Source organism: Chamaea fasciata, unplaced genomic scaffold (genome assembly GCF_029207755.1).
Source record: "Chamaea fasciata isolate MVZ Bird 193981 ecotype frontalis unplaced genomic scaffold, bChaFas1.0.hap1 SCAF_25, whole genome shotgun sequence".
NCBI classification, from domain to species: Eukaryota; Metazoa; Chordata; class Aves; order Passeriformes; family Sylviidae; genus Chamaea; species Chamaea fasciata.
Window position 1 is genome coordinate 2,631,105 of NW_027094110.1, and position 119,222 is coordinate 2,750,326.

The 119,222-nt window shown below is 54.1% G+C and overlaps 10 protein-coding genes and 1 long non-coding RNA gene across 17 annotated transcripts; 7 read left to right on the forward strand and 4 right to left on the reverse strand.

Moving 5' to 3' along the window:
- Positions 1 to 10,655: 10,655 nt before the first annotated feature.
- Positions 10,656 to 14,139, reverse strand: LOC136301052 (acidic mammalian chitinase-like). The gene is made up of 11 exons (XM_066203868.1): positions 14,054 to 14,139; positions 13,586 to 13,618; positions 13,047 to 13,248; positions 12,768 to 12,824; positions 12,498 to 12,663; positions 12,283 to 12,407; positions 11,998 to 12,121; positions 11,692 to 11,877; positions 11,338 to 11,457; positions 11,107 to 11,248; positions 10,656 to 10,975 (listed from the first exon to the last, which is right to left on the reverse strand). Exons 1-11 carry the CDS (start codon positions 14,076 to 14,078, stop codon positions 10,737 to 10,739), a joined length of 1,419 nt encoding a protein of 472 aa, XP_066059965.1. The 5' UTR covers positions 14,079 to 14,139; the 3' UTR covers positions 10,656 to 10,736.
- Positions 14,140 to 16,908: 2,769 nt separating this feature from the next.
- On the reverse strand, positions 16,909 to 20,057 carry LOC136301053 (acidic mammalian chitinase-like). 2 transcript variants are annotated; one of them, XM_066203869.1, is made up of 11 exons: positions 19,987 to 20,057; positions 19,519 to 19,551; positions 18,980 to 19,181; positions 18,712 to 18,768; positions 18,442 to 18,607; positions 18,227 to 18,351; positions 17,961 to 18,066; positions 17,690 to 17,875; positions 17,461 to 17,580; positions 17,224 to 17,365; positions 16,909 to 17,083 (listed from the first exon to the last, which is right to left on the reverse strand). In XM_066203869.1, the coding sequence occupies exons 1-10, from the start codon at positions 20,009 to 20,011 to the stop codon at positions 17,231 to 17,233; spliced, it is 1,155 nt and encodes a 384-aa protein (XP_066059966.1). In that variant the 5' UTR covers positions 20,012 to 20,057; the 3' UTR covers positions 16,909 to 17,083; positions 17,224 to 17,230. The 2 variants fall into 2 exon arrangements, with proteins under 2 accessions (XP_066059966.1, XP_066059967.1); XM_066203870.1 differs by having other exon boundaries at positions 18,980 to 19,137; positions 19,987 to 20,019.
- A 1,067-nt stretch (positions 20,058 to 21,124) lies between these two features.
- On the forward strand, positions 21,125 to 24,273 carry LOC136300988 (acidic mammalian chitinase-like). 2 transcript variants are annotated; one of them, XM_066203758.1, is made up of 11 exons: positions 21,125 to 21,195; positions 21,631 to 21,663; positions 22,001 to 22,202; positions 22,414 to 22,470; positions 22,575 to 22,740; positions 22,831 to 22,955; positions 23,116 to 23,221; positions 23,307 to 23,492; positions 23,602 to 23,721; positions 23,817 to 23,958; positions 24,099 to 24,273. In XM_066203758.1, exons 1-10 carry the CDS (start codon positions 21,171 to 21,173, stop codon positions 23,949 to 23,951), a joined length of 1,155 nt encoding a protein of 384 aa, XP_066059855.1. In that variant the 5' UTR covers positions 21,125 to 21,170; the 3' UTR covers positions 23,952 to 23,958; positions 24,099 to 24,273. The 2 variants fall into 2 exon arrangements, with proteins under 2 accessions (XP_066059855.1, XP_066059856.1); XM_066203759.1 differs by having other exon boundaries at positions 21,169 to 21,195; positions 22,045 to 22,202.
- A 2,794-nt stretch (positions 24,274 to 27,067) lies between these two features.
- On the forward strand, positions 27,068 to 30,541 carry LOC136300953 (acidic mammalian chitinase-like). The gene is made up of 11 exons (XM_066203703.1): positions 27,068 to 27,134; positions 27,570 to 27,602; positions 27,940 to 28,141; positions 28,364 to 28,420; positions 28,525 to 28,690; positions 28,781 to 28,905; positions 29,067 to 29,190; positions 29,311 to 29,496; positions 29,731 to 29,850; positions 29,940 to 30,081; positions 30,213 to 30,541. Exons 1-11 carry the CDS (start codon positions 27,110 to 27,112, stop codon positions 30,458 to 30,460), a joined length of 1,428 nt encoding a protein of 475 aa, XP_066059800.1. The 5' UTR covers positions 27,068 to 27,109; the 3' UTR covers positions 30,461 to 30,541.
- Positions 30,542 to 32,203: 1,662 nt separating this feature from the next.
- Positions 32,204 to 35,683, forward strand: CIMAP3 (ciliary microtubule associated protein 3). Its single transcript, XM_066203708.1, has 6 exons — positions 32,204 to 32,222; positions 32,522 to 32,664; positions 33,253 to 33,351; positions 33,489 to 33,622; positions 34,207 to 34,333; positions 35,208 to 35,683. The coding sequence occupies exons 1-6, from the start codon at positions 32,204 to 32,206 to the stop codon at positions 35,274 to 35,276; spliced, it is 591 nt and encodes a 196-aa protein (XP_066059805.1). The 3' UTR covers positions 35,277 to 35,683.
- A 925-nt stretch (positions 35,684 to 36,608) lies between these two features.
- TAF8 (TATA-box binding protein associated factor 8) lies at positions 36,609 to 44,086 on the reverse strand. The gene is made up of 8 exons (XM_066203705.1): positions 44,027 to 44,086; positions 42,956 to 43,112; positions 41,534 to 41,632; positions 41,194 to 41,256; positions 40,724 to 40,848; positions 39,680 to 39,827; positions 38,929 to 39,071; positions 36,609 to 38,236 (listed from the first exon to the last, which is right to left on the reverse strand). Exons 1-8 carry the CDS (start codon positions 44,084 to 44,086, stop codon positions 38,093 to 38,095), a joined length of 939 nt encoding a protein of 312 aa, XP_066059802.1. The 3' UTR covers positions 36,609 to 38,092.
- CCND3 (cyclin D3) lies at positions 43,960 to 81,366 on the forward strand. Of its 2 annotated transcripts, XM_066203706.1 has the most exons (7): positions 43,960 to 44,093; positions 44,467 to 44,813; positions 44,900 to 44,989; positions 70,131 to 70,346; positions 76,025 to 76,184; positions 76,946 to 77,076; positions 79,746 to 81,366. In XM_066203706.1, the coding sequence occupies exons 3-7, from the start codon at positions 44,930 to 44,932 to the stop codon at positions 79,902 to 79,904; spliced, it is 726 nt and encodes a 241-aa protein (XP_066059803.1). In that variant the 5' UTR covers positions 43,960 to 44,093; positions 44,467 to 44,813; positions 44,900 to 44,929; the 3' UTR covers positions 79,905 to 81,366. The 2 variants fall into 2 exon arrangements, with proteins under 2 accessions (XP_066059803.1, XP_066059804.1); XM_066203707.1 differs by lacking the exons at positions 43,960 to 44,093; positions 44,467 to 44,813; positions 44,900 to 44,989 and adding an exon at positions 68,427 to 68,914.
- LOC136300958 (uncharacterized) lies at positions 65,409 to 68,100 on the forward strand. Its single transcript, XR_010723775.1, has 2 exons — positions 65,409 to 66,547; positions 67,285 to 68,100. It is a non-coding gene; the product is annotated as an uncharacterized lncRNA (long non-coding RNA).
- An 88-nt stretch (positions 81,367 to 81,454) lies between the features above and the next one.
- BYSL (bystin like) lies at positions 81,455 to 85,458 on the reverse strand. Its single transcript, XM_066203704.1, has 7 exons — positions 85,129 to 85,458; positions 84,894 to 85,050; positions 84,273 to 84,411; positions 84,027 to 84,160; positions 83,727 to 83,887; positions 83,396 to 83,498; positions 81,455 to 82,685 (listed from the first exon to the last, which is right to left on the reverse strand). The coding sequence occupies exons 1-7, from the start codon at positions 85,406 to 85,408 to the stop codon at positions 82,334 to 82,336; spliced, it is 1,326 nt and encodes a 441-aa protein (XP_066059801.1). The 5' UTR covers positions 85,409 to 85,458; the 3' UTR covers positions 81,455 to 82,333.
- Positions 85,459 to 85,498: 40 nt separating this feature from the next.
- Positions 85,499 to 88,772, forward strand: MED20 (mediator complex subunit 20). Of its 2 annotated transcripts, XM_066203956.1 has the most exons (4): positions 85,499 to 85,560; positions 86,068 to 86,219; positions 87,245 to 87,498; positions 88,211 to 88,772. In XM_066203956.1, the coding sequence occupies exons 1-4, from the start codon at positions 85,547 to 85,549 to the stop codon at positions 88,424 to 88,426; spliced, it is 636 nt and encodes a 211-aa protein (XP_066060053.1). In that variant the 5' UTR covers positions 85,499 to 85,546; the 3' UTR covers positions 88,427 to 88,772. The 2 variants fall into 2 exon arrangements, with proteins under 2 accessions (XP_066060053.1, XP_066060052.1); XM_066203955.1 differs by lacking the exons at positions 85,499 to 85,560; positions 86,068 to 86,219 and having other exon boundaries at positions 87,049 to 87,498.
- Positions 88,773 to 92,009: 3,237 nt separating this feature from the next.
- Positions 92,010 to 116,843, forward strand: USP49 (ubiquitin specific peptidase 49). 3 transcript variants are annotated; one of them, XM_066204016.1, is made up of 9 exons: positions 92,010 to 92,071; positions 93,089 to 93,203; positions 104,976 to 105,036; positions 107,935 to 108,069; positions 108,924 to 110,313; positions 111,852 to 112,056; positions 113,808 to 113,916; positions 115,307 to 115,512; positions 116,235 to 116,843. In XM_066204016.1, the coding sequence occupies exons 5-9, from the start codon at positions 108,952 to 108,954 to the stop codon at positions 116,399 to 116,401; spliced, it is 2,049 nt and encodes a 682-aa protein (XP_066060113.1). In that variant the 5' UTR covers positions 92,010 to 92,071; positions 93,089 to 93,203; positions 104,976 to 105,036; positions 107,935 to 108,069; positions 108,924 to 108,951; the 3' UTR covers positions 116,402 to 116,843. The 3 variants fall into 3 exon arrangements, with proteins under 3 accessions (XP_066060113.1, XP_066060114.1, XP_066060115.1); XM_066204017.1 differs by lacking the exon at positions 104,976 to 105,036; XM_066204018.1 differs by lacking the exons at positions 92,010 to 92,071; positions 93,089 to 93,203; positions 104,976 to 105,036 and adding an exon at positions 95,776 to 95,850.
- Positions 116,844 to 119,222: the final 2,379 nt, after the last annotated feature.

Consider the following 119,222-nt stretch of genomic DNA (forward strand, 5'->3'; position numbering starts at 1 on the left):
GATCAGCTTTTCCCTTTGCCTAAACACACTGGGATTTTTTTTCCCCTTTGCCTAAATATTCTGGGATTTTTTTTCCCCTTTGCCTGAATATGCTGAGATTTTTTTTATTCCCTTTGGTGGAGCTTTTCCCTTTGCCTAAACACACTGGGATTTTTTTTTTATTCCCTTTGGTGGAGCTTTTCCCTTTGCCTAAACACACTGGGATTTTTTTTTTATTCCCTTTGGTGGAGCTTTTCCCTTTGCCTAAATACGTTGGGATTTTTTTTTTCCCTTTGCCTAAATACTCTGGGCTTGCACCTGGAAGACGCTGCTTGGCCGAGTGGCATCAGGCTCATGCCAAAACCAGTTTTATTTAATTCCCAAACAAAGAGTCGAAGGGGAATAAACCCAAAGCTCTGCCCAATCCATCCCTCTCCCCAAATCCGTGGTTGGACTTTCACCCTGGGGACGGTCCAGGCTCCGGCGTGGGAGGGAAGGGACACTGGGAGAAGCTCCTGGGGGTTCTTCTCAGGCTACACCCACAAAATCTGAACGAGGCCACGGCTTCCCAGGGCCCAGCAGCAATTAGGGCACAAAGGGAGCTCAGATGGAGCCGGGGTGTTGCCTCCTGCCAGGCTGATCCCTGCTCCAGGAGATCCCTCCTGGCTCCCGCCGCGGGCTCGCTCCGGGCTCTTCCCAAGGAGTCCTCGCCCTTCCCTGGAAAAAGTGGAAGGTTGGGTTTTGGGTTTGGGGTTTGTTGGGGTGATGCAGCTGGGCAGGAACCACGTGGATTCGCCTGCCAGAGCTTTGGGAAACTCCTTGGGGAAAGAATCCACAGCTCCACCGCGGCTGCTCCGCAGGGAATTCCGAGGGCTGGGCGAGCACCCCAGCCAGGGCGGGCTGAGCGTCGCCCTCCAAATGTTTCTGTCTCTCCTTGAGGACTCCCAGGAGGAGGCTCTTGTGGTTTTCTCCCCAAAAATCCCACAGGGAAGTTCTGGCACTCGAGAAAATCCGTGAGGCCGGAGCAGGAATGTGGCCTCGGAGCTGGGTGTGACCAGGGAGTCGGGAAGTTGTTAAAAAAGGTGCAATTCCCTCCAAAATCTGGGGTTGGATCGCCCAAATTTCGGGTCAGAGCCACAGGGATCCCTCCCAGGAGCAGCCCCTCAGCTCCCTGTTTGGATTTCAGCCTTCCCAAGGCTTTGCCAGAGGCTCTGGGGGCGTTTTTTCCATCCCAGGAGGTGCAGCCAAATCCCTTATCCCAATGACATTCCTCCCGTTTTCCTTGGAAAACTCGCTCCACGGGTTTCTCTTGGAAAACTTTCCACTTTCCAGGGCTGCTGAAACTCAGCGATCCTCCATTTCCTGCGGGACTCGGAGGCTCACTTCCCACTCTGGAAGCACATGGGGACTCAGGAAGCTGGAAAAGTGAATCTCCAAGGAGGAGAAGGAGCTGGGAATGTGAATTTCCAAGGAGGAGAAGGAGCTGGGAATGTGAATTTCCAAGGAGGAGAAGGAGCTGGAAAAGTGAATTTCCAAGGAGGGGATGGAGCTGGAAAAGTGAATTTGCAAGGCAGGGAAGGAGGTGAAAAAGTGAATTTCCAAGGAGGGAGAAGAAGCTGGAAAGGTGAATTTCAAGGAGGGGAAACAGCTGGAAAAGTGAATTTCAAGGAAGGAGAAGAGGCTGGAGAAGTGGATTTCCAAGGAGGGAGAAGGAGCTGGAAAAGTGAATTTCCGAGGAGGGGAAGGAATGTGGGGTGAGGCCCGCAAAGAGGCTGAGCCTGGCAAGGTCAAACATCGCCCAGGAGGGGAAGGGAGGGGGAAATCCATTTTCCCTGGAGCAACAAACCACGGGTAAAACACAACCCGGGCCTGATTCCCTCTGATCCCTGCTGAGGGCTCGTTCCCAGCCGGGATCAGGAGATGGGAATGGCCCAGAGGAGCAGGAAAAATCCCCCATAAAACGCTCCAAGGCTGTCCCCTCCCTCTGATAACCCGATCAGGGCCGTGCCCTTGGAACCTGCCGAGGCTGGAAGAGCAAACAGAGCTCTAAAGGGTCTCGGGTTTGCTCTCCTCACCCGAGATTAGGGTGGTAAAAAGGTTTTTTTCTGCCTCTGAAAGCCCCGAAAGAAGCGGAGTCCTCGAGGTCCGGTTTTCTTGATTTTCTCGTGTTTTTTATTTCATATCTCACAATGTTCTCCGTGCCCGGCCGAGATCTGAACAGCAGCCGGGACACGAGGCGACTGTCCCCGCAGTGGGATGTCGCAGTCCCTTTATACAGAAAGTTACGTGTCACCTGGTTACACCTGAATCCCAAAATATCACCTGTACTAAATTGAAATTCACCTGTTTACACCTAAATTTAAATATCACCTGTACTAAAAGGGTCAGTCCTACTCTGACCCAGTCTCCTTAAACTACTTTGTGCCACCGTCACCAGAAGATGGAGGCCGGGGGAGAAGAAGGAAGAACCTAAGTCCTCCACCTTGTTCCCCCTGTACCGATATTCTAAAACCTCAAACCCACATGATTTTCCATCCCGTACTGAACTAAACTACTTTTTTTTTCACACCTTTGTGGTTTGTAATTCTTCTCTCAGTGTTGGGAGTTTTTCCCGTGGGCTGAAGTCAAAGGCAGTGTCCTCCTGGGCTCTGGGCCAGGGTCTACAACCCCCCTGGACAGACCCCAAACCCCCTGTACAGATCCCAAACCTTGTACAAACCCCAAATCTCCCTGTACAGACCCCAAACCCACCTGCACAGATCCCAAACCTTGTACAAACCCCAAATCCCCCTGTACAAATCCCAAACCCACCTGTACAGATCCCAAACTCCCCTGTACAGATCCCAGACTCACCTATACCGATCCCAACCCCTCTGGACAGATCCCAAACCCCCTGCACAGACCCCAAACCCCCTGTACAGACCCCAAACCCCCTGTACACACCCCAAACCCACCTGTACAGACCCCAAACCCACCTGTACAAACCCCAAATCTCCCTGTACAGACCCCAAACCCCCTGTACAGACCCCAAACCCCCTGTACAGACCCCAAACTCTCCTGTACAGACCCCAAACCCCCTGTACAGACCCCAAACCCCCTGTACACACCTCAAACCCCCTGTACAGATCTCAAACCCCCTGTACAGACCCCAAATCCCCCTGTACACACCTCAAACTCCCTGTACAGATCTCAAACCCCCCTGTACACATCTCAAACCCTCCTGCTCAGGTCCCAGACCTCTCTGCCCAGGTCTGTGGCCTCCCAGGGCACCCAGAGGAATGCCCTGGACTCCAACAAAAAGGGTCTCAAATTCCAGTTTCTCCTCCTCCTCCTCCTCCTCAGGAGAGCTCCAGAGCGGCTCTTGCAGGGCCCTGGAACATGAAAAAAAAAAAATCCAGCTAAAAATATCTCCCACCCCCTCACCCTGCTGGATGCAGAGGGTTTTCCTTGGCCTCTGGCCACGTTTGTCAGCCATAAATGGGATTTTTTTTTCCCCCCTCTCTTTCCGGCAAGGCCGTGCTCTGCTCCGTCAGGAATTCCAGCTCTGAGCTCCTCAAATCTCCCCCTGTTTGAGGCTTTTTTTTTTCCCCCCTTCCTGTGAGGGGTGAGGCTTTAATTAAGGGAAAGTTGTGGCTGGGAAAAAAAAAAAAAAGCTGGGAATGGGAATTGCTCCTGCTGATCCTCAGGAAGGCCTGAAATGCAGGAGCCAGCCGAGGGAAGAAGGGATAACCCCAAATTTCCCTTTGGGCTGGTGGTGTTTTGGGGTAGGGGTAGAGAAAACCCGCCGGGATTTTAAGGGTTTTAGAAAAGCCTTGAAATTCCCTGATTTCCCCCTGTGGACACCTGGATGTGGAGCGGAGGGTGATGCTCAGAATTTCCTCATCTTGGAGCTGAGTCCTCTTTTTTCCCTCTGCTCCAAGCACAGCCAGAATAAAACCACTGGGATTTTAAGGATTTTAATGATTTTAGAGGAGCCAAGAAATTCCCTGATTTCCCCCTGTGGACACCTGGATATAGAGCGAAGGGTGATGCTCAGAATTTCCTCATCTTGGAGCTGAGTCCTCTTTTTTCCCTCTGCTCCAGGCACAGCCAGAGTAAAAACACTGAGATTTAAAGGATTTTAGAAAAGCCATGAAATTCCCCGACTTTCCTTGTGGACACCTGGATGTGGAGCAGAGGGTGATGCTCAGAATTTCCTCACTCTGGGTCCTCTTTTTTCCCCTCTGCTCCAAGCACAGCCAGAGTAACACCACTGGGATTTTAAGAAATTTAGAAAAGCAATGAAATTCCCTGATTTTCCCCTGCGGATGTGGAGCAGAGGGAGATGCTCAAAACTTCCTCACCCTGGAGCTGAGTTTCCTTTGCTCCCCTCGCTCCGAGCACATCCAGAATAAAACCACTGGGGTTTTTAAGGGTTTTAAGGATTTTAGAAGCTGCCAAAGCCATTAAATTCCCTGATTTTCCCCCGTGGATGTGGAGCAAAGGGTGATGCTCAGAACTTCCTCACCCTGGAGCTGAGTCCCCTTTGCTCGCCCTGCTCCGAGCACATCCAGAAAGGCTTTTCCTCCCTCCTGCTGGAATGTTTTCCCACCCCACGCTGTGGATTTTGCCCTTCCCGGTGCTCAGGTGACTCTGGATCAGGTGCTCAGGGTTTGCTGGCAGCCAGGGAGGGGCTCGGATTTCTCTGGATGAGGCCGGGGACGCTCCAGATTTAGAGCTGGGATGAGGATCTGAGCGGCCCCAGGTCACTCCTCAGGCAGGGGAGGGACAAAATGCCTCGGAGGAACCTGGAAAAGGCTGGGAAAAAAACCCAAAAAACCCCCCAGGGAGCTGCTTTTTGTCTCCCAAGAGCAGGACGTAAAGGAGGGATCTGCAGAGCTGGCAAACAAAACACTGCAAGGAGGGTTTTTTTTTCCCAATTTTTTTTGGTTTCTCAGAGCCAGGCTGGAATTTCTCACCCGAAGCGAGGGAGGGAGGATGAAATGAGCCTCAGATTGTCCCCTGTGAGGTGACAGCTCCGGGTCCTGGTGTGTCCCACCCGAGCCTGGATCTTTCCCATCCATTCCTCAGGTTTAACTTGAAACAAGAGTCAAAATTCCTTTATTTTTATTTTTTTTTAACAAGAAGGAAGGGAAAAATCGGAAAATTCGAGTTCTCTTCCTCCAGCCCCATCCCAGCAGCACAACACCGTCCACTTCAAAGGTGTCACCTGAGCCACACCTGAGCTGAGACCTCAGGCAGGAAAACCATCAGCAGGGCCACCTCGGGCTCTCAAAATGCCCCCGAGGATGCTAAAAATTGCCCCCCCCCCCCCAATTACTCTGTGGGCAGCTAAAATTCGCCATAATTGCCTTAATTACGCCTCACGGCACTTGGGCTATGCAAAGAAAGGTGGCACACGTGGGATAAAATAAAAAAAAAGCCTCTGACCGCATCTGGCCCAAGGTGAGAAGCTCCACTCGGCCTCCTGCTCCTTCCCCTGGAGGTTCCCCGCTCCCAGAGATGAAAGCCCTGGGTGTGATCCCCACTTTTGGATCTCCCCAGGTTGGGATAAAGGGATTTTCCAGCCAGGCAGCATCTCCCAGTGTCACTGTCCTTCCAACAGCTCCACCTGGCTCCGTGATCTGAGTTTTTTTTCCCCACTGGTTCCACCTGGCTCCGTGATCTGATTTTTTTTTCCCCCCCACTGGTTCCTTTTATTTTCCGCCGATTTCTTTATTTTCTGCTGATTTATTCGTTTTTGAGAGCAGGGCCCGCCTTATCTCCCCGCCGCCCACATGAAAGGAGGGACTCTGCAGCCAGGCCGGGGCGTGTGTGCCAGGGAAAAGGTGCTTTGCCCTGGGTTTGGGGTTTTCCCCGGAGCTGAGGAGGAGTCAGGTGGGGATTTGGCTTCAGCCTGGCCCAGAGGCTCGCTGTGAAGCGTTCGGGTTGCCAAATGTTTGTGCGTTTGTGTGAAATCTCTCTGGGATCACACACCACTGCCAGCGTGCTCGGATTTGATCTCTCGCTTCTCTTCCCTCCCCTTTTTATTTCTATCCCCCTTGTTTATCCCTCCTTTTTCACTCCCTTTATTTTTTACCCCTTCTCAATTCCGCTTTATTTTTACCCCTCCTTTTTTATCCTCCCTTTTAGCCCCATTTATATTTTTATTCCCATTTCTTTTTAATCCCTTTTTTATCCCCTTTAATTTTTATCCCCCTTTATTTTTATCCCCCTTTATTTTTTGTCCCCCTTTAATTTTTATCCCCTTTATTCCCCTTTATTTTTGTCCCCCTTTTTTTTTAGCCTCCTTTATTTTTATTCCCCTTCATTTTTGTCCCCCTTTATTTTTTGTCCCCCTTTAATTTTTATCCCCACTTTTACCCCCTCTTTTTATCCCCCTTTATTTTTTTACCTCCCTTTTTATCCCCCTTTTTAAATCCTCCTTTTTTAATCCCTCTTTTTTATTTTTTTTTTAATCCCCATTTTCCCAGCCATTTGAAATCCCCAATTCTCCTTTCCTCCTCCACAAACCTTTCAAATACCCCCCCAGTTCCCCCTCAGGACTCAAAACTCCCGAATTCTGTGGGAAGCCAAAGGATCTTTTCCCAAAGGGGCCACAGCAGCTTTGGAGAGACTGGAATGGGGTTTGGGGGGAAGAAAAAGCGAATTTAAGAAACGACTCCAGCGAAAAATTCCAGCAAAACAACGCTTCCCAAAGAGAAAGGAAAATATTGTGCTGAGCAGAGGGGAAAAAAACCACCAACAACGTGGAGTGTTTATCCCCGGAGCTGTGAGTGCTGAATTCCTGACAGAGCCCAGCTGTTCCCGAATCCCAAAGCCCAGAGCCTCCGCTCCCAAAAAAGGGCCGCGCTTCCCCTGCCGCCGCCTGACGCGGCCCCACGGACGTCACAGGCAGCGGCAGGAAGCTCCAAAACAAGTGACGTGGGAGCCAAAACCTCCCACGGAGGGCACTGGAGCACAGCCACGCTTCCAAAGATGGAGATCCCGCCGGGATTCCGGCCCTGGGAGAGCCTCTGGAGCCTCGGGAATGGCAGGGATTCTGCTGGAAATCCTCCTGGTTGTGTAGGGCTTGGCAGCAGAATGAGGGGGTGCTGGTGAGGGGAACATCCAGGAAGAGGGGGATGAATCCAGCCTGGAAGGGAGGAAAGAGTGGGAGAGATCCAATCCCAGGAATCTGAGTCTTTCCTGGCAGAAATTAGGCAGAAAATTCTGCTTGTCAGCAGGTAAACGGGTCCTGTTCCGTGCCCCCGTAATGGACGGGACCGGGGGAGTTTGCTTCCCGGTGGGTGAAATAAAGGAGCAGGAAACAGAAGGGAAGCCCCTTCCCTCGGTCTGATCCGTGAGGGAAAATGTTGGCTGTTGCAAGGAATACAAAAAATTCCCGCTTCCACCTCCTCCTCCTCTCCTCTCCAAACCCTGGGAGCCTCCCTGGATGCTCCCAGAGCAGCCCCAGGAGAGGCCCCGCAGTGAAAACCAGGAATTACAGATGAATCCCAGGGCAATTCCCTCTCTCCGCCTTCCCCACTCCCACAAACTCTGGTTTTGGGATTCACACACTCCCAGCACAGCCCGGAGCACCGGAGGTGATTGGGAGTTTCTTTGAGGAATTTCACTTTTATTCCTTCCAACTCCTTGGCCTGCCGGGGTTTTTCCTCTTCTGGCTGCAATAATTCCAGGGAATCTGCTCCGGGTGACCCCAGGAATCCCAGACTGGGTTGGACGGGACCCAAAGGTCCTGGGAATAGGAAGCTCCTGTGCCCGTGAGCTCACGGAAGGAAAGACTCTTCCAGAGAACCTCTGGATCCTTTCCAGATCCTTCTCCAGCTCCGTTCCCTTGAGGGGCTCAACACTGAACTCAGCATCGGAATTTCGTGGCCCCATAAACTCCTCACACCCTCCAAAGCCATAATTCCCTGAACTTCCCCCTGAAAATATTCCCAATTTCTGCTTCATTCCTTAGTTTTCATGCAGGTTTTTAGTCTCTCCCCGCTCCGCTGACCTAACCACTGGCGAGGGAACGGGATATTCCGTCCCAAAAAACCTTAAGGGGGGATAAAAGGACGGGAGATCAACCCAATCCAGCGAGATTGGGACGGGAGATCTTTTGTTGTTTCCAAACAAGGCCGGGGGGCTGACACAGCGTGGGGACGGAGATAATGTCCCTGCCCAAATTAAGGTCACATTAAACCCCGCTCAGGAAAGCTGAACTGGGGGCTCAGCCTGACTCCAGAGCTATTTTAAGGCCAGGGAGGTTGAAGGGCATCTGCTCCAGCAGGGAATGTTTTATTTAAAGGCTATTTGGTTGCTCCAAATGTCATTGAATTATTAAAAATCCTTTCTTTTAAGGCAGCAGGAATTTGTGGAGGGGAATGAGGGGACTTCAAACCCCGGGCTGGGGGAAATGTGATGATCCACGCCCGTTTTTAGACCCTTTAAATTTTATTTTCCCGTTTTGTTCGGGGTTTTTTGGTTTTTTTTGGTTTTTTTTTTTTTGAGTGGATGTTGGGAATGCGGGATCAGCTGGGTTGTCTCAGCAACAGTTGCCTCGGTGTGGCTGTAAATGTTTCATGGGAAGCTGATCCACCTTCCCTGCCCAGATGGCTCCGGTTCTGGAGCTGGGCAGCACGGATTAATGGGGAATGGGCAGATGTTCCCTCACCAGAAGGGTTTAAGCTCTAATTAGATGAGCTGGGATGGGGTTGAGCATCCCAGGAAAGGTTCAGGAGGACACGGGAGGTGATTCCAAGGTCCTGGCAAGGTCTAAACCTCCAAAAAAACACCGGGATGAAACGCAGGATATCATCCCAACATCCCCGTGCCGAGGCATGGATTAACCCCCAGCTCTCCCACTTTGCCCCGTTCAGGGAATCTGGTGCTTCCCTGGGATAGGATGGGAATTGCCAGGATGGAAAACAGCTCCTGTTCCGTGGTGGGAGCTGGCACGTGGAGTCCTGGCCGGGAGCAGCTCAGGATCTGCCTGGGATCGATGTTTTTCCCTAAATAACAGCCGATATTAGTCCAGGCTGGGAGATGCGTTACCGATCCTAAATGGATTCAGGGAGATTACACGCTTCGATAAATCCAATTTTTAACAGATCAGGCTATATAAAAATAACATTTTCATGCAACATAAGGCCCACTAAAGAAATAAAGGAGAACCCAGTGAAACGAAGCTCCAGTTATCCGTGAGATATTCCCTGAGCCAAAACAACACCCATGTGCCCGCTCATCCATTTAAATCCAGCATTTCTGGAGTCCTTTTTCCCACCTGTGCTGAGCATGGAGATGTTTACAGGCAGGGAAGGGATTTGGGGATCTGTCGGAAGGCCTGGGAAGGCAGGAAGTAACGTCGGGATTGATTTGGGGATGGGTGGAAGGATCTACAGCCCATTCCCAGGAGCTCCCTGGAGTTCAGCACCTCCGGGGAATGCCAGGGAGGTGCCAGCAGAGCAGAGCCAGGGTTATTTGGGGAACAGGACGGTCAGAAATCGAGCTGGAGCCGTTTCACAACAGCAGAGAGGCTCGAGGGGTTTGTTTACAGAGCCCGATGACGGCAGCTCAGAGCAGAGGGAAAATGAGGAATGATGAAAGCCGGGAGGAATGGACAGTGAGGGATGGCAGCACAGCATGGAATCCTCATGGAAAAAACTCTCCTGAGCCCTCATGAAACATCGCCGGGGTGAAGAGGTGAACCAACGACCCTGGAGGAGCGGCAGGGGGGGAATGGCTGCAGCATTTCGTCATCGGGGTGAGTCACAGCTGGTATTCCTGGGAATGAGGGAGGCAGGAATCTCTGCCAGGAGCAGGGGAGGGCTGGAAACCAGAACTTCTTCCATGAGCTGTGGAGAGAAGGGAAATGGAATGCCAGGGCAAGGTGGGAACAGGGGAATGAGGAGCTGGGATTGGAGGAAAGAGATTGAAAATATAAAGCCTTGTCCACAGGGCTGGTGGGGCTTGGGGAGAGAGGAGCTTTCCTGGCTGCCCCAAACAGGGGGAACGGCCTGAACTCCATGGATCTCCTGACCAAGACCTGTTACCTTTGAGAGGAGGGAATTGGAAGGATTTTACAACGTCCATGCCATGAATCTGATCCAAAGCAGCTGCCAGATATTTGCTGGGCATGGAGAGACCGTGGGGAGGTGGAATCCCCATCCCTGGAGGTGTCCAAGGAGCTCCTGGGCTGGTGACAAGGTGGGGACCGGGCACAGGTTGGAGCAGCCTGGGATGGTGGAAGGTGTCCCTGCCCAAGGCAGGGGTGGAATGGGATGAGCTTTAAGGTCCCTTCTAAGCCAGCCCAGTCTGGGATTCCACGATTCCTGTCTCCCCCAGGCTTTAAAACCCTGGAGAAACAAACTGCCTTTATCCTGGTTTTCTACCTACGGCAAGGACTAAGTGCTCCATTTCTATTAAAAACCGCTAAAAAATTCCTCTTCACCTCGGTTCTCGATTTGTGACGGAACAAAGAGGAACAGCAACTCAGCTCTCCGGCCTGCAACCACTTTTCTTCTGCGAACGTTGCCGGAAGACTCCTGGAAAATCCCTCCACGGCCGGGAGGAAGAGCAGGCAACATTGACACCTGCTGTTGGCTATTTTAATAGCCACGCGCTCCGGCAGAGCCAAGAGCATGAAAATAGTAAAAAAAAACCAAGCCAAAAAGTCGAAACAAGGAGGATTGCTTGGGGAAAGCTTTATTTAATCACCATTATTGCACACAATGGAACCCGAGGCACGGGTTGCCGGGGAAGGGTCGGGCTCACTGGGGCCAGTTGCAGCAGGAGCAGGCGGGGTCGAAGACCAGCCCCTGCTGGCAGCTCTGCACGATGGTCTGGCCGTTCAGGCAGCTGTAGAAGTTGTTGCTGTTGTCGGGGTCGGCGTAGAGCCCGTTGGGTTTCCCGGCGCAGAAGCCGGAGCCGCCGGAGCCGCCGGAGCCGCCGCTGGTGGTGGGGGGAGCCTCGGTGACGGGGGGCAGGGGCTCAGCGGGGGGAACGCACTCTGGGGTTGGAGAAGTCACAGCAGGAGAAGGTTGATTTTCCTCTTCCCGGCCTTTCATCCCCCCCACACCTCCACAGGGAGTTTGGGAGTCTCCACCGGGGAGCCGCTCCCGCTCTCCTGGAGCCACTCACCGCCGCTCTGCAGCCCCAGGCCCTTCTTCAGGCTGGAGATCAGGGGGTATTTGCCTTCCTTGCAGAAATCCCCAGTGAAGTCGTCCATGTCCAGGGCCCACACCATGGCGCCTCCAAAGTTGTTCTTCTTCAGCCAATCCACCTGTGGGGAGGGAAATCCCGCTGAGCCCCGGGAGCTGATCCCACGGGAGGCTCCGGCCCCGGCCCAGCACGGCCCCGCTGCCCCCAGACCTTGAGGCCGAAGCTCTTGACGTTGTCGTAGCCGACCCACTCGCTCTCCTTGTAGGCGTAGGGAACATCCTGGGGTTCATCCCAAGCCTGGGTGGCTCCAGAACTCAGGAGACTGCAGATCTAAGGAGAAGGAAGCAGCAGTGTTATCCACCAAAAGGGAAAGGCCCGGGCTCTGCCGCTGCCTTGGCTTTGTCCCCTGGTCTGGTGCCCCTTCCCTGCTCCCTGAGGACACAGCTCCTTCCAAGCCATTCCAGGGATAGCTTTGTGTCTGAGCCGTGCACAAAACTCCCTGGGAGCTTCCTGCGCACTTCCTTCAAATGACTGGAGAGAGGAATGTGACGGGAGCAGCCAAACCTCGTAGTAAGCCAGAGTTCCGGCCTCCCTGGTGTAGGGCCCGGCGGGGCCCGGCCCGGAGGCCGGGGCTCCAACGGAGGTGTCGGATGGGTTCTGCAGGGTGAAGCTCTTTCCGTAGGTTGGGAATCCCACCAGCAGCTTCTCAGCTGGGGCGCCGTTGCTCTTCCAATAATTCATGGCGTATTCCTGCAAGAAACCAGCCCCGCTCCAGCCCTTGCTGGGATCTGTGGGACGAATTCCTCGACATCTCCTCGGGGGAGCCGCCACGGCTCGGAGACCCTGGGAGCGCCCCACAAAAACACTCACCACGTTGAAGTATTTGTAGTCCCCGGTGTCAGCAGGGCCGGCGTACAGGGGGCTGTTCTCGCCAGTGTTCCTCTCCCAGGATCCGTGGAAGTCGTAGGTCATCACGTGGATGTAATCCAGGTACCTGTGGGCGGCGGGAGCTGTGTCCTCACCTGAGGCCCCAGAGCTGAGGGTGCCCGGTCACCCCCCAGCCCCGCACGTGAGGCTCCCCCCGGGGCTCCTTCACTTCAGCGCTCCCAGGAAAGCCCTCCGATCCCAGCAGTGACCCCGGACTTTGCCACTCACTTGCCAATCTCGGCGATCTCGTAGCCGGCCTGGATGGTGGAAAGTCCGGCGGCCACAGCGGCGGTGACCATGAGCCGGGGCTGGTTGCTCTGTTTGGCTTCCTGCTCGAAGGCTTCCAGCAGTTCCTGAGGGATCCAAGGGACAGCAATCACCTGGGGGCTCTGGCATGGGGCTTTGAGTCCGCCCAGGGCTCACAGGCCTGGAGCCAAGCCCACCTTAACCAGGACGGTGAAGAGAGCCTTGTCCTGGGCGGGGCTGCCCCTGGAGCCGGGGTATTCCCAGTCCAGGTCCAGCCCATCAAACTGATACTGCCGCAGGAATTTGATGACGGACTTGATGAAGGTCTGGCGGTTCTCAGGAGAGGAGACCATGGTGGTGAACCTGGGCAAGCAGAGCAGGAGAGAGGTGGGGTTCCCATGGAGCCCCTTCCAGCTCTCGTTCTCTTCCCACGGTGTCGTTTAGGGCAGGACGTGGTTTGAACTCACTTCTGTGTGCCGAAATTCCATCCCCCAATGGCCAGCAGGGTCTTCAGATCCTTGTTCCTGCGAGGGAAGAGGCAGGACGCCGAGTTATCGCACGTCCTCAGCACCCCGAGCCGCTGTCCCCGTGCTCAGGGCACGGGGCTGTCACCCTGCCCTGCCCTGTCCGTGTCCCTGTCCCTGTTCACCCAGCATCCCTGGATGCCGCTGTCCCCGAGCTGAGCCCGAATGCCGGGGCAGGGCTGGGAGGGAGCAGCAGCCGTGCCCGGGGCTCCCGGCACTCACTGGTTCTTGAGGCCGTTGAAGGACTTGTAGAGGGTCTCGTCGTTCCACTCGTAGGTGGTGATCTCGTTGTTGTTCATGCCGGCGAAGGCGTAGATCAGGTGGTTGCACAGGCAGGGGTCGACATTTTCGGGGGTGAACTTGCCCAGGCCAGGCCTGTACTGGGCCCAGTTGGTGAAGTAACAGGTGAGCACATAGGCAGAGCCTGCGGGGACACCGCGGGCATGGAGGGGCTGCAGTGCCCTGGGCACAGCCCGGCCCCTCGGGCACAGCATCCCCGCGGGAACGGCCGCGGCACGGCTCCCCGTGCGGGGCAGGAGCTCCGGGAAAGGGCAGCGGGGCCGGGCATCCCTCGGGCCCTGCCGGGCTCCGCCACGGCCCCGCCGCCGGCGCCTTCCTCCTCTGGGCCGGGCCGGGCTCGGGGCCGCCGCCTCCGCTGCCCTTCAGCCCCTGCCCCGGGCTCTGTGCCCCGCACGGGCCCGTCCTGCCCGGGAGGCAGCGCCCAGCTCCGGCACCCGCTGCTCGGGGCCAGCGGCACCTACCGAGGTGGGCGTTCAGCAGCAGCAGCGCCAGGCCTGCCAGGGCACAAGGAAACAACAAGGGCGTCACTCTTTGCTCTGACAAATGTCTTGTGCAAGGCTCTGCTCCCAAGCTCAGGCAGAGGACTTATTCTAGAGGAGAGCCTAAAATTTCTCCAACATTTCAGGTCAAAGCATAGAAAAGACCAGATGCCAATGCAGTCATTCGATTTTTAGATGTAAGTTAGAAAGCACATTTCAATTCCAGCCTGCAATGAACTCTGTCCATGTTCAAAGCAGAACAGATCCCCAAGCACACCAACACTAAAGAACAGACATCTCCCTCCCCAAAGGAAATTGTGAAACCTTTGACAGCAAAGAGAGAGCGGCATTTCTATCCCTCCACCCCCTGTACCGGCAGCAGAGTGACAGTGGCAGAGCCCCCAGGCCTGGGCAGGAGGGCAGAGAGCTCCAGTCTGCAGCAGCACTCACCGGTGAGCAGAGTGAGCTTGGCCATCGTGGACCAGGACTGATGGGCTCAGCCTCTCTCCCGCTTTTATATCCTTCCCGATTCTCCTGCCAGTCTTACGTCAATAGGCATGGACAAACATTATGAAATTTGGCAAAGATCCCCATCAACATCTGACAGCAGGACAATGGGCCTGAGCTCCCCGGCTGCAGGGGTCACTGGTGTGGGGCTGTGCCATGTCCTGGTGCTGCAAGGGCAGATAAAGAATGGGATTAGATTGCTTTGATTGTTCCAAGGGTTGTTTCCATGTTTGTGTCACCTCTGGCAGCTGCGCAGGGACCCAGGGCTGAAGTGTGTGACCTTGTGCTGTCCTTGTGCCCGTCCCCAGGGGCTGGCACTGTCAAACCCACGCTTTGGGCTTTGCCAGCCTTGGGTGTCCTTGGTGGGACCGTCCCAAGGCAGGGCTGAGCGGGGCTCTGGCTCCCGCCCTGGGAATGTTGGAGGCTCTGGGATCCGGGTCACTCGCTGTGGGCAGCGCTGGCACCGAGGGGCTGGGTGGTCTGAGCTGTGTCTTGCCCACCCAGCTCAGCTGGGGTCTCCTCAGGGAAGTTTCTTTGCTTTTTGGAGGTGAAACTCTACAAGGAACGCCCCTAACACGGGGCAGGTTAATTTTCCTCTCACATTTATCCCCTCATCTTCCTGCTCTGCTCTCCCCCAGGCTGAGACACCCTCGTGTTGCCGAGCATTCTCATTTTTCCTTAAGCCAACCTCCATCACCTGGATGCCTCAAAATATCCTGCCCACATTTTTATTTCCATCTTCTGTCCAGGTGGAGACTCTAAGCTCTCCCCCTGTGTGAAGAGATCGAGGATTTCCTCCCTTTTGCCCGCTCAGCAGTGTGGACACGGCTGTGTCCCTGCACTGGGATGTTTAATTCCTTTTGGGCTGGCATGAAGGTGACTTTCCAGGAGGTCACCCAGCCTTGGATGAATGGAAGCCTGGAAAACAGCCTGGTATCAGATGCTGACTGACCTGCAGATAAAAATGTACCAGCCTGAGCCTTTGGGATTTGGTGCAGGCACGGGGTGGGATACAGCTGATAACAGGACAACATCCTCAAGGAATTTTTTCCCTATGTTTTTCTTGGTTGATAAAATCCCAGGGTACAAATTCAACCGGGATAGATCTGGAAAATCCTCCCCTCAGTGACCCCTGGAGCGTTTTCAGCTCTGTTATCCATGGAAGGTGTTTTGGTGTGAACAGAGAGCGTTTGGGGCAGGCTCAAGGACACTGATTTGTGTTCATGTGAGGGTAACAAACTCAGATCCTGGAATTTTCCTCCAGGATTTTCCTTCAGGACTTTTCCTGCCCTTCTCCTGTTATAACAAAGGTGGTTTGCCCTGGGTTCCCTGGGAGTGGTGGCAGGTAACAAAGGGCACAAGAATTGATCCTTGCAGAAAGAATTCCAATTAAAAAGAGCAGACAGGGACCTTCCAACTATTTATATTTATATTTATATTTATATTTATATTTATATTTATATTTATATTTATATTTATATTTATATTTATATTTATAATTGTATTTATATTTATATTTATATTTATATTTATATTTATATTTATATTTATATTTATATTTATATTTATTCTGCATATATATTCCTATTTCTCTGCATGTATATATTTATTTCTTTTTATCTGCATATATACATTTATTCCTATTTCTCTGCATACCCATATGTGAACTCATTTAAATGTATCCATATGAATTTATTAAAATTTATCCATATCCATTTGTTTAAATTTATGCCCACCCATATAAATTTAAATAAATTTACCCATACCTACATATATTTATTGAAATTTATCCCCATACATATGTATTTCTGGCCTGTGACATGTGAACCACGAGGCCCCGGGCTCAGCACTGGGATTTTCCAGGCAGCTCCAGGATTCCCCTGGAGATGGATCCGTGTTTCCCTGTGTGCCACCAGCACCTCCAGCATTCCCAGCTCTTGGAAAAAAACCCAGATCCGAGGTGGGGCAGCTGAGCTGGGAGATTCCCGAGGGATTTTCCTGCAGCTCCCAGGGTCGGAGCTGGAGCTGGCTGTGCCCCAGGGACAGGTGCCCAAGGGGCGGCTGCAGCACCTGGAGGGATCCGTGCGGCTGGAATGCTGCACCTGGAAGGGGAACTGGGAACCTCTGCTGGGAACAGCCTCTGGTCTGCTGCTGTTCTTCCCTGTGGGAAGCCCTGGGTCGCTGCTGCTGCTGTCACAGAGCTCTCCCTGCTCTCCGGTGGCTTTTCCAGGGAATGTCTGAGGCTCCTTCCCAGACAGGTAAAAGCAGAAGCCACTTGTTGGCATTTTGAGGACTCCGATCCTGCAATTCCAGCCTCAGGCTGCTGGACTGGGACAGGACTGGACTTTTGGGCCTCCAGGACACATCAGGAGTCTGTGGTGGGTTGGGATGTGCTCAGCTAATCCAACCCTGAAGGGAGGAATTCCTACAGCTGCCTCTGAGCCAGAGCACCAGGGCTGGGGCGTTTTCAGACTGGTCCCTTTGCAATGTGACTTCTCCAAGAGGAGAATCTTTTTCCTGGCAAAATGGGCTGGAAAAGGGCTGGGTGAGGAGCCAGAGTCCTGCTTGTGCCGCTGGGACCCTTCTCCCCGTCCTCGTTCGGGACCTTCCCTGTGCCTTGTGATATTTTTTCCCCTCTCAACACCTGCCCTGCTGGCACTGGAAGAAATCCTTGGGAGCTGTCGTGTTACAGCTCGTTAAAATACAGACTGTGGGTTCAGGCTCTTCCCTTCCCTGGCCATAATAATCACCAGAGAATCTTGGAGCATCAAAATATAAAGGACAGACGAGACAGGAAGTTGCTGGTTTTGCGAAAAGCTTTATTGAATGATTGTGATTGTGTGCAATGGGATCAGAGGGATCACTGGGCTGGGACGGGATCGGGATCTCCGTGGCCAGTCCCCACCGTCGGCACTGCAGCTGCTCCAGCAGCTGCAGGGACGTGAGGACTGCGCTGTGCAGAGCTCCTGCAGCCTGCAGAGAGAGAGCGCAGGATTTTCCTTGGGGAAGGGATGATGTTTGTGGTGCCCCGTCCTCCCCGCACCCCTTGACACGGCCCCAGGGCGTTCCCAGCTCTGGGGCACAACCCCCGTGTCCCTCCCCGCGTCACTCACGGCACATTCACAGCCCCAGGCCCTTCTTCAGGCTGGAGATCAGGGGGTATTTGCCCTGGTGGCAGAAGGTGCCAGTGAAGTCATCCAGGTCGATGGTCCACACCATGGCGCCTCCAAAGTTGTTCTTCTTCAGCCAATCCACCTGTGGGGAGGGAAATCCCGCTGAGCCCCAGGAGCTGATCCCACGGGAGGCTCCGGCCCCGGCCCCGGCCCAGCACGGCCCCGCTGCCCCCAGACCTTGAGTTCAAAGCTCCTGACGTTGTCGTAGCCGATCCATTCGTTGCCCTTGTAGGCGTAGGGAACGTCCTCGGGGGCATCCCAAGCCTGGGTGGCTCCGGAGTTCAGGAAGGTGCAGATCTGGGAAAAAGGGCAGTGGGAACGGGGGCCAGGTTAAGAATTCCGTGCTGGGAAGTGCCAGCAGTGTCTGCCCTGCCCTTGCAGTGCCGGGGCCGAGTCCCACACGCACCTCGTAGTAAGCCAGGAGCCCGGCCTCCCTGGTGTAGGGCCCAGCTGGGCCTGGCCCGGAGGATGGGGCTCCGATGCCGTTGTTGGATGGGTTCTGCAGGGTGAAGGTTTTCCCGTAGGCTGGGAATCCCACCAGGAGCTTCTCAGCTGGGGCACCATTGTTCTTCCAGTAGTTCATGGCGTATTCCTGGAAAAGCCAGCACGGCTCAGGCGTGGGCCGGGCTGTGCTGTGGGGAGAGGAGCCCTGGGCCAGGGGCCCCAAAGGCACTCACAACACTGAGGGTGCTGCCGCTGCTGAACAGGGGGCTGTTCTCGCCCGTGGAGCCATCCCAGGGTCCGTGGAAGTCGTAGGTCATCACGTGGATGTAATCCAGGTACCTGTGGGCGGCGGGAGCTGTGTCCTCACCTGAGGCCCCAGAGCTGAGGGTGCCCGGTCACCCCCCAGCCCCGCACGTGGGGCTCCCCCCGGGGCTCTCTGCAGCTTTCACTGGCAGGGACACACCCCAGTGCCACCAGTGACCCCAGGCTTGCCACTCACTTGCCCAGCTCAGCGATCTCGTAGCCGGCCTGGATGGTGGAAAGTCCTCCGGCCACAGCGGCGGTGACCATGAGCCGGGGCTTGTTGGTCTGTCTGGCTTCCTGCTGGAAGGCTTCCAGCAGTTCCTGAGGGATCCAAGGGACAGCAATCACCTGGGGGCTCTGGCATGGGGCTTTGAGTCCGCCCAGGGCTCACAGGCCTGGAGCCAAGCCCACCTTAACCAGGACGGTGAAGAGAGCCTTGTCCTGGGCGGGGCTGCCCCTGGAGCCGGGGTATTCCCAGTCCAGGTCCAGACCGTCGAATCCGTACTGGCGCAGGAACCTGACCACGGAGTTGATGAAGGTCTGGCGGTTCTGGGGCGTGGAGACCATGGTGGTGAACCTGGGCAAGCAGAGCAGGGCAGAGTTGGGGGTTGGAATGGAGCCTCTTCCTGCTTTCCCTCCATTTCCTGATATCATTACTGGAAAGAGCTGGTTTGTACTCACTTCTCTGTGCCAAAATTCCATCCTCCAATGGCCAGCAGGGTCTTCAGGTTGCTGTTCCTGCAAGGAAGAGACAGGCACTGGAGTGACCCCAAGGGTTTGGGGTGGCCTTCACAGGCTGGGTTCTTTTAAAGGTAAAGGCCAAGGGCCAACAGGCAGCGCCCAGAGTCACTGTCCCCAAGCTGAGGGGACGGGACGGGACTGTCCCCCTGCCCTGCCCTGCCCAGCCACAGAGGGAGCAGCAGCCGTGCCCGGGGCTCCCGGCACTCACTGGTTCTTGAGGCCGTTGAAGGACTTGTAGAGGGTCTCGTCGTTCCACTCGTAGGTGGTGATCTCGTTGTTGTTCATGCCGGCGAAGGCGTAGATCAGGTGGTTGCACAGGTTGGGGTCGATGTTGTCAGGGGTGTATTTGCCCTCCCCAGGCCTGTACTGGGCCCAGTTGGTGAAGTAACAGGTGAGCACATAGGCAGAGCCTGCGGGGACACCGCGGGCATGGAGGGGCTGCAGTGCCCTGGGCACAGCCCGGCCCCTCGGGCACAGCATCCCCGCGGGAACGGCCGCGGCACGGCTCCCCGTGCGGGGCAGGAGCTCCGGGAAAGGGCAGCGGGGCCGGGCATCCCTCGGGCCCTGCCGGGCTCCGCCACGGCCCCGCCGCCGGCGCCTTCCTCCTCTGGGCCGGGCCGGGCTCGGGGCCGCCGCCTCCGCTGCCCTTCAGCCCCTGCCCCGGGCTCTGTGCCCCGCACGGGCCCATCCTGCCCGGGAGGCAGCGCCCAGCTCCGGCACCCGCTGCTCGGGGCCAGCGGCACCTACCGAGGTGGGCGTTCAGCAGCAGCAGCGCCAGGCCTGCCAGGGCACAAGGAAACAACAAGGGCGTCACTCTTTGCTCTGACAAATGTCTTGTGCAAGGCTCTGCTCCCAAGCTCAGGCAGAGGACTTATTCTAGAGGAGAGCCTAAAATTTCTCCAACATTTCAGGTCAAAGCATAGAAAAGACCAGATGCCAATGCAGTCATTCGATTTTTAGATGTAAGTTAGAAAGCACATTTCAATTCCAGCCTGCAATGAACTCTGTCCATGTTCAAAGCAGAACAGATCCCCAAGCACACCAACACTAAAGAACAGACATCTCCCTCCCCAAAGGAAATTGTGAAACCTTTGACAGCAAAGAGAGAGCGGCATTTCTATCCCTCCACCCCCTGTACCGGCAGCAGAGTGACAGTGGCAGAGCCCCCAGCCCTGGGCAGGAGGGCAGAGAGCTCCAGTCTGCAGCAGCACTCACCGGTGAGCACAGTGAGCTTGGCCATCGTGGACCAGGACTGATGGGCTCAGCCTCTCTCCCGCTTTTATATCCTTCCCGATTCCCCTGCCAGTCTTACATCAATAGGCATGGACAAACATTATGACATTTGGCAAAGATCCCCATCAACATCTGACAGCAGGACAATGGGCCTGAGCTCCCCGGCTGCAGGGGTCACTGGTGTGGGGCTGTGCCATGTCCTGGTGCTGCAAGGGCAGATAAAGAATGGGATCAGGTTGCTTTGAGTGTCCAAATGTTGTTTTTAACAACAGCTTTTTGTCCCCACTGGCAACTGCGCAGTGACCAATGGCTGAAGTGTGTGACCTTGGGGTGTCCTTGTGTCGTTCCAGAGGTGTTGGCACTGCCAAAACAAATGTGTGGCGCAAGTGTTTGGTCTCCTTGTGTTGATGGAAACAAAGTGAATCAGAATCAGGTTCTGCTGCGTTGTCCTCCCACTTGTTCTTGTGACAACGGGTGTCAGGATGTTAGGGGAGGAAGATGATGAAAACAATGCCTCTTACAGAAGAACTTATCTTTATCAGGTGGAGAATGACACAGTAAAAACCGATGTGGTTTTTCTTTAGTGATGGGATTCCTCCTGTCTGCTTCCCTGAGGAGACCCCAGCTGAGCTGGGTGGGCAAGACACAGCTCAGACCACCCAGCCCCTCGGTGCCAGCGCTGCCCACAGCGAGTGACCCGGATCCCAGAGCCTCCAACATTCCCAGGGCTGGAGCCAGAGCCCCGCTCAGCCCTGCCTCGGGACGGTCCCACCAAGGACACCCAAGGCTGGCAAAGCCCAAAGCGTGGGTTTGGCAGCGCCAGCCCCTGGGGACGGGCACAAGGACAGCACAAGGTCACACACTTCAGCCCTGGGTCCCTGCGCAGCTGCCAGAGGTGACACAAACATGGAAACAACCCTTGGAACAATCAAAGCAATCTAATCCCATTCTTTATCTGCCCTTGCAGCACCAGGACATGGCACAGCCCCACACCAGTGACCCCTGCAGCCGGGGAGCTCAGGCCCATTGTCCTGCTGTCAGATGTTGATGGGGATCTTTGCCAAATGTCATAATGTTTGTCCATGCCTATTGATGTAGGACTGGCAGGGGAATCGGGAAGGATATAAAAGCAGGAGAGAGGCTGAGCCCATCAGTCCTGGTCCACGATGGCCAAGCTCACTCTGCTCACCGGTGAGTGCTGCTGCAGACTGGAGCTCTCTGCCCTCCTGCCCAGGCCTGGGGGCTCTGCCACTGTCACTCTGCTGCCGGTACAGGGGGTGGAGGGATAGAAATGCCGCTCTCTCTTTGCTGTCAAAGGTTTCACAATTTCCTTTGGGGAGGGAGATGTCTGTTCTTTAGTGTTGGTGTGCTTGGGGATCTGTTCTGCTTTGAACATGGACAGAGTTCACTGCAGGCTAGGATTGAAATGTGCTTTCTAACTTACATCTAAAAATCGAATGACTGCATTGGCATCTGGTCTTTTCTATGCTTTGACCTGAAATGTTGGAGAAATTTTAGGCTCTCCTCTAGAATAAGTCCTCTGCCTGAGCTTGGGAGCAGAGCCTTGCACAAGACATTTGTCAGAGCAAAGAGTGACGCCCTTGTTGTTTCCTTGTGCCCTGGCAGGCCTGGCACTGCTGCTGCTGAACGCCCACCTCGGTAGGTGCCGCTGGCCCCGAGCAGCGGGTGCCGGAGCTGGGCGCTGCCTCCCGGGCAGGACGGGCCCGTGCGGGGCACAGAGCCCGGGGCAGGGGCTGAAGGGCAGCGGAGGCGGCGGCCCCGAGCCCGGCCCGGCCCAGAGGAGGAAGGCGCCGGCGGCGGGGCCGTGGCGGAGCCCGGCAGGGCCCGAGGGATGCCCGGCCCCGCTGCCCTTTCCCGGAGCTCCTGCCCCGCACGGGGAGCCGTGCCGCGGCCGTTCCCGCGGGGATGCTGTGCCCGAGGGGCCGGGCTGTGCCCAGGGCACTGCAGCCCCTCCATGCCCGCGGTGTCCCCGCAGGCTCTGCCTATGTGCTCACCTGTTACTTCACCAACTGGGCCCAGTACAGGCCTGGGGAGGGCAAATACACCCCTGACAACATCGACCCCAACCTGTGCAACCACCTGATCTACGCCTTCGCCGGCATGAACAACAACGAGATCACCACCTACGAGTGGAACGACGAGACCCTCTACAAGTCCTTCAACGGCCTCAAGAACCAGTGAGTGCCGGGAGCCCCGGGCACGGCTGCTGCTCCCTCTGTGGCTGGGCAGGGCAGGGCAGGGGGACAGTCCCGTCCCGTCCCCTCAGCTTGGGGACAGTGACTCTGGGCGCTGCCTGTTGGCCCTTGGCCTTTACCTTTAAAAGAACCCAGCCTGTGAAGGCCACCCCAAACCCTTGGGGTCACTCCAGTGCCTGTCTCTTCCTTGCAGGAACAGCAACCTGAAGACCCTGCTGGCCATTGGAGGATGGAATTTTGGCACAGAGAAGTGAGTACAAACCAGCTCTTTCCAATAATGATATCAGGAAATGGAGGGAAAGCAGGAAGAGGCTCCATTCCAACCCCCAACTCTGTCCTGCTCTGCTTGCCCAGGTTCACCACCATGGTCTCCACGCCCCAGAACCGCCAGACCTTCATCAACTCCGTGGTCAGGTTCCTGCGCCAGTACGGATTCGACGGTCTGGACCTGGACTGGGAATACCCCGGCTCCAGGGGCAGCCCCGCCCAGGACAAGGCTCTCTTCACCGTCCTGGTTAAGGTGGGCTTGGCTCCAGGCCTGTGAGCCCTGGGCGGACTCAAAGCCCCATGCCAGAGCCCCCAGGTGATTGCTGTCCCTTGGATCCCTCAGGAACTGCTGGAAGCCTTCCAGCAGGAAGCCAGACAGACCAACAAGCCCCGGCTCATGGTCACCGCCGCTGTGGCCGGAGGACTTTCCACCATCCAGGCCGGCTACGAGATCGCTGAGCTGGGCAAGTGAGTGGCAAGCCTGGGGTCACTGGTGGCACTGGGGTGTGTCCCTGCCAGTGAAAGCTGCAGAGAGCCCTGGGGGGAGCCCCACGTGCGGGGCTGGGGGGTGACCGGGCACCCTCAGCTCTGGGGCCTCAGGTGAGGACACAGCCCCCGCCGCCCACAGGTACCTGGATTACATCCACGTGATGACCTACGACTTCCACGGACCCTGGGATGGCTCCACGGGCGAGAACAGCCCCCTGTTCAGCAGCGGCAGCACCCTCAGTGTTGTGAGTGCCTTTGGGGCCCCTGGCCCAGGGCTCCTCTCCCCACAGCACAGCCCGGCCCACGCCTGAGCCGTGCTGGCTTTTCCAGGAATACGCCATGAACTACTGGAAGAACAATGGTGCCCCAGCTGAGAAGCTCCTGGTGGGATTCCCAGCCTACGGGAAAACCTTCACCCTGCAGAACCCATCCAACAACGGCATCGGAGCCCCATCCTCCGGGCCAGGCCCAGCTGGGCCCTACACCAGGGAGGCCGGGCTCCTGGCTTACTACGAGGTGCGTGTGGGACTCGGCCCCGGCAGTGCAAGGGCAGGGCAGACACTGCTGGCACTTCCCAGCACGGAATTCTTAACCTGGCCCCCGTTCCCACTGCCCTTTTTCCCAGATCTGCACCTTCCTGAACTCCGGAGCCACCCAGGCTTGGGATGCCCCCGAGGACGTTCCCTACGCCTACAAGGGCAACGAATGGATCGGCTACGACAACGTCAGGAGCTTTGAACTCAAGGTCTGGGGGCAGCGGGGCCGTGCTGGGCCGGGGCCGGGGCCGGAGCCTCCCGTGGGATCAGCTCCTGGGGCTCAGCGGGATTTCCCTCCCCACAGGTGGATTGGCTGAAGAAGAACAACTTTGGAGGCGCCATGGTGTGGACCATCGACCTGGATGACTTCACTGGCACCTTCTGCCACCAGGGCAAATACCCCCTGATCTCCAGCCTGAAGAAGGGCCTGGGGCTGTGAATGTGCCGTGAGTGACGCGGGGAGGGACACGGGGGTTGTGCCCCAGAGCTGGGAACGCCCTGGGGCCGTGTCAAGGGGTGCGGGGAGGACGGGGCACCACAAACATCATCCCTTCCCCAAGGAAAATCCTGCGCTCTCTCTCTGCAGGCTGCAGGAGCTCTGCACAGCGCAGTCCTCACGTCCCTGCAGCTGCTGGAGCAGCTGCAGTGCCGACGGTGGGGACTGGCCACGGAGATCCCGATCCCGTCCCAGCCCAGTGATCCCTCTGATCCCATTGCACACAATCACAATCATTCAATAAAGCTTTTCGCAAAACCAGCAACTTCCTGTCTCGTCTGTCCTTTATATTTTGATGCTCCAAGATTCTCTGGTGATTATTATGGCCAGGGAAGGGAAGAGCCTGAACCCACAGTCTGTATTTTAACGAGCTGTAACACGACATTTCCCAAGGATTTCTTCCAGTGCCAGCAGGGCAGGTGTTGAGAGGGGAAAAAATATCACAAGGCACAGGGAAGGTCCCGAACGAGGACGGGGAGAAGGGTCCCAGCGGCACAAGCAGGACTCTGGCTCCTCACCCAGCCCTTTTCCAGCCCATTTTGCCAGGAAAAAGATTCTCCTCTTGGAGAAGTCACATTGCAAAGGGACCAGTCTGAAAACGCCCCAGCCCTGGTGCTCTGGCTCAGAGGCAGCTGTAGGAATTCCTCCCTTCAGGGATGGATTAGCTGAGCACATCCCAACCCACCACAGACTCCTGATGTGTCCTGGAGGCCCAAAAGTCCAGTCCTGTCCCAGTCCAGCAGCCTGAGGCTGGAATTGCAGGATCGGAGTCCTCAAAATGCCAACAAGTGGCTTCTGCTTTTACCTGTCTGGGAAGGAGCCTCAGACATTCCCTGGAAAAGCCACCGGAGAGCAGGGAGAGCTCTGTGACAGCAGCAGCAGCGACCCAGGGCTTCCCACAGGGAAGAACAGCAGCAGACCAGAGGCTGTTCCCAGCAGAGGTTCCCAGTTCCCCTTCCAGGTGCAGCATTCCAGCCCCACGGATCCCTCCAGGTGCTGCAGCCGCCCCTTGGGCACCTGTCCCTGCGGCACAGCCAGCTCCAGCTCCGACCCTGGGAGCTGCAGGAAAATCCCTCGGGAATCTCCCAGCTCAGCTGCCCCACCTCGGATCTGGGTTTTTTTCCAAGAGCTGGGAATGCTGGAGGTGCTGGTGGCACACAGGGAAACACGGATCCATCTCCAGGGAAATCCTGGAGCTGCCTGGAAAATCCCAGTGCTGAGCCCGGGGCCTCGTGGTTCACATGTCACAGGCCAGAAATACATATGTATGGGGATAAATTTCAATAAATATATGTGGGTATGGGTAAATTTATTTAAATTTATATGGGTGGGCATAAATTTAAACAAATGGATATGGATAAATTTTAATAAATTCATATGGATACATTTAAATGAGTTCACATATGGGTATGCAGAGAAATAGGAATAAATGTATATATGCAGATAAATAGAAATAAATATATACATGCAGAGAAATAGGAATATATATGCAGAATAAATATAAATATAAATATAAATATAAATATAAATATAAATATAAATATAAATATAAATATAAATATAAATATAAATATAAATATAAATATAAATATAAATATAAATATAAATATAAATATAAATATAAATATAAATATAAATATAAATATAAATAGTTGGAAGGTCCCTGTCTGCTCTTTTTAATTGGAATTCTTTCTGCAAGGATCAATTCTTGTGCCCTTTGTTACCTGCCACCACTCCCAGGGAACCCAGGGCAAACCACCTTTGTTATAACAGGAGAAGGGCAGGAAAAGTCCTGAAGGAAAATCCTGGAGGAAAATTCCAGGATCTGAGTTTGTTACCCCCACATGAACACAAATCAGTGTCCTTGAGCCCGCCCCAAACGCTCTCTGTTCACACCAAAACACCTTCCATGGATAACAGAGCTGAAAACGCTCCAGGGGTCACTGAGGGGAGGATTTTCCAGATCTATCCCGGTTGAATTTGTACCCTGGCATTTTATCAACCAAGAAAAACATAGGGAAAAAATTCCTTGAGGATGTTGTCCTGTTATCAGCTGTATCCCACCCCGTGCCTGCACCAAATCCCAAAGGCTCAGGCCGGTACATTTTAATCTGCAGGTCAGTCAGCATCCGATACCAGGCTGTTTTCCAGGCTTCCATTCATCCAAGGCTGGGTGACCTCCTGGAAAGTCACCTTCATGCCAGCCCAAAAGGAATTAAACATCCCAGTGCAGGGACACAGCCGTGTCCACACTGCAGAGCGGGCAAAAGGGAGGAAATCCTCGATCTCTTCACACAGGGGGAGAGCTTAGAGTCTCCACCTGGACAGAAGATGGAAATAAAAATGTGGGCAGGATATTTTGAGGCATCCAGGTGATGGAGGTTGGCTTAAGGAAAAATGAGAATGCTCGGCAACACGAGGGTGTCTCAGCCTGGAGGAGAGCAGAGCAGGAAGATGAGGGGATAAATGTGAGAGGAAAATTAACCTGCCCCGTGTTAGGGGCGTTCCTTGTAGAGTTTCACCTCCAAAAAGCAAAGAAACTTCCCTGAGGAGACCCCAGCTGAGCTGGGTGGGCAAGACACAGCTCAGACCACCCAGCCCCTCGGTGCCAGCGCTGCCCACAGCGAGTGACCCGGATCCCAGAGCCTCCAACATTCCCAGGGCGGGAGCCAGAGCCCCGCTCAGCCCTGCCTCGGGACGGTCCCACCAAGGACACCCAAGGCTGGCAAAGCCCAAAGCGTGGGTTTGGCAGTGCCAGCCCCTGGGGACGGGCACAAGGACAGCACAAGGTCACACACTTCAGCCCTGGGTCCCTGCGCAGCTGCCAGAGGTGACACAAACATGGAAACAACCCTTGGAACAATCAAAGCAATCTAATCCCATTCTTTATCTGCCCTTGCAGCACCAGGACATGGCACAGCCCCACACCAGTGACCCCTGCAGCCGGGGAGCTCAGGCCCATTGTCCTGCTGTCAGATGTTGATGGGGATCTTTGCCAAATGTCATAATGTTTGTCCATGCCTATTGACGTAAGACTGGCAGGAGAATCGGGAAGGATATAAAAGCGGGAGAGAGGCTGAGCCCATCAGTCCTGGTCCACGATGGCCAAGCTCACTGTGCTCACCGGTGAGTGCTGCTGCAGACTGGAGCTCTCTGCCCTCCTGCCCAGGGCTGGGGGCTCTGCCACTGTCACTCTGCTGCCGGTACAGGGGGTGGAGGGATAGAAATGCCGCTCTCTCTTTGCTGTCAAAGGTTTCACAATTTCCTTTGGGGAGGGAGATGTCTGTTCTTTAGTGTTGGTGTGCTTGGGGATCTGTTCTGCTTTGAACATGGACAGAGTTCATTGCAGGCTGGAATTGAAATGTGCTTTCTAACTTACATCTAAAAATCGAATGACTGCATTGGCATCTGGTCTTTTCTATGCTTTGACCTGAAATGTTGGAGAAATTTTAGGCTCTCCTCTAGAATAAGTCCTCTGCCTGAGCTTGGGAGCAGAGCCTTGCACAAGACATTTGTCAGAGCAAAGAGTGACGCCCTTGTTGTTTCCTTGTGCCCTGGCAGGCCTGGCGCTGCTGCTGCTGAACGCCCACCTCGGTAGGTGCCGCTGGCCCCGAGCAGCGGGTGCCGGAGCTGGGCGCTGCCTCCCGGGCAGGACGGGCCCGTGCGGGGCACAGAGCCCGGGGCAGGGGCTGAAGGGCAGCGGAGGCGGCGGCCCCGAGCCCGGCCCGGCCCAGAGGAGGAAGGCGCCGGCGGCGGGGCCGTGGCGGAGCCCGGCAGGGCCCGAGGGATGCCCGGCCCCGCTGCCCTTTCCCGGAGCTCCTGCCCCGCACGGGGAGCCGTGCCGCGGCCGTTCCCGCGGGGATGCTGTGCCCGAGGGGCCGGGCTGTGCCCAGGGCACTGCAGCCCCTCCATGCCCGCGGTGTCCCCGCAGGCTCTGCCTATGTGCTCACCTGTTACTTCACCAACTGGGCCCAGTACAGGCCTGGCCTGGGCAAGTTCACCCCCGAAAATGTCGACCCCTGCCTGTGCAACCACCTGATCTACGCCTTCGCCGGCATGAACAACAACGAGATCACCACCTACGAGTGGAACGACGAGACCCTCTACAAGTCCTTCAACGGCCTCAAGAACCAGTGAGTGCCGGGAGCCCCGGGCACGGCTGCTGCTCCCTCCCAGCCCTGCCCCGGCATTCGGGCTCAGCTCGGGGACAGCGGCATCCAGGGATGCTGAGTGAACAGGGACAGGGACACGGACAGGGCAGGGCAGGGTGACAGCCCCGTGCCCTGAGCATGGGGACAGCGGCTCGGGGTGCTGAGGACGTGCGATAACTCGGGGTCCTGCCTCTTCCCTCGCAGGAACAAGGATCTGAAGACCCTGCTGGCCATTGGGGGATGGAATTTCGGCACACAGAAGTGAGTTCAAACCGCGTCCTGCCCTAAACGACACCGTGGGAAGAGAACGAGAGCTGGAAGGGGCTCCATGGGAACCCCACCTCTCTCCTGCTCTGCTTGCCCAGGTTCACCACCATGGTCTCCTCTCCTGAGAACCGGCAGACCTTCATCAAGTCCGTCATCAAATTCCTGCGGCAGTATCAGTTTGATGGGCTGGACCTGGACTGGGAATACCCCGGCTCCAGGGGCAGCCCCGCCCAGGACAAGGCTCTCTTCACCGTCCTGGTTAAGGTGGGCTTGGCTCCAGGCCTGTGAGCCCTGGGCGGACTCAAAGCCCCATGCCAGAGCCCCCAGGTGATTGCTGTCCCTTGGATCCCTCAGGAACTGCTGGAAGCCTTCCAGCAGGAAGCCAAACAGAGCAACCAGCCCCGGCTCATGGTCACCGCCGCTGTGGCCGCCGGACTTTCCACCATCCAGGCCGGCTACGAGATCGCCGAGATTGGCAAGTGAGTGGCAAAGTCCGGGGTCACTGCTGGGATCGGAGGGCTTTCCTGGGAGCGCTGAAGTGAAGGAGCCCCGGGGGGAGCCTCACGTGCGGGGCTGGGGGGTGACCGGGCACCCTCAGCTCTGGGGCCTCAGGTGAGGACACAGCCCCCGCCGCCCACAGGTACCTGGATTACATCCACGTGATGACCTACGACTTCCACGGATCCTGGGAGAGGAACACTGGCGAGAACAGCCCCCTGTACGCCGGCCCTGCTGACACCGGGGACTACAAATACTTCAACGTGGTGAGTGTTTTTGTGGGGCGCTCCCAGGGTCTCCGATCCGTGGCGGCTCCCCCGAGGAGATGTCGAGGAATTCGTCCCACAGATCCCAGCAAGGGCTGGAGCGGGGCTGGTTTCTTGCAGGAATACGCCATGAATTATTGGAAGAGCAACGGCGCCCCAGCTGAGAAGCTGCTGGTGGGATTCCCAACCTACGGAAAGAGCTTCACCCTGCAGAACCCATCCGACACCTCCGTTGGAGCCCCGGCCTCCGGGCCGGGCCCCGCCGGGCCCTACACCAGGGAGGCCGGAACTCTGGCTTACTACGAGGTTTGGCTGCTCCCGTCACATTCCTCTCTCCAGTCATTTGAAGGAAGTGCGCAGGAAGCTCCCAGGGAGTTTTGTGCACGGCTCAGACACAAAGCTATCCCTGGAATGGCTTGGAAGGAGCTGTGTCCTCAGGGAGCAGGGAAGGGGCACCAGACCAGGGGGCAAAGCCAAGGCAGTGGCAGAGCCCGGGCCTTTCCCTTTTGGTGGATAACACTGCTGCTTCCTTCTCCTTAGATCTGCAGTCTCCTGAGTTCTGGAGCCACCCAGGCTTGGGATGAACCCCAGGACGTTCCCTACGCCTACAAGGAGAGCGAGTGGGTCGGCTACGACAACGTCAAGAGCTTCGGCCTCAAGGTCTGGGGGCAGCGGGGCCGTGCTGGGCCGGGGCCGGAGCCTCCCGTGGGATCAGCTCCCGGGGCTCAGCGGGATTTCCCTCCCCACAGGTGGATTGGCTGAAGAAGAACAACTTTGGAGGCGCCATGGTGTGGGCCCTGGACATGGACGACTTCACTGGGGATTTCTGCAAGGAAGGCAAATACCCCCTGATCTCCAGCCTGAAGAAGGGCCTGGGGCTGCAGAGCGGCGGTGAGTGGCTCCAGGAGAGCGGGAGCGGCTCCCCGGTGGAGACTCCCAAACTCCCTGTGGAGGTGTGGGGGGGATGAAAGGCCGGGAAGAGGAAAATCAACCTTCTCCTGCTGTGACTTCTCCAACCCCAGAGTGCGTTCCCCCCGCTGAGCCCCTGCCCCCCGTCACCGAGGCTCCCCCCACCACCAGCGGCGGCTCCGGCGGCTCCGGCGGCTCCGGCGGCTCCGGCTTCTGCGCCGGGAAACCCAACGGGCTCTACGCCGACCCCGACAACAGCAACAACTTCTACAGCTGCCTGAACGGCCAGACCATCGTGCAGAGCTGCCAGCAGGGGCTGGTCTTCGACCCCGCCTGCTCCTGCTGCAACTGGCCCCAGTGAGCCCGACCCTTCTCCGGCAACCCGTGCCTCGGGTTCCATTGTGTGCAATAATGGTGATTAAATAAAGCTTTCCCCAAGCAATCCTCCTTGTTCCGACTTTTTGGTTTGGTTTTTTTTTGGCTGTTTTCATGCTCTTGGCTCTGCCGGAGCGCGTGGCTATTAAAATAGCCAACAGCAGGTGTCAATGTTGCCTGCTCTTCCTCCCGGCCGTGGAGGGATTTTCCTGGAGTCTTCCGGCAACGTTCGCAGAAGAAAAGTGGTTGCAGGCCGGAGAGCTGAGTTGCTGTTCCTCTTTGTTCCGTCACAAATCGAGAACTGAGGTGAAGAGGAATTTTTTAGCGGTTTCTAATAGAAATGGAGCACTTAGTCCTTGCCGTAGGTAGAAAACCAGGATAAAGGCAGTTTGTTTCTCCAGGGTTTTAAAGCCTGGGGGAGACAGGAATCGTGGAATCCCAGACTGGGCTGGCTTAGAAGGGACCTTAAAGCTCATCCCATTCCACCCCTGCCTTGGGCAGGGACACCTTCCACCATCCCAGGCTGCTCCAACCTGTGCCCGGTCCCCACCTTGTCACCAGCCCAGGAGCTCCTTGGACACCTCCAGGGATGGGGATTCCACCTCCCCACGGTCTCTCCATGCCCAGCAAATATCTGGCAGCTGCTTTGGATCAGATTCATGGCAAGGACGTTGTAAAATCCTTCCAATTCCCTCCTCTCAAAGGTAACAGGTCTTGGTCAGGAGATCCATGGAGTTCAGGCCGTTCCCCCTGTTTGGGACAGCCAGGAAAGCTCCTCTCTAGAAGGACAGGGATGGGTCAGCTGTGACAATGCCACGAGCTTCGGCCTCAAGGTCTGGGGGCAGCGGGGCCGTGCTGGGCCGGGGCCGGGGCCGGAGCCTCCCGTGGGATCAGCTCCTGGGGCTCAGCGGGATTTCCCTCCCCACAGGTGGATTGGCTGAAGAAGAACAACTTTGGAGGCGCCATGGTGTGGACCATCGACCTGGATGACTTCACTGGCACCTTCTGCCACCAGGGCAAATACCCCCTGATCTCCAGCCTGAAGAAGGGCCTGGGGCTGTGAATGTGCCGTGAGTGACGCGGGGAGGGACACGGGGGTTGTGCCCCAGAGCTGGGAACGCCCTGGGGCCGTGTCAAGGGGTGCGGGGAGGACGGGGCACCACAAACATCATCCCTTCCCCAAGGAAAATCCTGCTCTCTCTCTTTGCAGGCTGCAGGAGCTCTGCACAGCGCAGTCCTCACGTCCCTGCAGCTGCTGGAGGAGCTGCAGTGCCGACGGTGGGGACTGGCCACGGAGATCCCGATCCCGTCCCAGCCCAGTGATCCCTCTGATCCCATTGCACACAATGGGAATCATTGAATGAAGCTTTTCACAAAACAACTTCCTGTTTCAACTCTTTTTGTCCTTACTATTTCTTTGCTTCCTGCTTCTCTCGAAACGTTCCCACTTGGCTCGGGGAAGGGCTTGGATTTAATCCCAGCCACGGATTTTTTTTGCTGCCCTACCCAGGCAGCCGCTTGGAAACCGAGAGAGGAACCGTTGTCACAACCCCACGGCGTTGACATCACAACCTCAGGCTGCTGCCCAACGCCCGCCCAGCACATTCCACGGGGAAATGCCGAGTCCTTAGCCTTCCCCTGCTCCCTCCGCGTGCTGCCACCCCCCTGCCCCGTGCCTGGAACACCTGGAGCACGCAGAGCCCATCCCGGGAAGCTCTGGCAGGGCAGGATGGCAGTGGGGCACAAAGGTGAGAGCTGGGGGGCGCTCAGGGGTGGGGCTGTGTTTTCTTCTCCTTCCCATCCCCGGCGGCATCGGCTCCCCCAGAGATCATCTCCGATCGCAATTCCTGGCTCAGGCTGGGGAAAATCAGCCCCTGGTGGCTTTGAGCAGGCAGAGCTGAGCGGCAGATCCCTCCCAGACATCCAGGGCCGGGGGAGCTCCCTACCGTTGAAGGCAGAGAGCAGCAAGTTGTCACCCTTTTCTCTCTCTTCTCTCTTTTTTTCTTGTTTACCCCGCCGGTGGCGTTTCCCTGTGCCCGGGCCCCAGCCGTGGAGAAGCAAATCTCCTTTGGAACAACCCAAGATCGGAAAATGTTCCCCTACTACTTCGCCCCAGACCGGCTGGGAATCGAGATGCCAGGGATGCGGGGCAGCCCTTCCCTGGGGCCAGGCTGTTACCTGGGGCCGGAGGTGAGCTCTTCTTTCCTTTCGGGGCTCCTTTATGGAAGGGACAGGAGTAATAGGGCCACACCTGCCCTGCAAACCCACCGCAGGATGTCCCCACATCCACCTGGAAAATGGAATGATCTCCTGTCCCAGCTGATCCTCGAGGCTCTGCAATAGTGAGAAATTAAAGGAATTATTAGGAATAACTTGAATAGGAATAGTGCCTGCTGCTCATGCACTCCTGCCCTGCAAACCCGCCGCAGGATGTCCCCACACCCACCTGGAAAAAGGGATTATCTCCTGTCCCAGCTGATCCTCGAGGCTCTGCAATAGTGAGAAATTAAAGGAATTATTAGGAATAACTTGAATAGGAATAGTATCTGCTGCTCATGCACTCCTGCCCTGCAAACCCACCGCAGGATGTCCCCACATCCACCTGGAAAATGGAATAATCTCCTGTCCCAGCTGATCCTCGAGGCTCTGCAATAGTGAGAAACTAAGGGAAATACTGGTAATAACTTTAACAGGAATAACTTTTGCTGCTTAGATCATTCTGCCCTGCAAACGGCGCGTTTAAAACACCCATGAATCGTTTTGCCTTTCAAACCGCAGGCGAACGTCTTCCAATCCTCCACGAGCAGCCGACCCATGAGCAGCCGGGGGTACGTGTTGGGCGCCAGGACAGCCCCGCGCTTTCTGCGGAAGGCCCGGGTGAGGAGAGGGCCAAAAAAAGACGGGAAAAAGCAGCCAAAAATATTCCCCAGCAAGGCTGGCTGCTGCTCTGGAGAACGTAGGAATTTTTGGCATAAAACGCTCCATCCTGAGGGGTTTTTATTTTCCCTTTGCAGACGGTGACCCCCGGCCCTGCAGCGTATCACCCTTTCCTGGCGGATGAGACGAGGTGCCAGCCCGCCTACGTTCCCTTTTCCTCCAGCAGCCCGCGATTCCCCACCAGGCTTCGGGATAAGGATTTGTTCCCTGGGTAACTTAAATCCTTTGCTCACAACAAACGGGAGTCCTGGCAGGGAGAAACACACAGATCGGAGATGGGGATGGAGTTCCCTGTAAAGCTTTTCACCTCAAAAAAAAAAAAAAAAAGCTTTTTATCTCCAAAAAGAAGGGGTTTTTACCTCCAAAAAGCAGTATTTTTATCTCCAAAAAGAAGGGGTTTTATCTCCAAAAAGAAGGGTTTTTACCTCCAAAAAGCAGCATTTTTATCTCCAAAAAGAAGGGGTTTTATCTCCAAAAAGAAGGGGTTTTATCTCCAAAAAGAAGGGGTTTTATCTCCAAAAAGCTCTCCCTGCTTTCAGCTTTAGCTTAGGGCACTGACTGGGACACCACGGCATGGAATTCCCATGGATCTTTCCCTGCTGGAAATAAAAAGCTGCTCCAAAACCCCGGCCGAGGTTCTCCATGCTGCCTCACGTCTTCCTTTTCTGAGGAATTACTGTTGCTATTAAGGGAAAAAAATGTTATTTTCAGTGACCACGGAGGGTGAATTGTGGAATTGCCAACGCCAAAACCAACTCCAAAAACCTGAGATATCTGGTGCCTGTTTTCCTCCAGGCCTGGGACTTACAACATAAACCAGCCTTCAGGCAGAAGAGTCACTTGGCCCATGAAGTTCGGGGCTCCAGACTGGGCTGCAGTGGCAGCGCTCCCCAAGAGGATGGTGAAAATGCAGGTCCAGAAGGTAAAGGATGGGGATGAGGGGATGTTCTTCCTGGCACAAACCTTCTGAGAGAGGAAACTTCCTTTTTATTTCCCCTTTCCTCCATGTTTTGTTATCCTTTCCTACCTCAGTGCTTCTGAGAGAGGAAATTTCCTTCTCACTTCCCATTTTCACTGTCTTGTTTTCCTTCTTCCCGCCTCTGAGACAGGAAATCTCCTTTTCACGTTTTCACTCTTTTGTTGCCCTTTCCTGCTTCTGAGAGGGGAAAATTCCTTTTCATTTCCCATTTGCTTCGTGTGTTGTTATCCTTTCCTGCCTCGGTGCTTCTGAGACAGGGAATTTCCTTTTCACTTCCTATTTTCACTCTTTTGTTGTCCTCTCCTGCCTCAGTGCTTCTGAGAGAGGAAATTTCCTTTTTATTTCCCATTTCCTCCATGTTTTGTTATCCTTTCCTGCCTCAGGGCTTCTGAGACAGGGAATTTCCTTTTTATTTCCCATTTCCTCCATGTTTTGTTATCCTTTCCTGCCTCAGGGCTTCTGAGACAGGGAATTTCCTTTTCACTTGCCATTTTCACTGTTTTGTTATCCTCTGCTGCTCCTGAGAGAGGAAATTTCCTTTTTGCTTCACATTTGCACGATTTTTTGATATCTTTCCCTGCCCGGGGCACAAGATACAAAGCGATTTTTCTCTCAGAAACAGTCTATCCCAAAAAAACCACCCCTTTTATTCAGAAATTTCATTTCCACCCCCAAAGGGAACAGAGTGGGGCCTCCACTGCCTTGCGTGTCTCTCCTGGAGAGAAAATCTCATTTAAATCACAGATTTAGGTCTCATCTCTTTCTTTCCCGGAGCATTTTCATCGTTGCTAATGAAAATTTGGGGTTTTTTTTTTAGATGACTGTGGATAAAAAATTCCAGAAGAATCAGGGCAGGGAGGCCTACCTGAAGTTGTACCACAGCTGAGGATCCACATCTCCCTTTGGAGACGCTCACCTACACCACCAGGCTTAATAAATATTTGAAAGCTAACTCCAGAATTTGTTTTAAAATAGTTTGAAGATGTTTTGAAACATCTGAATATAGTTCAAGCGTATTGAAGATACGGTTTAAAAAAAATATATATCTGAAACTAATGATCTGAAATAAAATCCAAAACTGAAGGACAGAAAATTAAAGGTAAATAGGACAATAAAAAGAGAACAGAAGTCCAAAATGAAGGATTAAAAAATCCTAATAAAATAATAAAAGTAAGATGATACAGAAATAAAATCTTTTCAAACCCAGGGATTTCCTTCCTGCTGTCTGGGATAGGGCTGTATTTTCCTCTTCTCTCTCCTAATTGCCTACTCTTATTTTTTATTAAACTTACGAATTTATAAAAGAGAGTGGAACTCCTTTTTCACACCATCTTCCCCTCAGCTTTTCCTGGCGTTCCCCCCCACCCCGGCAATTTCTCCTCATATCCAGAGGTTTCCTCCACAGCCTGAGGAAAAAAATGAGGAATACTGAGGTGTCTTTTGGGAGAGTTTTTAATGTCTTTGTGCCCAAAATAACACCCTGAGAACCTCGGAGGGAACGAGGCCGGGTTGGGGCAGGCCCCACCAGGTGGTTTTTTGCATTTTGGCTCCCTCCCTGCTGAAACAGAAATATTCTCAAGTAAGGAACAAGGAAAAAAAAAATAAAAAATGCTTGAAACCGAGAATCTGGCCACAAAAATAAACGTGGCCTGAAACAGAAAGTTGCTGGTGTTGGGGGCAGCTGTTTTCCCCCTCAGAGATTGGATTTTTGTGGTTCCAAAGCCTCCCACACACGGATGTGTCAGATCCCAATCCCAGAGAGATCCTGGAGAGACAAAATCCCTCTGGGTGTCATTCCAGCTTCACTCCTCTCCCAATTTCCTGCTTTGTTTTTTTTTTTTAAAACCTGTTTCTTCAGCAAATTTCACCCAATTTTAGCCACAAACCCAAAATTTATTAGTCCAATTCCTACTTTCAGCTCTCCCAGCCTGACCTTCTGAGTCACAGCTGTCCCTTCTGGGCGCAAGGTTTTTGAAGCAAAACTTGGCTCCCTGGAATTTTCCTCGTCCTAAAAATTGGAGTTTTTAGGCTGTTTAAGGCTTCACTTTGGTATTCCTGGCCGACACTGTGTGGTTCTCCTCCACCTGATTCTTTCTAACCAGAAAAAAAAAATGATGTGTGAGGCATTCTCCCACTCCTGAAACGTGAAAGATTTTTTTTTCTCTCGTAGGAGATAAAATGTCTTTTATTACAAACATAAAAAATTACAAGTTGCTCGTAAGGAGATAAAATTTCTTTTATTATGAACATAAAAACCACAATCTTCATTCCACCTTTTTTTTTTTTTTTTTTTTTTTTTCCCCCTACCCAGCAAGGGATTTTCCTCCTTGCAGACAAAAAAAAAAAAGTTAAAAAAAGATAAAAACTTTTGGATATATACAAACATATACAGGGTGTGTCTGTACATTTGTCATTCTGTACAATCAAGGCACCAGCAGAAGTGACAGTGGCACACACGGGCTGGGGGGGGGTGTTTGAGATTTAATTTCAGATTATTTTTGGCAGGAGATCATTGAAAAAAAAGGAAAAAACCCCCAAAAACCAAAACTGCTTTTTATTTTCGTCCTCCCTGGGTGATGGGGGAAGAGGGAGGATCCTTTTAACTGCACGGAGGTGAACTTGGAATTCTTGGAAGATTGGACCAAAGCACAGGAGCCTTTTCTCATGGAAACTTAACCCGCATTTTGCCTAAGAAAATGCTGAAGGGAAATGAAAGCAAAGCCCTGCAGAACCAGCCAAGAATGACAACACTGGCATAAAAATAAAAGAAATAAAGCAGAAAAAAAAAAAATAATCAGCTTTTGATGATCAAAGCACTGCTGCCACCAGCGCAGCTTTGTTCCGTTTTCCAACTTCCAAAGCAACTGGGGAAGGAGGGAACTCTCCAAGGACTTGAGCTGGGTGGGAAACAACAGTGAACTGCAAAAGGAGCCAGGAGCAGCTGTGACAGGGAAAAACCATCTCAGGGTAAACAGCACCACACCTGAGAGGTTTTCAGTCCCCAGTGCAGCTGCCAAGTTGGGATGAAATGTCCTTGGAGCTCTGGGACACTCCTTTACCAGCACACCAAAAACCTTCAGGTTATAAAAGAAAAGATTTGTTTTTTCCCTGTCAGGAGTGTGAAAGGACACTCCTTTTACCAGCACAACAAAAACCTTCAGGTTTTCTTAGGAAAGGGAAGGTTTGTTTGTTTTTTACCTGCCGAGAATGCGAAAAGGAGGAACCTCCCTGGGAGGTTTCTTTGCTAACACACATTCCTTGGATTTAAGGGTTGATGGAAGTTCTTTTTCCAGCCTGCCAAGTACTGACACACCAATGTGTTCTGCTGGGGAGTGGGAGCAGGAAAATCCCCGTGTCCCACAGCTCCAGCCTCTGTGTCCTCCAAATCCAAATCCAATCCCTGTGTCCATCAGCTCCAGCTCCCGTGTCCTCCAAATCCAACCTCTGTGTCCTCCAAATCCAAGCCCTGTGTCCCTCAGCTCTTCAGAAAACAAATCCTCCCCACAGTGGAAACCCACGGCCCCCAGACAATTCCTGGGTGGTTTTCCTGGTCCATCCCAGTGAGCAGAGGGAAGAGGGAGCACGGGGAAGCAGGATGGGAGTGGAGTTCACCACGCAGAGATCCCTCCTCAGCTGCACTGCCTCTCCGGACCCCTGTGTGCTCCTCGGAGCAGCCAAAGGGATTTCAGGTCCCCCCTCCTCTCACTTCTTCCTGCGGATTTTGGGTTTCTTCACGGGCCGCAGGTAGGGGTTGTCGATGACGTTCTCCTCCCCGTTCCTGCTGCCTGCCAGGGAGTTGTTCTGCTGCAGCACGGAGGTGTTCTCCTTCTCAGGTCCTGCATCATCCTGGCACAGCCAAAAACAGCAATAAAAACCCCACAAGTCAGGCTTAGAAATCCTTCTGCCCACGGAATCCGTGGCTGCTCTGTCCCTGGAAGTGTCTGCGGGATAGGGGAAGGTGTCCCTGCCCAGGGGACAGGATTTTTATGGCCCCTCTCATCCCAAACCATTCCAGGATTCCAAGTTCAAGCCACAGAATCTGTGGGCAGGAGGGAAAATCAACAAGCACACAAGGAGCTGCATTCAAAGCCAGGCCCCCCGGTTTGTAAGACAGGAAAACCCCTTGGGAAACTGTGGGATCCAAGGGGAAGCCTCTTCCCTGCCACTGAAACCCGGGATTTACTGAAAGCTCCTCCTCCAGCCTTGTTCTGCTCTGAACTCTGCAGGGAGCTGACGAACCAGGACAGTGTTTAGATCCATCTCCCATTTCCCCAGGGACAGAGCCAGAATTCCAAGCTGAAGAACCAGGACGAAGTTCAGTTCCATTTCCCCTTTCCCAGCAAACAGAGCCAGGTTTTCCAAGCTGGAGAACCCTGACAATGCTGAGCTCCCTTTCCCATTTCCCAGCAAACAGAGCCAGGTTTTCCAAGCTGGAGAACCCTGACAATGCTGAGCTCCCTTTCCCATTTCCCAGCAAACAGAGCCAGGTTTTCCAAGGTGCAGGAACGGCTCCCAGGAGCCCCCCAGGGTAGCCCTACCGTGCCCATGTGCAGCGGGAGGTTCTCGGTGTCCGTCTGCTCGTCCTGCTCCGAGGAATCCGTCTCCTCCATCTGCTGCATTTCCAGCTCGGAGGGGAGCAGGGCTGTCAGGTAGGGCACGGTGAAAGGCCTGGCAGCAATCACTGGGATAAAGGAAAAGAGGAGACACAGTCAGGGAGTTGGGAGAAATTCCTCCCCCTCAGAAATTAAGGACAAAGTTACAGAGATCAAACATTCTGGGTTTGGACACATTTCGTTTTTCCTGCCGTTCCCAAGGATCAGGAAGGGAATCCTGATCCCTAAAAAGTGGCAGTCTCTGCTTCCCAATTTGCTGAATCTCTTTACGTTTCCAGCCAAGGACACAACACAAAAAACCCTTCCTGAGCTCCACCATAAAATCCCAAATATCTGGGAAGCTGGGTTCCTCTTAAACGAAGCTGTGCTGCCAGCGAGCCTTAGGAAAAGTGGGAATTCTCATCAGTGCTCTGCAGGCAGAGAGACAGGAACGCTTCCAGCAGCAGGAAAATGTCAGGGAGAAGAAATTCCTTGGTGGGGTTACAAGACTGGGATGAGATTTGGGTTTCTCCACCAGGAGGAAGAAAGGGAGCCTTGGGGAGTTTAGGAGCTGCTTTCCGCTTCTCCTCCCCGTGTCAAGCCCCAAACCCCTCCGTGCCCAACCTCCCAGCGCCTCGGCGGTACAAACACCACGCACGGGATGATTCCCAAAGCCCAAAACCATGGGATGACTGACGTGGGAATGTGCTGACGTCATCCTTGAAGAGGCTCTGGGTCTCTCCAGTCTTGGCCATGAAGCGCGTGAGGGCTCTCTCCACGTCCCGGCGCTGCGAAGCCGCCTTTTCCCGCAGCACCTGGTAGTCGGACACCGGCTCCCGGTACGTCTGGGGCAGGGAAGGGAAGGGAAAGGGATGGAACGGCTCCATTTCCCAACAGCACAGGGATGGAGGAGCTGCAGGCTCTGCTCTTCGCTGTCCGCGGGGTTTGGGGGAGTTACGGCGGGAGAAATCCAGGGATTCTGTGCTGGGAAGGGTCTGGGTGCAGGTATGGGATGGGGCAGGGATGGATAATGGGATGGGGCAGGGATGGATAAAGGGATGGGCCAGGGATGGATAATGGGATGGGGCAGAGAATGGATAAAGGGATGGGGCAGGGATGGATAAAGGGATGGGGCAGGGATGGATAAAGGGATGGGGCAGGGATGGATAATGGGATGGGGCAGGGATGGATAATGGGATGGGCCAGGGATGGATAAAAGGATGGGGCAGGAATTCTGAACTGGGAAGAGTCTGGGTGCAGGTAATGGGATGGGCCAGGGATTCCAAACTGGGATGGGATTCCTGAACTGGGAAGAGTCTGGGTGCAGGTATAGGATGGGCCAGGAAATGGATAATGGAACAGGCCAGGGATCCTGAACTGGGAAGGGTCTGGGAGCAGCTAATGGGAAGGATCCCCATCCCAAGGGATGCCCACAACCCACAAACAAGGAATATTCAAAGCCAGGAAAAAAACAATACTTTGGACAAACAGCACCAGCGCTGCAGTAAAAAAACACCGCTCCTGGGGTTCTGGACTTCAACCAGATCCCAACCAGCACAAAAATCAGACAGAAATCCAGGGATTCTGGCTGATTTCTGGATGGCAAGGGATGTCCACAACCCACAGAGAAGGAAAGTATTAAGTCAGGAGAAATATTTGGGATAAACGGCAACAGTAAAACCATCCCACTCCTGGAATTCAGACAGATCCCAAGCAGCAGGAAAATGTTGTTTTCACTCACTGGTGTCTTGATGTAGGTGTGAGGATCTGGGAACTCTGGGAAATGGCCGGGAATGTGGGGTGGATGAGGCTTGTTCTGCCCAGCTGTCAGGGCTTTGGGGGTCACGGGCTGGTTTGTCACCGGAGCTGCGGTGGGAAAACATGGGAATCAGGGAAAACACAGGAATCCTCCTGCCCAGGGTCCCCCCAAAGCTGTGAGCCCACCCCTGACCCCAACCAAGGCACGAAGCACATCCCATCACCTTGGGAAAGGGAAAAGGATCCCTTGACCTCTCTGTCCTGCAAACAAAACCACCCTGAGGGTTCTCCCGAGTGACCGAGGTCCCTTCACCTCCGGTGGTGCCTCCACAGGAGCCCCAGATTCCTGGGATTATCCCACAGAAAGCTCATCAGGAGCTCTCTGAGAGGAAGCAGAGAGGAATTCCAGGTTATCCCCAGCTCCCTGCACACCAGGAAAGGCGCCCCACGTACGGGCAGTGATCACCATCCTCTGGGAACGCTTGGCGTAGGCGGGAAGAGTTTCCACGTTGAACCCTGGAACACGAGGGAGGAAAGCAGGAATCACTCCAGGAGTTCAGCCTGTCAGAATTCCCCTCTCTCCAGGATTTCTCCAAATTAAACAAGAATGGGATGTGCCAGGGAGTGGATAACGGGATGGGTCAGGGATTCTGAACTGGGAAGATAATGGGAAGGATCATGGAAAACCATGAGCCGTGTGAATCCACAGCAGCAGGCACCGCCCGAATCCCAGATTTTGGGGCCAGATTTCCCAATCCAAAAGCGGGAAGAGTGGGAAGAGGGAGCTGCTCACCCATCTCCACGAGGGTCACCACGATGTCCGAGAGCGTGGGCTGGGTCCTGGCCGTGTGCTCGCAGTAGGACTTGGCACTCCTCCCAATTTCCGAGATATCTGCGAGATAAAACCACCACGAATTGAATTCTCACAGTGGCCACGGCACCTGTGGCAGCTCCAGGGATGGGAATTTGGAACAAAACCAGCGAGGGATGAAAAAAACAGCCCCTGGGACAGAGCGTTTTGCAGGATGTGTGTGTTTAAAATTAAAGCGTGGGGATGCTAAGGATTAAAAAAATCAGTGTTTGCCACGAAATCAAAAAGTTAATCAGCATCTTAAACATGAAAAGTAAGCCCAGGAATGATTATTTCGTGATTTCAGAACAGATCTGGGGGTGAGGTTTTCATCAACACCCACAGGGGAAGGAGCAGAGCTGCTCCAAGAGGGACTTCATGAAGCAAAGCTGGAATTTTGTCGTTTCTCTGGACTTTTGTTGTTTCTCTGGAATTTTTACCTGGATCACCACTGGCATTCAGAACCGCAGCACAGCCTGTGTGCACTGGATTCCCAGAGGGAGCCCGGACCCATCCCAGCCCCACCGGGCCCTTCTCCAGGATCATCTCTGCTCCAGCAGAACCGCAGCTGGCGCTGCAGGAGGGTTTGTCTGGGCTGACACCAACACCCCGACCAACAGCGGGTCAGCGCCTGGTCTCACTCTGGCACGGTTTCTAGGATTTGTTTTTTTGTTTACTTTTTGTTTTGTTTTTTTTCTTTGTACTACTACATTTGTATTTTAAATATTCCTAGTAAAGAAGTAGAATAGAATAGAATAGAATAGAATAGAATAGAATAGAATAGAATAGAATAGAATAGAATAGAATAGAATAGAATAGGATAGAAGTAGGAGTAGGAGTAGGAGTAGGGGAAGGGAAGGGAAGGGAAGGGAAGGGAAGGGAAGGGAAGGGAAGGGAAGGGAAGGGAAGGGAAGGGAAGGGAAGGGAAGGGAAGGGAAGGGAAGGGAAGGGAAGGGAAGGGAAGGGAAGGGAAGGGAAGGGAAGGGAAGGGAAGGGAAGGGAAGGGAAGGGAAGGGAAGGGAAGGGAAGGGAAGGGAAGGGAAGGGAAGGGAAGGGAAGGGAAGGGAAGGGAAGGGAAGGAAAGGAAAGGAAAGGAAAGGAAAGGAAAGGAAAGGAAAGGAAAGGAAAGGAAAGGAAAGGAAAGGAAAGGAAAGGAAAGGAAAGGAAAGGAAAGGAAAGGAAAGGAAAGGAAAGGAAAGGAAAGGAAAGGAAAGGAATAGGAGTAGAATATTCCCATACCTTTCCCTGAAAGCCCCTTAATTTCAAAACTACAATAACTCAGAGGGATGGAAGTTTACATTCCCCATTCCAAGGGAATCTCCGGCTTTTCCCTGTCACCCCAAACCAGGCCGGGGGGGCACTCACAGCTCTGGATCATCTCGGTGAGCGTCTCCACGGCGGCTTTCTCGGCGCTCTCGAAGCCGGCCTCGGTCAGCAGCGAGCTGACCACCACCTGCAGCGTCCGGCGCCGCGCCAGGTGGTAATTGTCCGCAGGGGTGCCCGCCTGCTTGCTGCCCGCCCGCTGGAATTCGGGAATGGGGCGTCAGGACACCGGGAGAGGAGGGATTGGACCCCCGGGAGAGGGGAGCAGGCTGGGCTGGACACAGAGCGGCCGGAAGGGACATAGGAGAGGGATGGGAGCTATGGGATTGGATCTATGGGATGGGATCTATGGGATGGGACGAGATGGGATGGAATTGGATGGGATGAGACCTATGGGATGGGACAGGATGGGATGGGACAGAATGGGATCCCTAGGATGGGATCCCTGGGATGGGCTCCATGGGATGGAATGGGATCTATGGGATGAGATGGGGCAGGGAGCAGGCAATGGAAGGGCTCGGGAGCAAGGACTGAGAAGGGTCTGGAAGCAATTAATGGGATGGGACAGGGAGCAGGGAATGGGAAGGGTCTAGGAACAGATGGAAGGGACATGGAGCAGGGACTGGAAAGGACATTGAGCAAGGACTGGAAAAGGTTTGGGAGCACGTTATGGGAAAGGTCACAGAGCAGGAACACAGGTAAACACACACACACACGTGTGTCCTATACACTCATTTACACACATGAGCACGCGTGTGCGTGTATATATATACATATATAAATATATATATATGTACATATATTTACACACGTGTCCTTATAGAACCTCTCCAGACACTTCTGGGGCGTGGCCCCGTTAAGGACCGCCCCTTCGTACCCCGCCCCGTCCCCTGCCAGCCAATTGGAGCGCACCATCCTCAGCCAATCAACCCCCGCCTCCCCTCAGGCCCCGCAGCCAATCAGCGCCTCCCTCTCTCCACCCGCCGCCTCCGCTCTCCGCGGCCTGGCCGCGGCCGCCTCCGCGCCCCGGAGGGATCGGGCGCTGCCGCCCGGCTCGGCCCCGCCGGGGACCCGCCCTCGCGGCCCCGCGCCCCGGGGATTAGGCGCCGTTACCGTGCCCGAGCCCCCGGACGCTGTGTCAGCCATCTTGGAGCCATATGGAGCTGTGCGCATGCGCCAGGTGCGGCGGGGCGGTGGGCGGGAGCGCGGGGCACGGTGGGAGTTGTAGTGCGGGTGGAGCGAAGCGCGGGGCATTGTGGGAGTTGTAGTGCGGAGGAGGGGCAACATCTGGATCCGCCCAGCCCCATCCCACCTCCCCCGCACATCTGGATCCCGGGCGGGTGGAACGGGCTGAGATTTATGGTCCCGTCCGTCCCAAACCGTTCTGGGCTTCCACAGGACACGGGGACCGCGGGGATTTGGCCAAGTCGGCAAAGTCTCCGTTGACGTCCTGATTTGTGACATCCGTGGGGCTCGTTAATTCGGGGGTGTCCTTGAGCCAGCGGTGAACCTCTGCCCGCTCCGCTCATTAACTCTCCTTTCTTGCTGATTAGGCTCGAAAGTGCACAAAGACCCGACCTCCAAGAACACCCTGACTTGAGATAATCACGATTTATCCCACATTTTGCCACCTGAGCCCAGACTCAAACCTCCTGTCACAGCGCCGCCTTCCCGCTTGGAAAAAAATCATTTATTTCAAACCCTCAAAGAGCTCCGTAACCATGGGAACCTCGAGGGTTTCCTGTTGTACCCTGAGCTGTCCCCAAGGTGTTTGGGGAGCACAGAACAGGAAACCACCGAGCTGCAGCTCCCAGGCCTGGCTTCCTGCTCCGACCCACGTGTGGCACAGGCAGAACCTCTGAGAGCCAATTGCCGGGCGCCGGAGAGAGGAGAAAGCGATGTAAACAACAGCTGCCACGCCGGGGATTAAAGGTCTTGGGGCTGCGTGGAAACACAGCTCCCACACGCTGCTGCTTTCACCTGCAGGAGCTGCAAAATCCGTGGGAAAGCAGGAAAATGAGGAGGCACAGGCAGCTGGGGCTGGGTGAAGTGAGGGAAACTTCTGGAGCGGCAAAGGTAGGAGGCAAAGTGGTTTCAGCGTCTGAGAAATCTGCCTCGTGTGCTTGGGGACAGCAGGATTGTGCCACGGGGGTTGAGTGTTCCTGGGGATGGATGTGTGCCTGTGTCACTTTGTCACCTGAGCAGGGCTCTGGGGGACGCCCCAGCGTGGGCTCAGCACAGGGAGAGCTGTCCCCTGACTGGTTTGGGAATGGGAACGACCAATCCCAGACTGGTTGGGGTGGGAAAGGACCTTAAAGCTCATCCTGCCACGGGCAGGGACACCTCCCACCATCCCAGGTGGCTCCAAGCCTCATCCAGCCTGGCCTTGGACGCTTGCAGGGGCTCTGCAGTGGCTTTGGGAGCAGCTGGGACAGGGGGGAGCCTTGGCTGGATGTCACTGAGGCACCTGGAATTCTGTGTCCACTTTGGGCCCCCATGGCAAGAGGGACATTTTGGGGCTGGAATGTGTCCAGGGAAGGCAGTGGAGGTGGGGAAGGGTCTGGAGGATCCTGAGGGAGCTGGGGAGGGGCTGGAGGATCCTGAGGGAGCCGGGAAGGGGCTGGAGGATCCCGAGGGAGCTGGGAAGGGGCTCAGCCTGGAGAAAAGGAGCTCAGGGGGAATTTCTGGCTCTGCACAACTCACTGCCAGGAGGGGGACAGGAGGAGAGGGAACGGCCTCAGGCTGGGCCGGGGGAGGCTCAGGGTGGAATTCCAGCAGGAATTTCCTCATGGAAGGGGCGGCCAGGCCTTGGAAGTGCCCTGAGAGGTTTGGAGTGCCCAGCCCTGGAGGTGTCACCTGGGGGTGGCACTGAGTGCTCAGGGTGGGCATCGGGCACGGCTCGGACTCGATGATCCCAGAGGGATTTTCCAGCCTCAACAATTCCATGATTTTATGACTCCATGAATCCAGTTTGAAAGGATCAGGATTTGGAAACAAAACCCTGCTGGCCCCTTGTGCCCATCCCTATCTTGTGAGCGCTCCCACTGGGAATTTAAATTCCATTTTCCCAAAGATGCCACAGGCACAGAGAGTGGGGAAAACTTTCCAGGATACAAAAAGCCTGTGAGGGTGCGAATTCCAGGGGGAGTTTTTCATAGGAAAGCCTGGAGCCGTTTAATCTCCTGTCCCTGGAACCCCCCGGTGGCTTCCCAGAGATGGGCTGGGTGAAAGGACGGAGCTGCTGCGGTTGGTGCCCTGCTCGTTCCCAGGATTTCCCGGTCCCAGCCCCGCTGCCAGCAGAGGGCACGTTGGGACCGAGATATTCTCTTTTCCGCGCCGCTCCGGTCAGAAACCAAACCACCAGCGCTGAATTAATGACGCTTTTCACACCCCTCAGCTGTGAGAATCCCCAAAAAATCCACCCAAATCCACCCTGCTCCCGCCTGAGACTGAAAATTCCCCCGAGCCCCCCAGATTCCTTGGATAACCAGATCGGGGGGGTTTGGGTGCAGTTTGACAGTGACAGACTCTTGGTGTGCTCAGGAAGCTGCTGCTGAGCCAGCAGGGAATGAACTGACTTTCTGGGAATGTTCGGGTTTGGTTTTCCCCATATGGAACATTCCAGGGATGAGAATTCCAACACGGAGAGTTTAAAGCCACGGGGCTGTTGGGTTTTATATTTTATCTGGAGTTTTGAGACTTTTTTTATGTTTGAGGAGTATTATTTGTTTGTTAAAGCGTTATTGGTGGCGATTTGTGGTTGTTAAAGACTCTGGATGTGAAAGCCGTGGAGTTTTCTCCCTGGATTTGTTACTGGGAAGAGGAATCTGATTCAGAAAGGAATTCCCAGCGAGGTGTGGGGATGGGGACGAGCTCCGAGTGCTCCCAGCTGGAATTCTGACTTTTCCCAAAGATGCCACAGGCACAGAAATTGGGGAAGAGTTTCCAGGATGCCAAACACCTCCTAGGGAGGGAGTTAGGATATTCCAGGGGGGATTTTTTTCCTGAGGAAAACTTGGAAAAGTTCATCCAAACCTCTGAATAACCACAGGGGAGAAGCTGCCTGTGCTGGCGGCTGATCCCACAAATCAACAAATCCCAGCTGCTGGGATTGCAGGAAATAAACAGGGAACTGGGTGTGCTCCCAAACATTCAGTTCCACCGGAAAACTCCTTGGAGAGTTGGACTTCATGCACAGGCAGCCCTGAGAGGCAGGAGAGCCCTCCCAGGGAATCCTGCATGGCACAGACACCCCGTGGCTCCTTCTGGAAGTTTTATTCCATCAGGAAGAGCCTGCAGCAGATCCCAGGAGCCCTCTGTGGTCAGGCTGGAATATCACACATCATTCCTGCTTCCAGGATTTGATGGATTCTCGCTTTGGGCCTTTTATTTCAACATCCATTGATGTCAGATCTGTTCCTTCCCATCCCACCAGCTCCTGACCTAATCCACGTCTAATCCAGCAGGAATTTCACCCCCAGCTCCAGGCTGCTCCTCTGGTGACTCAGGGAATGTTCTGTCCCCCTGCCCGCAGTTCTGGGATCCAAAGGGATTCCTGGCATGGATTCCCTAAGGGAATCCTAAAAACTGCCTGGAGACTCTGGGAATTGGGACATGAGGCCTCTGCCTGATTCCTGGCATGGATTCCCTAAAGGGATCCTAAAAACTGCCTGGAGGAACTCTGGGAATGGGGACACGAGGCCTCTGCCTCATCCCCGGCATGGATCCCCCACCAGAACCTTCTGGAATCCTCCTTTTCCAGCTCCTCCTTGAGCAGGCAGGTGCAAATACGACTCTGAAGTGCAGCAATCCCGGGATTATCCCCGTTTTCTCCCCCCTGTATCCACATCAGCCCATTCCAGGTGCCTGCCTGGATTTTCCCAGGGCTCCGAGGTGGGGAAGCCACCTCAGCTCTCAGGGACATGGGTGCCACCGTCCCTGGCAGAGGGAGGCGTTGGTGGCCCCTCAGGGTGACATCCTGGCCCTGGAGCAGCCACACTCGGGTGACAAAACCCCGCAGGAAACCGCAGGCAGGGCGATGCCTCCTCGGGACAGGGTGGGGGAAGGAATCCTGCTGCTCCCTGGGATGGGCTCAGGGCGGCTCTGGCCCAATTCCCACCTGGAATGGAGCATCCAGAGCCTCCCTGCAGGATCCTGAGGATCCTGAGCCATCCCTGCAGGGTCCTGAGGATCCTGAGCCATCCCAGCAGGGTCCTGAGGATCCAGAGCCATCCCTGCAGGGTCCTGAGCATCCTGAGCCATCCCTGCAGGGTCCTGAGGATCCAGAGCCTCCCTGCAGGGTCCTGAGGATCCAGAGTCAGCCCTGCAGGGTCCTGAGGATCCAGAGTCAGCCCTGCAGGGTCCTGAGGATCCAGAGCCAGCCCTGCAGGGTCCTGAGCATCCTGAGCCAGCCCTGCAGGGTCCTGAGGATCCTGAGCCATCCCTGCAGGGTCCTGAGGATCCAGAGCCATCCCTGCAGGGTCCTGAGCATCCTGAGCCATCCCTGCAGGGTCCTGAGGATCCAGAGCCTCCCTGCAGGGTCCTGAGGATCCAGAGTCAGCCCTGCAGGGTCCTGAGGATCCAGAGTCAGCCCTGCAGGGTCCTGAGGATCCAGAGCCAGCCCTGCAGGGTCCTGAGCATCCTGAGCCAGCCCTGCAGGGTCCTGAGGATCCTGAGCCATCCCTGCAGGGTCCTGAGCATCCTGAGCCAGCCCTGCAGGGTCCTGAGCATCCAGAGCCATCCCTGCAGGGTCCTGAGCATCCAGAGCCAGCCCTGCAGGGTCCTGAGCATCCAGAGCCAGCCCTGCAGGGTCCTGAGCATCCTGAGCCAGCCCTGCAGGGTCCTGGGCATCCAGAGCCAGCCCTGCAGGGTCCTGGGCATCCAGAGCCAGCCCTGCAGGGTCCTGAGCATCCTGAGCCATCCCTGCAGGGTCCTGAGCATCCTGAGCCAGCCCTGCAGGGTCCTGGGCATCCAGAGCCAGCCCTGCAGGGTCCTGGGCATCCAGAGCCAGCCCTGCAGGGTCCTGGGCATCCAGAGCCAGCCCTGCAGGGTCCTGGGCATCCAGAGCCAGCCCTGCAGGGTCCTGGGCATCCAGAGCCAGCCCTGCAGGGTCCTGGGCATCCAGAGCCAGCCCTGCAGGGTCCTGGGCATCCAGAGCCAGCCCTGCAGGGTCCTGGGCATCCAGAGCCAGCCCTGCAGGGTCCTGGGCATCCAGAGCCAGCCCTGCAGGGTCCTGGCCTGGCTGTGCTTCAGAGCAGGATAATGGGAGAGTTTGGAAAACTCTGAGCCGTGGTTTGGATTGCTGATCCCAGCTGGGTTCGGGGTCCTTTCATGGGCAATTCCCAGTTTCTGATGAACAAGGGGATTTATCCAGGTTTTTTCTGAGTCTCATCCATGGCTGGATTTAGGAGGTTTGGAGATGCCTCCCACAGTGGGATGCTGGGATTCCCTGACTGGAACAGGAGCCTTTGGATCTAAAATGAGTTGGTTTTAAGGGGAAGAGCTGAGGAAGCAGCAGGGTTTGACTGTCAGAGCTGAGCAGTGTGTGACAGGCCGGGTGACAATAACGGGGGTGACAGCGACTGTTGTCACCTTCTCTTGCTCATTAAACCTGTCATTTCAAGCCGCTGCTGCTGCTTCGCTTTGAGAAAATCCCTAAATCCGAGCCTGGAGGCTGATGAAAAGTCCCTTTTTTCCTCCCAGTGGGATCCTGGAAGTCCAGAGGGAACGGGGACGGATGAAATGCGGGAAGTTGTGTGAACTCGCCGGACCCTCTCAGCAGCTCAAGCTGAGTTTAGAGCTCAGCTTTGGGCTGGTTCTTGTTTGATCACATCAGTTCCCCGTCCCCGTTTGCAGATGAAATGAAAATCGGCGCTATCAGGGCAAGGAGCTGATAAAAGATCCTGGCTAAGAACAAAGCCTGGGGTTTATTCATCTGTGCTCCAAAAAAAAAAAAAGGATCTTCAGGGAAAGGGGAGGCTTCTCGGGAAGAAATCCTGCAAAAGGCCGGTGGGAGAAGGAGGTTTCTTGAATCCCTTGGATAACATCGGGTTTCTTTCAAGGACCTTCTTTTTTTTCCCTCCTCCCTCAAAAAAAAAAAAAAAAATGGCTTTTTTATGGCTTTTCTTGACTTCAGAAGGAGCCGTGTGCCTAAAAATCGTCATCTCACCTCTTCCAACCCAGAACTGGACCCACCAAATAAATCTCTGCTGCCTTTTTGGGGTCCTGTCACCTCTTCCCAAGTGAACCCACAAACCCCTGCAGCCTTTTTGGGGTTTTGTCACCCCTTCCAACCCAGAACTGAACCCACCAAACCCCTGCAGCCTTTTTGGGGTCCTGTCACTGAACCCACCAAACCCCTGAAGCCTTTTTGGGGTTTTGTCACCCCTTTACACCCCTGCAGCCTTTTTGGGGTGCTGCCACCTCTCCCCACCAGCCTGGCGGGGCAGTTTGGTGTCTCTGGGGACTTGAGAAGCCACAGGGAGACACCAGAGATAGGGAGTGGCAGCAGCTGCTCGGGATGTGCTGCTGATTCTGGGACATCTCCCGCCCTTTTTGGGACATCTCCCACCTTTTTTGGAAATCGAGAGGGCAGGAGAGGAGGGACAGTCCCTGATAAAGTCCCCATGGATGGCAGCCCCAGGGGAGGGGACAATCCTGATAAAGTCCCCATGGATGGCAGCCCCAGGGGAGGGGACAGTCCTGATAAAGTCCCCATGGATGGCAGCCCCAGGGGAGGGGACAGTCCCTGATAAAGTCCCCATGGATGGCAGCCCCAGGGGAGGGGACAATCCTGATAAAGTCCCCATGGATGGCAGCCCCAGGGGAGGGGACAGTCCTGATAAAGTCCCCATGGATGGCAGCCCCAGGGGAGGGGACAATCCTGATAAAGTCCCCATGGATGGCAGCCCCAGGGGAGGGGACAATCCTGATAAAGTCCCCATGGATGGCAGCCCCAGGGGAGGGGACAGTCCCTGATAAAGTCCCCATGGATGGCAGCCCGGAGTGCCACAGGCTGGAGCTGCAGCAGCTGGGAGGCCACGATATGTCCTGGGCTGTCACCTCCCTGCCCTGGGCATGGGGACAGAGATCCTGTCCCTCCCTCCCTCGCAGCCCCAGCTCTTCCTCTCTCCGCTGGAGCTTTCTCCATCATTTCCTCTGGAAGTTTTGGCTCCGCTCGTTGTCCGTCTTGTGCAGCTCCCTGGGGACTTTGAGGGTCCCACCTTGGCATTGGTGGGGGGGGTTGGGATCCTTCTCTCCCAGGAAATGCAATTTTGAAGAGGGAAAAATAAGTGGAGGAAATATCTGTGGCTAAAATCCTGATCCTGGGTCACGTCCCTGGACAAAATTTCCCTCGGGATGTGTCCCTTGGGTGGGGTGTGAGGAATTCCATCAGGTCAAGGGCGTGCTGGTGGCACCCCAAAAACCGACCCCAGCAGGTTTTCCACGCTCCAGTTGGGCAGGAAGGGAAAGAGTTTTTTCTATCCTCATGGATTTGGGGAAGAGCAGGAGGGTTTTAACTGGAAAAAACTCGGGAATTCTGAGTTTTTCCCCAATTTTAGGTCGGATAAGGCACCTTCCTCATCCTCACCATCGCTGTTTTTTTGGGGGGAAATATTCAAATGTTGATAAAATGATTTCCCACGGGCCCAGCAAAGGTCCTGTGGCTTGGGGGCACCCGGGGGGGGGGGGGGGTGACAGGCCACGCTTCACGTGCACACAACTGTCACCTCGTGTCACTTGGGGCTCTTTGCCTTTCTTCTGTGACAAATGAGGTCCCCACATCTGGCGGTGGCGGTTGGAGTTGGTGGCCCGATTTAATCACAGCCAGAGAGGAGGGGAAGGGGGGGACAGTGACAAACGGGGGGTGACAATGACAAACAGGGGGTGACAATGACAAACGGGGGGTGACAATGTCAAACAGGGGGTGCCAGGTAGGGGGTGACAAGCAGGGGGTGACAGGCTGGGGGTGACAGATCAGAGGTGACAGGCAGGGGGGTGACAATGACAAAGAGGGTGACAAGCAGGGGGTGACAAATGGGGTGACAAGCAAGGGGTGACAGGCAAGGGGTGACAAACAGGGTGACAGGCAGGGGGTGACAGGTCAGAAGTGACAGGCAGGGGGTGACAATGACAACCACAGGCTGACAAGCAGGGGGTGACAAGCAGGGGTGACAGGCAGAGGGTGAGAATGACAAATGGGGTGACATGTACAGGGTGACAAGCAGGGGGTGACAGGAAGGAGGTGACAAGCAGGGGGTGACAGGTCAGAGGAGACAGGCAGGAGGTGACATTGACAAGCAGGGCGACAACCACGGGCTGACAAGCGGGGGATGACAAGCAGAGGGTGACAGGCAGGGGGTGACAGTGACAAATGGGGTGACAGTGACAAGCAGGGGGTGACAAGCAGAGAGTGACGGGCAAGGGGTGACAGGCAGGAAATGGACAAACCCCCCGGGTGCCCCATTTTGGGGCATTTCCGTGCCCAGGGGGAGCGATGCTGAAGTTGTGACTTCCCAAAGTGAAGCGAGGCCAAGTCTGCTCCTCCATTGTCCACAGAGAGCCAGGGCTGGGCTGGTCCTCCCCCAGGGGACATTCCTCTGGGATCCCTGGGGATCCCATGCATCAATGTATTCCCAGGGATCAGTGGATCCCACGGATCAGTGGATTCCCAGGCCGCCAGGACACAGATCTTTGCCTCCCTGCTGCAGGAATGATCCCCAGAATGGGTGGGAAACGCACAAAAGAGAGGAAATTTGACTTTTCTGTGAGGATGAGGATTTGGGGGTTGGAATCCAGAACTGGGAATCACCAAGGATGGGGAAAAACGAGCTTTTCCAGCCAAACTTCCACTGGTTTTTTTTTTCCCCTTTTCTGCTCATCTTTTGCAAGGAATGAACATTTTAATGGAGCTTTCCCAAACCTTCCCTCCATCCCCTCCTCTCCCAGCCCGGTTGTTGAGAAGAGCAGCTCGGACAGGTGAGAAATCCCAAGAGAAAATCCACGTGAAAACAGAACATAAACTACAAAAAAACCAAACTAAAACCCCAAAACAGCAACAACCACAAACCCCCAAACTGCTGAGCAAGGAGACCAAAGGATTTGGTGTCACCCCCAGCTGGAAGGAGCCCCTGGGGAGGCCGGAAAGGGTTAATCCAGGAGCCCTCGGAGCGGCCGTTTCGAAATCGGATTTGTCTTTTTTGCAACCCCAGCGAGGTTTTTATCGACTTCCTATGCGAGAGCAGAAGTTGGATGGGTGCAGGGAGCCCGGGGCTGCCTCTCCTCCTCCTCCTCCTTTCCACCAGTTGGGTGTGGCACTGCAGGAGCCACAGCTCGGGAAAAATGGGATATTGAGGGGCAGGGAACAACCTGAAAAATTCAAATATTTGAAGTGTTTTGGTCCATTTTTTAAATCTTTTTTTTTTAGCAGCCCTGCAGTGTCCATGGCCTGAATTCCTTGGGCCAAATTCCTGGTGGAAAACCACAAAGCAACACTTGGTGCCTCTGCCTGGAATGTCCAGGGGATGAGACCTCCAAAATCAAACTTTTTTTGGAGGGCTTGGAGCCACCTGGATCAGCATCAGGAGAGGTGTGAGGAGCAACTTCCCCTTGGGAAGGGCTCCCCCCCATTCCCTTCCTCCTGGGAAGCATTTCCTGGCTCTGACAGATCCCTGCTTCAAGCATCTGCAGCTCTAACCCAGGAGTTTTGTGCACTTTTTGCTCTTCTTTTCCTCTTCCAAGGGTTTTTCCTTTGGAAAAAAAAAAAAAAAAAAAAGCTGTTCCAGGCTCAAATTTCCGTGGGAGCAGAGCCCAGGCAGGCACAGATGGGCTCCAGGTTTGTGGAAAGCACCTTCCAAACCAGCCCTGCTTGGATTTCTAACCTGATCCAAAAAAAGAAATGAATCAAAACGGGAGCTTTGCCCTTTTGGTTTTTTTGCTGTCTGATGTTTTTAATTCCGTCGACGAGCGGAGCCTGGATCAGCCTCGCTGTTGGAAATACCCCAAAAAAGGCTCAAATTTTGCAGAGGTTTCCCCAAATTCTTCATCTTAGTTTTATCTCAGCACTTTCCTATCATCCTGCAGAGGACAGAGCCAGCCTGAAACCCGTGAGGGGACACGCGTGGGACACTTGTCCTGTGGGGTGTGGCTTGGTCAAGGCAGGGAAAGAAATCCCAATATTTGGGATGATCCAAATCCTTTATCGAGGCAGGGAGAGAAATCCCAATATTTGGGGTGCTCAAAACCCTTCATCGAGGCAGAGAAAGAAATCCCAATATTTGGGATGATCTAAATCCTTTATCGAGGCAGGGAGAGAAATCCCAATATTTGGGATGATCCAAATCCTTTATCAAGGCAGGAAAAGAAATCCCAATATTTGGGATGATCCAAATCCTTTATCGAGGCAGGGAAAGAAATCCCAATATTTGGGATACTCCAGATGCAATCCCAATCTTTGGAGTGCTCCAAATTCTTTATCGAGGCTGGGGAAAATGCAACCCCAATATCTGGGATGCTGCAGATACAACTCCAATATTTAGGGTGCTCCAAATCCTTTATCGAGGGAGGGAAAGAAATCCCAATATTTGGGATGCTCCAGATGTAATCCCAATATTTGGGGTCCTCCAAACCCTTTATCAAGGCAGGGAAAGATGCAACACCAATATTTGGGATGCTCCAGTTGCAACTCAAATATTTGGGGTACTCCAAGCCCTTTATCAAGGCAAGGAAAGGAATCCCAATATTTGGGATGGTCCAAATCCTTTATCAAGTGGGGGAAAGATGCAATCCCAATATTTGGGATGCTCCCAGCCCTTTACTGAGGCAGGGAAAGATGCAGTCCCAATCTTTGGGATGCTCCAGATGCAATCCCAGCCTTTGGGATGCTCCAGATGCAATCCCAATATTTGGGGTTCTCCAAACCCTTGATCAAGGCAGGGGAAGATGCAATCCCAATCTTTGGGATGCTCCAGATGCAACCCCAATCTTTGGGATGCTCCAGATGCAATCCCAATATTTGGGGTTCTCCAAACCCTTGATCAAGGCAGGGGAAGATGCAATCCCGATCTTTGGGATGCTCCAGATGCAATCCCAGCCTTTGGGATGTTCCAGATGCAATCCCAATATTTGGGGTTCTCCAAACCCTTGATCAAGGCAGGGGAAGATGCAATCCCAATCTTTGGGATGCTCCAGATGCAACCCCAATCTTTGGGATGCTCCAGATGCAATCCCAATATTTGGGGTTCTCCAAACCCTTGATCAAGGCAGGGGAAGATGCAATCCCAATCTTTGGGATGCTCCAGATGCAACCCCAATATTTGGGATGTTCCAGATGCAATCCCAATATTTGGGGTACTCCAAACCCTTGATCAAGGCAGGGGAAGATGCAATCCCAATCTTTGGGATGCTCCAGATGCAATCCCAGCCTTTGGGCTGCCCCAAATCCTGAGTGCAAAGAGCTGAAGGAGCCTCAGAGCAGCAGCGGCGGGAACAGTGTGACAGCAGCTGCTGCCAGCCAGAGCTGTGACACTCAAACCTCCCGTGCCACATTTTCAAACCTCTCTTGCAGCTGCTTCTCCAGCCTGGTGCAACCCTTTAAACCCTCTGCAACCCCTTTAAACCCCGTGCAACCTTTTTAAACCTCGTGCAACCCTTTTAAACCCCGTGTAAGCCGAGCTTTGCAGAGCTCAGCCTTGAGCTCAGGACCCTCTCTATTCCCCGAGCCGTGGTGGCTTTGCAGGCTGAGCTCAAAGCCTCCCCCAGACACATCCCCAGCACCTCAGAGCCAGCCAGGGCTGCAGGTGTGGGGCTTGAGGAGAGATTTTGGGGGTGCAAAAACTGCTCGGGGGGCACCCCTGGAGTTCTCAGCCGTGCACAAACCCTGCAGGTGAGCGGAGATCGTTGCTCAGCAGCTATTTTTTTTTATTTTTTTTTTTCTTCCCGCTCGATTTTTCGCCGTGCAGGAAGTAAATAAACGCTTCTGAATGTGTTTGGCAGGTAAAAATAAATGTGTGGGGCTCAACGGGCTGAGAGAGGATTTGTGGAGACTCCTCTGAAATCTGTGGGGGCAAGCGCAGCCTTGAGTTTGAACTTTTCATTTCTTCTTGTCTCCCTGCCAGCATCCTGGGTGTGCAGGCCCTGAGGGCTCTCCTGGCTCCATCAGGGCAGGAGTTTGGTGGTTAGAGCTGCAAAAAATTGGGAATCTGGGGTGCCTTGCAGCATTTCCCAACAGGAGAGCCCTGTGAGGTTCAGGCCAAATGCACCAAATCCCTGTTTATAGTTTATTACTTAGGATATAATTTATCCCTTAGGATATAATTCATCACTTCTTTCCGGTTTATTAATTGGGATAATACTCATCTCAAGCAGTGGATCCCTGCAAAGGAGGGATCTTCTGTTTTCCCTGGATGGAAAACGGAGCTCCCGAGCCAAGCAGGGCACGGTTTTGGGCCACTTGGACGTGTCCCCCTCCTTCAGACAGATCCCAGTCCCTGAAACAATCCCAGCACTTGGCACCACTTCCCAAGAGCCCAGGAGCTGCCCTGGCAGGAGGCTGAGCAGGAAAAAAAAAAGTGCAAATTCCGATATTTGAGGTTATTTCAGACACGGAGAGCGAGGCAGGACGGATTTCCTGGAGGGGGCCGAGGAGAAGGGTGGGATTCCCATCCCAAACCCCGCGGGTTCATGGCACTGCTGCCTCTGGAAGTGCAGGCAGCTCTTCCCTCCTTCTTCTGCAGGGTGCTGATAGCTCAGGGCAGCCTCTCCCTGTGCCTGGGGACAGGGACGGGGACAGGGACAGGGACAGGGACCTGCCAGCAGCGCTATCGCTCCCCGTCCCCACACATTTGTTTGTCTCATTTCTCCTTTGAGGGCAGCTGAATTCTGAGAAATTCTGAATCCTGGAGCTGCAGGAACACACAAAAAAAAGCAAACAACAAAAAAAGGACTTTTTGTTTTATCTCTGCCCTTTGTGGTCTGGGGGTGGGACAGGGGCCGTGATAACACCCGGCTGGGGTGGCAGGATTAGACACCGAGGTGCCACCTGCCAGGGTTTGGGGACATCCTGATGTGGCACAGCTTCCCAGGCACCACTCCCCTGCTGCTTTCCTACAAAACCCAGGCTCCTGGGTGGATTATCCGTTTCTAAAAAGGCTGCAGCAAATCCGCGGGGAGATCTGAGCCTCTCCTGAGTGCCCTGGTTGGTGACACTTGTGGGACCGTCCCTCCGTGGTGGGCAGAAATCAGCCAAAGGGTGAAGAGTTCTATGGGAAAACGGAGGCCAGGCGGTTGGATTTAGTTGGGTTTTGCTTCTTTTCAGAAGTTCTGAAAAGCTTTGGGTCCATCCCTGATGGCCAGCAGGAAGATTTTCGTGGGATGGGAGGAATTTTCCCTGCCCAGCTCCAGCATGGCTTCAGCCAGAGTGAGGAGCCCACAGGGAGGGTCAGTCCTGCAGCCTGACCCCAAAATTCCCCTTTAGGGCAGCAGAGGCGAGCCCTGCTCCTTCCCAAAGCACAGGGAGAACAGGGAGAGAGGGATTCACAGGCAGGAAAATCAGATTGATTTCAGGTAGAAAAACCAACCCCTTCCCAGGCTTTGGGGAGATGAACATCCTGGAAGTTTGGGGTTCTGGGAGACAAATATCCTGGGAAGTTTGGGGTTCTGGGAGAGGAAGACCCAGTGAAGTCTGGGGGTTTGGGAGATGAACATCCTGGGAAATTTGGGGTTTTGGGAAACAAACATCCTGTGAAGTTTGGGGTTTCAGGAGACAAACATCCGGTGAAGTTTGGGGTTTTGGGAGAGGAACATCCTGTGAAGTTTGGGATTTTGGGACACAAACATCCTGTGAAGTTTGGGGTTTTGGGAGAGGAACATCCTGTGAAGTTTGGGATTTTGGGAAACAAACATCCTGTGAAGTTTGGGGTTTTGGGAGAGGAACACCCTGTGCAGTTTGGGGTTCTGGGAAACAAACCTCCTGAGAAGTTTGGGGTTTCAGGAGACAAACATCCTGTGATGTTTGGGGTTCTGGGAGAGGAACACCCAGTGAAGTTTGGGATTTTGGGAGATGGACATCTGGTGAAGTTTGGGGTTCTGGGACACAAACATCCTGGAAGTTTGGGGTTTTAAGATATGAACACCCAGTGAAGTTTGGGGTTTTGGGAGAGGAACACCCCGTGCAGTTTGGGGTTCAGGAGGGACAGCTGCCCAGGACGGATGCTGGCAGCCCCACCCTGCCCAGTGCCACCCTGGGGCGCCTCAGGGCCAGCTGGGGTGGAGTCTCAGACAGTTATCTTTGCAGATTATTATGATTTTTCTTTTCCCCACCAGTTTGGTTTTAAGCTCACCCAATATTCAGGCAGCTCTGATCTCCTTTTTAATTAATTGCAGGAGCCTCACTTGGTGTGTTTCTTCTAATAATGAGGAATTCTTCTTATTCCTGTCATTATTCCACGTGTGGGAACTCAGGAATCGCTGCTGGCTGAGCTGGGGGAGCTTTATTTATTTACCCCTGAGAGGTTTTTACACAAATCTGACCCCACTTTACATCAAACCCCGTTGATTTTACATTTCTGCTGATTTAAATACAGTCACACCGAGCTGCTTTCACCACCACCACATCCTCTGCTGGGCTGGTGGAAGGAGCAGAGCTCTGATCTGCCTGGAGCACACCTGATTTTGGAGGCAAATTCTCCCTAAAAAATAAAAAAAAAATTAATAAAAGAAAATCCCTTTTCCCATCAGTTGTGCCACAGTGCAGAGCCAGCCAGGTCCTGTCCTTGTCACAGCTCGGGCCAGGCAGCACAAACCCTTTGGCAGCTTCTCCCAGGAAACCAAATCCCACATTTCCCCCCTTTCCCCGGCTTCTCAGGCAGCTCCTTTGTCCTCCTTATCTCGAGGTTGGCACCTCCTGCGTGTGACAGAGCCCAAAAAAATCCAGATTTTGGGCTGGGGGTGCTTTAAAACAATAATATTCCCAAATCCTGCAGCCCTCGGAGCAGGGTTGGCACCTCCTGCGTGTGACAGAGCCCCCCCAAAAAATCCAGATTTTGGGCTGGGGGTGCTTTTAAAACAAAAACATTCCCAAATCCTGCAGCCTGTGCCACCCCTGGGAGCGGTCAGGACTTCCAAGCCCTCCTGGGAGCCGTCACTACAAAGAGCTCTTCGAGTCCCTAAATGCTGCGTGAAGCTGATTAATTTCCACCCCGTTAATTACCGGGTGCCTTTCCGAGGGGCACAATGTCACTTTCAAGGGGAGTTGAAACCTTTTCTTTCCCTGTTTGTGGGGTTGTTTTGAAGGCATCATCTCCCGCCCGGGAATTTTCTCTCCCATCCCGAAGGGCCTTTTATTGCCTTTAATGAAAGAAAACTATTCATAATTAATCACCTAAGTACGAATGGGCTGGAAGTGCAGAGTAAATATGGTCAGTTTTAGAGTTCCATGTGTGTTTTAGACTATTTTTGACTCCCTGGAGTGTTCGAATTTTATGATCTCACCTGGCTGGAGGGAAACTGAGCCCAGGAGCAGCTGAATGCTCTGAGCGGAGCCAAAAAAAAAAAAAAAAACAACCCAAAAGAGCTGGAAAATCAATCCCCAATCTCTTCCCATTATGGATTTTCCCCGTGAATATCGACCACGTATTTTATTACACGTCCCAATCAGTGGGAAAAACTGATTTGCTCCTTTTTCTCTCAGATTAGGAAACTCAAAAATAGGAAATTGCAGAGAGCTGGGGCTGGTTTGAGAGCGTGAGAGGCTGCAGTGGGCTGAGCCAGGACCTGCCCGGGGATGATTTGCAAGAATTAATTCCAGAATGTGATATCACACACTTCTGCTCTGTCCGCACACCCACTATCTCAGTTCTGTCATCGAATTTCATAAAATATCATTCAATTTTGGGAGCCTCCTCCACGGCCTCGGGTCAGATGCAGCGTGTTCTTGGGGGTACAGGAAGTCTGGAGTTCTCAGTGCCCGGGCTTCCCGCAGAACTTGTCCAAATTGATCCTTCACACAGCCACGTGGGACTCCCTGCCAGGCACAGGGACACCTTCCTGGTGCCGTGGTTTCACCTCGGGGAACAGCCCAGACCCTCCTGACCCCATCCAGGCCCTCCTGACTCCATCCAGACCCTCCTGACCCCACCCAGACCCTCCTGACCCCATCCAGACCCCACCCAGACCCTCCAGACCCCATCCAGGCCCTCCTGACTCCATCCAGACCCTCCTGACCCCATCCAGACCCTACTCAGACCCTCCTGACCCCACCCAGACCCTCCTGACCCCATCCAGACCCCACCCAGACCCTCCAGACCCCATCCAGGCCCTCCTGACTCCATCCAGACCCTCCTGACCCCATCCAGACCCCACCCAGACCCCATCCAGACCCCACCCAGACCCTCCTGACCCCATCCAGGCCCTCCTGACCCCATCTAGACCCCATCCAGACCCCATCCAGACCCCACCCAGTCCCCACCCAGACCCTCCTGACCCCATCCAGGCCCTCCTGACCCCATCCAGACCCCATCCAGACCCCATCCAGACCCCACCCAGTCCCCACCCAGACCCCATATCCAGGCCTTCCAGACCCCATCCAGTCCCCCCGACCCCATCCAGTCCCCACCCAGACCCTCCTGACCCCATCCAGTCCCCACCCAGGCCCTCCTGACCCCATCCAGACCCTCCTGACCCCACCCAGTCCCCATCCAGAGCCCGCAGTCCCCCGCAGTCCGTGCCCTGTCCCGGTGCCAGGGGCTGTCGTGTCCCCCGCAGGAAGCGGCAGGGCCAGCTCCGGCCGGCAGCTCCGGCCGCAGGGGCAGCGCGAGGTGGGGAGACATTGCCACGGGCTCTGCTGGTGTCTCCAGGAAACCTTTCAAGCGCTCCCAGCCCCAGCAGCTCGCCCAGGAGACCCAGATCTCCTTCCTCTGGCTGCTGCTGCCAGCAGAAAACGAAGGGGGGGGGGGTTGGTGGGTTTGGGATTTTTTTTTTTTAAAGCAGAATTTGCTCCTGGCTCCGCTGGAGCCGCAGCTTTTGTTGGGGAGTTTTAAGCCCTTCCGTATCCTGCTCAGGGGCTGAGGGAGCTCAGAGCCCCCCAGCACCCCAAATTCAAGTGGGGACAGCAAAATTCTCCTCACCCTCCTGCCCTGGAGCTGCTCCAGCGTTTCCCGAGGATCTCCCAGGCGAGGATTTCCCAGGGGGATCCCAGGAAAACACACGGGGTGTCCCTGTGCGTGGCAGGAATTCCCACGTGGCTGCCTGGAGGATAAATGTGGTCAAGTTTGGAGTTCCACAGCTCTGCAGTGTCCAGCTGAGTTCTCCTGGATCTCCTTTATCCCACTTGGCTGGAGGGAAAACTGAGGCTGGGACAGAGAAATGCTCTGAGCAGGGCAGGAAAAAAGCTGGGAAATCAATCCCTGGGCTCTTCCCAAAGTGCAGCTTTTCACCGTAAATATCGATATTATTTTTTATTGTACAGAAATAATATACAATATTAATATAATATAATATAATATAATATAATATAATATAATATAATATAATATAATATATAATTAGAATGTTCTCCAGGTGAGTGGGAAAACTCAAATTATTCCCTCTGGGAAATTTTGGACAGCCAGACGTGAGTGTTGTGTCCGTGGCCGTGGAATTGTGGCTTTCAAGGCAATAAAACTCGGTGCAATCTTTGGGATTGGGATGGGAAAGGAGGGAGGGGATGTTCCCAAATCCAGCCCCTGCTTCTCCCACAGCCTGGGCAGAATAAAAAAACAAACCCTGAGCACCGTTGAAATTCCACCCTTGATGCGGCTTTTGGTTTTCCCTCCTCATCCTCCCTTCTCTTCCTGGCTCTGGGGTCGTGAATCTCCCCAGCCTGGGCTGAGGAGTCAAAATCCTGGGCCAAATTTGACTTTTTTTTCTCTCCAGGGAAAGGCGTCCCCTATTTATTTTTTTTTTCCCTGAGTAAGGTGTCCCTCATTTTTTTTTTTTTCCCTCTCCATTTCATGTCCCAGCCCCAGAGCCCCTGGAATGTTCCCGGCTTGTCACCGAGCACACTGACAAATTCTGACACCCCAGGGACCCTCCCAAAGCCACCAGCCCGGTGTCACCACATGGAAACAACGACCTGGGAATGCTCATCCTTCCTCATCCCTCCTCATCCCAACCAAAACCAAAGAAAGGTTTCCAGGAGCTCCAAATGCAGGGATAAGGGCAGGAGAGGGGCAGTGTCACCCCAGTGTCACCCCAGTGTCACCACAAGGACTAAAGGACCATCCCAGCAGGAGCACAGCCATCCTTCCCATGACCCCCAAATCTCCTTGGAAAAGGATTTCCCAGGAAACTTTTCCCTGATGCCACAAACTCCTCGTGACTGTCACAGCCCACAGGTGTCCCCTCCCATCCAAATATTTCAAAACTTAAAATTCAGCTCAGTTCCAAACCTTTATAAACTCACTACAAGTCTCCAAAAATCCGCTGCCTTTTCAATTCCCACACATCCCAACAGCTCCAATCCGTGATAAAATCTGGATTCGTTTCTCCCAGCTGTGCCTCATCTCCACCTGCTCCTGGCACCCCTCTCATCCATAATTACCACAATTAACAACCTGCTAATGAGGGGTGCCCTGTGGACACACACACGGGGGAATATTCCCGCTGTGTTTAGGCTCTGCTGGAGGAATTCCAGGATTCCCTTGGAATATTCACCGATTTATTCCAGCACTGAGCTCCTGCTCCTGCCCACAGCATTCCACAGGCTGAAATCGGGGATGGATCTTGGAGAGTCAGGAATAAAAGGGAATAAAACAGAACATCTTATTGGGATATTGGAGAGTCAGGAATAAAATAAAATAAAATAAAACATCCTATTGGAATATTGGAGAGTAAGGAATAAAAGGGGATAAAATAAAATATCCTGTTGGGATATTCCTAGGAAAGAGCCTGGTTTGGGATCCTGACACTCCCTGCACCTGTGAGCAGGAATTCCATCCTGAGAGCAGAGAGAAAGGGGGGCAGAAATGAGGAAAAAGGGGGCAGGAAGGAGGAGAAAGGAATAAAGGGAGGAGAAAGGAGTAAAAGGAGTCGGGGAGGAGTAAAAAAGAGTCAGGGAAGGGGTCAGAAAGGAGAAGAAAGAAGTCAGAAAGGAGGAGGAACAAGTCTCAGGGAAAAAATGTAGAAAGGAGCCAGGAAGGAGCAGAAAGGAAAAAGGAGAAGAGAGGAATAGAAAGGAGCAGAGAGGAGTCAGAAATGGGGTCGGGAAAGAGTCAGGAAGGAGTAGGAAGAAGTCAGAAAGAAGTCGAAACAAGTCAGCCAGGAGCCAGAAAAGGGTAGAAAGGAAAAGAGAAGAAAGGAGACAGAAGGGAGTAGAAGAAAGAGAAAAAGGAGTTCGACAGGAGGAGAGAGGAGGAGAAAAGTCAGAAAGGAGAAGAAAGGAGTAGGAAGAAGTCACAAAGTCAGACAGGAGGCAGAAAAGGGTAGAAATGAAAAGAGAAGAAAGGAGACAAGGAAGTAGGAAAAGGAGAAAGGAAAAAAAGGAGTTAAGACAGGAGGAGAAAAGAGCAGAAATGAGTCCCCTGCTGATGTCCCAGCTGAGGGACCTGCTGGAAGCGGAGATGCTGTTCTGGAGCCCCAGGTGTGCCCCGGGCAGGTAAAGGTGTGCCAGGGGCGCTGCAGGGATTGTTGGATTGGGATGTTCAGGTGGGGTGGAGACCTCAGAGACCTCCCAGGACCTGCAGGAGCTCCAGGGACGTGGGGAAAGGACTGCAGCGACAGGACAGAGGGATGAAAGAGGGGGAATTCAGGTTTGACACAGGGAAGGAATTCTTCCCTGGGAAGGGCTGGGCTGGAATTCCCAGAGAAGCTGTGGATCCCTGGATGCCTGGCAGTGTCCCAGGCCAGGCTGGACGCTTGGAGCAGCCTGGGACAGTGGGAGGTGTCCCTGCTGAGCTTTATGATCCCTCCCAACCCCACAGGATTTCAGTGGTCCCCCATGTTATAAATGCAAATTATAAAGTCGGCTTTTGGCAAATATTAGAATGAATATGTATAATTGTCCTGTGTTGTGTTTTATTAATGGAGTTCAGAAAAGTGATGAGTGTGTTTTCTGATTGTGACACGATGTAAATGTAATTTAATGGAAATAGTAGAAAAGACAAAGTTGTTTTTTTTTTTCTTCTTTGTTACATCTAAACTGACCAAGCCAGAAGATAAAAGGGAAGGGTCATCACCTGCATAAAGACCTGCCAATTTTCTGGTTTTTATCAGAATGAAAACAACCAAAAACCTCAAGACAAAGATTTATAAGACCCCGCATCACCAGACAAAGCGGAGCCACCCACAAATTAATCCATCAGAGAAGATGATTGGGAAGACTTGAAACAGATAAAAACTAATTTCTCTTGAACATGTAAACCAGCAATCCTTAAAACACAGTAATTGAAAAGAGAAGGGTGTGTGCTTTCTGCTGAGGCACCCCAGCTGGAATTTTGCTTTTCTGTCTCCTAATTGCCTATTTTTGATTGTTATTAAACTCACACATTTCTCGAAGAGGCTTTTCACACCTGGAGAAGCTTTGTGGAGGATTTGGAGGGACTGAGGAGCAGGTGACAGCCCGGGGACAGGGGGACAAGGCCACCGGGCCGGGTGATTTCCCTTTGGTGTTCCCCGAGCTGGAATGTTCCCCTCCCTCTGTCCTGCCACCGGCAGCTTTGGAGCCTCAACTTTGGCTTTTCCTGCTGGGTTTTGTGGTTTTTTTGGAGCATCCTGGCCCTGTGTGTGTGTCACTGTCACCCTGGGGAGGAAAAAAAATAAAATGAGGGACACCTTTGCCAGGAGAGGAAAAAAAAAAAAAGGATTCTCCCGGGAAAATTGGCTCCTTCAGGATTTCCTCTGTCCCTGCCCAGTCTCCAGCTTAAACCCGGCTTAAAGCCCCCTGTCCCTGCCCTGAGCTCAGCTCATCTCTGCCCCTTCCCTCAGGCTGCATCCAGCCACGATTTTCCTGCCTCTTTTTCCTTGGGGATGCTCAGCCTCAAGGACTTTCCCGTTCCTGACCCTTTTCCCCACCAGGCAGCCTGCCTCCAGCAAATCCCAGGAAATTCCCTTTGTGCTGCTCCGCACACAAATAAAAAATATTTGTAAAAAAATTACATTTTTATATCCTGCAACCTCCAAATTCTTCGAGAAACTCAAACCCATGGAATCTCCCCGGGCAGCAGGATCGGGGCGGGGCAAGAAGGACGGACGAGGGCAGGGGGTGGAACAAAAAAAAGCCGAATTTTAGATGTAAAAGATCAGGGTGGTGCTTTTTGGGTTTTTTTTTCACTGTTTGCATAATTGGTGACCACAGATAATCCCCTGAAATGACCTAAATTTATCCCAACCAGGGGCTTTCCAAGCCCAGTTCGTTTTCTGAAATTCTGGTTTCAGCTTTGCATTTTTTCTTTTTTTTTTAACCTTTTTTTCTTTTTTTTTTTCTTTCTTTTCTTTCCTTTTTTTTTCTTTCTTTATTTTTCTTCTTTATCTTTCTTTTTTCTTTTTCTTTCTTTCTTTTTTATTTTTTTTCTTTATTTCTTTTTTCTTCTTTATTTTTTTCTTTTTCTTTCTTTTTTTCTTTCTCTTTCTTTCTCTCTCTCTCTCTCTCGGTGTCTTCCCCAGCTGAATTCTGGTTCTAAAATGCTGATTTGGGAGCAAAAAACGAGCGTTCACCTGGGGTTGCCTTGCCCTGGTTCCGAGTTTGACTCAATGAAAATGCGATTTAATTCGAGATTTCCTCAGGAAAAGGGAACTGAGGCACCAAACGGCTGCCAAAATGACAAACGGAGACAAAAAAAGGGTCAGAAATATCAGGTGAAATGACACTGGGGTGACCTGGGCCGCCCAGAGCCAGGGCCCACTTTAATTTGAATTTTTTTAAAATTTTATTTCTCAGTTTTCTTAAAAATTGTGAATTTCCCCATTGAATCAGGAAGAATTTCCCCATGGAATCAGAAGAATTTCCCCATGGAATCAGGAAGAATTTCCCTATAAAATCAGGAGGAATTTCCCCCATGGAATTGTGAAGTTTCCACTTGGAACCAGGAGGAATTTCCTCATGAAATCAATGGATATTCCCCTACGGAATCAGTGGAAATTTCCCTATGGAATCAGGAGGAATTTCCCCACAGAACCAGGATGAATTTCCCTGTGGAATCAGCAGCAATTTCCCTATGGAATCAGTGGAAATTTCCACATGGAATCAGGAAGAATTTCCCTATGGATTCAGTGGAAATTCCCTTATGGAATCGGGAGGATTTTCCCTATGGAATCGGCAGGAATTTCCTCGTGGAATCAGGAGGAATTTCCTCACGGGAAGGGTGCTCAGGGAGGTTTGGAGCCCCCATTCCCAGAGGTATCCAAGGAATTCCTGGACGTGGCACTCGGTGCTCTGGGGATCAGCCCCAGGTTGGTCCCAGGATGATCCCGGAGGGATTTTCCAGCCCCAGCAATTCCAGGAACACAGACAAATGGCCTCAGGCTCCATCCCAGCCACCAGCACCTTGGAAAACTCCCACTTTCCCCCTCATCATCAACATTCCAAAAAAACCCAAAAACAATCCCGATTTTATGACTCAGCAAAGACCAACCTCACCCAGCCGAGCTCCTGAAGGCCACTGGGTTTGTTGTTTTTTTTTTTTGTCGTTTTGACTCCCAAGGAATTTCCTTTTTTACCGTTGCCCAAGGCAGGAAGCCGCCTATCTCTGGCCAGCAGTGACCCAAATTTGCTTTTCCTGGAATTTTCCCCCCCGCACACCCACGCGGCTTTTTGGGTTTTTTAGGATCCTGCACTCTTGATTTGGCCTTTCCTCTGCTCCTGTGGCTTGCAGAGGCTCCACTTCTGCCCGGTCATCATCTGGAAGGAACATGGGGGCTTGTGCAACCTTCCCTTCCCCCTTTTATGGGGCCACCCCACAAACACCGGGAGCAGCAGGAAACCCAGCAAGCCCTGGACAAAAAAAAAAACAAACCCAAACCCCAAAAAACAACCCTGAAACTTTCGATTTCCAAAGGGACAACCCCAAACCCAGAAGATCCCGAAGCCACCGCTGCGGTTTCCCTTTGCCGGAGTCGAGAGCTGCTATTTTTGGTTAAAAAGATGTGGGATGATCTGGGGCCCTTCCCTTCCCCTGCCCCCTGGATTAAAAGCAGCTGAGTGATCCACAGGGCTCTCTCCCGTGGATTCCTCAAATATTTCCTGCCCGCACCGTGGGGGTGATTTCTTTGGAAGGTGAAAGAAAGTTTTGGGGGGGAAAAGGGAGAAATTTTTTGGGGGGGGGAGATTCTTACCTAGAAAAAAAAAAATTCCCTCTTTCTCATTGTCATTGATGGAATTCCCTCCATTTCTTTCCCTTCAGATCTGCACCATGATGCCACCATTAAAAATTTTGCCATCCGGGCCATAAATTGCAAGAATTAAATTGCAGCAATTAAAGCAGGAATGGGATTCCTGCACGTGGGGAGGCTGTCGGTGGATGTGACCTCGGTGTTCGCTGTCACCGGGGGCATTTTGGGCCTCCAAACCTCTGATCACAAAGACGGTTTTCATTTTCAACAACTCCCCCAAAAAACTCCTGAGCTGACACAACAAAGGCTTGGGTCTCGTCTTGCTCGCACTTATTAATTTGGGGCGTTTCTTTGTCATTAAAGGATTCTTTAGATGACAAAGAAACACCGAATGCGTCAAAACGGCACAGGTGGAAGTGACCGAAGTGTCACTTGCGTGCGTGGGAGCAGCTGTGGTGGCACATTTTTGCTGCTCAGCCTAAAAAATGAGTTTATTGACAGAGGAATATCCCAGCAGGATCCGTCAGGGGTGTCCAACTGAGCCCAGCTTTGGGATATTTTTGGGGATTCAGGTTTTGCTCCGGCATTTCTGCAGCTCCCATTGCTCCGTTCCCGAGTTTCGCGTGGACAATCCCGTGTTTATGTTGTTCCCTCAAAGGTGTTCGCAAACAATCGTGAATTATTGGGCTGACAAAGCCTTATCTCGGCAGCCCCCCGCGCTCCTTATCTCCCGCGTAGCCGCGCCAGGGTGGAATTTTGGAAGCCGGCAAGGGCTCGGCACGGCGCGGCTCCACCAAACATGTGCACAGCTGATTATTGCCACAGCCTTTCAACTGCGCTGAAAAAAAAAAAAAAAAAGAAAAGAAAAAGAAAAAAAAATAGTTAAAGACTCAACACCGAAAAAAAATTCACGCGTCAGGGCCTGACAGACGCCTGGGAGCGGGGAGATAAAGAGGACGCGGCGGAAGCGGGCGGCGGTGGCGGCGGGGGTCGCGCCGTGTCCCCGTGTCCCCCCCCAACATGGCAGCAGCGCCCGCCGCGCCCCACGTGCAGCCGTCCCGCCGGCGCGCCCCTGGCCCCGCCCCCCGCGCCCCCATCACGCCCCCTCTGCGCCGCTCGGGCTTGTGATTGGTGAAAGCCCGTTATGGTCACGCCTCTCATCTCAGCGGGCGCGGCGGCGCCGCTCTGTGATTGGCTGCGGCGCGGCGCGGCCCCGCCCCGCTCCCGGCGCGCGGCGGCGCTGGGGGCCCGGCCGGGAGCGCGGCCAGTTCCCGGCGTCCCGCGGCGGAGCCGGCGGCGGCTGTAGCGGCTCGCTCCGCCCGCTGCCTCTTCCTCCGTGTCCCTCCTCGTCCCTCCGTGTCCCCTCCGCCCGCCCCACTTCCCTGCCCCGTTCCGGCCCCGCTCCGCCCGCTGCTTCTCCCTCCTCGTCCCTCCGTGTCCCCTCCGCCTGCCCGCAGCCCCTGCCCCGTTCCGGCCCCGCTCCGCGCTCCTCCACCGCTGCCCATGGAGCTGCTGTGCGCGGAGTCGGCGCCCCGCGCTCCCCGCGCCGGGCGGGACCCGCAGCTGCTGGGGGACCGGCGGGTGCTGCAGAACCTGCTGAGCCTGGAGGAGCGCTACAGCCCGCGCGTGTCCTACTTCCAGTGCGTGCAGCGCGACATCCAGCCCTACATGCGGAAGATGCTGGCCTTCTGGATGCTGGAGGTACCGGAATCCCGCCGGGGACAAGCGGGGGACGAGCCGGGGGACACGCCAGCGCTGGTGTCTCCGGTGTCAGGCGCGGCGGGTGATGCCGGTGGGGACGCATCCTCTTTGCAGCCTCTCCGTGGGTTTTTGGCTGCGCTAAAATTGCCATCCCCGCGTGCAGGACCCTCCCCCGAACCCAAAACCAGGGGAGTGAGAGACCCCCCAAAACCTCCGGGCACGGCTGAGCCCCGGGGCTGGGGCTGGGGCAAGGGGGAAATAATAACGCTGCTATTGACTTCCCTAAATGAAAAATGAATCAGTCTCTCTGCGGGACGGAGTCCGGGGCGGGGGGATCTCCTGGCGGGGAAGAGTCTCAATAGACGAGGATTCTGCAGGGCTGGGTCCTGCCTGTCCCCGGCCGGTGCTGCGGGAAGCTCTTCCAAAGAAACGACGAATATTTTCATTTTTAAGGGTTTGTTTTGTTTTGTTTTTTGTTTTTTGGGGTTTTTTTGTTCCCTTGCTGTCGCTCTGTTCCCGCAATCCCCTTTTCAAGAACGGTCGGTAGATAAGGCTCGGCAGATAAAAGCCGCTCCCCTGGAGCCCTAAAGGCAGCGGCATGACACTGGAGGTTGTCACGACCTGCGTGTCATTGTCCCCATGGCCGGGACAGCCGCGGCTGGCAGGAGCAGCAGCAGGAGGAGGAGGAGGAGGGTGGTGTTCGCTGCAGAATGAGGAGAAACCGCAATATTTTTATGGTCGTGCCGAAAGGAGGAAGTTCGGTGTGACAAGTGTGATGCTGGCGGCAGATAAGAGCGCGGGGCTGAAATGTCGGGCTGCTGGACTCTGCCGGTGCCTCAGGGAGGGGACCCGGGGACTCTGGGGACTGATTTGGGTGCTGCCATTGATTCTCCTCGTGTCCCCGGAGCGCTCCAGGTGGAACTGCCAGCCCCGGATCCTTCTCTCCAGCTGGAGCTGCTCCTTTGCTCCAGAGCTCCCCGGGGTGACAGCGGTGACAGCTGGCTGGAGCCACCCCCAGCAGGGCACAGCAGAAACGGGACCAAATCGGGCAATTTCGGGTTTATCCCTGCTCTCTTTGGAGCTGCAGCTCCTTTCTGCTGCTTCCCCCAGGCAGATGCAGCCTGGGGGTGCTGCCTGTGGCTCCCTGCCTGCCCTGGGGCTGTGCTGAGCACTCACCAAAGCTCCCCTTTCCCCCTGTGCCCCCGGGGCTGGGCAGGTGTGCGAGGAGCAGAAATGTGAGGAGGAGGTTTTCCCGCTGGCCATGAACTACGTGGATCGTTACCTGTCCTCGGTGCCCGTGCAGAAGAACCACCTGCAGCTGCTGGGAGCTGTGTGCATGCTGCTGGCCTCCAAGCTGAGGGAAACCATGCCCCTGACCGTGGAGAAGCTCTGCATCTACACCGACAACTCCATCACCCCCCAGGAGCTGCTGGTAACGCCCCCGTGCCCAAATCCTGCTTGGCATTCCCTGCTGATCCTTGGGGGAGGTTTTTCCATCCTCACCGTGCTGGGGAGCAGGATTGTCCCCTCCTGGTTGTGGAGGAAGTTTGCTGTGCCAGCACTCAGCTGTCACTCCGGGCTGTCACTCCAGTGACATCCCCAGGGCTCCAAGCTCTGTGTCAGGCAGCTTTGGTACCCCCAGTGCCCAAATCCTGCTTGGCGTCACCTGTTCCTGTCTTCCTGACCCCATCCCTCTGCTCCTTGGGGGAGGTTTATCCATCTTCCCCGTGCTGGGGAGCAGGATTGTCCCCTCCTGGTTGTGGAGGAAATTTCTTCTCCCCGCCCTGGGCTGTCACTCTGGGCTGTCACTCCGAGCTGTCACTCCGGGCTGTCACTCCTGTGACATCCCCAGGGCTCCGGGTCAGGCAGGTCTGCATCCCCCCAGCTGCAACAAGTGGGGAATGTGGGAGATTCACCTCCACAGCAGCAGGAAAAACGGGATTTTGGGTGCGGAGTGAAGCAGCAAAAGGGCTGTGAGGGATTTCCGAGCTGGGGCTCTCCCAGGGAGGTCACCTGGTGCTCCAGGGTGGTGGGAACGAGTGGAATTCCTGCTCTGCCCCAACATTTCTCATCCTACCCCCAGAAAATTCCCTCCTGAGGCTCGGAAAGGCCAGAGGTTTGCTGATGGTGTCTAATAAAAGCTCCGAGATCCAAACCTGCGAGCTCAGCTCAGCCACCAGGGAGGAAATGGGAGAAAAAACCTTTTTTGGGGCCTCAGGAGGGAAGAGTCCCCTCCCCTCGGTGACAGGACATCCCTGGGGACCCTCCGAGTATTTCTCGGGGTTACTCATCCCCGAGCTCAGAAACTCCGGGGTTTTTTTTTTTTTCGGGGCGGGACGATCTGAGTGTGCTCCGTGCCCCAGGTGGGCAGGAAGAGAACCCCCAGGACTTTCAGGTGTCACTCCAGGGCCGTGCTGGGAACTGCAGAGCTCCGAGCTGAGCCCGGCTTTTCCCGAGGCTGGGGAAAATCCCCTCCAGAACCCTCTGCCCTCGCTCATTAGTGGGCGGTGATTGCCTTAATTAGCGCTCAGGAGCTGATGGGTGGGAATGCCCGCAGGGAAGTCCTTTTTCCCTGGATGTCCCCACCCCCGGGGGACATCACAGCCACTCGCGGTGGCTCCTGCAGCACCCGCCTGTGGGGTGCCTTTAATTCTGATTGAGGATTTGCTGCTCCCAGCTCAGTCTTGAGCAGGCGAGGAGCGGGCTGAGCATCCCTGGAGACTCCCCCTCTTTCCCAGGATTAATTCCTGCTGATCTTCCCTGCTCCTCCCCCTGGGAGCTGGGGATGGAGGAGGAAAGCTCTGCTCCCTGTTCTGGGTGTGACAGAACCCCAGATCTGCTCCCAGCTGCGAGGGCTGCGTGTCCCTGTCCCCGTGTCCCTGTCCCCGTGTCCCTGTCCCCGTGTCCCTGTCCCCGTGTCCCTGTCCCCCCCCAGCTGCAGTCAGACACTCCCTGCCCCTGTCCCAGCTCTGGCTGGAGGATTTTTGGCAGCACCAGGACTCCGCTCACCTGGGCAGAGCAGGGAAGGCTCGGGGAATTTGGGGGAATTTGGCTTTTCCTGCCTCTCTTTTTTTGTTGTTTTGTTTTTGGAGGTGTTTGTTTGTTTGTTTGTTTGTTTGTTTGTTTTGTAAAGAGGGAATTGAGGGAATACGCAGGGATCTGAAGGATTTGCCCTCATTGAGGGACCTGAGGGAGTTAATTCTGGATTACAACACCCATGGAGAGTCATCGTCCCTGGATTTCCATGGATTTTATGGATTTCAGCCCTTTTTAGAGCACATCCTTCTCCTCTTAAGAGGAAATTGAGGGAATACCCAGGGATCTGAAGGATTTGCCCTGGCTGAGGGACCTGAGGGAATTAAATCTGGATTGCAACATCCCCAGAGAGTCATCTTCCCTGGATTTCCTTCGATTTTACCCCTTTGAGGGCACATCCTGCTCCAGTAAAGAGGGAATTGGGGGAATAATCCAGGGATCTGTGAGGGATTTGCCCTACTGAGGGAGTTAAATGTGGATTACAACCCCCTGGAGCTGCTGCTTTCCCCTGCGTGCTCATGCCCTGCTCTTTCCCAAGGCCCCGGAGGAGGGTGGGGACAGCAGGGCCAGGGGAGCTTCTTCAGCAGCCTGGGGACAAAGGGACATCCTGGCCTCCCTTCCGTGGCCCGGGGCCATCCCAGCAGGAAGCTGGCTGACATTCCCGGGCCTTTGCTTCCTCCTCCTCCTCCTCCTCCTGGGGATGCCTGGCAGCAGCTCAGCCCTTCAGAAATGACCCAGAACCTCGCTGGAGCTCTTCTGGGGGAGAAGGAAATGATGCAAGGAGGGATTTGTCCACTTGGAGGAAGTTGGATTTCCGTCCTGGCCGTTCTCTAACCCACCTTTGCTTTTTTTTTTTTTTTTTTTTTTTTAAATTTAATTATTTTTCTTTCTTCTTTTTCTTCTTCATAAAGGCTTTTCTGGTCTGGGTGAGAGGGGGTTCAGGTGGTCAGAGCTTGGGGAGAGCAGCTGGAAATCACCTCCAAATCCTCCTGCTTTGGCTTGCAAATCTTCAGCCTCGGTTTTGCCAAGGGCCAGGGATAAAAAAACCTGGGGGAAAAAAAAAAAACCAAGGAGCCTCCAGGGAAAGGATGGAGGAACAGCAGTGGGGAGTGAAAATCAGGGAATGAGAGCTGAGGGTGTTCCCAGAACTTGTGTTCTGAAGCCACTCCTGCATCCAGAGCTGTCCCCTGTCCCCTCACACCCTGACCTCTGACCTCTGCCCAGGCCATGGAAATTCAGCTTTTTCCCCCACATTTCCCATCTGCAGATGGATTTTGGTGCTGCAGTGAGTGACATCAGGAGTGTCCCCAAGTGGGTGACAGCATCGAGGGTGTGACAGAACCCCAGATCTGCTCCCAGCTGCGAGGGCTGCGTGTCCCTGTCCCCCTGTCCCCGTGTCCCTGTCCCCGTGTCCCTGTCCCCCCCCAGCTGCAGTCAGACACTCCCTGCCCATCCCAGCTCTGGCTGGAGGATTTTTGGCAGCACCAGGACTCTGCTCACCTGGGCAGAGCAGGGAAGGCTCGGGGAATTTGGGGGAATTTGGCTTTTCCTGCCTCTCTTTTTTTTTGTTTTTCTTCCCTGTTTTTTGGTGGTGTTTGTTTGTTGTTTGTTGGGTTTTTTCTTTTGTTTTCTGGTTGATTTTTTTGGGGTTTTGTTGTTGTTGTTGTTGTTGGTTTTTTTGTGTGTGGTTTTTTTGGGTTGGTTTTTTTTTGGTTATTTTTTTGGTTATTTTTGTTTTCCTCTGGCTGGACGCAGCCAGCAGAGCTCAGACTTGCAGAGGGGGATGATCCCACCCTGTGTGGGATTCCCGCAGAGGGGAATCTGCTGCATTCCCAGCTCCGGGATGCTTCTGGGGAGAAACAAAGGGACATTTTCCACTTTCCTCCACTGCCCAGGCAGGGGCTGATCCATGAGGAAAGGCCAGGAAAAGGGTGTTGGATGTTTGTCCATCAACCCAGCCCAGCCCAGCCCTGCTGCTTTTGTTCTGCTCCTTGCAGGGATCCAGTGATCCAGAGGCTCTGCCAGGCCCTGGGAGCAGCTTTGGCAGGAGAGGCTGCCCTGAGCTCTGTCCTGGGCCTTGGGGACAATCCCTGGGGCTTGGGGACAATCCCTGGGGCTTGGAGACAATCCCTGGGGCTTGGGGACAATCCCTGGGGCTTGGGGACAATCCCTGGGGCTTGGAGACAATCCCTGGGGCTTGGGGACAATCCCTGACCTTGGGGACAGTGGCACCTGCCAGCTCAGGGCTGCTGGGACAGGGGTGATGAGGAACCAGAGTTGTCCTTGGGCAGGATCCATCCCGGGGTCTGGAGCATCCCTGGGACAGGATGTCCCGGGTTCTGTCCCTGCCCTGAGGGCGGCCGTGCCTCTGGAGTCTCCCACAGAGCCGGGGGGGGGGGATAAAAGCCGAGCTGGGAGCTTCCCTTGGATTCAGGGATGCCTTTGGGGTTTTCTGTGTGAGGAGGGAGCTCCAGGCCCTGGGGCAGTGACACACACTGTGGGTCCTGTGTCCCTTCCCAAGAGCCTGGAGCAGCTTTTCCAACCCTCCAGAGGCTCCCAGGTGAGGGACAGGTGGGGCCAGAGCCCTGCAGAGCTCCCAGGACATTCCACACCCGGCTGTCCTCCTTTTCCCAGCCCCTCCCTCCAGCCAGGCTCCTGGGGATTCTCAGCCTCTGGAGCTCCTTTCCAAAACCCCTTTTTGCTTCTATCCCGTGGATTTGGCTTTAAGAGCTGCCAGTCCTGCCGGGCTGGGCATCCACGTGGGAGGTGGGAGGCAGGAATGGATTCCTGGGGGGAAGAGTGGCAGCAGGGCCCGGGGTGGGGGTTTGGGGCAAGGTTGGGCAACGCCGGTGGTTTGAGCAACCCGGGGCGGGTTTGTTGTGAAAGGGGGCAAGGGGGCAACAACCAGAGGAAAAGGGGAAAGTGAAGATCTGAGCTCGGGGAAGAAATGTCACTTCCCCAAATCCCACTGTGCTGGAGCTCTTTGGTGGGGCTGGCTGGAATCCTGGAATCCGGGGGAAAAGGAGGTTTGTGAGGTCCTGAGCCTGAGCCCCAGCCCAGCTCTGCAGCCCCAGCTCCTGGGGGGTTTGCCTTTCCCAGCAGGGCCACTGTCACCTGCCACTGTCACCTGTCACCCCCTTTCTGAACCCCCAGATGTGCTGCTGACCCACGGCATGGGGGGAGAAGGGGCTGGGCTGGGCAGGGAAGGGTCCTGCCAGGACACAGCTCTGCTGTGCCACCCCCAGAGGTGACAGCAGTGACAGCCCAGCGGGGACACCCCGTGTGTGGCCCCTGGTTGGGTTCAGCTGCTGCTCCAGCCCTGCCAGAGCTGGGATTTGAGGGCAGGGATCCCAAATTTCACGTTGGGGCTCTCCTTGGCACCACCAGGACCTGCTGGGGGGGTGGCTCTGCCAAGGGTTGTCCCTGTCCCTGTCCCTGGCTGGCAGAGCCAGGAGGGGCTCAGGAGGTTCAGGAGCTCCAGCTGGAGCTCAGGAGGCTCCCAGCCTTCCACCACCTGCTCCCAGCCTGGCTGGCTGCTGGAGATCCCAGAAATCCCGCTGGGTTTTTGGAGGGAGCAGCCCAGGCTGGGATGGAGGTGTGGGAAGCCTTGGAGGGTGCTGGTGTGGCTGCTGGGGATGCTCCCAGCACACCTGCAGGCTTTCTTGGCCCAGAAAAGGGAATTTCCTGCCAAAGACAAAACAATTCATTCCCAGCCTGAGAATTCCCTCCTGCCCTGGGGTTTGTGGGGCAGCCACAGCTCCACAGGCAGCTCTGTCAGCCCTGGACATCAGCCTGTCCCCTTGGGAGCAGGGAATGGTGTCCCTGCTGTGGGTTTCCCTCTGCCCCTGCTGCTCCCTGCTCTGCTTTTCCCTCTGTCCCTGCCCTGGTTTTTTTTCCCCCTCTGGGCTCTCACAGCACTTTGCAAAGCGAGGAGAGTCCAGGGCTGATCCCTGCAAAGAAGAATCCACATCTCTTTTGCTGCCGGCTCCGAGCAGAGCCGGAATTGTCCCACGGCCACAAATCTGGGGACAACCTCCTGCTCCATCCCATAACGTGTCCTGCCTGACCCCACAGCACTGGGAGCTGCTGGTCCTGGAGAGGCTCAAGTGGGACCTGGTGTCGGTGACGGCCAACGATTTCCTGCCGCACATCCTGCACCGGCTGGCGCTGCCGGCCGGGAGGGCCCCGCTGGTCCAGAAACACGCCCAGACCTTCATCGCCCTCTGCGCCACGGGTGGGTGCCGGGCTGGCCCCGGGGAGCTGACACACCCGGGGTGGGCGCCCTGTGGTTTTTGGGGAGCTGGGGGCCTGCCTTTATTGCAGCCAGAAGTGGGGTGATGCTCCTGCGGGCCCTTCGAGGGGCCGCGTGCTGTGCCTGCGGGAGGCTGTCCAGGGCTCAATCCCAGCTTTCCTCAGCCTCTGGAGCCACCTCATCCCAGGGCTTCTCCTGCAGGCTTGGCCCTGGTGCTCAGCCTGTTCCAGGCTCCTCCGTGCCCGTTCCTCCCCGGGCTGGGCCGCCGCGGGGATGGACCCAGGGAATTCCCAGGGATGGGCTCCAGAGGGGCCCGCCAGCTCCCCTGGGATCCTGTGGGGCTGTGCTGTTCAAACAGAGGAGCCCCACGGGCTGTGGGATGATCCCAAACACAGCCCCGGGCAGGGCTCGCAGCCTTTGAAATGCCACACAAAGGGATCGTGAGGAAAACCCCAGGGAAAGCCCTGTCCCAAACTCCTCCTCACCCTCACTAACTGTCACCACAGGACACGGAATTAAGATGCTTGGCTCCAGTCAGGAGGCGGCAGAAATCAGAAAGTTTTATTTACAGTTCATTCAGCCCTTTTATAACCCGCTGCGCTAAAAAAAACCACCCCACCTTATTGGTCCATAGGGCTGACACCTCTCCCACTGGCTCAGTAATGGGAAAACCCCGGGGAAAACCTCTTCCCAAACTCCTCCTGCACCCTCACTAACGGCTCCTTCCCCCCCGGCGGCCGCAGACTACACGTTTGTGATGTACCCGCCGTCCATGGTGGCCACGGGCAGCCTCGGAGCGGCCGTGCACGGGCTGGGGCTGGCCCCGGGCGACGCCGTCACGGAGCTGCTGGCCGGAATCACGGGCACCGAGGTGGTGAGTGCCCCCCGGGACGGCAGCCGGGGGAGGGTGCGGGCTTCTCCTCTCCGGAGGGGCTCCGCTGGCAGCTGGGTGTGTCCCTGTGTCACCTGCTGCAGGTGGCCCTGCCTGCGGGTGGGGGTGGGGAGGGGGAGGCTGCGGTGGAGTGGTCATGGTGGTGGACTGGTCATAGTGATGGAGAGCCTGGGATGGACTGGTCATGGTGATGGACTGGCCGAGGTGATGGGCTGGGCATGGTGGTGGTCAGCCCTGGGGATGGATGGAGTGGTCATGGTGGTGGACTGGTCATGGTGATGGGCTGGTCAGCCCTGGGGTGGACTGGTCATGGTGATGGTCATCCCAGGGATGGAGTGGCCGTGGTGATGGTCATCCCAGGGATGGAGTGGCCATGGTGATGGTCAGCCCAGGGGTGGACTGGTCATGGTGGTGGTCAGCTCAGGGATGGAGTGGTCATGGTGATGGTCAGCCCAGGGGTGGAGTGATCGTGGTGATGGTCAGCCCAGGGGTGGAGTGACCGTGGTGATGGTCAGCCCAGGGATGGAGTGGTCATGGTGATGGTCAGCCCAGGGATGGAGTGGCCGTGGTGATGGTCATCCCAGGGATGGAGTGGCCGTGGTGATGGTCATCCCAGGGATGCAGGGACAGACTCCCGAGGGCCCTTGCAGCCGCAGCTCCCCTGGGATCCTGTGGGGTTGTTCTGCCCAGACGGTGCTGCCCGGGTGTGAGGAGCCCCGCAGGCTCTGGGATGATCCCCGGCACAGCCCCAGGCAGGGCCCAGAGCCTTTGAAATGCCACACAAAGGGCAGGATCTGTTCCCTGCCCGGGCAGGTGTTGGCAGGATCGTGTTCGGGGACAGGGACACGCCGGGCTCGGCATCTGCTCCCCTCCGTGTCCGGTGTCAGGGCCCTGGGGGGGGAAAGGGGGGCTGGGACATGAAACCCGCCAGGTTTGGGGCAGCAGGATGGGGGGTTCCCTTGGAGCAGGGACTGGGATCCTCTTGGGCTCAGGAGTTTTTCCTCTGCCCTTGGATCCCCTCCCCTGCCCAGGTGAGTTCCGTTCCCCTGGCAGGACCCGGACCGGGGCTGGCCGTGGCTGCCACGGGGCTTTGTCCCGGCGGGAGGCTCCCGCTCCCTTTGTGCACATGGAATTTTTTTGTTGTTGTTCTTCAGAGCTTTTTTGAAAGAGAGAATCAGTGCAGCCACCTGCTCCCAACCTGCCCCGGGAGGTCGGGGCCGGGCAGGGAACAGGTGGGAAGCAGGGAGGGTTCTGTGCAGGGAGAGGGGCTGAAATGGAGCCCAGCACCCCCCTGTCCCCTCCTGTCCCTCCCCAGCATCTGCCGTGCCCCCTGCCCAGGTGTGGGGTGCCTCACAAACAGCTCCAGCCCGGGCAGGACCACGGCAGCTCCTCCTGGGATGCATCCACAGGATTTTGGGCTCCTGGGAGAGCACCTGGGCTCGGCCTCCCCCACCCCTGGTGCTGCCGCCTGTCCCTGAGCGTGTCCCCTCGGGGATGGACAGCCCAGGGGTGGTGCTGGGGATGGTGATGGAGAGCCTGGGATGGCCAGGTGTCTGAGGTGATCCTGTGTCCATGGTGAGGGACAGCCCCTGTCCAGGTGTCCAGAGTGGCAGACAGCCCCTGTCCAGGTGTCTGAGATGATGCACAGCTCCTGTCCAGGTGTCCCTGGCTATGGACAACGCCTGTCCAGGTGTCCCTGGTGACAGACAGCCCCTGTCCAGGTGTCCCTGGTGACAGACAGCCCCTGTCCGGTGTGGGTGGCCCTCGGGCCGGGGTGGGGCCGGGCAGGAGGGGGCTGCGCTGACAGGAAGCTCCGGGGAAGGGGAGCCGGGGAAGGGGAGCCGGGCGTTGCTATTCTGGCTCGCCACATCCTCTGTCAGTTTCTAAGAACCCCTGGCGGATTCCTGGTAAGAGATTTCGGGGTGTGACAATGTCCCGTGAGGTGCAAACTGTCACCGGGCCGGGCTGGGCTGTGCCCCGGGCTGTCCGAGTGGGAGTTTCCTCCTCCTGCTCACAGCTCATGGGGGAAAAACCAGAGCGGGGTTTGCATTTCTGGCAAGAGCTGCTGCCGGTGGCAGCCCCCTGCGCCTCCCCGCGCCTGTCCCCCAGCTCTGGGGGGTGTCACAGAGGGGACGGGGGGGTGACAACCTTGTGAGCAGCTCGGGAGGCACAGCGGCGTTCTCCCGGCGTGGATGGCAGGGGCTGCGGGGTGGGATTTGGGGCAGGGGCAGCCGGCAGAGCTCCCGTGCCCGGCTCTGCTGCAGGACCACCCCGAGCTGTGGGAGAGCTGCTGGAGGGCCTGGGGAGCCGCGGGGGGATCCCTGTTCAAGGACAGCCGTGCTTTTTTGGGATCTGGGGTGTTTGCCCTGCCCTTGCCGCGCTGCTGAGGCCACACCCTGCCTCCGGGACTTGGGGAAGCTCCGCTGGACACAGCATTCCTGCAGAAAGGGCTCAGCGGGGAGGTGGGAGGAGGACAGCCGGAGCTTTGGGCTTTTCCTGGCGAGTGAGGGACAAAAATCTCCTTTTCCCCGCGCGTTGAGATGCCCTGGGCGGGTCAGAGGTGCAGCCCAGCAGCCGCTCCGAGCGTTTCCTACAGCTGCCAGCCCCGAGGAGCAGGGATCTGACGCCTCCTGTGTGTTCCCCTGTTCCAGGACTGCCTGAAGGCCTGCCAGGAGCAGATCGAGGCGGCCTTAGCCGAGAGCCTGAAGCAGGCATCCCAATCCCAGCAGGAATTCAGCGCCAAGGCGGCGGCCTACGGGGGCAGCCAACCCACCAGCACCCCCACGGACGTCACCGACGTCAACCTGTGACCAAGTGTCCTTTCCCCAGAGCCCCCTGGACACCCCCGGCCGGCTGCACCCCCCCTGCCCACCCAGCACCTCCGAGGGGCCCTTCCCAGGCTGGGAATGTGGAGCGGGATCCGTGCTCGGAGCTGCTGCAGGCGGCCGGGGGGGAGCGACTCCGGGGGCAGGGGAACGCCGGGCACGGGGAGCAGGAGCCTGGATGAAGTCGGGATCGTTTCTGTGTTGGCGTTCCCCGGCTCCCCGGGCTGTTCACGGCGACTTGCAGCCCATTGAGGGACAAAAATCATGGAGAGCCAAAGCCCTGCGGGACCCGGATCCTCGTCACCTCCTGCGGGGCTCGGGGAGCAGCTGCTTGGTGGCCCCTCGGTGCCCATCGCTTCGTGCCACGTCCCCGGAGCTCCGGGGGAAAGTCGTGCAGCTGCTTCTGCTCGGAGAGGACCCGCGTGGGGCTTTGTTTGTGTTTGCTGTTGGATGTGGGGTTTTGGGGACTCCCCGTCCGCTGGCCCGCGGAGGCTGCTTAATTTATTGTTCACTGCTGGGAAATGGGGAGGGAGGAGAGCTGGCGTTCCTCGGGGTGGGGCCTTGGATGCTGCTCTCCTCTCCTTCCCCAAAAAACAAAAAAAAGTGCCTTCCCCCTTCGTCCCTTCCCTGGCTCCCCGGGCGGTGGGAGACTCCCCGCGGAGGTTGGTCGGTCCTTTGGTAGCTTAGGCATCAGACTAGGATTTAAGGAAAACCTTTGAATGTGCTGCTATAGTCTGGGATGCATCATCTCCACTCTTTGCAGGGCAGGGATCTCGGATCAGGCTCGGGAGGGGGCTGTGTTCATCCACCTGGAATCCGAGCTGCCGTCCTGGGAGGGTGGAAAACTTTGCTGCGCACTTGAGTTGGAAAAAGCAATTACTGCATTTTTTTTTTTTGTATTGTTGTCGTTGATCCTGTTAGTTTTTTATAAAAATTGTTGTAAAACACAGGGGAAAAAAAAAAAAAAAAAAGAAAAAAAATAATGCTGCTTTTTCTATGAGAAAACCATTACAGAGCGGAATTAACCAGGAGAGAAGCCAGAGACTCCACAAGGATGGGAGGCAGACGCTGCTGCTGCTGCTGCCTGGGGGACTTCTGGACGTGTGGCTGTTGTCGTCCCGTGGGGGGGACGTGGAAAAGGAGGTGGAAATCTTCCTCTCTGGATGCCAGCAGCCCCAGAAAAACCCGGCGGATAAAGGTGGGGCTGCTGCTCCTCCCCTGAGCCCGCCTGGTCCGGAAACCCACGGAGCCGCTGCCTCCCGCCTGAGGAGGGCTGGGACAGAGCCTGGCTGTGCAAAAGGAAATGTGTTTCTTTTTTAAAAAAAAATATAAATATATATATAAATGAGTTTTTTTTTTTTTAATTTAAGAGTAAACTGGTTTGGTGTTCACTCGCGCGAGTCCCGCTGCTGGGAGAGCCAGAGAACCCCGTGATGTTGCAATAAAATATTATAAAGAAAAAAAAAAAAGAAAAACCAAACGGTGGCTCGAGGGTTTCCCTGCGCCGTTCCCAGGGCGGGGTTTGGATCTTCCCCTGCTGTGCTGAGGATCCCTGGGGAGCTCCAGCCCTGCTTTTCCCAGGGTGGAACGGGGAGAGGGGCAGGCAGGACCCTGAGGGACACCCGGGGCAGCTCAGGGATGGTGGTGGAGCCAAACACCTTCCTGCAGGTGCGGTGCCCCCTGGAGCAGAGGCAGCACCTTCTCCCCAGCAGGCCGGAGGGTGACAGGCACTCAGGTGGTGGCAGGAGAGTGCCAGGGGCTCTGTGCCCCTTGTGCTCATCAGCCTCCGGCTTCGTGAAGATAAGATAAAATCAGGAAGTCACGGAAGAGGCTGTGGTGTGTGTGTGGGGACCCAGCTCCTGCTCCTGCCATCGCAGGTGACAGCAGGAGCACTCTGCCCCTGGCACAGCTCGGGGTGCAGCAGGGGCTCCTCTCCGTGGCCCAAAGCTGCAAGGCACAGAGCTGGCACTGATGGTGGCAGCAGCTCCCAGGGAACTGCAGCCTCGTGGAAAAGTCCCCCCTGGGTTTTCCAGCAGAGGTGACACTTGGGGACAGTGCCAGCAGCAGGCCAGGCAGGTGGCCTCATGGCCAGGTGAGGACAGTGAACCCTGGGGGGCTTTGAGTGCTTGGGAAACCTGCGGGCAGGGAGTTCCAGAAGCTGCTGGGGCCAGGGACAGGCTGGACCACGCCGGGCAGACCCAGCCCCGACTGGCTGACACGGCTCCGCTTTTATTCCCGAGTACAGCAACAAGCCAAAGCGCCCCAGGGCTGGTGGCACCGGGGGCACAGGGGCTGCCCTGCCCCGTGGCAGCGGCACAGGGCTCTCAGTCCAGCGCTGTGGGCACAGTCCGTGCACAGAGCAGCAGGATCCAGGCGGGACGCTCCCGACCCGGGCTCCTCCAGCCTTTCCCTGCTCACTCCATGGCCACCGCCTGCTCCTGCCCTTCCACGTCCCTCGTCCTGGAGTTCATCAGCTCCCGGCGGATCTCGGGCGAGATCTGCGGGTGGCTGTGGAACTTGAGCAGCTCCAGCAGAGCCTCCTTCTGCTCCGAGGACAGGTCCTCCTTGTAGCGCTGGGCCAGGGCCAGCAGGCTCTGGTGCCACAGCACGGGCAGCGGGCGCTGCTCCCCGCGGAAGGCCAGGAAGTGGAAGACCAGCGCGTCCAGCACGCGGAAGGGCAGCGCGTACTTCTTGTCGATGAGCAGGCGCAGGAAGATGCTGTTGGCGCCGTTGTACTGCATCTCGGCCAGCTTCAGCAGCGCCGCGCTGCGGGACGGCGACAGCTCAGGGACACGGGGACAGCTCGGGGGACAGCTCGGGGACAGGGATACCGGGACACAGGAGAGGTGAGGGGGCAAGGGACAGGGACACGGACACAGGAGAGATGATGGTCAGGGGACGGAGCCATGAGAACCTGGGAGGGGCTTAGGGTCAGGACACAGAGCCACAGGGACACAGGAGAGGCCAGAGGTCAGGGGACAGGGGGACACGGGAGAGATGTGGGGACAGAGCCACAGGGACACAGGAGAGGTGAGGGACCAGGGTCCAAAGCCACGGGCACAGAGGAAGGGTGAGGGGCCAGGGGACAGAGCCACGGGGACCAAGCTGGGGCTTAGGGTCAGGGCATGGAGCCACAGGGGGCTCAGGGTCAGGGGACAGAAGAGTGGGCACAGGGTCAGGGGGGCTGAAGTGGTGGGGACCAAGGAATGGGCATGAGAGGGGCCAGGCTGGAGCCACAGCGACCAAGGATGGTCTGGAGCCATGGGGACAGAGGTGGGGCCAGGCAGGAGCCTTGGGGACAGATCAGGGACCACAGGGGTCGGGGGGGCCAGGCAGAAGCCACGGGGACCAAGGAACAGGCAGAGCCAAAGCCATGGGGACGGAGGATGGGGCTTGGGGACCAAGGAGGGACCACAAGAGCTTCTCCTCCAGGGGCCCCGGGAAAGCTCTTCCCCCCCAGCCCCTCGGGGCCTCACCTGGAGTGCAGGACGGGGATGGAGCACTTGGTGAGGATGCTGCCGATGATGATGGCCTCCCTGAGCGTGCACGTGCCGGACTCACACAGCGGGATGAGGATCCCTGGGAACGGGGACAGTCAGGAAACAACCACCCTCATCCCCAGGCACGGCCCTGGGGCTCAGCCCCTTCCCCCTGAGCCCTGGGGGTCAGCAGGGGAGGCTGCCCTGAGCTCTGTCCCGTGGGCTGGGGACAAGCCCTGGAAATCACCACTCGTGCAGCAGCAGCTGGAGGGTCCCTGCCATGCAGCAGCCCCTCGGGCACCCAGAGGAGCCCCTGCAGGAGCCCTACCCTTGAACCAGGCCGCTGGCTTGAACAGAGCCTTCTTCAGAGCCATGTACAGGTGGAAGTTGAGCCGCTTGTACTCGGCGATGTCGTCGCGGATCCGCGGCAGCAGCACCAGGTTGTAGAAGCGCTGGGCCATCCTCTCCTTCAGGTTGGAGGAAAAGATCCTGGCAACAGCAAAGCACGAAGGGGTGGATGAGGAGAGGAGGCCAGGCAGGGGCAGGTTGGTGTTGTGTAAATCTGACTCCAGTTATGGGTTAAAAAAGCCAAAAATCCCACGTCAGAGGGTCCCCGAGGTGACCTGACCTGGTGGCCTGGTACATGGCAGCAGCTGTCCACGTCTCCGGCTCAGTGATGTAGAGGATCTGCTCCCAGTTGGACAAGGCGGGAATGATTTTAAACGCCTTGGGGAGCTTCCCGCTCCTGTACTTGGACAGCACCTTCAGAGACAGGGACACGGGCCAGGCCGTGACTGGGGGCAGTGACAGCAGGGACACGCACGCTGTCCCCTCCCTCAGCACCCCAGGGGTTCAGCTGTGGGTTCAGCCTCACCTCCCTGACGCCCCTGTAGACCTCCAGGACACGGGGGTCGAGCTGGGGCATGGGGCAGCCCGAGATCTCCGACAGCGCCGTCTCCACCTCCGTCTGCTTCTCGGTGATCTTCTCCATGATGATGTCGGCCAGGGTGCGCCTGGGGCAGGGACAGGGACATGGGGCACCAGGGAGGGCTGGCAGGGGACAGGGACAGTGTGACACCAGGGAGAGCTGGCAGGGGACAGGGGTAGTGTGACACCAGGGAGGGCTGGCAGGGGACAGGGACAGTGTGACACCAGGGAGAGCTGGCAGGGACAGGGACAGTGTGACACCAGGGAGGGCTGGCAGGGGACAGGGGTAGTGTGGGACCGCGGAGGGCTGGCAGGGACAGGGATGAGCCCGGGGCTGACCAGGGAGGAGCGAGTTGGGGTCTGTGCAGGACCGACACAGAACCACGGGGAGAATCGGGGGCGGCACAGGGATGACACGGGATGCGGTGAGCTGGGGGCTGACGTGGGACAGGGACTGAGGCTGTGACAGGGCGCGGGTGAATCGGGGCTCGCATGGGGCTGACACCGGACAGGGCAGGGTCGGGGTCCGTGCAGGGAGGTGCCCCCCCCGGTGCAGCCCTCTCCTCACCTCAGCGGCGGGTTCTTGTTCATGAACATCTCGATGGCTTTCTCGTCCTCGGGGTCCACCTCCACCTCCCCGCCGTAGTCCCCGCTCCGTCCCGCGGCCGCCGCCGCCTTCTCCAGCGAGGGCCACTCCTCATCGTCCTCCGAGTCCGAGCCGGGACCTGCGGGGAGCTGCCTCAGCCCGGGGCCGCGCACCCTCGGGGGGCCCGGAGCATCCCGGGGGGTTACCGGGGGCTCACCGAGAAGGGCGCTGCGCTGCCGGGGGGCTGCGGGCGCTCCGGGGCCGTGCTCGGCCTCCAGCTCCTCCTGCTGCCGCCGCGCCTGCTCCAGGATGCGCCGGGACAGCCGCGCGTCCACGAACTCGTCCCCGTCCCCGGCGCCATCCCCGCCCGGCTCCTCCGCCCCGCCGGGGCCCCCGCGCTTCCCCCGCGCCCGCGGGGCCGCGTCCTGCAGGATCTGCTCGGCCAAGGGCAGCGCCGGCGCCGCGCCGGAGCCCCGCGCCCGCCGGGCCTTGGGCATCGCGGCGGCAGCGGGCGGAAAACGCCGCCTCCGGACAGCCGCCACCGACACGTGGGGACTGTCCCCGCCTGTTCCGGGGCCGCTCCGCCTCTTCCCGGTGTCACCGGCCCCGCCCGTTCCGGTGGGGGCACCGGCACCATGGGGGTCACCTGGTGAGCGCGGGGGGCTCCGGGACGGGCAGCGGGGTCGGGGGAGAGCACCGGGAGCGGCTCCTGGAATGGGGGGGGGGGGGAGGATTGGGATAGACTCCTGGAATGGGGGGGGGGGGGGGCACTGGGATGGGCTCCTGGAATAGAGGGAAGGGGGCACTGGGAATGGGCTCCTGGAATGGGGGGAGCACCGGGAGCGGCTCCTGGAATGGGGGGGGCACTGGGACAGACTCCTGGAATGGGGGGGAGCACTGGGATGGGCTCCTGGAATGGGGGGGAGCACTGGGATAGACTCCTGGAATGGGGGGGAGCACTGGGATGGGCTCCTGGAATGGGGGGGGTTACTAGGATAGGCTCTTGGAATGGGGGGCAGCACCGGGAGGGCTCCCGGCGGGGACAGCCCCGGGGACACGGGGAGAATGTCCGGCTGGAGGGTGCGGAGCAGTCCCGAGGACGCGGGCGGGGCCGGCGGAACCCCGGTGTGTCCGTGAGCCCCGGGCGGTGTCGCAGCGTGTCGCAGGTGCCGGTGGCCGAGGGCAAGAGCGTGCAGCAGACGGTGGAGCTGCTGGCGCGGCGGCTGGAGGCGCTGGGCGCCGACAAGCAGGGGACGTTCGGCGTGGACTGCGAGACCTACCACACCGCGGCCGCCCTCGGCACACAGGGTCAGCCCTTCTCCAAGCTCCTCTTCCCCTTTTCCTTTTCCTCCTTTTCCTTTTCTCCCCCTTTCCTTCTCCTTCCCCACCTAACCTGGAGGTGCTGAGGATCTGATGCTGGTTGTTGTGGTTTAGGGGTTACAGCGGCAGCGCTGGGCTGATCTTGAAGGTCTCTTCCAACTTTCATTAGTTTGTGATTCCACAATTCCTTCTTCCCTTTCCCCTTTTCCTTTCCCCTCTTCCCCTCCGTTTTTCCCTTTCCTTTTCCCTTCTCCCTTCTCCCCCTGGATGCCCACATCCCTTCCAGGCACTGATGTGGTGTTCACCACGGTGGCACTGAGCCCACACAGCTCCGGCTCTGCTCAGCCCTTGTTCCTGGCCAGACCCGTTGGAATCTTCCAGAGCAGCTTTTTCCTGCTTTTCTGGCAGCTGGAATTTGGAGGAGAGGCCGAGCCCAGGCTCTCTCCGTGCCCGTGGGCAGTGGGTGGGAGGTGGGTGCTCCTGGGGTTCTCCTTTCACCTCACCCCGAGCCACGCTGGTGTTTTCTCCTGGGGCTGCCGAGGATTTCTTTATTTTCCCCTGTAAATCTCCAGAAGGACACCCGAGCTCTTCCCTGAGTGGATACCACAATAAACGTGTGAGGATCCACAATTAAAGCAGGGAGGGCAGAGGTGGGAAGGGGAGCTGCCTTGAGGCAGGGATGTTGGTTTTCCAGCCGCCATAGGACACGAAGAAACGACACACACACAGTCAGAGCAAAAAGAGAGAGGTTTCTTTTTCAACTTGGAAAATAGATGATATAGATTTATATATAGATTGTAGGCATTGGACAACGACCATGGATTGGAGGCTGAAGGCTGCCACCTCTCCAGCTTTAGGTCATACTAAAAGTCCATTAATTGTCCCTCCTCAAGAGAGGAACGATAAACAAAAAGACAGTTTACAGGAAAATCCGGAAGGAAACTCCAGTACAAAAAACCACAAACATCAGAAAACTGAAGAAAAAACCCCCAAATGCCTCTCCGTGACTCCAGGGCAGACAGGGAAGCTGATGTACGTCATGCACAACTCCGAGTACCCCCTGAGCTGCTTCGCCCTCTTCGAGAACGGGCCCTGCCTGGTGGCCGACGCCAACTTCGACACGCTCATGGTGAAGCTCAAGGGCTTCTTCCAGAACGCCAAGGCCAACAAGATCGAGAGCCGCGGCACCCGCTACCAGTACTGCGACTTCCTGGTGAAGCTGGGCACCGTCACCATGGGCCCCAGCGCCAGGGGCATCTCCGTGGAGGTGAGAGCCCTCTGCGGAGGGGTGCGGAGCCCGCTGGGGAGGGTGGGGAACGCCTGGATACGCAGGGAAGTCCCACTGGAGAAGGGAGGTTTAGGAGTGGTCTAGTTGAGGGTGTCTGAAGCCAGCCAACAGGGAAGGTGCAGGGAGGTTATTTGTTTACACGGGCCTGGAGTGCCAGGAGAAAATGAGAATGGCTTCACAGTGCCAGATAGATGGGATATTGGGAAGAAAATCTTCTCTGTGAGGGAAATAGATTTCCCAGAGAAGCTGTGGCTGCCCCTAGATCCACGGAAGTGTCCAAGGCCAGGTTGGACACTCCTGGGACAGTGGAAGGTGTCCCTGTCCTGGATGAGCTTTAAGGTCCCTTCCCCAGACCATTCCATGAGTCGGTAATTCCCTGTCCTGTCTGTGTCCCAGTGATGCTGCTGGTGCAGCAGGCAGGTTTGGAGCTCCTCCCCAAGGTTTAATCCAGGCAGGTGCTCCAGGGTGAAATTCTGTCCCTGTCACTGGCTCCAGGGCTGTTTCCCAGATGGAATTCTGCCCCTGCTGTTACCTCCAGGGGATCTGGGCTGTGTTCCCAGGTGGAATAGTGCCCAGCTCCAGGGCTCCGGGTTTTGTTCCCAGGTGGAATACTGTCCCAGCTCCAGGGCTGTGTTCCCAGGTGGAATTCTGCCCCTGTCAGCAGCTCCAGGGCTCCGGGTTTTGTTCCCAGGTGGAATACTGCCCCTGCGTGATCGCCAACGACTGCTGGAACCTGCTGATGGAGTTCATGCAGAGCTTCATGGGCAGCCACGTGCCCGGGGTGCCGGCGGTGTTCGGCTCCCGGCACGACGGCGCCTACAGCCCCGGGGACACCATGGTGCAGTACATGGAGCTCTTCAACAAGATCCGCAAGCAGCAGCAGGTGCCCGTGGCTGGCATCAGGTGAAGGGGATTCCCTGCATCCCTGGCTGGATCAGGAGTCTCTCCAAAATGTGGCCACTGGGATTTTTTTTTTTTTTTTCTCCTCGTTTATCTTCGCCGTGTCGAAGTTTTCCGGTGCCGTGTGTAGTTCTGGGCGTCCTCCACGGTTTTGGGATTATTGGTTCTGTGGTTCTGTTTATCCACAGGGAAAAAGAGAAATTCCAGCCCAAAAGCAAGGGCAGAGCTTCTGAGACTACAGAAATCTCTTAAATTTATATATTTTTATAACCACTTTTGTGTTTTTGTTGTGTTTCGTCCCAATAAAACGCTGGATTTTGGGAGGAGGAGGAGGAGGAGTCCCTGCACAGTGAGGGTTGTGCTGGTTTGTGTTCTATCTTCCCCTGGATTTGCTTCAAGAGCTTTATGCCCCCAAAGCAAACATTTCCCTGTGAAAAAAAAAAAAAAAAAAAGCCAGGAATTTTCCAGTTCCTGGCACGTTCTTACCTAGCCTTCATCCTCTGTAGCTGATGGGAATGTGAAAATCTGCTGCCTCTCAGTGAAGCCCCTGGATAAATTAAAAAATAAAATAAATAAGCCTGGCAGGAGCTTTGTCAGGCACTGAGAGAATTCCAGCTGTTTTATCCCATTGTTTTTCAAGGCAGGTAGTAAATATCCTGTCCCTGCACACCATTTGAGGAATCCTGATGGCTTCGGATTCCATGGAATAAGGAAGGATTTGGGCAATAAGAGCCAGAAATTCATTGTAAGACATAATGATATCACTTCAATTTTTTTTCCCCTTCGTATTCCTGGGAAGGAAGCAGCGTTCCAGAAAAAATATTGTTGGTTCTTTGCCCATTCAAGTCTGAAGAGCAAAGCAAACAGAAATAATTTATCTTAAACAGGGTTTTTGGGTTTTTTTTTTCTGAAGCCAAAAGTTAAAACCAGCTGTTTTGTGGCTTGATTTTCTGGCTGAGAACTGTTGGAGGTTTTTTTTTTAAATATAATTCTCTGATTATCATTTATACCTGGAAACCTAATTAACTGATACTTGTGAGCATTTAATAAATTTAATCAGCACAGGGCCCAGAAAGAGGTGGTTCATGAGCCATAAAGAAATGGCACAACGTCCCCCAAGTGTGCTAGAAATTCCAACATGCTGAATATACTGATTTTTTTGCAGCTCTTAGCCCCAAGTTCACGACTTGCGTGGGACTGTTCAGCGGTGAAAATTCACTGAACAGTCCAGTTCCACCTGGTTAAACTGGGGAAAACTTAGGGAAACAAACTGGGAAAACTTAGGGGAACAAACTAGGATTTGTAGGGATGGTTATTCCCTGTCCTGTTTCCCATTACCAGCCTTAAGGTTAAAAAAACAAAAAAAAACAATAAAAAAAACTCCTCTTAATGAGCAGATTAGTCACGGTGAATGTTGGTAACGCTTTGTTAATTCCCGAGGCTGCTCCGTAACCGGAGATGGCAAAACTCTGCTCGTGTGCCTCAAAACCGGGGGAGTGTGTGCTGGAATCCCTGGGGATTCCTGGGGTTTTATTAATACATTGTGCTGTTCCTGGAGCTCAAGAAAAGGGACCCCTGGAGCCACGTTCTGCCTTTAATTAACCCCTTGACGTCAGTGGGTTTCCAGAGACGTGAGGATGAGGAGGATTTAGTCCTCTATGTCCCAGCAAAACACGTTGCTGCATTGTGGGAATGGCTCTGCGGCTTTTCGCTCCCGTGATGGCCAAAAATATTCTTTTTCCCTGAAAAAAAAAAAAAAAAAATCCTCATTTTGCTTGTCAAATCACAGTCTGGAAGGTTGTTTTGTGTTCTCAGAGGTAGAGGTGGCCACGCTGAGGTCCTGCTCCATTGTGGATCCTTTTTTTTTTTCTGCTTCTGCCCCTCTCTAAATCTTTGTCAGTGTTGTTTCATTCCCTAAATCGAAGCCTGACCAAGAGAGAGCAGGGATTTTGGGGAATGGAGGCCTCACCCTTGCATGGTTTATAATTTATATTTATTTTTTGATACAGGTGATGTTATCAGAGTGCTTCAGTGGCAGAGCCGGTCCCAAGCCTTGCTGCCACCCCAGGGGGTTTTTGGGGCTTTTGTTCTGTTCTTGTGCCGTGGCACTTTTTTATTGTCACAAAGAGAGTGAGGATCGTTACTCTCCAGTTTTAATTCTTAGACGTTGCAGGCTCGTTGCAGCTGTGCCAGTGCGGATTTCCGTGCAGGTACAGGGTCAGAAAACCTGGCCACCATCCCCTCAGCGTCCCTGTCACCTCAGGGGCCATGTGGGGTCTGACCCCCGTTAGCCCAGAGCCCCCACCTCAAGTTCTCCATCACCTCATGGTCCCCACAGCCCCCTTGGACCCTTCCCATCATCTCAGGGACCCTTTGGGGTGTCCCCTCACCACCTCAGGGACCCTTTGGGGTGTCCCCTCACCACCTCAGGGACCCTTTGGGGTGTCCCCTCACCACCTCAGGGACCCTTTGGGGTGTCCCCTCACCACCTCAGAGACCCTTTGGGATGTCCCCTCACCACCTCAGGGACCCTTTGGGGTGTCCCCTCACCACCTCAGAGACCCTTTGGGATGTCCCCTCACCACCTCAGGGACCCTTTGGGGTGTCCCCTCACCACCTCAGAGACCCTTTGGGATGTCCCCTCACCACCTCAGGGACCCTTTGGGGTGTCCCCTCATCACCTCAGAGACCCTTTGGGGTGTCCCCTCACCACCTCAGGGACCCTTTGGGGTGTCCCCTCATCACCTCAGAGACCCTTTGGGGTGTCCCCTCATCACCTGGGGGTCTCCGTCACCTCAGATCCCCCACAGCCCCCTCCATCACCTCAGGGACTGTTTGGGGTACCCCCTCATCACCTCAGGGTCTCCCATAGCTCCCCCCTTGGCCCCCTCATCACCTCAGGGATCCTTTAAGGTGTCCCCCCAGTCCCCTCAGGGTGTTCATCACCTCAGAAGAGCCTGGGGACCCCCCCCCCTCACCTCAGGGCCCCGCTGGGGTGCCCCCTCATCGCCTCAGCATCTCCATCTCAAGGTTTCCATCACCAAAGCCCTCACAGCCTCCCCCTTGTGCCCCCCATCAGCTCCGGGACTCCCCCATGGGCTGCGCCCCCGCCATCACCTCAGCACCGCCATCACCTCAGCGTCCCCCTGGGGTACCTCCCACCCCACGCCACCCCCCGGGGGGCCCCCGCGCCGCCCCTTTAAGAGCCTCTTTGTCTCCGAGACACCCTTATTTACCCCGCCGTGCCTCGACCGAACTTCGGCCCCGCGATTCACAAAGCCCGGTACGTCACGGGCGGGGGCGGGACTCGAACCCGCGGCGGCCCGCCCCCCCCGGCGCCCATTGAACAGCGCCCCCTGCCGGCCGCGCAGACTCCGTACGGCCCGGCGCCGCTGCGGCCGCCTCGGCGTACGCTACGCCAGCGGGCTGCGCACGCTACGCCGACAGCGTAAATCCCCGCGGGCTCGGCCTGTGCGCCGCGCCGCGCAACCGGCGTAAGCGGCGGGGAGGGAGGCGGGTGTTGGCGCTGAGCGACGCGCGCCCCGGCCAATGGGAAGGCGGGGCGGGGCGCGGCGGCCAATGGGCGGGGAGGGGGCGTGGCCGGCCGGGGCGTCTCGCGCTGGGTGACAGCTCGCGCGTGCTGGTGATGGCGGTAAATAAAGGGGACGGGGGGGCGAAGGGGGGGGGGGACACACGGGACGCGACCCCTCCTGAGGACAGGGAGGGACGGAGGGGTGGGGGGATATGGGCGCTGAGGAGGAGGAGGAGGAGAGGAGGGGTCTTTGGTGCCCCCCCCTCAAAGGGAGCCCCCCCTTTCCGCGGTGCGGTTGTTCGGCTGAGGCGGACCCCGGTACCCCCCCCCCCGCCATCACGGGGGTCGCCGCCTTTGTGTGCGGGCGGGACCCCCGCGCCGGGCTCGGCGGCTCCGCAACTTTCCCTTTGTTGAGGGAACATCCTTCCCCTCTCCCCGTTCCCCCCACCCTCATCCTCGGGATCCACTCCCACCTCCCCAGACCCTCCCCCCTTTTATCCTCCCCAAGACCCCCTTCCTAAAATCCCTCACTCCTCTCCTTCCCGGGACCGTGAGGGCGTGCTTGGGGTCGTGGCTTTGCTGGGAAAGGGGTAAAAAAATCCCTGGGGAAAAAAAAAAAAAAAAAACCTCCCCTTAAACCTCCGTGGTGGAGCGGGGATAGGGCACGAAAACGGGGAAAATCGGGGCGGGTTGGTGTTTATTTAGGGAAAACAAAACAAAACAAAACAAGCCGTGCGTTTGTGTTCTCAAAAAAAAGGGGGGAAAGAGCTGAACTTGATCCGGGGAGGGCTCGGGGTCAGCTCCAGGCTCCAAAATCCCTCTTTTTAAACCTCCAAGAGGGTCCCCCCCCCCCTGCCACGAGGGCTCCGGGATCCACGGGAATCAGGGATCAGGGATAACCCAGCCCTTACAAACGGGAACCCAGCTCTGGAAAAGCGGCTAATTTTAGGTAAAAGCGCCCGATAATCGCTTTACGTGGGGAACGAGCCTCTGATCCCTTGTGTCAAAACAGCTCCAGGTCGAGCAGCTTGGGCGAAAGCATCCCGTTATCCCGAAATACTGGAGCTGGGAGAGCGGGAAGTTGTCTTGACTTTTGCGGGAGTTCTTTGCTGTAGTTTTTTTTTTTTTTTTTTTTAGTCAGGGAGAGATGCCCGGAGTGGCTGGGCTCGTCTGGTGTGAAACGATGCGAAAATCTGCTCCTTTCCACGCTCCGCTGCCTCGGGGGAGATGCTGGTGGAATCCGGGGAAAGAGGTGGTGATTCCAGGGAAAACTGATGGATTTCTGCGGGAATTTTTTTTCCTGGAGTAGCTTGTGGTTCTTGTGAGGAAGGAAGGCAGAAACCAGCGGGTTAAAAGGGGTGATTTTTGGGGAGCTGGAAGGAAAAACAAGGTGTTGGGGAAGGGAGAGGTGAGAGCTGAGCTGCTGCTGGAGCCGAGGAAACGTGGCTGGGATGTGGGAATGAGGATATGGGGAAAAGAGCTGGAGGATGAGCAGGGACAAACTGGTGGAACTGTGAATTTAAAAACTCCGTGTGGATTAAACTTGGATTAAATGAGCGTTGCTGTAAAGTGTTGGGAGCTGCCCCGTGTGGAATTTTCACTGAAATTTGGCTGCTCTGCCTTGGGCTGCTGCACTCAGGGGAGCTCCTGTGGTTTATCCGGGGTCAGAGAGGTTGGGGGATGTTGAAAAACCCAAAAAGGAGAAGGCAGCAAAAGCGTTTGGAGTTTTATTTGGTGTTTTTAATTGCCCTGCGAACGGGCTTGGTGCAAATATTTGGGAGTGACGTGCCAAGTGTGAGCAGCATTTGATGTCTCCGAGCTTTCAGCAAACCATAAATGTGCATTTATTCCTCCCCTGATCATTCTCCCAATGAATACGAGCTGACTCCAAGTGGAAAAGGGCGTTTTGAAGTTGGCAGATTTTGTTTTTTCCCCAGCGTGGAGTAATTCTGAGGGGTTTTTTTGTGCAAGTTTGGGTTTGTTACGAGAGAGTTTTGCTTGTTCAGGAGCAGAGCTCGGACAATAGTCACACATGCAACGGGTTATAGGGGCTAGAAAAGAGCCAAAAAGCCCAAAGTGGGGGATTGTTTGGCTGCTGTGTGTCCAAGGGATTGTTAGGGAGGAATCTCTTGCTGCAATTCCGCCTCAGTGTGGTCTGAGGCTCGTGAGGATGGAGAAATTGGGGATCAGCCTCCTGTGCTGGGGCTGGGAAGGGAATGGTGACAATTGCTCAGTGGGGACAGAAAAAGGCACATTCAGGTTCTGGGTGTCTTTTTTCTCTTGTTCCAGAGGCTTTCTCGTGGCTGCTGCAGCTCTGCCCACATCACACGCTGCAGGTTGTGAGTGCTAAAACACACTCACTTGTTAATTATTATTTTTAAACAGGCCTGTGTTGTCTCAGCACCTCCAAACACAGGACAAGAAGCACTTTCTCAGCACCAAAAGTGGTTTATTCAGGATAAAGGACTGAAAATGTCCTTTAGATCCTGTTTTTCTTGGCCTTTTTTTCCCCCCCTTCGTTCACTGTTTTTATACTGAAATGTCACAGGGTTTCTGCTGGGACTCGTAAAGTGGAATTTAGTGTTTTCTCAGCCCTCAGAAGATGTTAATGGATTGATTTAGAACAGTTAACAAATGGAAATGCTTCAAACTATTACGAAATTCTAGAAAATACTACAAAATTCAGCTGCTGGTGTGTGCGTGTGTGTGCGTGTGTGGATTCCTTCCTGAGTGTTTTCCGCTTTGGGGAAGTGTGAAGGGTTTTCTGAAGCTGACCCCAGCTCTGAGGCAAAACAAAACTGAGGGGTTCGGTTTAAAATTGTTATAAATAAACAGGGAAATAATAAATGAGTTGTCTGACAACTTTGCCTGTAAGTGGGAGCAGTGGTTGTGGTCAGGAGGAATGGGAAGATGGGGGTTGTTCCAAAGATCCCCCCCTCCAGTCCTTTATTTCCTGCAGGATTTCTCTCTGGTGAGAATGAGAAGTTTTTCTCACTTTGTTTAAACAACCTTCGTGGTTTTCAGCTGGAATATTTCATCAGGGGTCGGGTTTGTTCCTGGATTTGGGTTCTTTTCCTCCTGTGGGGAATGAAACCTTGGGAGATGTTTTTATCTCAGCAGCCTGATACTCATAAATCCTTCACCTTTTCCCAAAACCCCTTCACCTTTCCCCAAACCCCTTCACCCCGAGCTCTTGTCCAGAAAAAAGCCCCCCTTGAATTCCAGTGAAATGAGGATCCTCATTAGTGTGAAGCCCTTAATGAGCCTTTGCTCCTAAGGGTGCTGAGCAGATCCAAACTGTTGAACAGAAATTATTTAAAAATCCCATTCGGAGCTGAGCTTGTTGGTCGATGTTTTCCCTGCGTGCCCACAAATGCTCATCACTTCGGGGTTTTAGGAGGTTTTTAGCTCCAGGTGAGGCTTTTGTGGCTCAGGAGCCAGGAGGAATTCCAGCACAGAGCAGCCAGAGCACCCCATGGAAACAAAACAGATTAAAAGGGAGAGCTGGAGGTGAGATTCTGCCCTTTGCCACTGGCTTTGGGATGGAATTTGAGGTGAGCTAAAGCTGATTATTTATTTGCTGTAATCGATATCCTGGCACGCTGAGGAAAATTCAGATTAAAACCCACTGTTCTGCTGGGTGTGAAAGAAAAAAATAAAAATCCCTTTTTCCCCACAGCATTGAGGAGCATCTGTAGCAGGCAGGAAACAACACAAAGCTGCAAAGTTTATATATTTTTTTCCCCCTAATTGTTGTTAATGAGCTTTTAGCTTGCGAGACGATAATGAGGAGCACGTGAGCTTTTACACCTCCAGCCGCTGACAAATCAGCCGAAACCCCTCAGAAAACGCCAAATCTGGGGACACACCTTGAGATTTTTGAAAAGAGCACCGGCGAGGTGAGTTCCTCTAATTAGCTAATTACGCCGTAATTCGCCGAGAAGCCTGCCTTTGCTGAGGAAGTAAAAAAATATCTGAAAACCTGGAGCTTTTCTCGTTCCTCCCCACGGCGCTTTTTTGCACTTTTCCTCTCGTCTCTCTGCTTGGCTCTGTAATTCATCTTTTTTCCAAATGGAGACGGAGAGCTGGAATCCAGCGATGTGACAGCTCCAAGTCCCTCCGAAATGTGTCTCCCAGCGTGTCAGCCGTAACAAACGGACTGTTTTTAAAGAAAGATTCTGACTGAGGAGGCGTTTTTGCGGCGGGTTTTGGGGCAGTTCGCTGACTGAAAGGCCGAAGGAAAAAAAAGCACATCCTCAGGCACGGGAATCCCCCCCTCCCCAGCAGGCTGGAATCGCTAAATAATTTGGATTTCAAAGGAAATAATCATTTTTTTGGGGGGTGTGCTTTAAACCACAAAAACTTTCAACCTCTCACCGTGTATACTGAAAAAAAACCAACTGTTTTTTCCCCCTATTTTCTTTTCAAAAGACCCATTTGCTGCGGCAAAGCTTTTAGTGCATTTCTGCCCTTTTTGGGCCAACCGTGGAAGATCCGGCCAGGAGTTATGGGGCACAGCTGTGGGCCGGCATTGAGACGTTCCGTGGGGCATCGGCTGAGCTCCCATCCCTTATTCCCATCCCTCGTTCCCTGGGAAAAGGCAATTCCAGCCCCTGCACGGAGCAGCGCTGCCTGCGGACCGCGTTTTCCCACTCGCTTTCGGTGGGCGGCTTTAGGTTCCGTGAAGAAATACTGAAATCCAGTCCTGTTAATTGCATTCTGCCCCTCTTTAATTGCATTCTGCCCCTCTCCCAGGCTGTGAAAAGCCTCGCAAGAACAATCGGAGGGTTTGGGGTTGAAATAGAAGCGGTGTGGAAGGAGCTGGGCAGGGTGAGGTGGGGAAGTGAAATGGCTTTTTAGCTGGGAATCCTGAAAGTGTCCTGAGGGGAGAATTCGGGGCTGCCTTGGGGACCTTTTTCCTTTTTTCTTTCCCTTTCTCCCCCTTTTTTTTCTCCCCCTTTTTTTTTTTCCCTGGCAGGGATCGGTGTCTGTGAGCCTGACTCCATTCCAGTAATTCCTGACAAAACTGGGAACTTTTTTTTTTTTTTTTTTTTTTTTTTGTATTTTGTGATTTTTTTTTTTTTTTTGGTATTAAATCCCAGAATGGTTTGGGGTTGGGAGGGACCCTAAAGCTCCCCCAGTGTCACCCCTGCCCGTGGGCAAGGACACCTTTCACCATCCCAGGCTGCTCCAACCTGGCCTTGGACACTTCCAGGGATCCAGGGGCAGCCACAGCTCCCTGTGCCAAGGTCTCCCCACCTTCACAGGGAAGAATTTTTCCCTGTTGCCCAACCTAAACCCGTTCCCTGACAGTTTAAATCCATCCCTCCTCGCCCTGTCACTCCACTCTCTCGTAAATCTTCTCTTTGGACGTGCTGGCACAATTCCAGCTCCTGCCTGGTGCTGGGCTTGACTTTACCCAGGAATTCCAGCTGGTTTAGAGCTGCACCTCGTGCTGCAGGTTAAATAACAAGTGCTGTGTGAATGAAGAAAATGTTATTTTGGCTGACTCCCATCTCTATTATAATTATTATGTTTTTATTGATCAGTTCGGTATTGGGGTCCTCCAAAACCAACACATTTCTTCATCTGCTGAACTTCAGCAAATAAAATTGGGTGTGGAGACCTCCCCTTCTCCTCCTGAGATGTCACTGGTGGAATGAGGAGTTCGTGGGGTTTATTGATTAATTTTGTTTGCATTCGTAGTCACCGTGGGGATTTCTCTGCGTTCAGGGGTGTAAGGATTGAGTTACACAAATCCAGGATGTATTTTAGTAGATCTGGGTATATATTTGTGTGTGTTGGTAGAACTGAACAGCACAGTCTGGTTTTTGGATGTATTGGGGCTTTTCAAGTCGTTAACAGCGAGGAATTGAATAATTCAGACGTTGTGGCTGGCTCAAAGGACTGCTTTAAGATGAATTAACTGAAATTCGGGCTGTGTTATTTAAAAACCTTTTGGTTTGGGGTGAGGGGGTCTCAATCCTGGATTTCAGCATCCAGTGACCTCCCATGGCCCTTACAGGCGGGGTTATTTTTGTTCTTAAAATTCCTCTTGGTGGCTTCTTCTGGTGGCGGGGGCATTGCTGGTGTCATATTTGGAATATTTCATATTTATTTAAGGGCGATCCCTGTTGAAATGTCTGCTGGCTGCTGGATAGAAGTCAGGATTTGGACTTCTGTGATTTTTGTGGGTCTTCTCCAGCTCGGGATATTCTATGATTCTGTGAATTTTTTTGTGTCCTCTGCATCTGGAGAAAAAAAAAAAAAAAGGCAATATCATGTGGGAAGAGGAGGTTGGTCTGTGAGGAGAACGAAGTGGGGGTTATGTCCTTTAAAACCACACAAGCACAATAATTTTAATTTTAAGGGCAAACATTCTAGGTTTAGAATGGCATTAATTATGCTGAAAAAAAAAGAAAAATCCATGTAAAACTCTGCTATTCTTAAAAAAAACCCAAAAAACTCTGAAATCAGCTGTTTATTCCCTGGAGTTGTGAGAAAGAGCCCTGAGCTCGGATTTAATGATGTTTAATCATTCTTTCAAAAACACAAAGGAGGCACTAAAAGCTGTTCAGCTGAGCTAGAAAGAACTAATAGCTGTAACTCAGACTCAAAAGTGATTTAGTTCCAGAGGTAAATCCGTAATCCGACCAGTCAGGAGTTAATCTGTCATCAGACTAAGACTAGAAGCAAATCTGTTTAACTAAGAATAGTTAATTCACCTGAATTCAGAGCAGGGCTGAGGATCCTGCTCGCCAGAGTTTATTTGGAGGAAACAAAATATTTGTGATGGAGAGCGGAGAAACAGCAAGTGGCTTTCAAAGAAGGGGGGAAAAAAAAACCTCCTTTGGAATTTGTTCTGCTCTTTTCCTGCACTTCCCAAGTGGGTTGGAGCTGCTGGTTTGGGTAATGTGGGAATGAGTCAGAATAAGGGAGGAAATATCCTGTTCATCCTAAAATTGGAGGGGTTTGGGAACAGCTTCTCATGGCATCAAACCCGAATCCACCTCTCCCTCTTTTACTCTCCTTGTCGTGTTGTTGTTCCATCTCAGGACAAATTGAAGGGGATGAACTTTAACCTCTTAGGAGGATAATTTATTAAAATAACAGATGCTGCGGAGCGGGGCCTGGCTTGATCTGCGGTTCTTAGGGAAGATTAACAACCTGAGAGTTCACAAATCGGGGTCCTGCTTCCGACCTCGGCCGGTGGGCAGGACAAAGGCACAACTCACATCCTCTAGCTCAGGGGAAAAATAATTTTAAAAAAAAGGATTCCTAATATGCAAATCAGGAATAATTCCGTCAGGAGATGGCAGGGCAAGGTGGATTTGGACAAGTGAAATTCTTCCTTTTGTGCCAAAAACAAAATAGAGGCACGAGGCTGGGCTTGAAAACACGAATTTTAGTTTTATTTCTGCCACTTTAGATCCCTGTTTTGGACGCTGAGGAAGAGCAGGGATTGGCTTTTCCCAGCACAAGCCAGGCCCAGCAGCTGAGCAAGGGGAAGAGGATGTGTCAGTGTGTAAATCCCTTAATTCTCTGTTGGCAAGAAAACACAGAAGCCCTTGGTGGAGCCCCAGGGTCCGAGTGCAGGGCTCAGAAATTGTCTGTTTCCAGAGCTGGGCACACAGCAGCCCTCTCCATAGGGGGAATGTGGGAATTCTCATGGATCCTGCACAGAAATCCCATGGAGCACCTTGGGCTTTGCTGGGCAGACAAATCAAACACCAAAATCCTCGCCGTGCTTGGATAAATTGGATGAACTGCTGCGATTTACTCGTTTTTACCAATCTAAAACCCGCAGGAAATTTCCTGCTGCTGTAAAACCCAGAGAAAAAACGTTCAGAGAAATAAATTTCTGCTGTTCTGCCTCACCCGTTTGGGTTTTTTTAAAAAAAAAAACCCAAATAATTGATTGGGGAGCGAAGAAGGTGAAACAAATGACGGAGAGGGCTTGGCAAAACCCGGCGGTATTTTTGTCTGGGGATGCTGAACCCATCGGAGGCTCCTCGGCCGGCCTGTGGAATTGTGTGTTATCCTCTTTAATGCTCTGTTCCTCCTGGCTGGGGAGAACATCAGCCTTTATTCCCTCTGTGATGGCTGTGACCCCCTGCTCCTCTCCCGGGATGGATTCCTGCCCAATCCTGCCCCAGGTTTCCCCAGCACGGGGCTGAGTTCTGTTCCGAAAAGAGCAGCCGAGGGCTCCCCGCAAGCGGGCGAGTGTTCCCTCCCCGCCGTGATCCCCCTTTGTGTGTGTGTGTCACAAAGAGAATCCTGCCGGGGGCTGCCATTCCGCCCATCCCTCCCGCGGCAGCCAGAGGTGCTGCCGAACTTCCCCTCATCCCTGTGCTTCGGGGTTCGTTCCGTTCAAATTCCCTTTTCTTTTTTGAGGTGGAATGAATCAGGTTTGGGAATGCTGCAGGTGCTCCAGAACGTGACCGGCTTTGCCTTTGCCGTAGAATCGTTCAAACTGGGATCACCTTTAAGGTGATCCAAGTCCAGAATGGTGATGGATTTTGTTGTTAGCGGGAAGCTGGATGGGGTTGGAGTAGGATTTTCCCTGCGGAGAGGCTGGTTGTTGGGTATTTTTAATCCAGAATCCGTGAACTGTTGCTGTGGACCTCAACTCTGGATGTGTCGTTTTCCTGACAGTCGGTGATAAATGGGATGTGCTGAGCGGGATCATGATGGTTCAGGAGCCTGGGGAAAAGCACAAATGCTTCCAGCAGGCTGGAAAACGCAGGGATTTGTGTGGCTGGCTGGGATTTAAAGGAATGATAAGGCAGGGAAAGTGGGAATCTGAGGGAAGGCTCTGCTCCTGCTTTGTCACCTTGGGATGATTTGCTTTCACCTGTCCCTGGTTCATTATTCCGCAGGCACAGATCCCTGGGCAGTGGGAAATGTGAGAGGTTTGGTGGGAATCCTGACAGTTTGGGGATGGGGGGGCACAAAAAAAAAGTGAATTTCCCAACAGATTTGGAGTCGGCGCTGCTGATTTTGTGCCCTTCAAGTTCCTCTCCTGCCTGCTCTAACTGTTCCAGGAGGGAAAACTTCAGGATATGGAACATCCTCACCCTCTGCTGTTGTCCCCCCGTGGACACAGAATTCTTTGGGAATTCCTGGGTCGTGCCAAGCTGGTTATAAAGTGAAATTAGAACTTTTTTATCAGTCAGAATCAGCTCTCAGCCTGTTCTAATTGTTCTTTTTCCTGCTCCAGGCTGATGGTTCCAGTGGTGTGGTTTGGCTGGAATTGCTTCAGGCTTCTCCAGATGGAAGAGGCAGAGGATTGCTGGAAATTCCAGCAGGGGATTGCTGGGAATTCCAGCAGAGGATTGCAGGGAATTCCGGCAGGGAATTGCAGGGAATTCCAGCAGAGGATTGCAGGGAATTCCGGCAGGGAATTGCAGTGAATTCCGGCAGGAGATTGCTGAGAATTCCAGCAAGGGAGTGCAGTGAATTCCAGCAGGGAATTGCTGAGAGTTCCAGGAGGGGATTGCAGTGAATTCCGGCAGGGAATTGCTGGGAATTCCAGCAGGGAATTGCTGGGAATTCCTTCACTTTGGGCTGGTCCAGGAGCGCTGGAGTTGCTCAGGAACGCTGCGAATTGTTTCAATGCCCAGATCTGTGTTCAGCTCCTGTCTCCCAGCTTCTTGACCCTTCCAAAAGCCATCCCAAAAATAAAACCTGGATGGAAAGAAAGGGGAGAAGGGATTTTATGTGCTGGAATAAACAGAGAAATGAATTTCTGGAAAGCTGTGAACTACGACACAAATAACATTTTAACGATGCTGTTTAGCATCCAGGGTCATTAAACAGGAATTCCCACATTTTCAGGGATCTGAAGGATGTGGATCTTGTTTGTTTGTTTTCGGTGACTCTTAAGGAATGTACAGAGAATATTTCACCTGGAAAAGGAGTTTTAAAGCTGAAGTCAAGAGGTAAAAATTAAAAATGCAGCTATTGAGGTTTTAGTCACTTTTCTTCATCTCTCCAGTGAGAAACTGAGCTTGGCTCAAGAAAAATACTCAAATTCCATCTTTAAAAGACTTTAGAATTTAAAAACTTCTAAACTCAGGTGGCAGTGCCTTCACACAACTGCTCATCCCTCTGTGGGCTGAAGGATTTCACCTCCTCTTTGCCTTTTCCATGGTTATTTCCAAACCCTGCCCCATTCCCAGGGACCTTCCTCGGGAAGGAATGTGAATAGAAGACACATGTGCAGCCCTTTGTGTGGAGCTGGAATTCCTGCTCCTGGAAGAGGCTTTTGGTGGAGTCATCAATTTCTCTCCCAACCGACCCAGAAGGAGTTTTGGTGCCTTCTCTGGCTCCTTGGAATTCGCCAGGAGAAGCCAGCGGGAGGTTTTGGGGTAGTGCAGCTCCACCGCTTCCCCAGGAGCAGCACAAAGTGAGGCAGGATTGGGTTATTTTATCCACTCCAGCCTTGTGGAGTGGGGATATTTAATTCCCTTTTCACTCTAGGTGAGGTAACAGCACATTCCAGTTTACACAGAGCCCCAGGTTGAATTTAAAGCAGCCTTGAAGGTCTTAAAGCTGTTTCTAAAGTGCTCAGAATTCCAGAGTTTTAAGGAGAAAAGGTTTTTCATCCCTGGGACTACATTCCCTGAGACCTTCATTTATCTGGAGCAGTTTGGTTGATGTGAAGGTTGGACCTGAAAGTGCTTTATTTTTATATTTGTTGTGCTTTAAAGTCAAAGCTGGGCCAAAATCTGCCAACTTCAGCTTCCTGACAGGATCCAGACAACCAAATCCTGCAGGAATCCGAATTCCCACCAGGAATGCTGCAAATGCAGGGAATAGGATTTTCCTAATCTGAATCCTGTAGGGTTTTTGACTCTTTTTTGGGGGGAGTTTGGTTGGGGGTTTTTTCAATATTTCTTTGAAAACTGATTCCTGACAATTCCAGCTTCGAGCCTATTGTGGATTTTGGGAGTTTTCAGGAAGTGTTTAACGCTTCCAGAGTTGGAATTAACTGGGAGGAGACTTCATAAACCTGAACTTGGCTGGGGAATTTGGCAGGAAAATCCCATTTTCCTCAAGCTCCCTTGTGGGCAGAGCTGAATCCAGCAGGAATTGATTCCTCCATGGCTCCTGCAGGGTCCTGACCTCCCTCCTGGCATGGGAAAGTTGGGAATTCCCAGGATTTGGTGAGATCCAGGTGGAGGATTTGTCTCCCTCCTTTTTTTTTTTTTCCCCCCCCTTGTTAATTTTCCAGTTTTTCCTTGTTAATAAACCCAGCTGGCTGTTGTGTCAGCCTGGAGAGGGGGAAAGCTGCAGTTTTGGGATAGAAAACCTGAGGGTTTTCAGGAAAAGAGCTCCAGAATAATTGGAAAAAAATCTTTCTGGAAAACTCTCTCCGGCCACTGTTGCTCGTCGGGGATGGGATTTGCAAGTCTGAGCCCAGCAGGGTTTGAAGGAGAGGAGTAGAGGGAAGAAATGCTGCTGGACTTTTGGAGGAAGAGCAGGAAAATGAGATTCCTGCCTCTTTTCCTGGGTATTTTCCATGTTCTGAGTGAGTAATTCTGGAGCACGAGGGTCTCTGAGGACAGGGGGTTAGAGGGCGTGGTGGTGCCACTCCTTCCCTGCAACAGCAATTCCTGTTTTTTAACAGAATATCAATTACATGAGGCTTTTTTTTCCTTAAAATTTTGTCATTTCTGGTGTCTTTGGGAAGCAAGGAAGAGTTCAGGAGGGATTTCTCCCTGGAAGGGGAGGTTTGGAGTCCCCATCCCTGGAGGTGTCCAAGGATTGTGACCCACTAGGGCCGGGTGGAGATCAGGCACAACTTGACGATCCTGGAAGTTTTTCCAACCTCAGTGATCGTGGAATTCCAGAAAACAAAGGATTTTGCCTCCTGGGGCAGCTCCTGCAAGAGCTGGGATGTTGGAGCAGGATTTTTATTCCCCGTTTTGTGGGCAGCTCAGATTACAAGTTTGCATTTGCACATCTGGTTCCATAATTGGTGCCTCACAAACAGGGAGGTGAAAACAATCAGGGCAAGGAAGTTCTTTTTTTTTTATTTTCTGGAATTCTTGGAGATCTCTCTGATATCCCCCAGATTTCCATTTTGGAGCGTTTGCAGCAGAAATTGGAGAGCTCCACATAAATAAGAAGTGGTTTGTTAGGGTGGGAAGTGCTTGGCTTTTGCATCCAGGATTTTTAAACCTGTTCCACAGAATGGTTTGGGGGAGGGATCTTCCAGCTCACCCAGGGCAGGGACGCCTTCCCCTATCCCAGCCTGGCCTTGGACACTCCCAAGGATCCAGGGGCAGCCACAGCTCCTCTGGGAATTCCATCCCAGCCTCTCCCAGGGAAGAATTTCATCCCAATATCCAACCTAAACCTTCTCTCTTTCATTTTAAGCCACCCCCTTTGTCCTGTCACTACGATTCCACCAAATTCTGTCCACTCCTCATGTAGTTTTGATGGAAACCAAGAATGTCCAAAGGTTTTCTTTTTCTCCTACAGTTCTGCAAAAAAAAAAAAAAAGAACAAAATGTGCTTTATTTAATACGGCACCAATTCCCAAAGGTTCTGTGCTTGACTTCTGCCGTTCCCAGGAGAGGGGTGAAGGAATGAGTGGGGAAAAAAAAAAAAAAATCCTTCAATCTGAGCTTCCCACCTGTCCTGGCAGATGCTTCCCGGGACTTTGTGCTCTCTTTATTTATTCTGGAATCACCTTTTGGACAAACAAAAGCGGCGTCATCCCAGGGTCGAACACCCAACACCTCTCTTGGCCCCTGGACTGGGTTTTGGTTGTTTTGGGGTTTTTTTAGGGGGCTTCTTGCAGATTTATTTAGAAAAAGAAAGTAGCTGCTGTCACCAGATGCCTGCAGATGGCTTTAATCAGGTTCCAAATGTGCAACAATGGCACAAAGGAGCAGAATGAGCTCGGGTGGTTTCTTTCAGGGGCAGCAGCCCAATCGTTCCTGCCCTGTTTGGTTCTGGGAGCTGTTAGAGGATCTCACCGGGAGTTTTGTTTTGTTGTTGTTTTTTTTTCCAGCACTCTGAGCCGTGCAAGGCAAGGAATTGGGGTTTGCCCCGGTGTTTAAGTGATTTACAAGGTGAGACGTTTTCAAACAGCCTCTAAAATGTTATTAGCTGGACTAATACCCCTGTTTTGCCTTTACTCCCTGTTATTTTAGTTTGGTTTTACTCATCTTTAGTGGATTGCAGCGCTCCGAGTGAATTCCTTCTCCCTCTTTTCCTTCCCCACCTCCATGCAGAGGAGCCAAGTGATCCCTTCTCCCTCCTTTTCCCTTCTCCCTCCTTTTCCCTTCTCCCTCCTTTTCCCCTTCCCTTTTCCCCTTCCCTTTTCCCCTTCCCTTTTCCCCTTCCCTTTTCCCCTTCCCTTTTCCCCTTCTCTGGAAAAGATCTAAGTAGGTGAGAAAAGGAAGATTTTATAGAGATTCCTTAAAATCAGCTTTTATGGAAAAAAAAAAATGAAAAACCTCCAAACCCAAGAGTTAAAGCTGATAATTACAAAGAGCAGAGGGAGCTCTGAGTGTTTCTTTCCAGAGCTTTTCAACCCAAGGTGTTCATTCCCCATCCTTCCCTCCTGGTGCTGCTCATGGCTCGTCCCATCCAGGGCAGCAGTTCGGGATCTCTGAGGCAGCTGCAGCCCTGTGATCTCTGCCAGGTTCGGTTTTCCCCTCACCTCGTGCCTCTGTTTGTTTGTGTGACTCACAAATCCTGCTCTCCTTTAATCCCAGCCCTGCAATTCCCACCGGGAGCTGCTGCTCTCTGGTTCCGGGGGGGAGGATTGTGGCAAAAGGTTTGTGTACGTTTGGAAAAGTGAGGAAAACTTCTCTCCTTAGTCCTGTGCCAGCCTTTCCAGGGATTTATTTCACTCTCTGGTGCAGGGCAGCTGCTCCAGCTGCCTTTGGAACATGTGAGAGTTGATTCCAATCCTTTTTTTTTTTTCTTTTTTCATGGAAAGAGTCAAAAATATGAGTCAGCAGGAGAAATCCTGCATGTGAGGAAGAGCTCTGGTGGGTGGAGAAGCTTCACTTTCGAGGAAAATCCTCTCATTCAAGTTAAAGAAGCACAATTCCTTCCTAACTTCCAGATGCACTCGGAATTGCGGCTTGGATTTGTAGAATTATCCGTGGGTACTTAAAGAGAACCAGCTGTGGGGGGATCTCAAACGCAGCATCAAAGGTGCTTTTTGTGCTGAGAATTCCTGAGTTTGGACGTACCAGAGCTGCTTTGTCAGCCGGCTGAGGTGTTGGGAATCTCTTCCCTTTTCCAAGCAGGAAATCTCCTGGCCCAGCACAGGAGGAGCCAGAGCAGTTGACAAAAGGCTGCTGATTTATCTCCTGCATTGTCAAACACTCTTGGTTGGTTTGTTTTGTTGGGTTTTTTTTTTTTGTAATTCCCTGGATCTGCTGTGGGAGCGATTTCCTGGGAGCCTGGTGAACCCAGCAGCTTTTCCTCCTTGGGAATTGAGGAGAAATTCAGTGGTTTTTAAAAAATTTTGTGTGCTGAGACTTCACAGAGCCCGCGAGCCACCAGCTGTTTGATGAATCCTTAAAAAAACCCCGAGTCTTTCAGGCCAGTTTTTTGTTCCAAAGCACAAATGTGGTGTGCTGGGGAGGCTGAAGGGTTAAATCCCCCACACTGTCGCATATGGCAGTGAGCAGAATCACAGATGTTGATGATACAACATAATTAGTATTCTTTTATGTAAATGAAGGCTGTCAATGTTGCCACAGTGTCTGCACCTCCTGCGAGCTGGAATTTCTGCCACTTGCTCTCAAGCCGGGCCAGACAGGATTCCAAAGAAAAATTCCATGGTTTTTATATCCACACCTGAGGAGGAAAATTAAGAGGAAAAAGGAGGAAAAAAAAAAAAAAAAGCTCATGGAGGCAGAAAGGTGGGGAAGGGATTTTTCCAACTTTGGGGGAAAAAAAAAGAGACCAAATCAATCCTTTGTTTAGGTGAGGATTTCCAAAATCCTTTCCAGGCCCTGGGATTTGGGAGGGAAGGAGCCCAGCCCAAGGGAAATGTGGGAATTTCTGGGCTGGTTTAAATAAAAACCTCAACGGTTCTTTAGGTGCTGAAGTGGCCAGTTGAGCTTTCAGTGGAGCCCAGGAGAAAGAACCGAAGAGTTTTGATTTTTCTCTAAGAGATTTCCATCCTCAGCAGCAATAGCGCTGATCAAGGTGGTGATTAAAGCGAATTTTGGGTCATTTGGGGCCGCTGGAAATGCATTTCCTTCACCTGGCCAGCTCCCTGCCCACCCGTGCAGGTGAGGGCTCAATCCCTGCCTCAGAGCGTTAAAGTGTTCAACTTTGCACCTCATAAAATGATGTTTTGACCACGTGCTCTGTGTGCCAGGTCCCCGTGTAACCAACTTCAGTCAGATCTGGTTTTCCAGTCTCTTCTACCTCTGGTTTTTTCCCCATTTTTCTCTCCTCTGTGGTTCTTCTTATTTTGTTGCACTTCACACCTGCCAGCTCCTCGCCGCTTCCTTTTTATTGTTCGAAAAATGAAATTTAACTCAGCACGGCTTTTCTTTTCTTTTTTTCATCTTTCCCCCTTCTCCTCCTCCTGTCTCTCACCAAGGGATGGAAGCAGCCAAAAATCCAAGGAGTGATCACAGGAGGGGCACGTTTTTCCTCCTGGGTTTGTTGTTTTGGGTTTTTTTTTTTTTTTCTTTTTTGGACTCCCATGTTTTCCCCCTCTGCCATATGTTGGGTCATCCACCACAAAAAGCCTCGCCGTGAAGAAGGCTCCATGTGATCAGCAGATTTTTTTACAGCCTAAAAAAGAAGAAAGGAGAGACTGGAATTTTGTGTGTGAGAATTCGGGATCCTGTGGGTAATTCCAGAGATTTATTTCTGGAATAAATGAGTTCTGCGCTCAGGGGTTAACGATGCTCCTTTGCCAGCGTTCCTGGGTTGGTTTCTGTGCATCACCAGGATATTTTCCCTCTCTCTCTCTCTCTCTCTCTCTGCAGGGCTTTGAAGCTGCCTGGCAGTGAGGACTTCCCAGTAATTAAATTCCCTTTTAATTCTGGGATCTGTGGGAAGATGGGGCTGCTGCGGGCCCGGGACGCGGCGTGGCGGAGGAGAGGACGTGTGAGCTGCACTCCGTGAGTAACCTGCTCTCACCTCCTCCCTGCCCTCAGAGTGGCTGCAAAAACACATCCACAGTTCACTGGGATGATCAAACTGATCCCTTGGGATTTCAGCTTCTCTGGTTTTCATACGTTTGTAATCCTGGAATTCTTTACTCTGAGCTCCGCACACGCTGTGAGCTGCTGGTTCCCCGTTGTGGTCAGACACAACAATTCCTCTCCAGGCCTGAGGATCGAGGACACCTCACTGCCTCAGGCCCCCAGAGGTGTGAACAGGAGTGAATTGAGAGGGAGCACACTTGGGCTGTTATTGGAAGATTAAGAGGCAAATGTGGGGAATTGGGGTGTCCTGTGCAGGGCCACGAGTCCCATTTGAAGATCCTAACCCTTCCAGTCAGGCCCTCTTCCAATGACCCTGCAACGAGATTTCAAATGCGTGTCACTGCTCTAAAATCCTTGTGGGTTTTTTTGCCTCCCATGGTGGGAGCAGTGACACTTCCTGTGAGACACGGATAGATGCAAATGTGGGGAATTTGGGAAGTCCTGTGCAGGGCCAGGAGTCAGATTTGCTGATCCTTTTGGCCGCCTTCCGGTCAGGACATCCCATAACCCTACAATGACATTTCAAATCCACATTGCGGCTCTAAAATCCTTTTCCTTGCATTCTTCCACCTGGTTCTTTGCCTCATCAGGTCAGAGCAGCGACACTTCCTGTGAGACATGGGTAGATACAAACGGGAGGAATTTGTGGTGTCCCGTGCAGCACAATGAGTCCAATTAGATGATCCCAACCCTTCCAGTGACCCTGCAAGATTTCAAATGCGTGCCACAGCTCTAAAATCCTTCTCCTTGTGTTTTTGTGCCCCAAGGTCGGAGCAGCGACGCCTCCTGTGAGACATGGATAGATGCAAACATGTGGGGCGGCTACGACTCGCCCAGGACCACTCGATCCTGAACCCCCAGAAGTGGCAGTGCGTGGACTGCCACACCACCGAGTCGCTCTGGGCCTGCCTCAAGTGCTCGCACGTGGCCTGCGGCCGCTACATCGAGGAGCACGCCCTGAGGCACTTCCAGGAGACCCGGCACCCCTTGGCCATGGAGGTGCACGAGCTCTACGTCTTCTGCTACCTGTGCCAGGACTACGTCCTCAACGACAACCCCGAGGGCGACCTGCGGCTGCTGAGGAGCTCGCTGTCGGCCATCAAGGGGCAGAGCGGCGGGAGGACGCTGCGCTCCACGGCGCTGCCGCAGGACGCCTGGAGGAGGAGGAGCCCCCAGGGCCAGTCCCAGATGCTGGTGGCCCTGTGGCACCGGCGCCAGGCCCTGCTGGCGAGGGCTCTGCGCACCTGGTTCCACAGGAGCTCCCGGGGGCAGCTGAAGCTGAAGGAGAAAAAGCAGATGGAGGAGCTGGAGAAGAAGAAGGAGGCGGCGCGGCGGCGGCGGCAGGAGATGAAGAGGCAGCTCCTGGAGGAGCTGGCCAACACCCCGCCGAGGAAAAGCGCCAGGCTGCTGTCCCACGTGCACAGGGAGAGCTTGATCCCGAGGAAATTCAGGGAGGTGGCCACCACGGCTTCCCCTACCTCAAGGCAGGTGCAGAGCAGCAGATTGAGGCAGTTCTACTCCATCCGGCGCCAGCCGCTGATGACGCCCGGGGTGACGGGGCTGAGGAACCTGGGCAACACCTGTTACATGAACTCCATCCTGCAGGTGCTCAGCCACCTCCAGAAGTTCCGGGAATGTTTCTTGACTCTTGATCTCTGTGAAACGGAGGAACTTTTAGCTAAAACTGTGAACGGGAGGGCCAGGATTGGCAGGCTGGCCAGCGGGGCTGCTGCAGAGGAGCCGGGGAAGCCGGACAAGGTGGGATCGTCGGGCACGCAGAGCTCTCCGGCCGGCCTCAACGGGGGCTCCTCCATCAGCAGGAGCTTGGAGCTGATCCAGCCCAAGGAGCCCAGCTCCAAGCACATCTCCCTGTGCCACGAGCTGCACACCCTGTTCAGGGTGATGTGGTCCGGCAAGTGGGCCCTGGTGTCCCCCTTTGCCATGCTGCACTCCGTGTGGAGCCTGATCCCGGCGTTCCGCGGCTACGACCAGCAGGACGCTCAGGAGTTCCTCTGCGAGCTCCTGGACAAGGTCCAGCAGGAGCTCGAGTCCGAGGGCACCAAGCGCAGGATCCTCATCCCCTTCTCGCAGAGGAAGCTCACCAAGCAGGTCCTCAAGGTGGTCAACACCATTTTCCACGGGCAGTTGCTCAGTCAGGTATGGAATTGCTTTTCCACAGGGGTCAGCTCTGAGGAGCAAAGGCTCTGCATGTTGAGGATCCCATTTAGGAGTGGCTTAGGAATTCACAGTTCCTGAGGAAAAAAAAAAATCTCTTGAGTTCCCGTGGAGGTGCCGCCATTTCCATCCTTGTCACATTTAGCACAAATTCACTTCAGCTGAGCCACTTCTGGATGAAACCTGCACAGGCACAGAAGTCCTGAGCCCCTGGTTTTAGGGCTGGAATGCGGCTTTAAGGGACCTTTGCCTTTTTTTTTTTTTTTGCCCCTTTCTGGTGTTGTTTCTGTGCTTGGGAAGAACATGCTGAGGCACCTCTGGACAAGCTCTTTGTGACAATTTTTTTTTTTGCCAGCAGAAGAGACACCCAACATGCTTGACAAAGGTTCCTGTAGGAGGTGGAAGTGCCTGTGGTGCTGTCTGACCCCTTTTCCTGTGCTGTTCCTTGCTGGAAATGTTTCATTCCTCACAGTATGATAAATTCCAGCAATGAAATAAATTTCAGGTTTATTCCAACACACCAGAGGAAGTCAGGGACAAAATACCAAGATCAAAAGTGTGCACAGGTTTAAGTAGGGACCAAAGGTCTGAGGGTGGTACAAAGTAGGGGACACAGGGCAGGCCACCAGGGATACCACAACCAGCAGGGAAACAGGGAAAGGAGAAACCACGAGAATCGGGGACATCTGGGGAGAGCAAAACTGGGGTGGGTCACACAGTGCTGCAAGGCACCGTGGGGGAAGTCTTTTCTTTCAGCTTAAGCGTCCACTTCCGGCCCCTCGGTTCAGGAAGGACATTGAGTGCTGTGTCCTGTTTAGGATGGACATTGAGTGCTGTGTCCAATTTAGGATGGACATTGAGTGCAGTGTCCAATTTAGGATGGACATTGAGTGCTGTGTCCAATTTAGGATGGACATTGAGTGCAGTGTCCAATTTAGGATGGACATTGAGTGCAGTGTCCAGTTTAGGATGGACATTGAGACACTTGAGCGCATCCAGAGGAGGCCATGAGGCTGGTGAGGGGCTGGGAGCACAAACCCTGTGAGGAACAGAGCTGGGGTTGTTTATCCTGGAGAAAAGGAGACTCTGGGGTGACCTGATCACTCTCCACAACCCCCTGAAGGGTGGCTGTGCTCAGCTGGGGTCGGTCTCTTTCTCCAGGCAGCAACTGTCAGAATGAGAGGACGCAGCCTCAGGCTGCACCAGGGGAAATACAGGTTGGATATCAGAAAAAAAAAAATTTACAGAAAGAGTGATAAAGCACTGGAATGCTCTGCCCGGGGAGGTGTTGGAGTCACCATCCCTGGATGTGTTTAAACAAAGCCTGGATGTGGCGCTGGGTGCCAGGGTTTAGTTGAGGTGTCAGGGCTGGGTTGGACTCCATGATCTTGGAGATCTCTTCCAGCCTGTGAATTCTGTGACTCCGTGGTCCATTCTCCCAGAGTAAGGCCCTGGGGATCCCCCTGAGGGGTTCAAAGGGTCCCAAACCCAGCTGGGTGTCCCCGTGTGTCCCCTGCCAGGTCACCTGCAGGACGTGCAACTACAAATCCAACACTGTGGAGCCCTTCTGGGACCTGTCTCTGGAATTCCCGGAGCGTTACCACTCCCTGGAGAAGGGGCTGCTGCCCGTGGCCCAGGCCGAGTGCTTGCTCACCGAGATGTTGGCCAAATTCACCGAGACAGAAGCCCTGGAGGGGAGGATCTACGCCTGTGACCAGTGCAACAGTGAGTGCCACTGTCCCCTGCCACTGTCCCCTGCCAGGGACCCGTCCTGCAGGGCTGGGAGAGCTCCTGGTCCTGCCTGCTCCTCCCCATGGTGCCTTTGGCTTCACTGGGCTCTGATGTGTCAGGTTTTGGCTGTGTTGTGTCATTTTTGGGGTTCTGAAATGTCATTTCTGGGCTCTGACATGTCATTTTTGGGCACTGTCCCCTGCCAGGGGCTCCTCCTGCAGGGCTGGGAGGAGTTCCTTGTCCTGCCTGCTCCTCCTCATGGTGGCTTTGGCTCCTTTGTGCTCCAGTTGGGCTCTGATGTGCCAGTTTTTGGGCTCTGAAATGGCATTTTTGGGCTCTGAAGTGGCATTTTTTGGCACTGACATAATTTTTGGGCTCCGGCATGTCATTTTGGGGCTCTGAAACGTAGTTTTTTGGCACTGGCATGCCATTTTTGGTGACTGACATGTCGTTTTTGGGCTCTCACAGGCCACTGTTTGCCTCTGATGTGCCATTTTTTGTCTCTGCCATGTCATTTTTGGGCTTTTACATGGCTCAGGGATTTTAAATGACTTTCAAGGAATTCCAAAAGGCTTTTCCAGAATTCTGAATGGCTGAGGAGTTCTTAAGTGGCTTTTAAGGAATCCTGGATGGCTTTTAAGGAATTCTGAATCGCTGAGGAATTCTTAAATGGCTTTTAAGGAATTCTAAATTACTTTTGAGGAGTTCTGAATGGCTTTTAAGGAATTTTGAATGGCTCAGGAAGCATTTTCCAGCTGGAAAAGGCCCCAGGAGCAGTCGGGGCTCTGCTGTCAGAGCTGCTGCAGGAGAAGGGTGCAAATCCAATTAACAGCCACAGTCCTAATTGAGAGCCCTGACAGCCACCTGTCCCCTTCTGCTCCAGCCTTTCCTGGGAAGAGGAATTCCCTGGGAGGAATTCTTCCTCTTCTCCAGCTTTACTGTTGCTGGGAGCATTTATTTTTTTCATGCTCTTGAGCTTCTGTGAGAAGCTCAGAGCAGCAGAGGGAATAAAATTCAGAAAATTCGTGGATAAAATTCAGAAAATTCGTGGATAAAATACAGAAAATTCGTGGATAAAATACAGAAAATTCGAGAATAAAATTCAGAAAATTCGTGGATAAAATTCAGAAAATTCGTGGATAAAATACAGAAAATTCGTGGATAAAATTCAGAAAATTCGTGGATAAAATTCAGAAAAGTCGTGGATAAAATACAGAAAATTCGTGGATAAAATACAGAAAATTCGAGAATAAAATTCAGAAAATTCGTGGATAAAATTCAGAAAATTCGTGGATAAAATACAGAAAATTCGTGGATAAAATACAGAAAATTCGTGGATAAAATACAAAAAAATCGTGAATAAAGTATGGAATATTTGTGAATAAAATACAGAATATTTGTGGATAAAACACGGAATATTTGTGAGCTGGGATTCACCTGCTGGAACTGCTGCAGCCCAGGATATCTTTGCCTCAGTACTCCTGGTGTGGTTTTTTTCTTTTTCCCCAGCAGGAACAGCTCAGAGGTGACAAATGTTTGTTGGGATGAGGAGAAGGGAGAGTTTGGATCCCACAGAAGTTCTGGAGGAATTCGGGAATGTTTATTCCATCCAAAAACCACAAACAGTTCACCCTGTGCTGGTTTTTTCTCTTTTGGGGAATTAATTCTCTAATTTGGGGGAATTTTGGGTCCTGACAATCTTTGCCTTGGGGGGGGGCGGGTTTTGGGATGTGTTTTTCTGGCAGGCAAACGGCGAAAATCTTCTCCCAAACCTCTCGTTCTGAGTGAAGCCAAGAAGCAGTTGCTGATCTACAGACTACCTCAGGTCCTCCGGCTGCACCTTAAACGCTTCAGGTGAGGCACTGGGGGCCCTGATTTTTGGGGGGAAAATGGCCAAAATTTGGCCTTTGCTTCCCTCAAATCTTGCTGAAAGCAGCTGTGTGACTCCTGAGCCGTCAGGTTTGTGAGTGCTGCCCCTTTGCAGGGGGGTTTCTGCCACAGTTGGATATTTTGTGCATATCAATCCTGAATTTCTTTGGGGTTTACTCAAGTTTGCAGGTAGCCTGGAAGGAGAAGTCGGTAGCTGATGAAAGATTTGGTGAAGGCGGGAGAAGGAGGGAATTCAAGGCCAGTGTTGGCTCTTTAGTTGTTGAATAGAAAGCAGAAAGAGCTCCAGATATTGGGACAAGTTTTGAAAGTGGTTGGGGTGGGTGTGAAGATTTGAGGATTTTAAAGGTGGTCAGAGGAGAAATCTGGCTCAAAAATACCCCAGCTAAAATAAAAAAAAAAAATATCAGTGGTGGGGGAGACCCCACCTAAAACAAAAATTATTAATGTCAAGGGAGACTCCACCTAATATAAAAATTATTAATGGCAAAGGAAGACCCCATCTAAAAAAAATTATCAATGGTAGGAGGAGGCTCCAGCTAAAATAAAAATTATTAATGGCAAAGGGAGACCCCACCTAACATAAGAATTATTAATGGCAAGGGCAGACCCCACCATAATCAACCCCAGAAGCAGCAGCAGGAGCTCTGTGTGTGTGAGGGGTGTCTGCAGGGGATTTGGGGTGAATCCCTGGATATCTGCAGAGCATTTTGGGGTGAATCCCCAGGTATTTGCAGGGATTTGGGGTGAATCCCCAGGTGTCTGCAGGAGATTTTGGGTGAATCATCTGCTGGGGATTTGGGGTGAATCCCTGGATTTCTGCAGGGATTTGGGGGCGAATCGTCTGCAGGGATTTTGGGGTCGATCCCCAGATGTCTGCAGGGATTTGGGGTGAATCCCAGGTGTCTGCAGGGATTTGGGGGTGAATCATGTGCAGGAATTTGGGGTGAATCCCCAGGTGTCTGCAGGGGATTTGGGGTGAATCATCTGTTGGGGGATTTGGAGTTAATCCCCAGGTGTCTGCAGGGATTTGGGGTGAATCCCTGGATATCTGCAGAGCATTTTGGGGTGAATCCCCAGGTATCTGCAGGAGATTTTGGGTGAATCATCTGCTGGGGATTTGGGGTGAATCCCTGGATTTCTGCAGGGATTTGGGGTGAATCCCAGGTGTCTGCAGGGATTTGGGGGTGAATCGTGCAGGAATTTGGGGTGAATCCCCAGGTGTCTGCAGGGGATTTGGGGCCAATCCCCCGATGCCCGCAGGAGATTTTGGGGGTGAATCCCCATGATTTGCCGTCTCTGAGCAATTCCCCCCCCAGGCCCTGAGCAGCCCTGAGCGCGGGGTTTGTGTTTGCAGGTGGTCTGAGCGCAATCACCGCGAGAAGATCGGGGTCCACGTCCTCTTTGAGCAGGTGCTGGACATGGAACCTTACTGCTGCAGGGACTCCGTGCCCTCCCTCCCCACAGACACCTTTGTCTATGACCTCTCGGCCGTGGTGATGCACCACGGGAAGGGCTTTGGCTCAGGACACTACACAGCCTACTGCTACAACACGGAGGGAGGTGCGTGTGCTGGGGCCGGGCAAACCCCAAAATCCCAAAACCCCAAAATCCCAGAAAACCCTCTCCCCCGCCTCGGGATCCCGTGGGTTTTCCCTTCCCCAGGATTCCAGTTCGTTGGGATCCACTCCTTGCCCTTTAGTAGTTTGTTTCCCCCACCACCCCTTTATTCCTATTTTTTTTTTTTTAATTTTTTTTGTGATTTATTTTGGGGGTTTTGCGATTTATTTCGGGGTTTTGTTGTTTGTTTGTTTTCCTGGGAACAGTGTGAAGTCTTCGTTCTGCCAGGCTCTGAGGAGCTGCTGCAGCTGCCTTTGCTCAGGATTGAATTCCTCAGGATTGAGGAGATGAACAGAAAGTGTTTTGAGGCTGGGGAAAAAAAAAAAAAACAGGAACCATTCATGAGCAACATCCGCAGGGGGCTGGGAGATCCCGGCAGCTGGATCGGGACGGGCTCTGCCTTCCTGCCTGCACAAACTGCCTGGCCCCAGGGAGTTTTTTCGGCTGCCTAATTGAGCTTTTGGGGCTTGGTGAAACGAAGATTTGATATTTCTAAAGCGCCAAAAAAAAAAAATTATATTATAAAAAATAACAAATGAAACCATTTTCCAGGTTAGAGGAAAAGGCAGGAGTTGTGTTTTCTCCTGTGGATGTTTCCTGTGAGCACTTCCAAATTCCAAAGGGATCCTGCCTCAGCTTAGAGGATTTTTTTCCCTTTTTCCCAGGTTTTTGGGTGCACTGCAATGACTCCAAACTGAATGTATGTAGCGTGGAGGAGGTGTGCAAGACCCAGGCCTACATCCTCTTCTACACTCAGAGGACGCTGCAGGACAGAGCAGGAATCCCAGAAAAACAACTCCAAACTCAGGTTTTTGCCACCCAAAACCAGTGACAAGGACACGAGACTGACATGGCCAGGAGGGGAAAACACTCCCAGCTTCTTTTGGGGGAACTTTCGGCGTTCATCTTCCCCTTCTTTGTGGGGAAAACTGCAGGGATGGGATCGGGGCAGGGATGGGATCAGGGCAGGGATGGGATCAGCAGGAATGGGATCAGAACAGGAGTAGGATCAGGGCAGGGATGGGATCACCAGGAATGGGATCGGGGCAGGGATGGGATCACCAGGAATGGGATCAGGGCAGGGATGGGATCAGCAGGAATGGGGTCACCAGGAGTTGGGATCAGGGCAGGGATGGGATCACCAGGAATGGGATCAGGGCAGGGATGGGATCAGCAGGAATGGGGTCACCAGGAGTTGGGATCAGGGCAGGGATGGGATCACCAGGAATGGGATCAGGGCAGGGATGGGATCAGCAGGAATGGGGTCACCAGGAGTTGGGATCAGGGCAGGGATGGGATCAGGGCAGGGATGGGATCAGGGCAGGGATGGGATCAGGGCAGGGATGGGATCAGGGCAGGGATGGGATCACCAGGAATGAGATCAGGGCAGGAATGAGATTGGGGCAGGGATGGGATCAGCAGGAATGAGATTGGGGCAGGGATGGGATCGAGACAGGGATGGGATCAGGGCAGGGATGGGATCGGGACAGGAATGGGATCAGCAGGGATGGGGTCACCAGGAATGGGATCGGGGCAGGAATGGGATCAGGGCAGGGATGGGATCAGAACAGGAATGGGATCACCAGGAGTGGGATCAGGGCAAGATGTTTGGCAAACCCTCTGGAGCCGGGCAGTTCTGATTTGGGGCAGAATCTTGGGTTTCGAGTGTCTTTCTGGCACCAAAAAAACAAAATTACGAAGTTTGAAGCTGTTCATCCATCCCCTGTCCAAGAGGAATGAGCACAAGCAGGAAATGGGAGAATCCAGCTGGATCAAAACCCTTCAATCCCTAAAAAATCCCCATCCAGCTCCAAGAGGAACAGGTACAGTACCCTTGAGTGACCTGGGGAATCCCAGGGAAGCTCCCAGAGCTGTTCCTGCTGGAAAAAAATGTTTAAATTCTTCCCAGTTCCTCCCTCTGCTGCCCCTGAGAGCAATTTCTGTGCCCTGGGTGAAGCTTTTCCAGCAGCTCTGTGTGGTTGTGGCACGGGGGCTGTGCCACATTCCAGGGTTTTCCTGGGGCTGAACTCAGCTGGCGGCTAAATTCCATCAAAAACGGGATTTTCATGGAGTTCTGCTGTGGAGAAAATGGGTTTTAGCGCACAAAACAATGGGTTTAACCCCCCCAAAATGGGTTTTAACTCACAAAAAATGGGTTTAAGCCCCGAAAAATGGGTTTAAACACACAACAATGGGGTTTGACACACAAAAAATGGGTTTTAACACAGAAAAATGGGGTTTAACCCACAAAAATGGGGTTTGACCACCCAAAATGGGTTTTTAACTCACAAGAAATGGGGTTTAACTCCCAGCAGTGTGTTTTAACAAACATAAAGTGGGTTTTATCACACAAACAAGTGGTTTAACCCCCCAAAATGTGTTTTAACCTCCATAAGTGTGTTTGAACACACATAAAGTGGGTTTTATCACACAAACAAGTGTTTTAACCCCCCCAAAAAATGTGTTTTAACACATACAAAGTGGGTTTTAACCTCCCCAAAAATGAGTTTTAACACCCAAAAAAAGCCCCCCCAGGAATGTCCCCGAGTGCCACATCTGGCAGCCAAACCAAAACCTGTGCTCCAGGTTTCTGCTGGCATCCCCTGGGACTGGGAAGAGTTTCCAAAACCTTCGGCAGCAGAAGTTGGAATTGGGGAGGAAAATTCCCCTTTTTTTTTTTATTTTTTTTTTTTTTTTTTGGGACAAATGTGGCTGCGTTTCCTCAGGGGAACGGGGGGTTTGGGGTGAAAAAAAAAAAACAGTGGAAACAAATGTCATTCCATGGTGTTAGTGGCACCTTTGGAGGTCTCTGTTCCTGCAGGGCCACCCAGGGGGAGGAATGTGAAATCCCAAATCCCCCGTGGAGTTGGAAAAGCTCCAAAAAAACCACGAAGTCTGTATCTGAAATCAGCCGGGGTTTTGGAATTCTGTGGGAAAACGGAGCCTTAGCCGGACTATTCACAGTCACTTCTCAGCCTACAGCTGCACCTCAGGTGTGGGGGGGTTTGTTTGTCATTTTGGGGTTTGGCTGTTCACATTTCACCTTTCAATCTGAATATTAGACCTGTTGTCTGTTCTTCTGGGTTATTTAAAAAAAAAAAAATAATGGAAAATATGAGGATTAAAAAGAAAACAAATCAGTTTTTTCAGGCAGGGAAGTTCTCCCAAGTGTTTCTCCTCCTCCCTTTCTGTCTCATCAGATAAACACAAGCCGCCAATCTTTGTTGTTGTGGGAGGAAAAACTCCCGAATCCCACTTTTTCCTGGGAATTTTAATCTCCTGCCCTTGGGCAAAAGTGAGCACGGCAAGCAAAAAAAAAAAAAACCCACACACACAAAAAAACCCCTCGGATTGTGTCAGAGAAAAATTCTGACATTTCCCACATCCTGCCCAAGATGCTGCATTCGGAGCCTAAAAGAAATGTCCTTTTCAGCAATTAAATATCATTTCGGGGTCATTTTCTGTTTAATTTTTGGGAGGTCGGGCAGTTTGCAACAGTGCTGATAAAAAAAAAGTTGGGTTTTGCTTCCTTAAATGTAGCAGGATCTGGAAGGATTCCTTGGGAATGGCTTGGGGGAGGGAATTTTTTAATTAATAAATCCAATTAATCCAAATACAACAGGATAAACTGAGATCCAGGGAGAGGAAAACGG

What these genes read in the sequence shown, in the direction of transcription:
- LOC136300988 (XM_066203758.1), top strand. Translation starts at nt 21,171, where the DNA reads ATGGCCAAGCTCACTCTGCTCACCG. An exon ending in CAAGCTCACTCTGCTCACCG is followed by an intron (nt 21,196 to 21,630) that starts GTGAGTGCTGCT and finishes GTGCCCTGGCAG; the next exon opens with GCCTGGCACTGCTGCTGCTG. An exon ending in TGGAATTTTGGCACAGAGAA is followed by an intron (nt 22,471 to 22,574) that starts GTGAGTACAAAC and finishes CTGCTTGCCCAG; the next exon opens with GTTCACCACCATGGTCTCCA.
- MED20 (XM_066203955.1), top strand. Translation starts at nt 87,049, where the DNA reads ATGGATTGGAGGCTGAAGGCTGCCACCTCTCCAGCTTTAGGTCATACT. An exon ending in CCAGGGGCATCTCCGTGGAG is followed by an intron (nt 87,499 to 88,210) that starts GTGAGAGCCCTC and finishes TTTTGTTCCCAG; the next exon opens with GTGGAATACTGCCCCTGCGT.
- CIMAP3 (XM_066203708.1), top strand. An exon ending in GCTTTCTGCGGAAGGCCCGG is followed by an intron (nt 33,352 to 33,488) that starts GTGAGGAGAGGG and finishes TTCCCTTTGCAG; the next exon opens with ACGGTGACCCCCGGCCCTGC. An exon ending in TGAAAATGCAGGTCCAGAAG is followed by an intron (nt 34,334 to 35,207) that starts GTAAAGGATGGG and finishes TTTTTTTTTTAG; the next exon opens with ATGACTGTGGATAAAAAATT.
- BYSL (XM_066203704.1), bottom strand. Translation starts at nt 85,408, where the DNA reads ATGCCCAAGGCCCGGCGGGCGCGGGGCTCCGGCGCGGCGCCGGCGCTG. An exon ending in TCTACAGGGGCGTCAGGGAG is followed by an intron (nt 84,161 to 84,272) that starts GTGAGGCTGAAC and finishes CTGTCTCTGAAG; the next exon opens with GTGCTGTCCAAGTACAGGAG. An exon ending in GCCAGCGGCCTGGTTCAAGG is followed by an intron (nt 83,499 to 83,726) that starts GTAGGGCTCCTG and finishes CCCCGTTCCCAG; the next exon opens with GGATCCTCATCCCGCTGTGT.
- LOC136301053 (XM_066203869.1), bottom strand. Translation starts at nt 20,011, where the DNA reads ATGGCCAAGCTCACTGTGCTCACCG. An exon ending in TCTTCACCGTCCTGGTTAAG is followed by an intron (nt 18,352 to 18,441) that starts GTGGGCTTGGCT and finishes TGGATCCCTCAG; the next exon opens with GAACTGCTGGAAGCCTTCCA. An exon ending in GGCTCCTGGCTTACTACGAG is followed by an intron (nt 17,581 to 17,689) that starts GTGCGTGTGGGA and finishes CCTTTTTCCCAG; the next exon opens with ATCTGCACCTTCCTGAACTC.
- LOC136301052 (XM_066203868.1), bottom strand. Translation starts at nt 14,078, where the DNA reads ATGGCCAAGCTCACTCTGCTCACCG. An exon ending in CAAGCTCACTCTGCTCACCG is followed by an intron (nt 13,619 to 14,053) that starts GTGAGTGCTGCT and finishes GTGCCCTGGCAG; the next exon opens with GCCTGGCGCTGCTGCTGCTG. An exon ending in TCTTCACCGTCCTGGTTAAG is followed by an intron (nt 12,408 to 12,497) that starts GTGGGCTTGGCT and finishes TGGATCCCTCAG; the next exon opens with GAACTGCTGGAAGCCTTCGA.
- LOC136300953 (XM_066203703.1), top strand. Translation starts at nt 27,110, where the DNA reads ATGGCCAAGCTCACTGTGCTCACCG. An exon ending in GAGATCGCCGAGATTGGCAA is followed by an intron (nt 28,906 to 29,066) that starts GTGAGTGGCAAA and finishes CGCCGCCCACAG; the next exon opens with GTACCTGGATTACATCCACG. An exon ending in TCAAGAGCTTCGGCCTCAAG is followed by an intron (nt 29,851 to 29,939) that starts GTCTGGGGGCAG and finishes CCCTCCCCACAG; the next exon opens with GTGGATTGGCTGAAGAAGAA.
- TAF8 (XM_066203705.1), bottom strand. Translation starts at nt 44,086, where the DNA reads ATGCGCACAGCTCCATATGGCTCCAAGATGGCTGACACAGCGTCCGGG. An exon ending in GGTGACCCTCGTGGAGATGG is followed by an intron (nt 41,257 to 41,533) that starts GTGAGCAGCTCC and finishes CTCGTGTTCCAG; the next exon opens with GGTTCAACGTGGAAACTCTT. An exon ending in TCCCGCTGCACATGGGCACG is followed by an intron (nt 38,237 to 38,928) that starts GTAGGGCTACCC and finishes TGGCTGTGCCAG; the next exon opens with GATGATGCAGGACCTGAGAA.
- CCND3 (XM_066203707.1), top strand. Translation starts at nt 68,717, where the DNA reads ATGGAGCTGCTGTGCGCGGAGTCGGCGCCCCGCGCTCCCCGCGCCGGG. An exon ending in TGGCCTTCTGGATGCTGGAG is followed by an intron (nt 68,915 to 70,130) that starts GTACCGGAATCC and finishes GGGGCTGGGCAG; the next exon opens with GTGTGCGAGGAGCAGAAATG. An exon ending in CATCGCCCTCTGCGCCACGG is followed by an intron (nt 76,185 to 76,945) that starts GTGGGTGCCGGG and finishes CGGCGGCCGCAG; the next exon opens with ACTACACGTTTGTGATGTAC.
- USP49 (XM_066204016.1), top strand. Translation starts at nt 108,952, where the DNA reads ATGGATAGATGCAAACATGTGGGGCGGCTACGACTCGCCCAGGACCAC. An exon ending in ACGGGCAGTTGCTCAGTCAG is followed by an intron (nt 110,314 to 111,851) that starts GTATGGAATTGC and finishes GTCCCCTGCCAG; the next exon opens with GTCACCTGCAGGACGTGCAA. An exon ending in CTGCTACAACACGGAGGGAG is followed by an intron (nt 115,513 to 116,234) that starts GTGCGTGTGCTG and finishes CCTTTTTCCCAG; the next exon opens with GTTTTTGGGTGCACTGCAAT.